Raw genomic sequence first — 144,179 nt, 5'->3', positions numbered from 1 at the left:
ACCTTTCATATATACCATTCAAATTATCAAGTTGGCTCATTTACAACTTACAATCACCAATTATCATTACCTCAGTCGGTTGGAATCAATACTTGAAATAATTAAACTTTATTTCTCAAATCAACAAAATCCTTCATTAGCTAACCCTGCTCAGTAAACACTGATTATGAAATGATTTCCTGTGTTAACCAACAAAAGCTTGGTTAACAATGCGATCCTGCAAAAATCCTTTGGCAACCGAGTGAACTCGGTAAACACTAACTTCTGACCAAATTTTCTTCGTTAACCATGAGAGCTCGATTAACACTACTTTCTGCCACATTTTCCTTCAACACCTAAGTGAGCTCGGTAGACACTGACTTCGTAGAGTAATTTTCAAGAATGCTCGGTAGACACAGAAAATTGCCTTGCTGACCAACTGAGCTTGGTAAGCATTGTCTGCCAATTGATATGAGATTTGTATAACATCGAAGACAATACACAATTAGACAATTGTATCCAACAACTCCATAGAGGTAAAAAATTTATAAAAAAAAAGAAGTTAGTATGATTCTATGGAGCCACCTTTTAGATTGAATGAGCTCCAACTACCTTGTAGATTAAATGGGCTCCACTAACACATAGTGGTGTTTCAACTATTTTGAAGACATATTAATTAATTATAAATAAGGAAGTGAAAGTGAATTAAAAATTAAAAATATTTCAACACTATTTTAATTTTAAAATGTATATTCAAATCTAGTATTCTAATTACTTACATAGATATCTTGTTAAAATTTCTATAAGTTAAATAAATAAATAATTATTTCCATTATTTCTTATAAATTATTTCATTTAATTTCTTCAATGAAAGAAAAATTATAGTATTAGTTAAAAGTAAACTATGTAGTTTTTAAAGTCAAATATTTTGATCCATAATATATATCATTAGTGAATTTTAATAAAAATATTAAAAGAGTTATCATCAAATTAAATATTCAAACTAAAAAGATATACAAATATATTGTAATACTTATTTATAAATAAAATTTATAATACAAAAAACTAAAATATTTTAAATTAGTAACAAATAGATTTCTACAATCTAAATGATATTGTTTTTCAATTTGATGTTATAAACATTATAAATTTCATCATTTAATATACTAAAAGATTTTTTTTATATCATAAAATTAAATATTTAATCTTAAACAGATGTTCAATATTTGCTAACTTTTATATAAATATATTGCAATATTTATTAACATTTTTTTTAATCATAAAATATTTCAAAATGTCTTATATTATAAACTATAATATAAACTATTATAGTTATAATGTTTACTTTTGATGGTAAGGTTGATAAAAAAAATGAAAAAGCATAATTTGAAAATATTTTGACTTGTCTATATATTTTAGCTTTATAGAATGAAAGAATAGACAACCATCTCCAACTTTAATATTATAATACAATTCTTAATTTATATGCTTATTAAACAAGTGTCACATAGTGGCTAGTACTTGCCATTGTATAAATATTTATTACAATAATATATACTTATATATAAGATGTATGAGTTGAAAAGTAATTTAAACCAATTTTAGCTAATTTTCTATAATAAAAAAAATTAATAATGATCCTAATGAATAATTATCTATGATTTGAGCTATATAATAATCTATGATGAAATCTAGTTGGAGGATCCTTTTAAATTATAGTGACATGTTGCTGAGTAGGCAAACAGGATATAGTAGTTATGGATAGATGGCAAGGCGAGGTAGAAAAGGTATTCATGATAATAAATTTGCATGGCCCAAAAAAGAAAGAATTTTGAAATTTGAGGTGAAAGGATTTTAATGATTTTTTTGTGTGTGTCCTCATACACTGTGATGAGTAAAAGTTCAAATTTTAAATGGTTTGAGAGTATTGGGAATGATGGAAAAGATTGGAGAAGAGATAGAGGCTGTCGACATGTGACATTAATGTCTAGATGGGACGTACCTATTATTAACAATAAAGGCCTTTATGTTTGCTTAAAGGCCATTATTTTTGTGCCTAATTGGGACTGCATTCTTAGTAATTACCTTTGGGTCTGGGAGAAGGAGAGAGTTTTAGGGAAAATTATAGAGATGGGAGGAGATCTTTTGAAAATTGAGCCTTCCATGATAGAGGAGAATGCTAGGAAGCCGTTGGTGTGGTACACGCTGAAGGAGGGAGGATTCATCCCATTTATCGAGGCGTTGAATGAGTATGATGAGAATTGTTCCCTGCAGTTTGTCAATTCTTGGGAGGATCAAAGAGTCATGATTAATGGCATCTCGTCTCATATCTTAGAGGAAGTAATCTCTCTAGTGATGGGACTTGCAATGAGGGGTAGGAAATGACAAAAAGTGACAAGGGTGGTTGGTGAAGCGAGTCTGAATTGCTTCTTGGAAGGGGAGGAACCTATTCGACACAAAGGAGGATTTATGTGGGAGAAGCTCCCCAAACCATGAAATGAAGTTTGCATGATGTTGATGAAGTACCTAACTCTGGAAGGAAGGTATGGTGTTTGTTATTACTATCATTTCCCACTCCTAAACCATTTTCGCCACTGTGACTTTATTTCCATTCCGTTCTTTTTGTTACAAGATTTAGTGGATACAATTACTGATGTTAAAGAAAAATGAGGAAGGGTGTTAATTATACCACTCTACATGAAGGGTTGATGGTCTGACTTTATCAATTTCACCTTGCTTTGGTCCCCCCTAGGATTGTTGAGATTGATCTTCCTGCTCACCCCAACCCCTGGCCCCAACAAGTCCCCCTTAGGATCAAAAGCCCCAGAGCCCCTACCCCACAGCCTTCGCCCATTGGGTCCCTTGTTGAGTCGAAGTCAACCGCCTCAAAGGAACTAGAGGAATCGAAGGATGAAGGGAGAAGGGGTAGGAGGAGGTCGGGGAGGATTGCAAAATCCAATGCTAAAAGGAAGCTGAGATTTGGGGCCTCGTAGGAGGAATCAGATTCGAAGGACATGGACCATCCTAAACAAAGGATTAAAGAGAAGGCTTCAAATTTTGGATAGGGGAACATGGAGGAGGAGGAAGTGGAGGTTTATGATTCCTTAAGGTCTGGCTCGGGAGGTGGGATTAAAGAAAGGAAAGAGATGACGCATGTTTCAGCCACTATTGGGTTGGGATGTGTAGACTTAACTTGGGACCAGTTCCCTAAAACCATGGATAGAGTGCCCTCCCCTATTACGATATCTTCTTCGGTAAAGATTTCTTCCAAAGATAATGTTATACCTAACCCCCTGATTGTGTAGGATGTCACTAAGGTGCAAGTGGATGACTACCATTGCGACAAGTAGGAGGTCACTGAGGAGGTCCGGAAGATGGCTAGTAATGAAATGTGGGAAAGAATCCATGCTCTGGAGGATAGAATGCGTCTCTTGACTAAATTTACTATCAAGGTGACGCATGCTGCTGCTACCATGCTATACCTGCTAAAGGACTAGGAGGGTGATTTGTCTAATGAGGACTCCAAGATGTTGTTTGACTTCCTTGCAAAAGAATGGGCTAAAATCCTCTTGGGGAGGAAGGATGCCAAGAAGCCTTAGGACACTTTCCTCCTAGTTTTTTATGTTGTTTTTTCTACTAGTTGTTGAACTTTGTTGGGTTTAAGGCGATAGTGCCTTTGTTTTTATGCTTTCTAAGTTTTATAAGTTCTAGTACAGGCAATAGTTGTATTATGCCTGTTGATACTCTTTTAGTTGTGATTCTAAATAATGTTTTTGTGTTAAAAGTGGTAGGGGGTAATTTTGATTGGTGGCAATATGTTGGTGGTTCACCAATTTGACTATTTAATGGGCCAACCCCCTTGTTTTGGCTGCTTTTTAATTCAAAAACTATATAAATATTTATTAGTTATAGCATTTAAATTCTATTTGAATTTATTAATTAAGTTTTGACTGTAAACATAATTATAACATTATTGTACTTTATATTAAGTATAATCTTAAACATAATTATAATAATGATTATTATTAAAAAGTAGAATATTAATTATCAATAATATATAATTATATATAAGATGTATGACTTAAAACATAATTTAAACCAATCATAGTTTAAAAAAACTTTTAAAATTGAACAATGATCCAAATGAATAATTATCTCAAATAAAATGATTTGAATTATATAATTAACTATATAAATATTTATTATTTATAGCATGTAAGTTTTAACTATAAACACACTTATAACATTATTGTACTTTATATTAAGTATAATCTTAAACATAGGCAAGAGTCTACAACATAATGTTACATTGTGAGCCTCTTATCGAAGAGGTCTTGTGTTCAAATCTACTCGCACTTACTAAATAATAATAATAATTAAACATAACACAATAATTAATCTTTGCTTCGGCCTCTTACCGATAAAAAAAGTATAATCTTAAACATAATTATAATAATGACTATTATTAAAAAAATAGAACAATAATTAGCAATAATATATAATTATATATAAGATGTATGAGTTCAAAAGTAATTCAAACCAATCTTAACTAATTTTTTGAAAAACTATTGGATAATGATCTATATTAATAATTATCTCAAATAAAAAAGATTTGAAATATATAATTGACTATAAATAGAGAACAATCATAATTATAGCAACATATCTTAACTAATTAATTGACTATGGTATAATCTTGTAAAGAATAAAAAATAGAGATTTGTAGATGAAAAAAGTTGATTGTGAAAATGAAAAAAGAAATTTCTACAAATAAAGTCTAACTAAAATCTTAATAAAAATGTAAGCAATCAATCTATGCATAGGTAAAAAAATTGATTCAATTTATTTTTTCAATTGTTAGTTTTCTTATAATTTAAGAATATGAAATAAGAAGTATGAAAAAATAAAATAAATACAAATGTTAATTTTATATATTTAAAAATAAATTAGAAAGATTTTATGTATCCAAAAAGTAAAAAAATATTCCAAAAATATCTAGATTTTAGATCTACATGTATAAGAAAATAAATAGAACTAGCTTATATATATATATATATATATATATATATATATATATATATATATATATATTACGCTGAGAGTAATCGTTCTCGAGGCACCTATTTTTATTTAATCCCAAAGTTATTTTATAATTGGAACTTATGAAAAAAAATAGGCGCCTCGAGAACGATTACTCTCGGTGTAATATATATATATATATATATATATATAAGCTAGTAGCAGTCGCGGCGCAACAGATAAATTATTTTTTAATTTTTCTTTTTTTGATATGGTTAGTATTGATTTATTTTTTTCTTTTTAAATTTAGTTGTATAAACTTACTATAAACTTGTAGTCATATAAACTTAGTATAAAATCATTCTTCAACATTTTAAAAAAAAATTCTATATATATTGTTTATTTGCATCACTTTGATTCAATCTTATTTTAAGGATATTATTAGGTAAATTGTTATATTTAAGAGTAGAGTTATGGTTATGGTTAGGGTTAGAAATAGGGTTAGGGTTAGGGTTAGAAATAGGTTTAGAATTAGAGTTTTGAATCAGGGTTAAGGTTAGAGTTAGGGTTAAGGTTTGAATGAAGACTAAAGTAAAGGTTAGGGTTAGCATTAATATTTAAATTAGGGTTAGGGTTAGGATTTTAATTAGAATTAGGGTTAGGGTTACAATTAGAGCCAGAGTTAGGGTCAGGATTAGAGTTACAAATAGAGTTAGAGTTGTGGTTAGGGTTATTTTAGGATTATGACTATTGTTAGGGTTAGAGTTAGGGTTAGGTTTAGAATTAGAGTTTTGAATTAGGGTTAAGGTTAGAGTTAGGGTTAGGATTTTTGTCAAGATTAAAGTAAGGGTTAAGGTTAAAGTTAGAGTTTTGAGTTAGGGTTAAGGTTAGAGTTAGAGTTTTGAGTCAGGGTTAAGGTTAGAGTTAGGGTTTAAGTGAAGATTAAACAAAGGGATACGGTTAGGATTAGAGTCTAATTATGGTAGAGTTAGATTTATAGTTAGAATTAGAGTTAGGGGTATGATTGGGTTAAGGATTAGGGTCAGTGTTAGTGTTAGGGTTAGAATTAGAGTTAGGGTCAGGGTTGGAGATAGGTGTATAGAAAGGGTTAGGGTTAGAGTTAGCTTTAGGGTTAAAATAATTTTTAGGGGTAGATTTAAAGTCCAATTATGGTAGAGTTAGATTTAGGACCACAATTAGAAGTAGAGGTAGGCTTATAGTTAGGGTTAGGGTTAGGGTTGGAGTTACAAAGACATTTAATATTATGATTAGGGTTAAAATAATTGCTAGGGTTAGAGTTAAAGTCCAATTATGGTAGAGTTAGATTTAGGGCTACAATTAGAGGTAGGGGGAGGGTTACAGTCAGGGTTAGGGTTAGGGTTAGAGTTTCAAAAAGATTAAATATTATGATTAGGGTTAATGTTAGAGTTAGGGTTAACGTTAGAGTTTTTAGTCAACTTTAAGGATAGATTTAGGGTTAGGGCTAGGGCTAATATTAAAGTACAATTATGGTAGAGTTAGATTCGCGGTTAGAGTTTGGGGTACGGTAGGGTTTCGGTTATGGTTATGATTATGGTTGGAGTTAGAGAAAGGGGTAGAGAAAGGATTAGATTTAGGGTTATGGTTAGTGTTAGTTTTACATATTGAGTTAGGGATATGTATAGAGTTACATCAGGGTTAAGGTTAAGGTACGAGTTTGAGTCAAGGTTAAGTTTAGAATTAAGGTTAGGGTTAGGGTTAGGGTTTCAATCAGCATTAAATTTAGGGTTAGGGTTAGGGTTATATTATAATTATGGTAGAGTTATATTTAGAGTTAGAGTTAGGGGTAGGGGTAGGGTTAGTGTTAGTGTTAGGATTAGAGTTAGGGTTAAGGTTAGGGTTGGGATTGGCGTTAGGGTTAGGGTTAGGGTTAGAGATAGGGTCAAGGTTAAGTTTAGCATTACAATTAGGGTTAGAGATAAGGGTACATAAAAGGTTAGGGTAGGGGTTAGGGTTAGGATTAGGTTTATGGTTAGAATTTGAGTTAGGGTTATAGTTTGAGTTAGGGGTAGACAAGGCATTAGAATTATGGTTAGGATTAGAGTTAGGGGAGAAGTAGGACCACGGTCAAAGTTACGATTATTGTTATGTTTAGAATTACATTTAGGAGGGTAGCTCGTTCTCCTTACACATGCCTATTAGCATAATAGAACAATATAAGGATTAAAGTGTTCCTTATGTAGTTTTATAACTTTATTAGTTACATTTATAAATATACAATTAATTAATGTTAATTATGCTTAGCATGAATAGTGTACAATGAAGGAGTACTAAACATTATTGAGGTGATGATTACACTTAAAATGAGTATAAAATGAATATTATGCTTTAGAGTGGGTTAATAGTTAGAAATAACACATCAATTTTATACATAATTTAATGATCAACATATTAATGATATATCTCATGTAAAAGCTTTAATAATACAAAAACAAAGGTCAACAAAAAGCATTTCAAATATTTGGAAGTATCGTTGAGAAGAATTTGAGATAAAAAGTTAAATCGTTTATTTATTATTTCGATACATAGATGGAAGGAGAATAATATCTCCTAGTACAATTATCTAGATAAAGTAATAAGTGAAGATTTGAAAAATGTGAAATCATCATATGGACCATGTGTATAGCTCTCCATAATGATGTAAGTACATCACATATTCTTCAGATATTAAAATTGTATTACGACCTTTGTTTGTAATATGATCATCATAGACCTCTTTCATCATGGATGGAAACACATCTACTTTTGTAGATGTGTTGCGTACATATTTGGCAACATCTTCCATCTCCATTATCTCTATCTCTTGTACATGATCAATAGATAAAGCTGCATTCTGAAGTGCTTCTACCATAGTTGTACAACACTATTTAATTATGTGTGCACACTTCTGAAACTCTGTCTCAAAAAAATGATTTGACTGTACAGAAGAAGTTGGGCTAGTGTCGACAATGCTTGATTGTTTATTAGAGGCTTCCATGCCTGAAAAAATGATGGAAAACAATTTAGATAGCATCATCACGAATAAAAAAAGAAGAACAAATGTATACTTAATGAGAGGTATATAAATTTTAAATGAATAATGGTTTTGAAAAAATAGAACAGGTCACTTAGTACAATCAATTATGGAGAAAATGAATATAAAAACCAAATTGTACTAAAATTTGTAATGAAACTTTGAGTATTGAAACATGGTAATATTATGACCATTCATGGATACTGAAGAATAGACAAACATAGATTTGAAATATCGAGTAGCAATGTATTGGTTGAAAGGCATGAAGCAAAAACATTATGATTTATTTCAATTGGATAATGTCTTTATGATTAGAATTAATATTATAACCTTAATTTGAGGACCCAAGTGATGATCATAGTTAAATTTACAAATTAGAGAATTAGTAAAATGAAATATCAGCCTAATGGAACTTGCAACCATTAAAATGTACAAATAATAAGGTTTTCATGTTAGATTGAGCATATCCAATTATAGTTTTCATTAACTGTGGAATATGGAGTATCAATGTGCATAATAAGAATAACAGCATAATAGTTGACGATGATGATCACATAATGTAGTAGAACAAATAAATCTTTATTATTAAATAATATGTCTAAAAGCATCAATGATTTTCAAGATTTCTCAATCTACATTCTTCTGCTTTTCTCTTTGAAAGTTGTTTCCCACTTTTCATTTTCTCATAGCGGTCATATGTAAAAGGTGGCATTATCCTCAAACCTTCGAGTGACTTAACACGAGATATGGCCACAAATGTCAATCCTACTCTTTCTCTTGGACCTATGTCAATTGTGGCTTTTGAAAGAGTGAGCCCTTGAGATTTGTGAATAGTCAACGCCCATGCCAACCTTAGTGGTAGTTGGAAGGTCCTACCCCTCTATAGTGGTGCTATTGGTATTATGTTTGGATGGTGATCATCAAATGGTACTCTAGAGTAATTATCAAATTGAACTGTAACATATGCTGGTGGCTCAGGTGGAGCAGTTCCTGGTTTGTAGACAATATTTCTAATATATCCCAATGATCCATTCACAAGACCAGCTTCTATCCATAGATTTGTAGTCAACATTACTCTTGCATTGTTACTAATCAATAACTCAATATCAAGTTCTTCGCTTGATAATTCTTCATTTCGATTACCATTGCTTGACTTGGTTGCAAGGCTACGTGCAACTAGATGTCTTAAAGAATACAACATCCTCATGTTATGGTTATGAACATTGTCATTTGTAGAGAATAAATGCACTGCCTTATCAAAATCATCATTGCTTACAACATCTAACCTTATAGGTGTTTGTGTCATAAGCAAGTTCCAGTCATCTATTTGTGGATTTGCATCTCTGACATTTGTGAGAAGCTGACGAAATCTTTGTTGTTGGATATTTTCTCCATCTTGCCTAAATACTTTATCTAGTGTAACCACTATCTTGAATTCCTGCCATAATAACTTTGCCCGCCTATTGCTATCATATGCTGGTCTATCATTAATAGGAGGTAATTGCCCCAAATCACCAACTAAAATAATAGATACACCTGAAAGATAGTTGCAAAATTTTTAGTTATGCACATAAAGTGAAATCAAAAGGTATACATTCTATATGGCTAATCTTAATAAGAATCAGAAGACATTAATAACACCATGTGATGTATGGAAAGGGATACCTCCAAAGCTTATGTGTGCTTTATGCGGGAAGGCTTCTCTAAGTCGACTATCTATATTTTCCAGCATGTTTTGGCCATGAAGCTCATTTCATCAATCAATATATATTTGATATTTTCCATCTCTTGTTGAAAGCTTGTAAGTCTTGTCCCTTGTAGTTGGGAAAAATCTGTAATTGGAATCCACAACTTTGAATGAATCGTAGATGCTCCTATATTGAAAGCTGCAACTCCAGTTGGTGCAAGCAATAGAAGAGGAGAAGGATTTGCCATCGATGCCATTTGAAAAGATTGATTGATGGCACCAATTAGATGACACTTTCCTGTTCCTGCTGTTCCTTGAATTATCATAAATAAAGGATTTCCCACTTGATTGATATGGTAGTGTTTTAGAATAATGTCAACTGCCTTTTGTTGCTTGTCACTAAGAGTTGTAAAATTGATACACTGTGGAATATCATCATACATAAGACATCCATGCTTTTTCATTTCAGGTATGAAATTTATTGCTCGGATTGTCTCCTCTTCACTTTGATATGCACTACACCAATTTGTATTTCTATCAATATCCCTTCTTCCCAACATGTCAATTTCAGAAACTGGCATATGTTGACCATGATGTAACCCAGATATTATTTCCCACTCATGTTCTGTAGTATTTTCTTGAATGGCTCCATTATCTTCTGTCTCTGAATCACTTGAAGGTTCATTATTTTGTGCATGTTCTTGCCTTTGGACATGCCAAGGATTATAATTGAGTGAGGACCAATTTGCTACTATAGTATCATTATCATGACCAATGTCTCTCTCGACATTACGAAAAGGTTTGTATAGTAACAACTCAAACAAACAAAAGTCTACCCACTTATCAGAATCTCGTGGAGGAATAGAAAAATACCTAGGAAAAACTCTAACAATAGCTGCTTTGTTTCTTGGCCCCCATTTATTATCTCCTCTTCTTTTAGGATTATATAACCAAGAACTTGCTGCATCAATCAAACTAATACCTTCCATACAAAGTGGTCTTGTTTTATAACCACCAACAAAAGATTTTGTGAGTTCTTCCTCATTTATGTCATTATTGATTACCACCGGTTTGAAAACTTCATGTGAGACATTTAGATTGACAAACTTTCTACTACACTCCACCAATGGAAGTTCTAATAACATATGGCATGTTTCTTGAGCTCTAATATCTCTTTCTATAACTGTCTCTGTTAGAAGCTTTCTATATGCCCGTGATGCTAAATCATCAGGATTTTCAAGATTTGAAATTCGCATCAACATTTGTTGATATGTTTCAGAACTTCTCTATGATTTTGCTGCATACTTTGCAATATATTTGATAACTGCATGTCTTGAAAGGACAGGTTGCCAATCAACATTCGCCCTCCACAATTGTAGTATGTACCGATTGTGTGTATTAACTCTATCATCATTTCTTGCTGGTTCAAATTTTTTCTCACCTGAATCTGCATCGGTATATAACTTTGATCCCTCCAAATTCAATTGCCAAGGAGCATTATACCTAAAACATTGGTGAATACATATCTTGTCAATCCAACTTGTTGAAAAAGGTGAAATAAATAATTTAGATATAATTTTTTTAAAAAATTGATTAACCTGCAAACCATGTGTCCTCTTTTTTTACGAAGGCATGCTCCCTCCTTACAGACCGTGTGTCTTTCAACACAATTGAGTATCTGTTCATAATCTTGATCTATATCCATCTCAGCAAGTTGTGTTGTATTCTTGAGGCATGGATGCTGACCAAAATTCTGGAAGACCTAAAAATGAAAATTTATATATTATTCTATTGGATTGAGGTGAGAAACATATATTAATATTTAACTGATTTATAATATGAAACTTACTTGTATATTTCTTTGATGTGGATCATGTCTAGGATTCCATGCATGAATAATGGAGTCAAAATATCTCTCTGCAATTTTTCATTCATCCTCATTTGACCAATTAATAGTGTCCATATTTGGTGCCCCTTCGAGCCATAAGAAGCCATGAACATGAGGTGAACCACGATGTTGCCACTCATATCTACACCAAAAGTCCTTTACTTTCATACCTTTTTGAAGTATTTCTTTCCTGAACATTGTATTCCTTAAGTGCATGTAATAAGTGACTATATGTGGATAGTCGATGATATTCTGCCTTCTCCATTTTTGAGCCTCTCCTGGATCAGTAGGTGGTGTACCAGGCATTAGTGCATGCAAATCAGGCCATTGCATATCAGCTACACTTAATGTGAAGAAAATTGTAGGTGTCCCAATCTGGTCAAGCAAGTCAGTTAATTCTGCTTTATTTTTTGCCCAATATGACCTTGTTCCTCTTAGAGTTGTTCCGAACCGCATTAGCCTATCTGCAAGATTATTACATGGAATATTCTCCATATGTTCACGTAATTCATTAATAGTTATTGGCATTTCATGAAAGCTCCTTTTTGCAAAAATAGATGTTGAACTTTGTGCACGATGTCTCATTACCATGTTTTGCACAAAATACCTAAACCGTGGATGTTTTCCAAAGCGGTGATCCCTGTATTTGATCAAATGCTTTACAAATTCATGCAAGTATACTCGTCTCATTCTAGGATCTAACCAATCACAACTTCCATCTGGAAATAATGTTGGGAAAGCCATATCCAACAACCCAGTTGTGACATACTCATTGATAGGTGATGCACCTATAGATGGCCACTCAATTAAAGCAGACGAAACTGCATCAGGATTATTAACCCAAGCATCAATTAATTCCATTTCCCTTTGAGCATTAGGTGGCCTTGAAGCCATAGAGTTTGTGTGCTCAATTATATTACCTTCGTCTATCTCCATGAGAGGACCTAGGAATACAACTTCATTTGCATCAGAATCAAACTCCATGTGCACTGTCTTTAATCTATGAAAAATATTCTCATCGGTATTTGTAGGAAGGTCATTAAGAGCGCTTTCATCTATCCTAACATCTGCATAGAATTTATCATTTTCAACTTTGTATTTTAATGCTCTATACACACGATCCCTATTCACAGTAAAGTTATATCGTGTACCACGTTGATCCCTTCTTCGAACAATAATGATTGGTAAATGATCAATTGTGTGTGGCAAGACTTTTGATAAATGTTCAATGTGCTGGGGAAAACTAATGGTATGTCCTTTATACTTATACTGACCGCCAGTTGCATGTGTAACTTGCAATATAGGATTTACACGTGCAATCAACATCTCTTCAACCTGAGTTAAATTTGCAAGCTCTAGTGGTTGACATCCCAGATCCATATTATTTGAAGATGAAAACCTATGAATTCATGTCTCTTGACGACACCTATTACATATTGGACCCTCACTGGTGCGATATACTTTCATTCCTGCATATGACTCCTGACAAACATAACACATTTTTGGTGTTTTCAAACTATCTATCTGATATCTAAACTGCATTTGGAATCTTCTAAATTCAGATTGAAGCATACCATTTGGGTTGGGCATGTTTTCTCTCTCACCTTCTAATTCATGATTCACATGGATTTGACTTCCATGTTGTGGTGTTTCTGGGACATGTTCTACAGATGGAGACCCTTCATACTCAACATTTAGTTGATTGTTTGCTTCTGTACGACGTTCATGTATGTCACTTGGTTGCACTTCAACATGTTGTACTTTAGATGTTTGTACATTTCGAAGGACCCTCTCAGAAGTACGCTGACGATTGTTTCTTTGTACATTTATGTGCTCTCTTTCATCATTCTCTAGTTGTGCAACTGACACTTCAAACCTTCTTCTACCATAACTTTCGTTTCTTTGATTTAATGTTATCTTTGTTGTTCTCTTTCATTTTCTGTTTGTTGTTGTTGTTGTTGTTGACGTCTACGGTATTCTCTGCGATATTCTCTTTGATATTGCCTTTGGTATTCTCTTCTTGCCTCCTCTGATTCAAAATTTAACCTAGGTCTCACCATAGCTAGTATAAAAATAATATCAATGATTTACATTCTAATGTGTCAGTATAAAGATTAATGCCTAAAATTTAATATTTATTCTTTTAAAATTGCATATAAAAAAGAAACATAAATTAAAATAAATATATGGTTATGCAACAAAATTAAAAGTATAAGTCTCGTTTTTCTTATTTAAAAATAAATAAATTGGTATTTTAATAAAATATTTGGAAAATGGCTGCATTGCCATCCACTTTTCAAATGTTAATATGTAAAGATTAATTTTAATCTAAATGTAAATTACAAAACTGTTATAATTGAAATAGTAATCTAATTTAGAATGATACTCTAAATCAATATACTACTCTCAATGAAAACATTAGAAATATGTTGAGATATAGTTAACATTATAATAAATTGCTTACTATTATAATATTTAAAAAATGGTGGCATTGCCTTCCATTCTTTAAAGATTGATGCCTAAAAGTTAATATTTATTATTTAAAAATTGCATGAAAAAAAAAGCATAAATTAAAATAAAATATATGGCTATTCTAATTTTCAAGTAACAAAATTAAAATTATAAAATTAAGTTTTTATATTTAAAAATAAATAAATTGGCATTTTAATAAAATATTTGAAAAATGGCGGCATTGCCATCCACTTTTCAAATATTAATATGTTATGATTAATTATAATCTAAATGTAAAGTACAAAACTATTTTAAGCAAAATAGTAATCTAATTCAGAATATTAATATACTAATCTTAATAAAAAACTATTATAAATCAAACTACTTTTGCAAATGAAAATAGTAATCATTAAATTTATAAATCACTTTTTTTTAAAATAAAATATATTGATATGGCGGCATTGCCATCCATATGAAATATTATGGAAAATAAATACAAGATTAATCTAAAAAATACATTGAAAAATATGAAAAACAATAATGCATGAAACATGCAAATGTAATTTTGTATAGAACAATGTAAAAATTAAGAAATGTCATATAACAAATAAATTACAACTAAATGTAAATAGTGTAACTACTATTCTAAATGGAGATAATAATCAAAATGCAAAATAAAACTTAATAGGGAATTTTTTTATAACAAAAAGCTTACTTTGCTTTTTGGATCTCCTTGTTGATCTTCAAATGTAAAATGCTTTTCTAAATGATGTATCTCTCTTTCTTCTTCCCAAAAAAGTTTGCTCTACCTCTCAAGAGCAATGAAAGCTTTACTCAAACCCTGTCTTCTGCAAATATGTTCTTCTACGAATGAAGAGCAAAAATGAGAGGATATGAGTGTTTTATAATCAGAGAAAAAACTCTTCATCTCCCACAAAAAAACTATTCAATTTCCACTAAAGGAACTCTTCAAATTCCACATCTCCACTCCTCCACTCCTTTACAAAATTCAAATTAATTACTAAAAAATGCCAATAAGACAATATTACACAACGAAATTAAAAAAAAATAGTGTGTCTACATGTCGTTATCTGTTTTTTTTATAAAAAAAAATATTAAAAAAAAAATACATTAACTCGCCACGTTATCTGTTTCGTTGAAAAAAAATATTAAAAAATAAAATAAAATGGGGTGACAGACCATCACCCCCGCCACCCCATGGGGCGTTGTTTTATGTGGCAGCAAGACTGCCTGTCAGCGGCAGTTACTGCCACCCCTGACATGCATGTCAAGGGCGGCAATAACTGCCGTTGACAGGCAGTCTTGCTGCCTTACTCCGCAGCCCACAGCTGGCATTTTCTTTTTTATTGACATTGTAACTGTCGTGCTGTGGCTGTAGAGAACGCCTCTCGGCGTAAATATGTAGACTAATTTCTATATTTTAATTTTACAATCATCCTATTCATTTAAAAGTCTACATTGATTTCAATCCAAATAGGAAAACAAAATAGCATATTCTCTATTTATATAGAAAATATTTTTTCAATTTAAACCTAAACTAATACTTTATCCATCTCACTAATGTAAATAATCATATATTTAATATAAATAAATATATTAAAAAGTAAAATATAAAATATATATTAAATATAAAATATATATTAAAATATAAAATATACATAGATCTTATTTAGTACTTTTATTTAAATAGCTAAAGATTCTACACTGGAGTCGAGATGTCTTCCTCTATAATTGAAATAAAAGGGGAAAACATGCAAAAGACATCACACAATATAAATAACCAAATAAAAATCTTATACAATTATAAAAGTTTTATCTAAATACTCACAATTCAAATATAAAGAACTCTCATATGTATTTAACACTACATTAAAAGCTATGCAAATGTTTTACATCCGTCACCTATTTTTAGAATTAAACAAAAACTATGCAAATATTTTGCATCCTCACAGTAGGCATTTATAGAAAAACTATATCAGATAATGATGCACACAACTGTTATAAATAGATAAAAAGTTTCTACTAAAGACATTGTTATTAATGGGAAAATTCAAAAGTTTTTATATAAAATCATTGTTATCAATGTGAAAAAGTAGAAGCTACTATTAAAATTAAAACTTTGGAGAAGTGATTTTATGTATCCTTTAAAAAGCGGCCATATAAGACATATTGATTTCATCCAATGATATAATAGATACATCAATATTTAAAAATAAAAGGAAAAATAATTATATATTTTAAATTTTATAGAATGTTTTTTTTTTAAAACTTGCACAATAAATTATCTTGATTGGTTAAAATTAATTATGTCATAATATTATGGAATTGTTTATGTTAGAAGATTTAAATTTTTTGCAACTTTCTAACAAAATTGTTGTTTATTTGGAAAACAAATTTAAATTGAGAATGATAACATACAAAAATAAAATAAAAGAAAGTAAGACTAGATTAATATTTTTTTGCCTGGAGTTTCAGCTTTTCTGGCTTCCGTTAACCAGCGGCGATTGATGACGTATCAAGTGCGGACATAAAGAGTTGCGAGTGATCTGTGCACTTACCTAGCAGCGATCTTCACACTCATCAAGCTAAAGTGATCTATACACATGGTTTTTCATATTTGAATTAAGCTCATATAGACAGTGACCTAATTGCAGACTATTTGCTTCATTGATCGAGGATCTTCAACAAATCTGAGAAGTTTGATTGTATTAAGGACAATGAAGGGCAGCTCCAAGATCATTGACACCGGGCAATATATTGTAGCAAATCTGGCATATTCCTCCAATTTGGTGGCTCGCACGAACGAAGGACAGAATCAACCTTTTGCTTGCTCCGCCCCCATGAACAGTGCCAAGGTGGCTCCTGTTGCTACTATGGCAATCTCCCAGGATGTGCAATCACCCCATGGCAAATCTCAAACAAAGGATACTGTTGGCGTCAGAAACAATGGGAATTTCGCTATTGATGAGTTAGCAGCTGGTAATTGTGTTGAAACAATGTGCCTAAAACTAGTACAAACCTTGGCAACAAACCGAGATATTTTCTGGAGGCAGTTGCAAATTCATCTCCTGCAATTGCCTCTGGTGCTCGCTTCGCCTTACTTGCACAAGATGAACTCTCAACAAGCGGTAAACATTTTGGGGATCCTTCTACTTTTCATGTTACGCCTAACCCTGAAATGTTAAATGAGATTATTAAGGAAAAAGCAAGATTAAGAAATACCACCATTTTCTTCTTTGCGGTTGAAATTGATAAAGTGCCTACAAGGAAATTCTTAGATGACTGGTTTCAAAATTATTGGAACTTAAAGCTTGGCTATCAAATTTCCTTTTATAGGCAGATTCAGAAAGGATTGTTTGTTGTATTTTTTATCAATAATGAATCTCAACAGGCTGTGCTAAAAAAAGAGTATTGGACAGTCGACAACACCACATTCAGGGCTCTAGCTTGGAATGCAGAGGCTAACCTTGATGAGGTGGTTGCTCTTTCAGCTCCAAGATGGGTTCTCATTAAACAAATTCCCCCTTTTTTGTGGTGTTTTATTCCTCGGTTGGTTGAACCCCTAGGAAAATTCTTGCGAATGGACGACTCTGCTCGTTTAATCCCTCATTTAGATGCTAGGGTTCTTCTTGCTTTGAAGCCTGGTCAAGATTTACCCAAAGAAATTAACATCTCTATAGTTAATGAGAAAATTTCCTGTCCTGTGGAAACCCTAGGAGGTTTGAACGCATGTTTTTTATGTAGAAAAGAGGGGCATCTTAGGAAAGATTGCCCGATTATCAGAAATAAAACCCAAAAGAATACTAATCCTTTTAACCTCCCCACTTCTACCCACCCAATTCCCCCTTCCTTTGTTAATATTAACCCTATGCCTTCCTCAATTCCCCCCTCACAATCTTTCCCCTCTCCGCCTCAAATTCCATTTTCTCAAAATGTGTCATTTACTAGCATAGTGGATACCGATGGTTTTCAAACTATTACAAAAAAGAGGAAAAATCAGTCAAGTAAAAAAGACTCGGCCCCAAATATGTTTTTTGTATCCCCTCCTTCAGAGGCTAATATGAATTCTAAAGATAAGGCTAATCTCTCTGTTCCCCCTCCATCTGCTCATCAAGCTACTACCAAACACATTTCCTCAAAACAGAACCCCCCTGTGAAAGTGTTTCAAGAGATCTCGGATGATTTCATACTTGAAGTCATTCCGACAGCCCCTGTTATTGTTAATAATTAGTCTCCCAAGCTGAAGGTTTCTTCCCCTTCTCTGTCTGATAATGAGGATATCCTCACTGCTAGAAGGAAAGGAAGACCTCCGGGATCCAAGAATAAAAACAAGAATAGTAAGAAGCAAAATCAAACTGACTCTGAGGATGCTTCTCCTATGGAGCACATCATGAGTATTGAGGCGTCTCATTCTCTAATTTCGTTTCAATGAATTGTGTTTCTTGGAATATTAGAGGACTGGAATGTCCTGATAGAAAGTTTTTTATTAAGAACTTTATCAGTTCTCGAAACAATATTGATATGATTATGCTTCAAGAAATTAAGTCTACTAGATTCAATCTCGAATCCAATCTTAATTTTATCTGGAGAGATGTTATCAAATTCTCCACTAATCACCCTCAGGGTAGAGGGGGAGTGGCGATCTTGCTCAGCCCCAAATGGGGACCTAAAATTAAAAGTTTTGATTTTTCACCTTGTAATAGAGCTATTTGGTTGATCTTTAGTCATAATGATATGGATTTTGGTATATGTTTTGTCTATGCTGCCAATGATTATATGGAAAGGAGTAAGTTTTGGTCTTGGCTCGGCTCGCTTCCTGACATTCACTAGATGTTTGGAGGTGATTTCAATATGATAGAGAATCAAGAGGATAAACTGGGAGGTCTCCCTTTCTCTTGGAAAGAGCAGGAAAGATTTAATTGGAACAACTTTAAAAGGGCTAAATCCCTTTTTGATCCTTTAAAAGGAAGCAAGAATAATAACCCTGGCCTCTGGTTTACTTGGTGTAATTTTCAGAAGGATCAGTATAGAATCTACTCTAGACTTGATAGATTCTATCTTAATAGCAATTTCTTTTCTGTGATTCCGAATAAGAATCATAGCTTGGTGCTTGTCTCCCCTACCACTCTTTCGAATCACCACCCTATTTCTATATCTGTCAATCTTGGTTGCTCACCTAGTTATAGCAATCATTCAAACCATAAATTCATTCTCAATACTAGCCTTCTAGAGGATAATGACGTTCTTGCTGCCATTTCTATTATAAGACTCATCAATGATCTCATTTTCCCTCTTTATCCTATATCCGTAGGTGGAGTCTTGATGTTTCTACCTGGCAGAATTTTTTAAGAACTATTGGTCAAAAGAAGGCCAAAGATTATAGATTTAAGGAATCCTTGCTTAATAATAATCTTTATAATGCTGAAATGGATATCCAAAATAACTCGAATGATCCTTATCTCGGTCTCCAGCTTGCCCATGCTAAGAATGCTCTCAGAAAACATCAACATCAAAAAGCTTTGGGGCAAGAATTCGTTCAAGAGCCCATTGGTTACATTATGGGGATAGAGGTAGTAAATTTTTCTTTAATCTTATTAAACATAAGCAAGCTAAAGAATCTATTGATAAACTACTTATTAACAATCATCTTATTACTGATATTGATATTATCAAGAATGAATTTGCTAAATTCTATAAAAATCTTTTTACTTCAGAGGATACTCAGGAGGCTAGGGCCCTTAGAGATCGCTGTAAGAATCTTATTCCTAAAAGGATCTCGGTTGAGGACGCTTCTATTCTAGAGCAACCCTTGTCTCTTGAAATTGAGAATTCAATCAATTCCCTTAATAATGATAGAGCTCCTGGGCCTGATGGGCTACCTGTAGAATTCTACAAGGCTAACAATAAATGGATTAGCAAAGTCTTAATTAATATTTATAATGAAGCCATCGATGCTGGAACCTTGGGTAGGGATATTAATTCTACAATTATTAAACTCATACCTAAGGAGGGTGATAAATCCCTTATTAAGAATTGGAGGCCTATAACTCTTTTAAACGTTTCTTATAAAATTTTGGCTAAGATTATGTCAACTAGGCTTGAAGCTATTCTCCCCAAATTTGTTTGCCCTACCCAAATTGGTTTTGTGAAGGGTAGATATATATTAGAGAATCTTATTACTAGTTGGGAAGCTCTTAATTGGGCTAAGCATACTAAGCAAAATGTTTCTATGTTTTTGTTGGATTTTGAAAAGGCTTATGATAGAATTGAATAAAATTTTATTAACATGATGCTCGAGGCTTTTGGTTTCCCATCTTTCTTTTGTGGTATTGTTAAAACTCTTCTCAAGGATGCTTATGCTCAAGTTGATGTCAACGGATCCCTATCTACCCCTTTCCCTTTGGGAAGATCGATTCGGCAAGGGTGCCCTCTTGCTCCTGCCCTTTTTGTTATTGCCTCTGAAGCTCTTTTTTATATTCTTAGGGACAACACTTTATCCCCCGCTGTTAAAGGAATCATCCTTCCTAATAATAAGGAGATTATAAACTGTCAGTTTGCTGATGATACTTCTCTGTTTCATGAAGCCTCTGAAGAGAATTTTGTTGCCATGATCAATAAACTTAACTTCTTCTGTAAACTTTTTGGAGCTAAATTATCTCATGCCAAATTTATTTGTCTTGGTTGGAATGATCAACCTCCTAATTGGTTTAGTAAATTTGATTTCCAATGGGGTGGTCCCTCTAAAATTGTTAGATACTTAGGTATCCCTTTCTCTGTTGATCCCTCTTTAAAAAAGATGTGAGGTTGGGTCAAGGATAAGATCCATAATAAGTTGAACAAGTGGCACAGTAGGCCTCTATCTCTTGCTGGAAGAATCCAAGTTTGCCAAAAGATTTTGTCTTCTTACAATATATATTATGCCTCTGCTTGGATTTTTAATGACTACCAAGTTTTGGAAATCTAGAAAGCTATTAGAAATTATCTTTGGTCTGATGGGAAGGGAAATAAAAAGTTGCATTCTGTTAATTGGAATTGGTGTCATGTTGATAAGCTCCTTGGGGGCCTTGGGTTGAAAGATCTAAGACTTTGTGGTCTTTCTTTAGCCTCCAAATGGATCTTTCATGCCTTAGAGGGAGGTGATCCTTGGAAAGTTTTGATTTGTAATAATATTGAGAGGGGATATCCTAAAAATGCTAAATTCTGGAAAAATCTTCCTCTCACTGATCTCATTTGTGGTGAATTTCCTATTATAGTTCAAGGCTCGACAGTTTTTAAATCCATCTGGAAAGCCTGGAACCATGTTAGGCAATTCATCACTAACAAAGACTTCTATGATAATAAAACCCTCCATGGTGAAAGATCCATTTGGTGGAACCTTAAGCTTGGTAATAAACCCCTTGCTCTTACCCAAGGGTGCTCGGCTAAGTATTGGGCTAACCTTGGAATCAAGCAATTCATTGATATCTTTGAAATGGACGGACTTATCCCTTGGGATGCTTTAAAGAATAAATTTAAACTTCCTGAATCTCATAAAAAGACTTATAGTATGATTGTTAAAGCTAGTAATGATATCCCTACCCTATGTCATGTGGACTTTAATAGTTATTTGAAGATAAAATGGCCTGATGGTATCATCATCTCCAAACTTAAAGCGAAGAATATTTATTCTGTTTTAAATAATAATGTTGACATAATCAATCATATTAACAATATTTGGATTACCGATTTGGATATTTCTTCTTGGATGAAGGTTTTTGATTATCTTTGGAAAAGTTCTATTGATCCTAAAATTAAAAGTTTTAAATGGTTACTTATTCTTAATAAGTTGTCTATTAGGAACTCCTTCTCTGATATTAACTATTGCAGCATTTGTAGAACCCCAGAAACGGGAAAACATATTTTCTTTGAGTGCACTTTTGCCAAAGAGGTTTGGTTAATGTTTGGCATTTCTATCCCTTCTAATTTCAGTATTTTTGAAGTTATTACTGGCTTTATCCTTAATGCTAGAAAAGATGTTAATATGTTTTGGGATATTACCTTATCTTACATTTTATGGCAAATTTGGAAGTGCAGAAATGAAGAAAGGTTTCAAAATATCCCCAGAATGCTTACTGAGGTTTTCCGAAGTCTCACTTATTTTAAAAAATTTTCGCAGATTCAGATGACCATGAAAATCAACGAGGCTAAATTCAAAAGGCTGCTCAAGGATGATCATGCTACCTTTTTTGCAAATGAGGTTAATCATGGATACTTCTGGAGGCTACACTTGGATAACATACATGTTTTCAATCAAACCTTTAGTAGGTTTAGCAATGAGATTAAAAGAAGACCTCACAATGCTTCTAGTGAGATGGTTTACATGCAGAATCACATTCAAGATCCAAAAAGCATGGTGTGGATGGATGGCCCCTTGGGCTGGGTAGCTTCGGTGGATACCTAGGTTGATGAGCTTTACTTGGTGTCATGGTCTATGATTTTGTTCTGTTGTTTCGTTGTATATACTTCATTTTGATGGTTTGAGGCTTGGCCTCTAAACTTTGATACTCTGTGATCTCTTGTAATTTTGATCTCCTTATTTCTAATATAAAAAAGTAAGACTAAATTTTTTTAAATTTTTTTTTTTTAAATATAATAGGTTGCTATTTTTCATTGCTAGAAAAAAATCATCAGCTTGAGAATTTTGCAGTAGAAATTTGCAAAATCCCAGAGCAAAGCTCCTACATATAAAGCCTATCAGCTTAATTATATGATTAGCAACAAGGATATGACTATGGTTATGGTTTGAGTTAGGATAAAGGACAATGCTACGTTTAGGGATAGAGTTAAGGCTAGACGGTAGAATTAGGGTTGGAGCTGGAGATAATGATAGAGATAGGAATAGGGTTAAGGTTAGGAATAGAGATATAATTATTAAAGATACAATTAAGATTAGTACTAAGGTCAAGATTGAGAATAGATTGAGAATATGATTATAATTATTACTAAGGCTGCTAGACATTCTACAATGACAGAATGGGTGGAGTGGGATGGTGTGAGCATGTTAATGTTAACTTTTATTTTTCTAAGTTAAATTTGACAACCATCTACATGTCAAAAGTTTAAACCTTATTATAAATAGAATATACTTTTATAAATAATTTAATAAACACGACATAAAATATTTGTTTAAATTATAATATTTGGAGATATAAATTATCTATTTTTTTAGAAATAAAAATAAAAATATTAAGTTAGTAAAAAATCAAATAAATGAAGATAAAAGAAATATAAATAATTTTAGATGTAGTGAATTAAAGTATAATTATTTTGTAGTGGATATCTATCGACATTTTTGTAAATAGACTTACTTAAGATATCTATACTAGTAGGTATTATTAATGTCAATAGGCATTCTACAATGGCAAAAGGGTGGAGTGACATGGTGTGAGTGTGTTAATGTTAAATTTTATTTTTAGGTTAAATTTGACAATCATCTACACATTAAATCTTAAATTGAATTATAAACATAGTACACTTTTTATAATTAATTAATAAACAACACATAAAATATTTATTAAAATTATAATCTTTGAAGATATAAATATCAAATTTATTTATACATTAAAATAAATAGCTTAAGTTAGTGAATAGAATAAAATAAATGGAGTTAGTTAAATATAAATAGTTTTGGGTGTAGTAAATTAATTAATGCCGATAGACATTCTACAATGACAAAAAGGATGGAGTGAGATGGTGTGAGTGTGTTAAAATTAACTTTTATTTTTAGGTTAAATTTGACAACCATCTACATGTCAAATCTTAAATTGATTTATAAACATAGTACACTTTTTAGAATTAATTAATAAACACCACATAAAATATTTATTAAAATTATAATCTTTGGAGATATAAATATCAAATTTATTTAGAAATTAAAATAAAAAGCTTAAGTTAGCGAATAAAAATAAATAAATGGAGTTAGTTAAATATAAATAGTTTTGGATGTAGTAAATTAAAACACAATCAACTTAGAGTGGATATCTATCGGCATTTCTTTAGATAGATTTATTTAAGATATCTATACTAGTTATGAATAAAATTGAGATGAAATTAGAATTATAATTATATTCAAAATTAAGATGCTGCTGCTGCTCATAGTTGGGCTCCCCTTGAGCTAATCAATAATCCCAAGGATTTATAGGGTTCTGATGATAAAGACCCTTCTTCGATTGGCACTACTCTTGCAGCTTGAAGTTTTTAATGTCGATAGGTGCTCTACAATGGTAGAATGGGGGAGTGGGATGGTGTGAGTGTGTTAATGTTAACTTTTATTCTTCTATGTTAAATTTGACAACCATCTACATGTCAAAAGTTTAAATCTTATTATAAATAGAATATACTTTTAAAAACAATTTAATAAATACCACATAAAATATCCGTTTAAATTATAATATTTGGAGATATAAATCATCCATTTTTTAAGAAATTAAAATAAAAAGATTAAGCTATTAAAAAACTAAATAAATAGAGATAAAAAGAAATGTAAATAATTTAGACGTAGTCAATTAAATTATAATTATTTTATAGTGGATATCTATTGGCATTTCTTTAGATAGATTTATTTAAGATATTTATACTAGTATATTTCTATTTATATATATATTTTTGATGAATAGTCGATGCTTGGTCTTGGGTTGTTTGAACTCGTGGGGTGATCTTATATCTCGACCCCTTTTTTGTAGATATGTATATTTAAAGGTTTAAATTAATGAGAAAAGTCTATTCATCAAAAATTAAGATTAAAGCTCCATATCACATAAATTTCACAATTAGAAAAATATATATTAAATAAACAATATCATTAAGGGAAACATTTATTTATTTTTTGTTATTTATTTATTTATTTACAGTAGATATTGATTGATATCGAAAGATGTGCATTTAAATTAATTGGCCGAAAGGATCCGAATTGTTTTTTCGAAAACCAGAAAATCTGAAGAGTTGGAACACTAATGATGGAGTTAATTACTGGTAATTGGCGGACCTTTCATGACAATGTCAAGATCCTTAAATGCTTCCGCATCTACCTACCGCTTTCGCTCGTGACTCTGAAGCAGTGATGCCATCCGAAATTTGGTGGGTGATTAATTGCGGAAGCAACTTTATCAGCCGGGGGGAACAAGGAAAATGGCGTAACTTCTAAGGATGGTCGGTCCAGCAAGGCCGCTTTTTGTTCTCTTCGGATCGTCCATTGTCCAGTTCAGTTTTGCCAATGACGGCTGGGGAGCTGCTCTCGCTGATATCTACTCACGCAAGGTACCAATCCATTAGTTGATGCTATTTTTTCAATAGGAGGCATCGGTAGGGTTACCTTTGAATTCCAATTGCATATCTTCCTTTGTGCTCATGTCCACTCCTTCCACGACTTACTCGCAGGCATGTAATTACGATTGTTAGTATTTTCTTTGAAAACTGAAGGGGTTTGAAATGGGTGCGCATTCTTTAAACATCCGTATAGGAGAGACGAGCCAGTAACTTTGCTCACCTACAGATTTTACAGATTTTAATCTGTTTGTCTTCTTAAAGCTAAGTATTCGGCTTTTCCACATTTATGGAGCTCTTTGTGGAACTCAAAGAGTGCAAGGTGGTCTAAGAGAGACATTTAAAAATGTTTCGTGATGTTCATCCCTAATAGTCCCTCATTAAAAAAATAGTACTTTTTGCACAAATGGACTAATCAGAAACCAAGAAAGCTAAAAGAAGATTAACTATTAGAACATGTGGGATCGGCTATTAGTACATGTGCTATCATTTTTGGGGCTTTTTATAACGGATAATTGGTGGGATAGGTAACGGTAGGAGGTAGGACGTGACGGTCATTGGAACATGGACGGGAACTGGCTCTTTTCCCTACTCCATTGTGCAATTTCCTGAGAGTCAAGGTTGACATGCTCTTCATTATTTTATTGACAAATACCAAACACCCATATCTTGATTCACATGACAACCATGTAGAGTATGTAATAATCCCAACTAGCCTGTTATTGAATCATTATCTGAACCAGGACAGAAGTGTTTCTGGAAAAGTATATATATTGTTGTCGATTCTATATTAAGAATGTTCTCCTAAATTGCTCATGGCATACCAAAAAGTTCAGGAAAACTGTTTGGAGGATTGTTTCGGACTTATGACGTGGTCCCATGGAAGGGGCTTGGGTTCTTATTTCTACTTTGAGGACAGTTCTATCGATTTGAATAAATGCGGCTACTTGATTTCAATGGAGTTTTTCTTTAGATTTTTAGATTAGTTTTTGAGTAGGCTGTGATGAAAATACATGCGAATAGAAGTTTGATGTAAATGACAGCATGTGAAGGGGATTCTGCTGTGGCAGGGGAATTTTTGGCTCCCATTCCCAATGCAAACTTGAAGTTGGAGATACTTGTAAATGGCTCTTATTTACAGAAAATGATTCATTTCTGCCCTGTAGCTGATTTTTTTTCCCTATTCCACGGAAGTGAGGACTATTCCAGTGAAAAAAAAGATGCCCAAGTCCATTCCATGATAGCGTATCCTATGCTGGTGATGGGGAGGGGGCTGGAGGTTTCCTGCAGCGGTGTAGGGATTTTCATGTCTATGTGGCAGCTCTTAGATTTGTCGTTACAGTAATAGTTGCATGCATTAGTAATCTTCAAAATCCGGCAGTTTCAATACCCCATGATGGTGGTCAGTCTCCAAGATCAATAATTAGAGTGTGGCGGTTGGTCCAATTATTTGTATATAGTTTAATTAATTTATATTTAAACTTTGACATCTTCACCTAATTTTCTTACCGGAAAAGAATTTACACATCTATGTAAGAATTTGCTTCGAAGAAACTCTAAGTTAGCTTAACAGTACCGGCTGAACATTTTCAGCTCTCCTACCTCCATGGGACCAGTCACCATAACCTTAACTGATTGTTATCTTGGCTTATTATGCAGAATAGGAATGCATGTAAACAAACCTTACAATAGTTTGAAAAGTTTGAAGAATACTGTTTTACAAGCTTGTCTACTGCAGACTTATTTTCTTGGCCAATAATGTGTTGGAGGGAGTAAGTCTAAGATGGCAATCAATTTTTGAAGAAAAGCCTCTTGATCTTATAGTCTATCTTAAACGGCCTTTCCATAGTCATATCTGCATTATTTTAATATACAGAAATTTGTTTGTGATTCTAGCAATTGCAGACTTTCAGGGTAGAAAAAAGATTTTAGTTTTTGGTTTAGTTACAGACTCTCTTATAGTCTTACAAGTTCAAATTTCTACTCTGTTTAGTTTAACTTAAGCAGTATTTTTTATCATATCAGGATAGCAAAGAAAATTTCATGTTCTCTATCAGCATGCTATTTCCAATACTCGCTCCTTGGAATTGCATGAGATGAATTGTGATCTGTGCCTGAATTGTCATTATGCTGTCATTAGAATGATGTATCACATAGTGTGAAATGTCCCCTTGTTGAAATAAGATTTACTAATTAATATAATAATAAAATAAAATATAAAAGAAAAATTTAATTTAATTTAGTTTAATGAATGGTCAAAAGACATGAACTGAAAACTAGTGACCCACTCAAATGTGGAAATAAAAGGGAGAGAAGAGAACTTCATTTGAAGTGTAGAGAAAGTAAAAAAGAAGGGAGCAAAAATGAATTAAGCATTAATAGAAGAAGAAACTAATGAGAAGAATGTAAGGAATCGACTCTTTCAAAGGGGCAGCTATGATGATGTGTTGTGATCCTTTTGAAGGGTGGTAATTGTGATAAAAGTAAGGAAGCAGTATTTCAAAGGGGCAGCTATGATGATGCGTTGTGACCCTTTTGAAGGGTGGTAATTGTGATAAAAGTAAGGAAACAGTATTAAAATTATAAATCTGACCTGTCTAAATTGCAACAGCAGTCTGGAGATATATATAAGGAGTAATAATGTTATTTTCTACAAGTATAGTGGGAAAAATTTATGGCAATTCCAAAATAGGGTCATTACAAAGGTTACTTGTTTGTTTCTACCTGATGCATTTCCGCATTCCCTCAAAGGTGACTTTTTGGAATACAATGGTAATTTAACATGTGAAGGAACTAGAAAGTATATGCAAGTACCTCGATTTTGAAAGTTGTACCTTATTATATTTGTAATTTCTTTTTTCCATCATTGAGGTTTGTATTCTCTTGGTTATGCACATAATTTCATTGATGCATTGTTGAAATGACTCTCAACTCTTGCAAACACTAAAAAAACACACAATATTTTTTTTTTAGCACGTTGTAGATTCAGATCTCATTTGCTATTCCAGAATGATTCAGAATTCCCAAAATGATTAGTAAACAGATTTGCAAGTACAAATGACTATTCAGTGTAATAGTAGCCCTAATGTTCACATATACGATGGCTACCAGCCTGCAGTTACAATTTTAATTTCATTAGACAATCACTTATAGGTTTATGGTGTAATGAACTACGTGCAATTTTTAACTTTCCCTTCTACTGGTAACTTCAATTATATCAATTAGAGGCAGTATGCCTTAGAAATGATACATCAACCTGTGCACTTAAATTCCATCTCCAACATACAGGATGAAAAACCAAATATCAAATCCTCTATTTAATAAGGATGCTCATATGTTAAACAATGTATATGGATTGTGTGATCAAATGAGACAACCCCAAGGTTCCATATAGTTGCTGACTTTCACTTAGTTATAATGATGTGATATGTTGGGTATCACAATGAAACTTACATTGTACATTTAGTAAAAATCAACTAATTCTACCACCTCTAATTAAACAAACTACAAAGGAAAAGGGTTTAGGAAATGTAAGAAATTGTAGATGTTTTTGTAATTCTACTGGACCTAGTTCAGCCATCAACATTTGTTGATGTATAGCATTAGTTGAAGTGATACTAAGCATTTGAATGAACATTGTTTATATTACTGATAAGAATAATATATATACATATATATATATATATACACACACATATATATGTTTGATTATTTATAAATAACTTCAGTTGTCATATTGGGCTCTTGTTATAAGTAAAGACAAATGCAACTGTGCACCAAATGGTTTTCGGGTGAGATTGTTAACTACTGAATTAAGATTACTTATGGCTTAGTATTATGTCCACATAGGGACATGACCCTATGTGGCCATTGACCATGTAGAGTCATGTCTCTACGGAGACATATGACCACATGGCCATGTAGAGTCATGTCTCTGCGGAGACATATGACCACATTTATATATCCCAGGAGTTATCAGCAGTCTGGAATCAATCACAAGGCATTCTCAGACTCAACGGGTACTACAACAATAAAGACTGCAATCATTATTCAGTCATAGCGATTATATATTATATCTGCAAGCAAGACATTGATTACGGCAAGCCCGTCCTCCTTCAGTAAATACACAGTCCCAAATATCTGCACAATCAGAGCAAGCACAATCACAGAATCAGATTGGTAAGTAAATCTTAGTCTAGCATATTCCATCAATTATTATATCACTTGTTCCTGTCAGAGATCCTGAATCAACATGGTATCATAACCATCCTGATAGGAATATATATATTTTCCAGAATTAAAATTAAAACTCAGATTTATCAATATTAAATTTTATCCTCAAATCAAAATGGTTAATTGTGTAAAATTAGAGGATAGAGTTGAGAGGGCATCAAATTTTTCATCATGGAAAATTCGAGTCATGATAGTACTAAGAGGAATGGAGTTAGAAGAGTACATAGAATCAAACAAAACAATACCTAAAAATGATCCAGATAAAATGACATAGAAAAGGCACAACAACAAGGCCATGAAAATTATTATATATTCGGTGAAGGATCATATTCTTCCTTCTATATCAAGTCTTAAAACTGCTTTTGAGATGTTTTCCATCATAAAAAAAAACTTACGAAATTAATAACACAAGCAGATTGCTAACATTGAAGCAAGATCTATTATACATCAAGATGAATAATGGAGAAACTGTTACGTCTTAATTCCTAAGAATCTCAGAATTGAAAGATCAATTTGCAACCATTGTAAATGAAGCAGATGACAAAGAACTTAGCATTATAGCCTTAAAAGGATTACCGCTATCTTGGGAGACATTTATTTGTGGACTAAGTTCTTGACCAGAACTTCCTAAGTTTGAACTACCAAAAAACAAATGCACTCAAGAAGAGTCAAGATTATGAGAGGAATCATTTCAAATCAAGAGGGAGAATTTCAAGCTCTTCAAGCTAGTACCAATAATAAGGGAAAAAGAAAGGGAATTCATCAAGACGACAAGGAATTCAACGAATCATACAAGAAAAGAGATTGGTCCAAAGTACAATGTTTCAAATGTGACAAATTCGGTCATGCTCATTACTTCTGTCCAGAACGGGAGAAAATTCAAGCAGCCCTAGCGGAAGTTAAGTATGGAAAAGGATGTAAATCTTTCATTTTAAGTTGTTGAACAAAGAGATAAAGTGGATAAATTTAAAAGAGAATCCCATAGTGAGGAATTAAAGGGAGAGCGATACATTTCCAAAGTTCAAATACATTAGTGACATATGCAATGTTGTACTCAGATAAATTAGTTAACTATAAATTCAGTGTTTGAATTAGAGATATGGTATATCAAGATTGATGAGCAAACAATAGATACTCTTACTGAACCTATTGCCAATGTTAAATTGGAATATTTCAGAGGTAAACTTGATATGATCAAATTGTAATTTTTGAATATTGAACTTAAGTTCCAATTTATATGTGTGTTTATGCTTCTAAGTTGAATAGTTGCATCAGATATGTAATGAAAGATGATGATCTTTCAGAGACATATATTCAGAAGGTAATCTTTATAAGGTGACGATCTTACAAATGATAGGCCTATTATTATGACAATTTTGTTCCAGATACGTCGGAAGTCATTGATAACCAATGTATTATGATTACTCTAGATATTGTTTTGGACAATTAGAGATCATAATATATGTTATGATAGTGTTCATAACATGGTGATTGTAATTATTTGACAAGTCACTATTTCAGAGTGTTAAAGTCAAATAATGTATTGTGTATAGATATCCTTAATATTGATATCTCTTAAAGTTTTGTCACTTCTCCCTTTCTAAAAGGGAGTGTTGATGTATAGCATCAGTTGAAGTGATACTAAGCATTTGAATGAACATTGTTTATATTACAGATAAGAATAATATACATACATACATACATACATACACATATATATATACACATACATACATACATACATACATATACACACACACACACACACACACATATATATATATATATGCATATACATATATGTATGTATGTATGTATATCTATACACACACACACACACACATATATGTTTGACTATTTATAAATGACTTTACCTGCCATATCGGGCTCTTGTTATAAGTAGAGACAAATGAAATTGTGCACCGAATGACTATGGGGTGAGATTGTTAACTACCAAATTAAGATTACTCATGGCTTAGTATTATGTCCACGTAGGGATATGACCCTACGTGGCCATTGGCCATGTAGAGTCATGTCTCTATGAAGACATATTACCACACTTATATATCCCAGGAGTTATTGGCAGTTTGGAATCAATTACAAGGCATTCTCAGACTCAATGATTACTACAACAATAAAGACTGCGATCATTATTCAATCATAGTGATTATATCTGCAAGCAAGACATTGATTACAGCAAGCCCGTCCTCCTTTAGTGAATACATTGTCCCAAAGATCTGCACAATCAGAGCAAGCACAATCACAAAATTAGATTGGTAAGTAAATTTGAGTCTAGCGTATTCCATCAATTATTATATCACTTGTGTAAGGAAACTCAGGTGCGGAAACAACTTCCTACACTAATCTCATAAGGAAAGTATGATGCAAATCCTATTAAAATCTTCTACACTTACAAATTCAATATCATGTAAACAACAATATTGCAGCCAACCATGCATACAAAAAATAGACAGAGAAAAGAACACATAACACAAAGATTTTCTGGTGGGGGAAAACCTTTCGGTAAAACAACCCCACCCCTTCAAAACTTGCACAATGTATTATCTTCAACACAAGGTTACAATACACTTGCAGTGCAAGCTCAACATCAACAACAGAAGACTCCAGTAGCTACTTGCAGTACCAACAATACACCTTTTTCGCATCGCATCTCTTCGCAACCCTAAAAACGCTTATAAAATGCGCTTCACTTTAGGGCTACTCCCAAAGGTAAACCGTATTAGGGTTTTACCATTCTTCGAGAAAATAGGAACCCCAAAATTTTTTTTTGGGGTAGAGTGTACAGTACTCAAATATCTTAGTTGCCACATGTCTTCACCTGTCATTGAATCTTCCTAACATAGCTCTTACGTGTCATAGGAATCCGTGATAACCATTTTAGTCATGATCTCCTTACACACAATTCAAGATGCCGACACATCAACATTATTTGCAAGAAATACAGTTTACAAAACAAATAATAAGAATAGGAATTATATAAGGTTGAGACACCTTATTCCTAACATTCTCCCACTTGTCGAACACCTTGTAAGAGCAACAGGAACATAATAGGAACTAACCGCTATAGGCCAAAAGGCCCATAGACTCTGAACACCATCTGAACTTCTCAGTGCCCACTGGTTTCGTTAATGCATCTGCAACATTCTTCACAGTATCTACCTTTTCCAAATTTACCTTTCCATCTTCCACCATATCTCTCACAAAGTGATACTGCACATCAATGTGCTTCGTTCTGGCATGGAAAGTTGGATTCTTTGCAAGGCAAATAGCACTCTGACTATCACACCAAATAGCAATTTGTTCTGCATCAACACCAACATCAGAACACAATCTCTTAAGCCAAATGGCTTCCTTACAAGCATGAGTAGCAGCCATGTACTCAGCTTCTGTAGTGGACAAAGCAACCACAGGTTGTCGCTTGCTCATCCAACTGATGGCACCACCAAACATAGTGAACACATAAGCACTGGTGGATCTCCTGCGGTCAATATCACCTGCCCAATTTGAATCCACAAACCCATGAATACAAACTGAATGCTGAGATCCAGAAGAGTTACCATGATAACATATGGAGTAATCTGATGTACCCCTCAAATATCTGAATACTCGCTTAACTGCATCCCAATGTATCTGTCCAGGATTAGCCATAAATCGACTCAGGACTCCCACTGCTTGGGCAATGTCTGGTCTAGTACAGACCATAGCATACATAAGACTGCCAACTGCACTAGCATAAGGTACTCTACTCATGTCCTCCACCTCACTAGGAGATTTTGGACAATCATCTACAGATAACTTTGTTCCCACAGGAATAGGAACACATAGTGGTCTACAATCTGCCATGCTGAACCTGTCCAACACAGACTTCACATACTTACTCTGACTCAACCAAAGTTTTCTGTTAGGCCTGTCTCTACTGATTTCCATACCCAAGATGTACCTAGCTGCCCCAAGATCTTTCATCTCAAACTATGCTGACAACTGAGATTTAAAATCAGAAATCATACCCTTACCCTTCCCAAACAGCAACATATCATCAACATATAATGCAACAATAAGAAGGCGATCATTTTCAATTCTGAAATAAACACAATGATCTGATTTTGATCTTACAAATCCAATTGACAACACAAAGGCATCAAACTTAAGGTACCACATCCTAGGAGATTGCTTCAAACCATATAGAGATTTCTTTAATCTGCAAACAAAGGATTCTTTACCTTTAACAATGTAGTGCTCAGGCTGTGACATATAAATCTCTTCCTCCAAATCACCATGAAGGAAAGCTGTCTTCACATCCATCTGTTCTATCTCTAAATCATATGATGCAGCAAGAGGTAACAGAAATCTAATGGATGTCAACTTTGCAACAGGAGAGAATATCTCACCATAATCTATTCCCTCTACCTGTGAATACCTCTTTGCAACCAATCTAGCTTTGTACCTTTCAACACTGCCATCTGCACAAAATTTCTTCTTGAACACCCATTTACAGCCAACAGATTTTCTCCCTTTAGGCAAAGGTACAAGGTCCCATGTTTTGTTTTTCTCTAATGAAGCCATCTCATCATCCATAGCCTCAATCCAGGAACGTGCATCTTCCATGCCCAAAGCCTCTTTCACAGATCTAGGTTCATCACTGTTAGTAATCAAAGCAAAAGCACAACTGGAATCTAACATAGAATAACCAAACCTTTCTGGTTGCTTTCTTTCTCTCGTGGATCTCCTCAAGGGCTGAGGTTGAGGTTGTTCTTCCTCTTCTTCTAAACTATTAGAGCTGCTAGAGCTCTCCTCATCATTAGACCCAACATGGTCTCTCTATTCAGTCTTCTCAGGGGTAGGAGGCAACTGAACAACATCTTTTTCCTTTTCTTTTTCATCTGGTTGTAGCACAATAGGAGAAGATCTTAGCTCTCTAAAAATACCGTTTCTGCCATACAACACCTTACTAGTCACAGGATCCCAAAGCTTGTATCCTTTCACACCAGCACTGTACCCGATGAAAATACATTTAACAGCTTTGTTTTCCAACTTAGATCTTTTCTCCTTTGGAACATGTGCATAAGCTTCACAACCAAAAACACGAAGATGTCTAATTGAAGGCTTCTTACCAGACCAGACCTCCATGGGTGTCTTACCAATAAGGGCTGATGTAGGAGATCTGTTAACCAGATAGCAAGTAGTGGCCACAGCTTCGGCCCAAAACCTTTGTTCTAAACCAACTCCACTAAGCATACTCCTAGCCTTCTCCATCAGTGTCCTGTTCATTCTCTCTGCAACTCCATTTTGCTCCGGGGTATAAGGAGTTGTCTTATGCCTCTCGATACCTTGTTCTTTACAGAACTGTTCAAACTCTGCTGAGCAAAACTCACCACCATTGTCAGTTCTCACACACTTAATCTTCTAACTAGTCTGATTCTCTACAAGGGCTTTAAATTCCTTGAATCGACTAAAGACTTGTGTCTTACTTTTAAGGAAATAAATCCATGTCCTTCTACTGTAATCATCTATGAAAGATACAAAAAATACAGACTTGGAGATTGAAGGAACTTTTATAGGACCAAATACATCAGAATGAATAAGATCCAATACATTAGAAGATTTGTGAGAACTAGAGTAAAATTGAACACGATTTTGTTTACCATATACACAGTGTTCACAGAAGTCGAACTCGAGATTGCAATCATTTAACCCCTCAACGAGATTTTTGTTTTTCAGGGTTCTGAGACCCTTCTCACCAATGTGGCCAAATCTCATATGCCACAACATTGTCTTTTCTGCAGGAAGCTTTCCTTCCAAAGTGTTTGCACCCTTAGGTACACTTGTTGCACTACCATCAGAACCACTAACCACAGTCTTCTTTACTGCTCGTTCAGATGGTGGGGATGAAGTGATAGCTGCTCTCTTCTTTGAAACAGAAGAACTATTACACTGAGAAATGTATGCATCAAGCTGAAACAAAGTACCTCTCCTAGTACCCTTAGCAAGCAACATAGCTCCTCTCATCATCCTACATCCATCTTTAGAAAAAACAACTTGCACACCTACATCATTTAGCATACTTACAGATAATAGGTTTCATGCCAAGCCTGGAATGTGCATAACTCCATTGATTCCCTTTACTCGTCCATCAAGAAATTTGATAGTGACCCTTCCGCATCCAACTATCTTTAGGTGAGAATCATCACCCAAGTACACCTTTTCACCATCGAACTCTTCATATCTTGAGAACCAGTTTCGATGAGAGGTCATGTGAAAAGATGCACTCGAGTCAACCAACCACACATCATCAGATGCATGGGCTGCCAAAGCTACGATGAATGCATCGCCATCTTCTTGAGATTTTTCAGAACCAGAATCTGAGGCTTTCTTCTTCTTCTTAGGCTCTTTACAGTCTTTACGGAAGTGCCCAGTCTTATCACAGTTCCAACATTTTGCCTTGGACTTATTGGAAGTCTTTGACTTCCCACGGGATTTGGATCTACCCTTATTGTCAGACTTATTGTCATTTTTCTTTCCTCTTTCCGTGGATCTCCCACAAACAGCAAGGGCTTCTTTTTCCGAAACGAAAGCCTTTCTCCGCATCTCCTCTGATATCAACGAAGACACCACATCATCCATTTTGAAGGTGACTAATGTGCTTCCGAGAGCCATCACAAGATGGTCCCATGAATCCGGTAAAGAACACAAAAGTGTGTAGCAACGATCCTCCTCTAACTTGACATCGGCTGATGTCAACTGTGCAGCTAGCAAATTAAATGCATTTAAATGATTCGTTAAGGATCCACCTTCCTCCATTCGCAGAGAATACAACTTCTTCCTTAGGAACAACTTGTTCACCAAAGATTTGGCCTAATACACGGCCCCAAGTCTCTCCCACAAACTATATGCGGTTTTCTCATCTAGAACATTCAGAAGGACTGCATCAGTTAAATAGAGTCTTATGAGACCCTTAGCTTTGTGGTCTTTGATATCCCGATCTGTTTGAGCTATAGTTGCTGGTCTTGTAGCACTTGTAGTCACTTCCCATAGGTCACGATCTTCCAACATGTCTTCCATCTTGAGTTTCCACAACTCAAAATTAGTACCATTAAATTTCTCCACCTCCATTCTTCCATATGATGAACTCGCCATCTCAATCTGCAAATATGATTCAGGATGCTTTGCACAAGACTCCCACTCAACATGAGATTAGCTCAAAAAACCCTACCCAACAACTAGGATCAAAAGTTGATCAAGCTCTGATACCACTTGTAAGGAAACTCAGGTGCGGAAACAACTTCCTACACTAATCTCATAAGGAAAGTATGATGCAAATCCTATTAAAATCTTCTACACTTACAGATTCAATATCATGTAAACAACAATATTGTAGCCAACCATGCATACAGAAAATAGACAGAGAAAAGAACACATAACACAAAGATTTTCCGGTGGGGAAAAACCTTTCGGTAAAACAACCCCACCCCTTCAGAACCTGCACAATGTATTATCTTCAACACAAGGTTACAATACACTTGCAGTGCAAGCTCAACATCAACAACAGAAGACTCTAGTAGCTACTTGCAATACCAACAATACACCTTTTTCGCATCGCATCTCTTCGCAACCCTAAAAACGCTTATAACATGCGCTTCACTTTAGGGCTACTCCCAAAGGTAAACCATATTAGGGTTTTACCATTCTCCGAGAAAATAGGAACTCCAAAATTTTTTTTGGGGTAGTGTACAGTACTCAAATATCTTAGTTGCCACATGTCTTCACTTGTCATTGAATCTTCCTAACATAGCTCTTACGTGTCATAGGAATCCGTCATAACCGTTTTAGTCATGATCTCCTTACACACAATTCAAGATGTTGACACATCAACATTATCTGCAAGAAATACATTTTACAAAACAAATAATAAGAATAGGAATTATACAAGGTTGAGACACCTTATTCCGAACAACTTGTTCCTATCAAAGATCTTGAATCAACAAAATTAAGTTATTAGTTAAGCTGCTGTGATCTCCTAAGGTAAATGTAGGATGTTCAAACCATCACCCTTCCATTAAAACCATCCATCGATGCATATCAATGTGCAAGCAATAACCAAAGTAAAGCTCATAAATATGCCAAGTGACCATGCGAGGAAAACTTACAATCAACAAGTAGTTAGTGGTATGGTCTATGGAAGTTTCACAAAGGTGCAGCCAAATATTTTCCATTCAACTAAATTTTATTTCTATCCACATGAAATGAAATTGTAATCTAAGTGAGGATATGTAGAAACCATGCAATACTCCAAAGCAACACAATTAGTCCACCATGGAGATCAACTATGAATTAGCAAATACTCTGAAAGCATTATGGCAACAATTTGATGTCTCTTCTTTTACGAATGGGAGGAGCATGGTTTCTTTAGGAGCCCCAAATGTAATGAACGACCAAGATTAAATCATAATCAGTGGTTCTGGTTTACTCCAAAAAACTCTAATTAGGGTAGATACAACCATTAAATACTAATTCAATGACACTGATGTACCACTTAATGGGCCAATGGGAAAATTCAATAGCACGAGAACCAATGAGAAACAAGGAAGATGCCTAGTTGTACAAGAAGTCATCCTTTAGAAGGTGCTTTCCACATTTGCACTTAAAATAATTTGATTGGATTAGACTAGTGGATGCTACATCAACATTTAGCAATCCGTGTTTCAACCCCATCAATCGTCTTTGTAAATCTTTATTGTCCTTGGAATTCCTTCTCTCGGATGTTGTAACTTTATGGTAGCTGAATTCTTTGCATTTTCACCTAGTTTGGAATTCCTTGTCATCTTTATCTTTGGATTTGATCCTTGGGCCACTCTCTTGAACATACTGTCATCTTCCTTGGTACCTCTTCAATCTATTTCCTTGTATTGTTGGATCAACATTAGGATTACTTTCTTGATGTGAATCATGTTCTTCAATTGTTTCTTGCTCTCAACCTCAAACTTGTCCTTATGTTCTTTTTCAATGATGACAATCTTTCTCATTTGTAGACCTTTCTTCCTTGCATAATTTGATCAACCTCGTCTGTTGAAGTCTGCCTATCCCATTGTTTGGGACATCCTTGATTCCTTTATTTGTTACTTTCTTGGCTTGGAAGCCTTTAACCTTGATCCCTCATAGGGACAAATTGGAGTCCCTAATGACTTGTCATTGAATTGAATCCTGTTTGATCCTTATGAAAAATTGATGTGAATAAGGACAAGTTGACAGAAAATTGATGTGAATAACGATAAGTTGATCTTCCTATAATATATTCCTTATTCTCCAAGCACAAGTGGAAAGTTAACTTGCAGAGGGACACATGAATGTCCTTGTAGCTAGATCCTCGTTTTGCACACCTTAGTCTTGTTAGAAAGTAAAGTTCACCAATATAACTGAGAGGGCGGGGGTGAATCAATTATGTGCTTAAAACAACTTTTAATAACTTTATCAAATCTGAATCATGTAATCAAAAGATGCAACAACTATAGAAAGATAATCATGCACAATAACAACAAATTTGTTTACTAGGGATACCCTTGATTAGAGGAAAAACCTCGGTGGGAATCATGCCCACAAGATAATGCACTAATATAGGAGTTCCTTGTGAAAGGATAGACTTTGTTAGGAGTTCCTTGTGAAAGGATAGACTTTGTTAGGAGTTCCTTGTGAAAGGATAGACTCTGTTAGGAGCCAATGAAATACAATCAATACATATGAGTCCGTGTTAGGAGATTTTGAATCCCTATCAAAAGATTTCAGCCCTATTAGGAGTTGTGCCAACCTTGTTAGGAGTTGATAGGAAGCAACCGAACTCACTGTTCAAATTGCTTCAAGACTGTTTTCACTAAACAATCTTCAGGATAACATATCCAAATACATGAACTAACTAAAGCACTCCTTTGCTAGTACAATTCCTTTGAAGCTCATAGTACATCAACAACATCAATCTTTGCTTTGATCTTAGCCAAGTTCACATTCAAGCTCGCATAAACAATAAACATCTATGCTGGATACTCAACCACAAGAAAAGTATTCTTCCTTTATACCAAGTCCTAATAACTAATTGAGTTGGCCTTGAGGCTTTTTCAATTTACAATGAATAGTATAGGACCACATTAAGATATTACATTTACACGTTAGATTACAAATAACACTTCCCGTAATGATGTTAACAATAGTCGGCCCCCTGGAAAAAAAATTGCTGAACGGTCTTCACAAATCTTCACAAAATAAACATTGGATGTTAACCATAGCATCTCGAACATGTCTTCTACCATAATCCAAGCCCGCTGAATGATCTTTAGCCTCACCAAAATGATACAACACAATTACCAGTACTTGCTTTCCAAAAATTCACTTTGAGAGCAATCTCCACAAAATCTTTTGTAACTCACGTAAATATGCTTATCTCTTTTGGCGAACATAGGACAACATCAAAACACATACCTGAATTCTCCTCTAAGTGTGCAAAACATAACTCTTTGACCACAAACCTCGTCGAACGAATCTCCCTCTTCAATCTGACTGAACTATCCAGAAAACTGATATGTTGACATCAATGACAAACACAGTCATGAATTGAACACATAAGCACTCAATCATCTCTTTGACATATTGATAATCTCCCCTGTACAACAACATCAAGCATTCATGCCAACAATCTCCCCCTTTGGCATTGATGGCAACATATGATGAAAAACATTAAAGTTTCAGGCATACTGAAATATATTTCTTTCTCATCTGCTTTTACTCCCCCATTTATGCTGCCCATGAATGTATAAGCATATCTCTCTCTTGTAGACAAGTTGTAAAGAGTTTTTCATGTACTACTCTCTCCCATAATATATATGTCTCCCTCGTTAGCTTTAAAAGGTGTTTTTCATGTATTACTCTCCCCCATTGACATCAATAACAAAGGGTGTCATTATGCCAATCTCTAAAACATCCCTGATCCAATCTGCAAAAGCTCTTTGATCCAATTTGCAAAAGCTGAAGTGTCCAAAGGCACTGTTGAATACCATTACCAAGAGTCTTTAATGACTCAATTCAAACACAGGTACTCCCCCATACATCTAGTCCAGACAAAAGAATAGTGCTCTGATTCATACTGGATTAATGCAATCTTTGCGTAAATTGTTCTGAGGAAGGTTGGGACATAACCCCAAGCATTCCTCTCAAATACTCAGATGTATCCTTAGCCAAAGGTTTTGTAAATATGTCTGCTATCTACTCTTTTGTGCTAACATACTCCACTTTGATCTCTTTCTCTGCTACCTTTTCTCTCAAAAAGTGATACTTAATTGATATATGCTGTCTTTGATTGTAACATTGGATTCTTTTACATGCTAATTGTACTTGTGTTAGCACAATGTATGATAATAGGCCCAGTAAACTCAATTCCAATAATTTTCAACATTTGCTTCATCCAAATTATCAAATTACAATTGTTTGTTCCTGTTATATATTTAGCCTCTGCTGTACTTTGTGAAATGCAATCATGCTTCTTGCTTAGCCAAGAAACCAATCTTCCTCCCAAGAAAAATGCTCTACCATTGGTGCTTTTTTTGTCACCAATATATTCAGATAACGTGAAACAATGTGATCTGTCATACCATAGCCCATAATCTGAAGTTCCTTTCAAATATATGATTTTTTTTTTATTGCTGCAAGATGTGTCTCTTTAGGATCTGCTTGAAATCTTGCCACAATTTCAACAACATTAGCTATATCAGGTGTAGTGTCTCAAATATTGCAATCCTCAATCATGGATCTATACCTTGATTGTAATGCACTAGGAGATTCATCTTTGCTTGATAGCTTACATCCTGTCACCATAGGTGTTCCAAAGATTTTGACATATTGATAATCTCCCCCATACAACAACATTAAGCATTCATGCCAACAATCACCCCCTTTGGCATTGATGTCAACATATGATGAAAAACATCAAAGTGCCATGCATATCGAAATATATTTCTTTCTCATCTGCCTTTACTCCCCCATTCATGCTGCCCATGAATGTATAAGCACATCTCTCTCTTGCAAACAAGTTGTAAAGAGTTTTTCATGTTCTAATCTCCCCCATAATATATATGTCTCCTCTCTCATTAGCTTTAAAATGTGTTTTTCATGTATTACTCTTCCTCATTGACATCAATGACAAAGGGTGTCATTATGCCAGTTCTCTAAAACATCCCTGATCCAATATGCAAAAGCTCTCTGATCCAATTTGCAAAAGCTCAAGTGTCCAAAGGCACTGTTGAATACCATTACCAAGAGTCCTTAATGACTAACTCAAACATAGATACTCCCCCATAGGAGAAGCATCAAGCATCTAGTCTAGACAAAAGAATAGTGCTCAGACTAGATGCTCCCACAAATACTACAATAATCAGCAAACATCTTCATTCTTCCTCTAATGCAAGTTACTATTGGCATTACCTTTCTCAAATCCCAAACTGATCAAATGTTTGTCCAACCTTGCATACCAAGCTCTAGGTGCTTTCTTTTGTCCATATAATGCTTTCTTCAATTTGCAAATCCTATCCTTTTCTTCTGTCAAAGGAAAGCCATTAGGTTGTTCAATGTATACCTCTTCTTGAAGTTCTCCATTAAGAAAAGTTGACTTAACATCCATTAGATAAACCTTAAAATCCTTCTTAGCTGCGTAAGCCAAAAACATTCTAATTACCTCCAATTTAGCAATAGTTGCAAACGTTTTCTCAAAAAGCAATTCTTTTTTGTTGTGAATAATCTTTGCATACTAACCTTGCTTTGTTTCTCACTACTTCACCTTGCTCATTCATCTTGTTTTTGAATACCCACTTAGTTCCAATTATGTTCTTGTCTTTAGGTCTAGGAACTAATTCCTAAGATTTTTTCTTTTCTATCTGCTCAAGCTCTTTGATAGCTTTTATCTAGAAATCATCTTTGCAAGCTTCATGTTGTTTTATAAGCGTCGTTGCAAATGTAGTTGCATTGCCTCTACGGTATATACTTTCGAAATTGTAGCCATCTCTCTTATATCAGGGACATGTCTATTCATTAGTATTTAATATAATAGTTTGCTATTTAACACATATATGTATATAGATAAATATTACATATATAATATATATAATATAATATATATAACATATCTCATATATATATATATATATATAGTGAGTTTTATATGACTGAAATTACACTAACATTAACACTCCCTCTTCGTTAGGGAGGATAAACACAAGACCATATATTACCTCATTGTAATATCTTTGATCAGAAGATATTCAACATTTTGATATCATGAGTATTGGTCTTCGGAATATCAACAAATGATATTCACCAAATACTCCGAGTAATCATATTGGGAGTAATGGCCTTCTAAATGTCATCTCATATGACATTCCATGTACTCTTTGAGCAATAGCCTCCTGAATGTCGAGTTGCAAGATATTCACCAAGTACTGAGTAATGACCTCTTGTATGTCATCTCATATGATATTCACCAAATACTCTGTTCAATGACCTGTTCAACATCAATTTGCATAACATTCACCATGTACTCAAAATGTTCATAAGGTATGTGGACGCATATTCTCATAATGCTTACCATATTAACATCCACCATGCAAAGTATAATCTATCATGATCTGCATAGACATCGTAAGATATATATCATAATAGAAAATTAAGTTATTGTAAGATTATCACCTTTCAGTAACTTCATAAATACAAGTGATAATCATTTGGAAGTCGTGACTTCCTCATGACGTACACAGGGGGTAGGCCAAAATAGCCATGAGGTATATTCATGAATCACAGTCTTCTTGATTGCTACAATTTACTGATCACTAAAGAATCCATCTCAACATGGTCTACTCCCTCTGAATCAATATGATCGAGATCACTGAAGATTGGCTGAACCATATCCTCTATTTGCTCCCTCTCTTTCAAATTTGCCTATAATGAAATGTCAGGCTCCCTCTAAATCTAAATCTCCCTCTGCCTACAATACCATTCTCAGAAGCAAAGTTCAAGGCACATAATTCTTATAGTACATATAGATATTCAAATAAGACTGTTTGTAATTTAACTCATGCCATAACATAATACTTAGTGAAGTATAGAAGTTAGAATATAATTATACTTCATCTTTACCTTTTATATTCTTATCTATGTTCCCCGGGGTTGCGTCCCTCCCAAAAGAACCAGCATTTCGCGGATGGGGACGTCCTCGTCCCGGAAACTTCATTGCATCCATCCCCAATTTTTTAACACACAAAAAATTAAAAAAACTAAAAAAAATGTCACTTTTGCCGTCCCCCACTGTCCCCAAAATCGGCAAAAAAAAATGCCGTCCCGGAAACTCAAGGGAACATAGATTCTTATCTAGCCATTTAGACATAGATTCCATTGACCTCTCACACTGACACCACTAGCCACTTATACAAGCCTCATGCACTATTAGAAATGCAAGAAGGCTTCACATTGTTTTAGTACCTATTTATCTTACACAAGGTAGGTCTTGTTGTTCAGGTAATGCTTATCCAATCCTATGCATGTACTCCTTCCTAGACCATACTTTGTGTGTGCTATGCAAAGGGAGACGTGCGATTTTTGCCAAGTAGGATGGTGTTGATTGTCTATTAGATGATTCTTCATAATAACTAATATATGGGCTCGACTCTTGAAAGGATTTCTCTGCAGTGTGTTTGGTTTTTTTAATTTGATTATCCTTCTATATCTTTTCATCACCTTGTGTTATTAGTTTGTAACATATTCTTTTCCAACTTATTTCTTAGTCCCTTTGACTTTTGGCATGCATGCTATATGGATTGCCACTTTACTTTTGTGGGTGGTAATAATGAAATACCTACCCAATGGTATGGGTCGATATGTTATCTCCTTATTTCATCTGTGGTTTTTGATCACAAGAGTCTGAGCAACGAAAAGGCTAGATAGATGCACAACAAGATTGATATGCCACTTGAAGTCAAAGACGAGCTTGTGTTTTTGTATCTTCCCTTCAAGGCTATGGAACTCTCATCTCTTGAGCTAATCAGAAATGGGATTACAGGTCCAATCACATTGACATTGACCACACTCCAAGCTTGCATCCACTGATAATCCATGCAAGCAGATACATTAGCATTTCCTGTAGTTGAATAGTCCTGATCTGCTCATACACGGTACCTCCACCATTGAGCACATTGATCGACTTCCATAGTCAACCCTTAACATTGGAGACATTGAGATCGAGCCTGATCTTAGTACATTCAATATGCTGACAAAAAATTTGACTAGTTCAAGAGCATTTAGCAGAAACATTGTACATTGAAGAAAGACACAATCTCTCATCTTTGCATTTATTCAATCCTTCATAGGATGTTCTGCCATTTTTGATAATTTTACATTTGCACTTGCTCTGATACCATGTTGTTTTGTAAGGATTGCTGCAAATGTAGTTGCATTGCTTCTTTGGTTATACTTTCCAAATGGCAGCCATTTCTCTTATATCAGATGAAATATGGATAGACATGTCCCTTCATGGGATACGTCTATGTCAATTCATTAGTATTTAATATAATAATTTTTTATTTAACACATGCATATATAGATTTGTGTATATATAAATATCACACACACACATATAGTGAGTTTTATCCGATATATATATAGTGAGTTTTATCCGACAAAAACTACACTAACATTAACACTTCATCAACGCCCTTTGGTTCAACTTGTGATATCAAACACAATTCTTTATTCACCTTGTTTCTTGTCATAACTCCTTTGTTTACACCCCCAATGATTTGGTTCACAGGCTGATTTTTTGCAATGTTTCTTTTAGGTGTTCCTTGCTCAATTCTGAATTATGCTCTTTTTTCAAATCTTGGTTTAGTTCTTGGTTCTTCTTTTTGTTCTCCCCTTTGGAATTTAGTCTGCAAATCAATGTCAATTTCATAAAATAATTCCTGCTCAACATTTTGATGGTTAGTGATTTGATAAGTCTTTCCATCAGAATCATAATTAAGAATCTTCTCTTGAATTCTAAACTTTTCATCAACTCTTACATTAACACTCTCAATAATAGTCATCAATCTTTGATTAAAACATCTATATGCTTTACTCTTTAATGAATATCCAAGAAACATACCTTCATCACTTCTAGAATCAAACTTTCCAATATCACCATCCCTTTTAATATAGCACTTACTTCCAAAGATTCTAAAGTATTTCACAATAGGTGTATGTCCAAACCAAAGTCCATAAGATGTCTTACTAGTGCCTTGCCTAATCTGTATTCTATTCATTGTGTATACTGCGGTGTTCACTGCTTCTTTCCAAAAGATATGTGATGCATTATTCTCAAACATCATTGCTCTAGTTGCTTTAGTTGCTGATATGTTCATTCTTTCTGCAATCCCATTCTGCTGTGGTGTCGTAGGAGCTGAAAGTTATCTCTTTATACCATTATCCTCACAAAAGATGTTAAATTCCTTTGAAATAAATTCTCCTCCTCTATTTGATCTTAAACGTTGAATCTTCAAACCAGATTCATTTTTAACTCTACGCTTAAATATCTAGAATTTCTCAAAAGCTTCAGAGTTCTCTATAAGAAATGCTACCACATCATCGTAGTAAAATCATCAATATGAAGCATAAAGTACCTTTCACCATGAAATGCTCTTATTTTTGTAGGACCACTCAAATCTATGTGCACAATCTCCACCTTTGCTATAGTAGTAAATATTTTGCTTGGAAATGAACTTTTCTTTTGCCTCACCATCAGACATTCTTTGCAAATCATGTTAGAAGGTTTCACAATCTTAGGCATATCTCTATTGTAAGTGTTGTATTGATCTTCATAATGTTATCAAAGTTAATGTGACAAAATCTCTTATGTCATAACCCACTATCATCCACTTTAGCAACCAAACATGTCATCTCGGTAGGATTTAACTAAAAAACATTACCTTTAGTTCTTGTACGTGTAGCAATTAGTGTGCCATCTTTGTCTTTATTATGCAAGTCTTCTTTGTAAATTGCAACTGATATCCCTTGTTAACAAGCTGTCCAATACTTAAAAGATTATATTTCAATCCATCCACAAAGTTAACATCCTCAGTGTTAGTCTTTCCATGAAGAGTAACATATCCTTTTCCCTTAATCTAACATGGTCATTATTTCTAACTCTAACTATTCCTCCATCATAACAATTGAATTCAACAAACTTGTTCGTATCTCCATTCATATGATGAGAACATCCACTATCTTTAATCCCTTCAGACTTTTTCTTTTCAACAGGTGATACTAAAACTTCTTCTTCTTTTACTTTTTGTTTCTTAGGACTTTCTTCCTTAATAGCAACAAATCCTATCTCATCATCTTCATCATCATTATCTAAGAAATTTACTATCTTAAAATCAAGTTCATCATCTTCATTAACAAAGAAGCAATCTTTTGGAATTCTAGATTTGTAGGGCTTGCTAGGCTTTATCTTCTTTTCTCTCTTAGGACATTTAGATGAATAATGCCCAAGTTCTTTTCATGTCCAACAAACAAGGATTTTGTTGCCTTTTGGTTCTCTCTTCATAAGTAATGCAATTCCTTCATCAAACTTCTTGTCTTCTTCTTGTTTTACTGTCCTTTCTCTAGCATAATCTCCACTTGTACTTGCACTCCTTGTAAGTGTAGGTCTATCTCTCTGCATGCTGGAAGCAGTCTGAACTGTACTTCATTTTGTTTCATCCATAATTTAGATGCCTGCAACTTTCCAAGAAGAGTTTCTCTGGAAAAGTTAGGTGTGCAAGGAATAACCGCCTCAATCATTTGTGTGCCTTTTGATGATAAGGATGTGTCAAAGTTTTCAGAATCTTCCACACAATCTCATCTTCTGTTTTGGTTCCATCACAACTTTTAATTCCTGCAACAATCTCAGATATCCCACTAAAGTATCCCCTCATAGTTTCATCTTCCTGCATTTTAGCATTTTGAAACATGCATATCCAACTCTACAATTTAGACTTCTTTGCATGCTCATCAACATCAATATATTCTGCAATCCAATCCAAATTTCATGTGCAAACTTTAAAGTTTTTACCTCTGCATATTTAAAGTATGGAAGAGATGACAACAGTGCTTCTTTAGCGAGCATGTTTTGCATGAATAGATCTTTAGCCTTTTGTTCACATGAATCAAGCTTAAATCTTCATCTGTTACATCCTTCCTCCTTAGTGTAACTAGCCAAATTTGTGGACCCATGCACATCAAGTGAGTCTTCATTTGTTCCTTCCGATTGTCATAATTTACTCCATCAAACTTCATAGTTTCTTTCCTGAAATAAGAAGCCATGGATCTCCTTGAGCTGTTAGACTTTTCTTTCAAGGACCTGATGCTCTGATACTAATTGTTAGAAAGTAAAGTCCAGCAATATAATTGGGGGGCGGGGGGGTGTGTGAGGGTGGGGGTGAATCAATTATGTACTTAAATTTTTTTTTAATAACTTTATCAAATCTGAAACATATAATCAAAAGATGCAACAACCATAGAAAGATAACTATGCGCAATAACACCACATTTGTTAACTAGGGAAACCTTTGATCAGAGGGAAAACCCCAGTGGGAATGATGCCCACAAGATAATGTACTAATATAGAAGTCCCTTGTGAAAGGATAGACTTTGTTAGAAGCCAATGAAATACAATCAGTACATGAGTCCCTGTTTGTAGACTTCGAATCTTTGTTAGGAGATTCCAATCCTATTAAGAGTTGTGCCAACCCTATTAGGAGTTGATAGGAAGACAATTGAACCCACTGTCCAAATTGCTTCAAGAGTAATTATGCTAAACAATCTTCAAGATAATATATCCAAGTACTTGAACTGACTAAACAACAACTCCTTAGCCAATACAACTCCTTTGAAGCTCACAATACATCAACAACATCAATCTCTGCACCGATCTTAGCCTAATTTGCATTCAAGCTCCCATAAACAATAAATATCCACATTGGATACTGAACCACAAGAAAAGTATCCTTCCTTTATACCAAGTCCTAAGAACTAATTGAGTCGTCGTTGAGGCTTTTTCAATTTGCAATGAATAGTATAAGACCACATTAAGATATTACATTTACATGTTACATTTAAAATAACACTTCCCATAATGATATTAACAATAGTCGGCCTCTTGAGAAAAAACGCTGAACAATCTTCACAAATCTTTACAAAATGAACATTTGATTTCGCCACATTAACCATAGCATCCTGAACACGTCTTCTACCATAATCCAGGCCCACTGAACGATTTTCAGCCTCACCCAAAAGATACAACACAATTACTAGTGCTTGCTTTCCAGAAACTCACCCTAGGAGCAGCCTCCACAAAATCTTCTGTAACGCGCACAAATTTGCATCTCTTTTTGCGAACATAGACACAATATCAGAACGCGTTCATGAATTCTCCTCTAAGTGCGTAGAACATAACTCTTTGACCATGAACCTCGTCGAACGAATCGTCCTCTGTAACTCTGATTGAATTGTCCAAAAAACTAATATTTTGACATCAATGACAAACACAGTCATGAATGCAATACAAAGTACTCAATCATCTCTCTGACATACTGACAATCTCCCCCATACAACAACATGTTACAAGATTCAAGAATTGGCAGATTAACGGATTTCTGGATGATTGATTGATTAATAGAGGAACAAATGTGTTCCTTATAAGGAATTACAAGGACGTTGTTTCTAAAAGTAACAATGTAGACTAAAGACGAAATTAGAAACAAAACTAAAGACAGGATAGGAAACATTCCTATCTGGACTGAAGACAAAAGAGACAGGATAGGAAACATTCCTATCTAGACTGCAAGACGAACTACAAACAAGTAGTTGACTATTATAGAAAGTATTTAACTAAGGAGATAATATCTTAATACCCTCCCTTAATGGTCAATGTACGGATGTCGGAACATTCTGGGATAACTGAGACCCTCCCTGGATCTATAGAATGCTGAAACCAAGAAGCTTTTCCAAAAGAGTGCTATGACTCAAAATAGATTGCAATTACAAAACACTTCGTTTTTGTGGAAAAAAGGGTAAAACTCAAAATCACAAACAACATGAAATGATTTTTGAGGAGAAAATCAACAAACCTAGAATCTATGTCGGGAGGCACCGGAATCTATGTACCAAGCAAAAGATTTCACATGATTTGCAGGTATGCTGGCCATAAAGGCATGGTAGATAGATTCTTTTTGCTTTGAGTGTTGGGTGGTATTCGCTTGCTTTTTAATTGAGTCTGACTTCTGATGCTGCTGATACAGATGCTCATAATATGTGAATATCTCAAATGGCACAAACTTCGAGGTGAGAAAATGAAAGACCCAAAAAAATTGGAGTACCCAGAAGAGAGCTCGAAAAACCCAAAAATAATATGTTGACAGAATTCCGATCTGCTGGCTCAAAAATTGAGGCACGGAAAACAAGGCACCCACAAAAAATTGATGAAGACCCATTTGAGATCTCAAAAAACCCACCAAGAATATGCGATGAGAAAAAATTTTCGAGCAAAAAAGTTAATTTTTGAACAAAATCGTAGTCGACGGATTGGAAGGTTGAAGTTGCAGAAAAATGGCGGATATGAGGTGGATTGAAGGTATTTTTGTCTTGACATCTTCTGCAAAAAACCTGGATGCCATAGATGAAGTCGTGCAAACCAAGAAATGGAGGTAAAAACAATCTGAAAAATAATAAAAAACCCAAACCCAAGAAGTCGTGAGTTGCTTCAGACGCAAGAATGGAGGTAAAACAATTTGAAAAAAACGTGAGCTGCTTCAGACTTTTGCTTGTGTCCACAACAAAAAATCGCCCACCCCGAGCTGCTTAGATGCAAATAGAAAACAATGTTTATTTGCTTCCTCAAGAAAATGCTCAATCTTGAGCCGTTTTTGTAAAATCGCTTGGTAGACAGATGCAAATGCATTTTGAAAATCGTGAATAGATGCAGGCAGACACATGCATTTTGAAGTCACGGTTTTTCAACTCTTCCAAGACACGAGTTGCGATTTAAAAAGCTTTAGACAAAAGAAAAATTAGTCAAAAATCTCAGGTTTTGAGATTAGAAAGCAAGGATCACTAAATAATTTTGAAAAATGGGTTTGATAATTTCGGAAAAGAAATTATAATTTTTTGAAAAAATTAAGAGCTTGCTCTGATACCATGTTACAAGATTCAAGAATTGGCAGATTAATGGATTTCTAGATGATTGATTGATTAATGGAGGAACAAATATGTTCCTTATAAAGAATTACAAGGATGTTGTTTCTAAATGAAACAACGTAGACTGAAGATGAAATTAGAAACAAAACTGAAGATAGGATAGGAAACATTCCTATCTGGACTGATGATAAAAGAGACAAGATAGGAAACATTCCTATCTAGATTGAAAGACAGATTACAGACAAGTGGTTGACCATTATAGAAAGTATTTAACTAAGGAGATAATATCTTAATACAACAAGCATTCATGCCAACAAGTCTCTGAGTAGAAGATCAAATCATAGAGGGACTTTGTGATCTACTCAAGCTTCTCTTGACTGTTCCATCTTTGTCCTCCTTGCTTATCAGTGTCTCATTCCATCACTTCTGCAAAAGAGGAGGCAGCATGAAGTTAATGATCTTGTAACGAAATCTGGTTGAGATGTTAAATTCAGACCTTTAATCCTTGATTTTACGATTAAATTTGAACTTTATAGCTTAAAAGGTCAAGCAGTTAAGATTGTAACCGAAATTTAAAATCAAATGCAAGATTGTAAACTTCTGAGGACAAATATGAAGAAATCAGGTCGACAGACTTGTCTGAAGATAAGTCTGAAGACATGACTCAAATTCTGTAACAATAATTAACATACAGAGTCAGACCATGGGAAATGTAATCTGAAGATGTGCCCTGCACTCTGATAATGAGAACTATCTTCCAAAGCGTGACTGATCTTTGTAACGAACTCTGAAAATAAGTCTGAACACAAAAGTTATAGCCCACATTTGATAACTTGAACTCAAAAATCAGGTCATGGATTTGATCAGGTCATGGATTTGTACGAGCATGCACTATGGAAGGTACTTGAAGATCTAAACTTGGAAACCAGACCATTTTAACAGAAACCATACATCTAATTTTCTGAGGACATCATTTTGAAGACCAAGTTTGCAGCCTGGGTATGATCAGATTGATCAAGCATTGAGTATGATGATTTGGATGACTCATTTGGACTCCCAAAAGCAAGGATCAGACATTTCCTTTGTTGCACAAAACTCTATTAGCCTACCTGGGTACTTCTATGTTTAAAAACAAAGGGTTCTTTTGTACAATTTTTTCTCTTGAACACTTTAATGCATTTGAGTGAGGGTGTGTTGATTTGGATTTTTTCTGTTTTTTATGAAAATCAAACTCTTGAGGATGACCTTCAGACTTAGCTCCAATACTTCAAGAATTCACAGGTCTTGCACCTCTTGGCCTTTACTTCTACATGAGATTCATATCAGATGCTGTGTTTTTTCTGATCCTTCCACTTCAAACTTCTGATTTTTCTCATGAAATCACTTTCTTGTATAGGTTTGAATTTTCAACATAAAGCAAGTTATTTACAATCAAATTATCTGCCTTGATTTTGCTTTCCAAATCTGCAACAGACAAATCCACTTTTCAGTTACTATTCTGCAATTGGCTGTCTCTAGTCTTCTGAGACTACTTCATTTTCGGAAATTCTCTTGCCAAAATTGATGTCCTTGCTGATGTCTTATTCTTGTCTGCTGGTACTTTCTTCTTGACTTGACTTGTCTTCCTGCTGCCACCTTCGACTCTTAGAGCTAGTCAACCTGTTGCTTTGCATTCTATTATTGCTGTTGGAAGGCTTTTTAAAGGAGTTTAACTTTCCATTGCATCCACACAGCCAATGCATGTTTAATAGTTTTGCCTCTCAGTCTTTGAATTCATGCAAATTGAATTTCACTTAGTTTCTCTTGCATTTTATTTAATTCCATTTTATGACCATTTAAGGGAAGTTTGATGGTATTTAGGAACCCTCATGAAAGTCATTGCTAATAGTGAAGACAACAAAAGTCCAATTGATGGAGAATTGAATTTTGCAAGGTCACACCCATGTTATCTTATTGTGAGCTTGGTGGAAATTTGAACATGATAAGGTCATTTACTTTATTGATCCATCCATATCTCAAAGTGGGAATTCAAACTTTTCAAGGACTATTTGGTCCTTTGAATTTTAATTACTCGCCCCTTTGTCCCCAAATGGAAGTTACGCCATATAGGGACTTGAGAGATCCCTCAAATTTACTGAATTCACTCCATAAATATTCTCCAATAGGGAAAATCAATCCATACAAGGACTAATCCTTTTTACTATTTAGCCAAAGTCAAGTGGAAATTCAACCAGTGCAAGGGCAAATCATATTCCCTTTATTTTTACATTGATCCTCATTACATTCCAAGGAGAAAATCTTCTCGAGGACTAGGGGAGATTTCATGGGTGCACGGACAATTTGGGGTCATTATTCTTGTAGTGGAAGATATAGCCATTTAAGGACAGTGTGAGAATCTTATAAGGACATGGTCAAGTGGAAAACTCCCATCTTTAAGGACTTTTCCCATTTTGGGCCCAAAAATATTCGAATTGTTGAACCAATGAAAAACTAGTTGCACAAGGACAAAAGGAAATTCTTTGTCCACAAGGATCCACTCTTAATGACTCTTCAAACTTTTCTAATTGTAGACCTGGTGGAAATCGACATGCATAGGGACACTTGCAAATTGGCTTTGTTCTTCATGTCTAGAAGGGGAAATTTGATCTCCTTAGGGACTAATAGTGTTGACACTTTGTTTTTTCACTTGTAAATGTTCCATATGAGTGGAAAATCGATCCCTTCAAGAACTTTTACATCATCTCAAGTAGAAATTTACCTTTCATAAGGACTTTGCCCAATTTTGGAGCGAAAACTCTATGTTCACAAGGACAATGCAATTTCTAAGGGGAAAGTTATTAATCACAAGGTTTTATGTACTTTTAAAAAGTGGAAAATCAATTTCCATAGGGATTTTGAAGCTCCTTTGTATGATTTTGTCATTTTTGACTGAATTAGTAATTGAGATATTTCATTATAGCATATTTCAAAATATTTGACCCGTTATAATATCCCAACTCTTTAAAATTTTAACTCAAGTCCTCGTAACATGACCCCAATGAACCTTAACCTTGACAACCTTGTCTGCCTTAATCACTCTATCTCTTTAAACTCTAAGATGTCACTTTTGCTTCCAAAACTCTAGCATTGCGAGTGAAAAGAGGGTGTCCCCATTGTTAAGTTTGTAGTTACAGTCAGATTGATATGATCATGAGTTTCTTTATTGATGATAATATAAATATTTCTTTATATTTATATATATTTATATATTACATATATTATATATAAAAATATAATAATGTATATATTATACATATGGTTAGTTATATTATTTTATACTAACTAATGATGTTTCAATCTTGGAGACATGTCTCCTTCTCTCATACTTTGTGAGATCCAAATCTGCATTTGGAACATGTCTATTACAATGTTCATATTATTACATTTGCAGAAAACGATCCCATGAATTTAACATGGTATCAGAACTTAGGCTGCAAATGTAGGATAAACAGATGCATCTTCATCCACTCATTAATATACATGATCCTTATTACATTAAAACTATGTTGTTTTTGGCTACGAAGGAGACCCACTCATTGAATTCAGAGACTATATTTAATTGGGAAAATATTTTTGTAGTGTTTTTTGTGGGCCTTGATTTTTCATTGCCATTTAAAGATTGAAGTTGCTTCAACTATAGAAACAGTGCCTCGTAGTTGGAAACCCCTATCGAGGTAACTATGAACAGGCCTTTATTATTGGTCAGAGCAAATATATTGGAGGCGAAATAATGTTTGAGAAACTTGGCGGCAATAATCCAACTTAACAAAGGATGCAGCCTGAATAATTAATGGTGGTCGACATCAAATATGCATTCAACTCGCTACTGTAAGCATAGTCTTGGAACGAGTTGCAGAATCCTTCTAGTGGTACATAAACATCAAATGTAATGATTTTATTCATCGTGAGCATGTTGTGTTATGGAGTGAGGATTAGATAGATTGGTGCCATTACAAAGACAACCTATCTCAGGTTATACCAAACAGGTTTTGGTGTCACAGCATCCAAAGTTTTGATCCAGATTGAACACCCAATCTAATGTATGATTCTTATGAGAGTGTATAATTGTGCACTTATCCCAAAACAGTGCCATCAAGTAGACATCGAGCACAAAAATACCCACGCTGGAAGTTCTAATGACTGCGCAAACATCACAGAAGGTATAGAAGGAAGCACTGCAGGTTTGGAGAACCTAAATACCCTTACATAATATCACAGACAAAATGGGGAGTATTGTCATTAAAATGAGGACTTTAATCTTCTATCAGTATCACAGATTTAGAAAGGCTCAATTCAGTAAACCATATCTTAATCAGAATATGGGAAAATATATATATATATAACAATATCATGGGAGAAAACTACCATCGGGAGCTTCTACCTGTCACATTGACATCAACCAGCATAGGGTCAGAGATGAATATATGTGTGTCAACAATGGATTGTGAAGTTCACTACAGATATATTATATACTATGATAAAGAGAAGATTTTTTCTTAGGGGCTGAATATACCTCAAAGAAATTTATCAAAGCTTCCATATCTAATAATGTGAACATATCCATATATTATTATCAACTATTCACAATTCCCAAAGATTTTGAATTGATGTATCAGCGATACCTGGAGATAGGAAGAGTAATAATAATAAACTGAAACACCATGAGAATATTGGTACAATTCTTATATGCTCCCTTTAGACATGGAGGAAAAAGGAAGACAAAAGTCATAATTTCGAACACAAGAAGATTGAAAAGAAATTGGTGCAGATATAAAAGAAGAATTAATATTGATGGGAACCTCTGGAAGTTCAGTCTGCAGACGCTATTAGTTATCCTGTAAGATAAAAAAGGATTCGTTATTGTAAGCGATGGAACCCATATTGGAATAAGTAATATTATAGGAGTGGTAGTAATATTTGAGATGATATTTATAGGTTCCAGACATGTTAAAAATATAGTGAACATGAAAGACATCATTTAATATCCAATATTGAAGCTGCCCAAAGCCATTGGATGACACTAGTTCTTGGTAGCAATAGTTCCTACTGCACAATAATATTGAATCAAGTTCCAAAGTGCCATTGACTCAGTAATAGGTGGAAGAATCTGATCGACGAAACCTTCTAATCCTTAGCAAACCAGTCATTGTCATTGTACACATCATAATTGATTGATCCTTGACAATGGCTCTTATTTCATTAAGTAGGCACAACAACAATTACCAAAGATGGGTTGTTCAGACATAAGAATCAATGAAACCAACAACTTCATAACATCGAATTCCAAACATGACAAAATGGATATCGTGGAATAACATTGTTACTGTCAAAATAGTAAATATAGATAAAGAGAAATATGTATTTATCTACCATTAGTGGATAAGGAGTGGTCAGACGAAGGAGCGAATTACTTATTAGTAATCTGTATAAGAAGAGAATAATTGTTATCAGTAGTTAACACAGCATCAATACTTAGAAGTATTGATGTATTGAGTATTGCAGAAGTATTGAGTAAGTATTGATGTATTGAGTATTGCAGAAGTATTGAGTATTGCACAGGTTATTGGGATCATGATGTGATAAATGCTGCAACTAAGATAGAATGAAATAAGAATATATACAATACATACACTTAATTTGCAAATAATCAAAATTTCTATATGGGAGATGTATCAAACTATTATAGCTCCTGTAGAGAAGCTTTCATAATTGTTATGCACAATGATGGGTTGTAAACTTGTAAGTTGTCATTGTAATGTCGAATAAACTAGGGGTTTCCCTCCCACGAGAAGAATGCTACAGTTCTAGAATTTTTCTATGTATAAAGTCACAATCTATGCATTAAGCAATGTGTGAAAATGATTTTTCAAGAGTAAGCTTTGTTGAGACGCAGCTGAAGAATTTTTTAAATCCCTTGACTATAAGAAGGATTGTTCTTTCTAAAGAAGAAGAATAAACAAATCAGAATAAATAAAAATAAAAATAAAAAGAGAGAAGTTTGCCATATTCGACGTGGTGCAAAATTGTTCGACGATATAATAAATATGACAATTCTTCTACATTAGGAGGGAGTATTACACTTCTTCTACATAAGAAGGGAGTATGACACTTCTTCTAAAGAAATGAAGAAGCTTAGAAGATTGATACTCAGAGGGAGTCTAAACTACATGTATGTGACTGCATGATTTTGATCGGCCTACCCCAATATACATCATGAGGAAATAATGACTTATCACCAAAGGTTGAAAGATTAATATCAGATTCAGAGAGAGTCCAAGAGGCATCCTTGGGTGAAGAGAGTCTGAAAGGGAGTAACTACAGGACCTAACTTCCCAGGATCATTGTTTAAAGGGAGAAATGTTGAGATGCAATCCTTTGTGGATGATATCTTTTCTATGAGGAGAAGTTATAAGAGAAATTCTTTGTAATGCGCTTTTCTCTATGAAAGAGAAGTATGAGGGGAAAACCTTTTGTTCCACCCTCTGGCTTGGTTCATGGTGGATATCATGTGAGTTACTACATGATGTTGTAATTATGTCATGAAAGATGACAATCTTTCATTGATGTATATATTTAGAGGGGAGTTATTGAAAGGTGACGATCTTATCAATAACCGGACTTGTTAGCATAACAAACTACATTAAGTTGTTGTTTCGGTGTGCCAGAAGTTATGATAATGAACAAAAAGTAACTATTGTAAGGTGACAATCTTATCAATAGTAGACCTATCTCCTAACACCAAAATGTGTTGGAGTAAGTGTTATCTTGGTTCTTCAGGCCGGATATTGCCGGACACCTTGATAACCAACTTATCATGGTTCTTCGGGCCGGATTTTGCTGGACACCATGAAAGTTGTTATGGTTCTTTGGGCCGGATATTGCCGAACACCATAACTTAAATCTATTATAGGCCACACTTAAGGTGTTATTTAAAACTTATATTAAAGTTATAGTAATTGCTTTATTTCCCTCCTTGCTAAAAGAAAAAGTGTCGAGAAATTTAGTTTCGTTATGAATCGTAGCAAATTTCGTATATAATATATGTGTGTGTTGATGGATTTATGTTGATATCCTTAAATATGTCATTCTAGGAATATCATAATAAGATGATCTCTTCGTATACTCAAGAACATAATATGTTCTATATCAATCCTTCCTGACTAAGAGGGAGTGTTAAGTTTGTAGTTACAGTCAGATTGATATGATCATCAGTTTCTTTATTGATGATAATATAAATATTCCTTTATATATATTACATATATTAAATATAAAAATATAATAATGTATATATTATACATATGGTTAGTTATATTATTTTATACTAACTAATGATGTTTAAACCTTGGAGACAATGTCTCTTCAAGAGACATGTCTCCTTCTCTCATACTTATGTAAGATCCGAATCTACATTTGGAACATATCTATTACAATGGTCATATTATTACATTTGCAGAAAATGATCCCATGAATTTAATACCCATTTGTAATGGGGCAATGGTGTAGAGACCTAATAACAAGTCCCACTTGAGGATCCTTCTTGTAGGCATAATTCATGAACTTCTCCTTGGTGTGCTTGTCCTAAATTTTGTTATGTCAAAGACAAAAGAAAATTAATCACTTTCTTTCGAGTTGCAATGAGTCTTTTGAACCCATGTTTGTTCTCCTTGGGTTTGCATCCAAGTGGAGTGTAATTGTAATAGTTAGACATTTGATTAGTGAGTAGTAGGATTGTCGTCCCATCGCCAAATGTTTCTCAAGTAGGGGTTTAAGGAAGCAAGGACATCTATTTGATGCACCAATTAAATAAGCTTGTTACTCATAAGTTGCCAGAAGGTCAGCTATAGATTAACCACCAAACTTATACAAGGTAGACCCATAAATGTTGACACAATTATTTAAAAATTTGCTTTTTAATTAAAACTTAAGAAGATGGCTAGGTCATCTTGGAAACTAACTAGAAGACCTGGAAATTAATTGGGATCATTACAGTCAGCCCATCACAGATGTTGGTTGCCCTCAAGCAACTTTAGATTCAAATGCACACCTTCATAGCTCTTTGCATACTCATTGGAGACTATCTTTCGATAGTATATTTTACTATTTTACCTTTTCCCAAACACCTTTGAACAGGTTGCTAGCATTCTCAACATGTGAAGCATAGCTTTTTTCTTTGTAGCTTGTTTTTAGATATCTCCACTTGATTTTGCTTAGGTAGGAGTTTGCTTCTTTGAAAAGATTTTTTTGATAGCATTGGAGATGCTTGCTTGGAACTCAGCCTGCCTTTTGTCAATCTTCAAAACTCAAAGCCCGTTTGATGGCTTCTTGCAAGGAGCATGTATTAAATGCCCTTACTAGCCCTTTAAGGGGCTCAATTAGGCCTTCCATTAAGAAGACTATAAACCTCTTTTCTGACAAAGTCATAAGACCTTTCTATTAGTCTTTGGCTTAAGTCTTCTAATGTGGTGGTTGAATTATGCCCTTATGTTACCTAACCATGGTACCACCATTTCTTGGCCATTCTTTCAAGATGTAATGTGGCAAATTTGGTAGTTTCCTGTTCAATCATTGTGTTCAATGAGAAATATGTATCTAATCTTTGCAACCAATTCCTCATCGAGGAATTACTAGAACCATCAAGAGTTGGAGTAATGATTTTTAGCTAGTGTTAGATGTCTTTCGTCTCCTCATACCTTCTCCCATGCATTTTTTTTTTCTTTATTTCATAAGAGTCGTTGAAGGTGAAATTTCTCTTTATGACATGGCTTAAAGCATAGTATGCATGACGAAATCTTGTCATATCGTCCAAAAAAATGAAGTACTTCTCTCCAACATCTACAACTATTTCTTTGTCCTGAAATTTACCCTTGGAGGTTATTGTCTTAATTGAAGCTTACCCACCACTAGCTAAAGCTTTTCCTCTACTAATTGTGTTGCCTTTAACATCATTTTGAGAAAGCCTACCAGTACTTAGTTTTTGGCTTATTCCTCTTAAAGTTGAACCATCTCCTTCAAGGTATCCCTCATGTTAGTATGTATCTCTTTGATATTTGTAATGAATTCTTGGGGATTTGGCTCTTCCTTGTCAACTATTGCCTAACTTTTCTCAATATTGGCATCTTTGATCTTTGTCACTCATTAATTACCCTTAGGTTAGCAAAATCCCAAGCTTTGATACCACTAAATAACCCACTCAACTCTAGTAGTCATACAAATACAAAGAACTTCTAGCACATTGTAGTTTCATATTTTATTTGCAATCCTACAATCGGTCCAAATTCTCAAATAGATTAATACAACAATATTTTTGGTACAAAAGATGAATTTTTGTTGTGTCACCCTCAAATTTAAACTACTTAATGTGAAAATGGTACCCTAGTTATATATACTTATGGCGGTTAACACACAATGTGGAATTAATTGTTGATATGTACAATGGCTACCAACACACAATACAATCATAATTTCATTGGATGGCCACTTACAAGTTCATGGTGTAATGGGCCACATGTAGTTTGCAACCTTCCCTCTATCTGGTAAATTCCTTCAGTGATATCGATTAGATGTTGTAAACTTTAGAAATGATACATTGACATCCACACTTAGATTTTATTCGTACTTATAAATATACCCTCGTAAGAATCCCACTTGAGGATCCTTCTTAGTGGTATTACCCACAAACTCTTCCTTGATGTACATATCCTACCCTTTGCTATGCCAAAAACAAAACAAAAGTAATTGCTTCCTTCCTAGTGGCGATTAGTCTTATGAATGCTTGTTTGTTCTTGGGTTTGCATCGAAGCAAAATGCAATCAAAAGAAAATAAAACCTTCTATCAATGAGCAATAGGATTTTCATCCCACCACTAGACGCTTCTCAAGTTGGCAACTAAGTTAGGAAGGGTATTTGTTTGATGCACCAATGAAAAAAGCTTGTTAAATATCCCCCATCTTCATCCAACATTCTCAAAAATATTATTTCTAATAGCCGTTAGGATTGCCGTTGTACCAAAAGATTGATATGTCAATGCCCGATACAACCACTAGACCTATAGAAGACAAAGCAGGTGGTTAAGCCATGTCATGAACCCTGCAAGAGATGTTGGCCCACTATCGATAATCCCCCTCCTAGCATTACTCTTTGCCGCCTGTGAGGATTCAACCTATGACCAAACTCTGATACCACTTGTTAACTGTAAGGGTTGCTGTTGCACCAAAAGATCCACCTGTCAATGCCCAATACAACCGCTAGACTTATAGAAGACACAAGAGGTGGTTAAGCCATGTCACAATTTCTAATTCATCACAAGGTCTACTTCAGACCAATTGCCACAACTACACAAGGTTGATCCATAAGTTTGAAACCATTTTGTTTGTCTTCGTTCTCGCTGTCTGGTTTTCCTTCCTTTCATTTTGCTTCTACAATTGAGGTTGCCAAGTGTTTCTTTGAAGAGTGTTGCCTTGTTTTGTTTTAAGTGTCGCAGTTGAAACGTATCTTGTTTGCCTTCGTGGGTAAGGGAGGGATGATTGAGAAAGAGCTGCGGTTAGTTGTACAAAATTTGTTGTCTTGTGCTTTTGCAAGTCATTTTAATTTTTTTCTCTTAATATATTTGTTTAATATATTAATTATATAGTTATATATATAATGTTACTAATAGGAGGGCATCAACAACAAAAATAAGTGTGACAAAAAATAATGATGAACTACAAAAGAGATTCCGTGTCTAGATGGTATTATATATTTTAAAAAATATTTTAGGTTACTAGTTAAAATAAACAGTTATGTTCCATTGGAAGAGTTGTGTTTTCAGTACACATAAATTTTAAGATTTAAAAAAAAAAAAAATCTCTTGATATAGGGGAAAACTTAGTTTGTGCACCAAAGTTTCAAATCATAAATACAAATAAAGATTTATGCTGTTTGTTTATGCTTTACTTTTTGCAGTTGTTAACTTTGTGGGTTGTAGATCCCGTCAAAATCTGTTTCTAAAGGGTTTCGGGGTCCATTTGAAACCTGTTCAACCATTAATAATAAGGAATTGAACACTGTAGAACTATTGCTCTTATTCCCCTATATTGTCAAGTTTACAATTTTTTAAAAAATGATTTTTAAATTAAAAATATATAAATATAAAATATACGTTTTTTATATCATTTCAAAATTTAAACATGTCATTTCCTAATGCTTCAAATTAAATTTTTTTTTTTTTTTCATTTCAATTAAAACAATTATATCATTGTTGGCCATTTCTTTTATATGACATAACTTTCTATTTCACCTTCCTGCCAACCCATCCTGCAAGTTGAAGCCTGTCATTCCATCTTTTTCTATTTGATGTAGAGTCCTTTAAGTGATCTTTATTAATTTTTTGTTGCTTGACTCAGCTTTCCGATTTCCTTCAGGGGGATATGGAGAAGAGTATATAACTCATACTCCAATCTATTATTTGTTATACAAGTCTGTAAATTAAGTATAGATGTAGTTTGCAATAATTATTTGTGTCACCCCAAATTAATAACAATATTAGTCAATAAGGTAATCACTACTTTTATAGTGCCACTCATAGTTGGGATCACCTTGATCCACTTGGTGATGCAATCAGTATCTACAAGAATCCATTTGATGACATAACATGAAACCTTCCGTTGATGACATAAATTTATGAACCTCTGAGAGTTTCTTAGATTGCCATATTTGAGGAACACTTCAGTATTTTAAACACTCCTTCATCCTTGAGTAAAATATGCCAAGATCTAAATTAGATGGACAAGTTGTTCTCATCAAGTGAAAGATGCCATCAACATACCAAGGGTCCTCATTCAAAGAACAGGGAGTTGACACGCAGTTATCATTTATAATGAGAACCTGCACAACTTAAAGATTTGTTTCAGGCCATAGTTTAGCAAGTATTTGATCTCTGAAAAGCTTTTTGTGGTTTGGATTACAAGATCTATTTTTTTTATCTCGTTGATTCATCTGCATGTCCTATCAAAGGCTTCGTGTTGGTTTAAAATTGCTAAGGTACACAAGCTCACATTCTTGGCTCTAATAATGCATGATCTCAAATTCTTTTCAATCTTGGCTGCAACAAGATATGGTAAAAAATTCGTGACCCCCTACTTCTCTATGATAAAGTTCGTTACCTATACATTTTGAAGGGATTTGCTAAATAATTCTGTAGGTTGCTAAAAATCATCATTGTTTTTCTATAAAAGATTTCTTAGTAATGGAAAGGGCTTAGAATAATCAAGGCTAGCCAATACAGGTTTGTTCTTAAGTGGCTCGTTAATTCTTGAGAAATATTATGCAGTTCTCCTTACCACTATGTAACTCATCACTTTTTCAGCTTGCTGGAAATAATTCTTTTATCTAATAAAAATCAGACATGATTCTTTAGATAAAGTTCCTTTGTCTGAAAAAGGTCTGGATTCCTTTCATAGTTTTAGGCTGAAGGAAAAAGTCTCTAGCATTTGCTCCCTTAGGGTCTGTAATGTCTCCTTCCTATGCATGAGTGACAAAAGATTAGAAAACAATTAAATGCTAAGTTTACCCTTTTGTTAGCATTTAATTGGAATAAGAAAATAATATTTCATTTACAAAGAACTATGGCTTAAGACAAAATAAATGAAATGTTATTGTGACGTCCTAGAAAAGAACAATTGAAAGAAAGAATAATCAAAAGGGAAGGCGAAGAGCCAGCCGACAACTACATATGAGGGAGAATATCAGGGAATTGGCAGCGGCTGGGAAGTGGGACAAGATGATTAACAAAATTGACACAGAACTATTAGAACAAAGATTGGATCGACAACTGGAGGAAACAAAGTCTTTCTGCAAATTACTATCTTCAGTTCTGTAAGATGCACTCATGATAGTTTTATCACTAACAATAAACTTTGAGTTCAGTTTGTTATTGGAAGAAGACAACATTTGGAGAATGGGAAGCTCGTAGTTGAATGCAAGCATCTATAGGTAGCGGTAGTATCCAATATGATGAACAATAGTTGTTCATGTTATCTCAAAGAAGCTGTTTCTATTGCAAAGTTGAAGCTTTCATGCACTGGGTTCTGAAAACTTAATTGCAGACTTAGGATCGAATATGTATTGCAATGAAACAAACAAACATCTTCAAGAGCATCTATGGAACAACGATGAAAGAAATCTTATGCTAGAGTAGAAGGATAAAGTATCGTTCTTCATTATCAGGGCACACTTGTAGGGCAAAGTTGGGGTCTATCTTAATGGATTACTTTTGGACATAATTTGAACTGAAATACCCTACGAGTGTCAATCCAGGATTCGTAAACTAGTGAGAGATATAACGACTATTTGCTCAAGGGGTGAAGATAGTAGGACAAGTGTTATGGATGCAACCTAATTCACACGCTAGGGAATCAAATTAAGAGGCTTTTAATTAATGAGTTGAAATACACACTTTTAGAAACTAAAGAAGCACTCTCATTTACAAAATGATATCTACCTTCATACTTAGAACCAATCAATTACTGAAGTATATCATCACATTAGTTGATTACTGAGAGTAACAATCACATTTTTAATAACCACACTACCTAATTGATTATTAAACATTACTATTCATGGATGTGTCCAATCAATTTAAATATCAATTCCGCAAATCAATCTTTAACTGCTTTGATGTAACGAAGATCAGGATGAACTATTTTGTTTGCTACAAGAAATTTGGTCGCAGCAGGAGGTCTATGATAGTAATCAAGGGTTGAGGTAATAATATGCAACAGGAAGATAGGTGGCAGCAAGAAGTTTGTGGAAAATAACAGAAGGTGACAGTAAGTGTTTTTAGAAGAGATGGACACTCAGGCGTTGGATGAATGCTAGAGGGAAAAGGCGGAAGTGGCTGCAATTCAACAATCCAATAGAAAATTATTTCTTTAAACAATCAGAACTTGATTGGATACGTAACATGAATCATACGAGTTCTATTTCTAGACATTTATCTTACATACACACACCTTAATCTGTAATGGAAAATAAATGAAATAACTAACAACACACAGAGTCACAACGCAAACTGAAATGATCTCACCAAGATTTCCAAGATGGGGCCCTTCCCCCGGTTCACTTGGTGAGCAAAAGATTAATATGCAATTGCTAAAGTCGATTCAATTCAATCAAGCAATAATACAAAAGATTGGTTTATAATGGTGTTTTTATAGATATATTTCTGGTCCCTTTCTTATAAACATACACATACTTATATAGTCTCCAAAATACCCAAACTAAGGTTGAATCAAGTCGTTGTGGGCACAGGCCATTGTTCTAAATTATACAAATGTTATCTTGGTTGTAGACCACAAGTCTTCAACCGTATAAGTTTTGGCCGAAGATCATTCAAGGCCTTAAACTATGAAACAAAATATCTGCCTAAAATAAGATAGCAAAATAGAGCTACGATATGTACACAGCTGATCCAATCGCGCAAAAAGCTCCTGTAACCGCTTGGTCACCCATGCTTAGTTCCTATAGCAGAAACCAATCAAATTATTGTCAATTCCTATACTTGGTGGAGTTTACCAGAAGTTATTTTCTACTCTACATTTAATCAAACATACTATATTACTCTTATGATAAATGGCATGAAAGGGAGTAAGAAGGCATTGAATGTGATGGAAATATGCACAAGAAATATATAAAAAGAAACACAAATACACACTTATCATTCCCCCCAATTGAAGGATTGTGCATGTCCTCTCATGCACACAGGGTGGACAATCTACACTAGTGAACTCAACTGCTAGATTCCTAGAGACCGATGTGATCCCTGTAACTTTCACCTTCGTAGTATCAACTTCCTTTTGACTAGACAACATTTGTACTTGTTCCTTTAGTTGTTGATTGGATTCCTGAAGCTGATTAACCAATTGCCATAATTGTGTAATTTGAGCATGGGATGAATACTATTGTGCTTTAGGAACTTCAAAAGTTCTTGACGCGTCCTCATTCAGATTTTGCTGAGACATAATAGCAATAGTATGTGCATTTGCAAGTTGAGGAAGTTCTGTTTCCTGTAGTACATCTTGTCCCTGTGTTGTATCATATTCTAGGCGACGAGTTTCATCTGTTGTAACCTTTCCGTGCTAAATATTATTGCTGGAAGGAACTTTAGTGGGCTTTTGTATGACTTCCTCTATAGTCGTTTCTGTCATTATTTCAATTTGAGTTTCTATAGGCGAATCAAGATCCTGATTTTCCATTTGTTCAAGTACCGAAGTTTCTTGTTGTTTCTCAAGGGTATCTTGTTCCTTGGTAGCGTCTTCTTCCTCAAATTCCCTTGCAACCTCTTGCTCTTCCTCAATTTCATGTTCTTCTTCAGAGAGTGATTTTTCTTGTTCACTAGTGGTAGCTACTTCTTGTTGTTTACCCTGTTTCTTGTTTTGCCTTTCTTATGATCTCATTTCTCTCACGAGTCAGTCATTTGTCCTTGTGGGGTTTTGTACATTTATGATTTCTACATCTTGAATAGAATGGGTTGCCATGGAAAGTTCCTGTAATTTGTTGTCAAGAGTTCCTTGTTTTTTCCTAGTAACCATAGCATGTGGGCTTGGGGTTCCTTGTTTATTTTTGGGAGGCGGTTTGGCCTTTGCCTGTTTGAGAGATTGTATCTTGAGGGGTTTTGGCTTTTAGGCTTTGATGCGAATAAGGGTTTTGCCTGCCATTTTTTAGAAGAGCAGGTTTCAGGGGTTTCCTTACTGGCAGAGGCTTCAAGGTCACCTATATTAGCTAAGTCAACAAGTATATCCCATTCCAGAGTAGGTTGAGCAGACTTAAGGGCACGAAGGACTAGGTTGACCTTATCCTTTTCCAAAATAGGAAGTTTCGGTGCAGACTGTCTCAGATTCCAGGTCGCTAGATATGAAAATCAGCAAAGCTAGGATTCCATCAGTTGGAAAAATCAGGTTCAAAGTGCAATCTTTCATTTCCTTTTTAAGGAGCACACATTCTTATCCTTATTTCCTTGCGTTTGCTTTTCATAGATCAGATTTATTATTTCAAATTTAAAGATTATTTACAATTTTTATTGGAATCAACCAAATTCAACCGTATAAGGCATAGATACGGAGTTGGCATCCTACTTCCTAGGTTGTGCTTACCAGATCTATCTTGTAGATTAGGGTTTTTTGATTCCAATGTATAATAGTCCCCCATGATTTGGTGAGTGATCTACATCCTAGTGTTGCATGCCATTTCTTATTATACTTATACTAATTGCTGCTGTTTATCTAAGTTGGCTTCAGAAATAACGGAATCGTTGATAGCTGTCATTTGTTAACTAGCTGCTTTTTGATTTAAGATAATCACTATCTATCATTTGTTTTGATGATCCCTTCCATAGAGGTAACTACACCTTAAATACATGCCCTTTTTCTTTATTCAAAAGGGAGTCAGCCTTAAAGCAAAATAAATTTAATTTGATTTAAACACCACATAGATTGGCTGGCATGGATAATTTTAAATCTGTTCTTCTCTTATATATTCTCAGTTGGCCCCTTTTGACTTTGCAATGTTTTCTTTTGTATAAGTAATTTCGTCATGTGTTGGGGTTGGGAGAGATGGGGAACTCGGTCCCTTTTGACTTTGCAACATTTTCTTTTTGTATGATACATGGTGGCAGTTATGTACATTTAAAGAAATATCTGAAAAGCTGTGAATATCGTTGGTAAAGGAGTACATATGCTCCAAAGTTGTTCCTTTTCCCCTTTTGCACGAGAAATTCTCTTCAACCAGGATTGTTGAAGATGTGTATGAAACAATTGTAGCTCAATATGGTAGTATAGACGTTGAAAAACTTGTCATGCTCATCTGATTGGTATCAGAGTATAATGTGCATGCCTTTCATTTGGTGTACATATTATTGCTTGTGATTTAGCTAGCAGTTTTTAGTGTGCTGTTCCTGTGAATTAGAAGATATTAGAAATCTCTGAAAGTTTTTAGTAGGCTAATGATCCTTTTGAGTTTACTCAGGCGTTTGTTCATAATGTCATAGGCAGATATTCTGGTTCGGGGATACTCTGGTTGGAACTCCCGGCGGGCACTACAAGTAATAAATCAAGTATTTCCCAAGGTATAAATTCATTAGAAATGTGTTGTATATTTTGTAGCCATTTTGAAGGTTGTCAACATCTCAAAAACTTAAATAATAGCAGGCTTTATTTTATGGCCTTGATTTATATCCCTGAAGCATGTATTTTATTCATTAAAACCCTTGTGTTAAACTCATTGCCATCTCTATACCTATGAAGTGATTTCAATCTTTTGCTAGGATTATTGTAGATGAATTGATTGCTCTTTTAAGCAGGAAATTTAAAAATAAACTAATCACATGATAAGCTAATGTAAGATAAATTTATTAATGTCCAACAAGAGACCAAAAGAGGGTCTAAGGGACTGAAAGCATACAAACAGGGCAACTGCCAACAACAGGAGCACCGAACGGTGCTTGGGAAAGATATTGGTTTGGTTAAGTAGTTTTGTACAGTTTCTTTTGTGTGCTTCTAATATTGAAAATCATTTCTTTTGCTACACAAGACAGATATCTATGATAATTTGTTTTAATTCACATGACAGACATTCAACTATGACATTTTGCTTTGATATGCAAGCTAACTCCTTGCTGGACAAGCTACTATTTCTGTTACCCAATAGGCTTATCTTAGTGTGTTAGGTGATTCTGTCTCGCAAGGTAGTTGCTGAGCTATCTTAGAACAACCAACTGTTGTGCTACACAACCACTATGTTAAATGATTCACTTTGCAATGTCAAACATGTTTCTAGCAACAACATGCCAATAAAAGTATGCCTCAAAGAAAGGTTCCAAAGGAGTTTACTTATTACACAAAAGTCTAATTGGTTGTGAGATGCTTGTTTAATAAATGCCAAAGTGGAGAACCACTAGTGCTCCAGAAAGACAAAGCAGATACATGTTGTAACAAGTTGTAATTAAGTTGTTTGCCTCTTAGTTAAAGTTGCATTCTCTATTGCATAGTATAGCCAAACCCCTTTATTAGTGCCCATATAATTAGTCATAGACATGTAGTAACCTAATCTAGTAGTCAGATCTTTATCTTTTCAGAAGCTCAATGCTTCATTTTTTCCAAGAAGACTTTTCATTTTTATGATATTTTTTGTGGGAAGAGTGAGCTTTTAATCTAAGAATTGGTATGACCAAGAAGGTGCCTGCATATGAGAGTCGTTGAATAGCCTATGTTTTTTACTAGTTTATGCATGTGATGCTTATTTTCGTATATCTGAGTTGAATAGTTAATCATAATTTTGCTGTGGTTGTCATAGTTGGTTTATCATTTCAAATATGATAATTAATAATGAGAAATGCCTGTTATTACTATTTTGATTTGATTCCTGGAAGTTTACAGTTCAGTTTATTAAGTTTGAAATGATTTCAAATGAGTATTTTATCTGATCATATGACTCTCTTCAAATCTTTCTGTTATAAATTAGATTTGCATTTAATATACTAAGCTCATTTTGAAGTAGGACTTTCCGTCTTACATTTGATTTATTTACACTTGGTCGAAAGATCAACATTCTTATATCAGAACGATATAAGCGTGCCTAGCACTTCTTGACACCATTTTTGAGGATATATGTTGAGGACAACATTAGTTTCTCCTTCAGTGAAGTTTGAGTCTGGCATTGTAGGGTTTAATTGGGAACAATGTGAACATTCATTTTCTTCTTACCTTTGTGTGATATTTTGTGAAAGCTGTCATACTAGATGCATGAATTATAGGAGAGATAATGGAGGATATTTTCTTCCAAAAACAAAAAATGTGGATGCAAGAGTATGGTATTTAATAACCAAAGAAAATAACTGAACAATGGACAAGTAGAAACAATGGAACATTGAACACCTTGTCGCCGTAAATCCTCCATTGTTGACTTATCAATGAAAAGTTCTTAATTTGCTACTGAAAATACAAAAAGAGTACTTTGTCAAAGCTGCTGAACAAATCACAGTTGCCAGATGAAGAGACTGTGGAGTTATCTCTATAGCTGAAGAGGCTATAGCTGAACAAGAAGCCAAACAAGATGGTTTTAACAGTCATGGTAAGATTTTTTCAGAAATAAGTCTGTTTTTGTTGAGGTTCCATGACTTGTAACTCATCCAATGAGAAAGCCATTAAACGCTACAAGTCCTGTTGCTTCTTAAGCATCTTGCTAGCAATTAAGGAGAAATTTTGAGGAAACTCCAAAGAGACAATATTGGCCTTGCCCTTCTTCATTTATTATTTACTGGACCCCATGGGTAGAAGTAATGGGCGAGCGCACACTAGAAGCAGAAAACCCTGAAATGAAACTAGCAATTTCCAACTGTGACATCCAGTAGTAATGCTCCCGTGAAGACAACTTCTCTTTTAGCTCCTGCACACTTCCATGGGAGTGCCACTAAGGATGTAGACACCTTCTAGTTTGATTTTCCATGTACAAGTTATGATTAGAAAGTTCGTGCATAGGGATTGAAGTTGTTTCCTGTTACTTTGAAGTATACAACCCTTGGCAGGAATGACAATTTTTTAAAGAAGTGCCCAGAAATTTTCTGAATAATGCAAAGAGAAGAACAGTTATTGGATGATTGCAAGGAGTGGTTAAGAGGCATATATAACAATTACTTTGAGGCATAAACTCTCATAGGAGGTAACATTTGCAAGTTGTGGAAGAATTTCTCAAGGCGTTGTCTAGAAATCTAGATAGTAATAGAAAATAAGCGTTTAAAGAAGAGCAAATCCTACTACAAGGGGAGGGATTCTAGAGAAGAAATGTTCCTAATGTTGCATAACTGTAGAGTACACAAAGTGGTTTTAGTTCAACTTTCAATGATCTAGACAAAATGGGTTGGACGAAGAAAGTTTAGTAAGTTCATCTTCTTGAAAGACATTTGTGAAGATTGCTTAGAGGCAATGGAAATCATGGGTGAGGAAAAATCTGCAAGTTGTCCACTGACTACTCGAGCAATGTTGAAGAAGGCCAAAATATAGTGAGAATCTATCCTATAATGGACAAAAGCTGTTGGAGGAGTAATGAAAGTTGAATTCAAATGCTTGTTGGAAGATATGAAGATTAACATTATCAATATCATGATCACGTAAATGGATGCATTGCAAGCAAAAAAGAAATAAGACGAGGTTGTGCAAATCATGGGTTTCTTTTGCACCACATCTAGAAGCAAGCACCTTAATGATGAATGCCCATAGTAAAAACAAAGAATTTCTAGCATCAAGGAGAAGGGAGATGACTATGCACTACCGGTTCTTCCCGAGAGAGTAAAACAAAACATCATATATAATTTATTGATCAAATGAGGCTATAGCAACAAGGGCCTTGTTGATGTTTTCACGCCATTGCCACATTGGAAATGGGGCCTCCCTCTTTTTACCTGGTGGTAGAGTAGTTGTCTAAGTTGTCTTACTTTAGGTTTCTAGTTTAGAGAGTCTAGTTTGACCACTATGATCTATTCAAGGAGTCAAGCCTCAAGAGTGAAAGAGAGCAAGAGCTAATCAAGTATTGGAGTTGAAAATTAAAATCACCATCAAGTGTGGAGTGGGGTGTGAATGTCAAAGTATTTGATTGGAAAGAACAAATTAACAAAGGATTGTGAGACTAGAAAGTTGAGCAAGGACTCAAAATTGATGGATAAAACTAAGTAGGGGGAGAAATCAAAATTTTCGACATTTAAGTAGATGGGAAACCTCAACATTTTAGGATTTATGGCCCTTGAAAATCCCTGTCCAAGATTGAAGGCAGCCTTGGTGAAATTTGATGCCAAATTGATGGGAATGTTGAGCTGACAATGAACCCAACTGAAATCTTGAAGAAAGATGACGAAGAGTGAAGATGAAAATATATTGAACTCTTATGACAATGAACTTTCAGCCAACTAAAAATGCAAATGAGATTGAAAATTATGGAGAGTAAGCCTTGAAAGTCTTTTTCAAACATGAATTTGAGCTCGAATTAACACAAAATGGAAGATGCAATGTTGGGGTGTGAGGAATCTTCAAAACTTAGGATTTACGCCCTAGGATAATCCTAGAAATCTGAAAAATCTGCCCAGCTGTAATGGACAATTTAATGAAAGTTATCAACTCAAAATTGATCCAAAGGGTGAAAAAATGTTTGAGGGGAAGGTTTGATGAAATATTTTTTGAGCAAAAATGGAGAGAAATCAGATCTAAGTTACCATATTCGTCCCTCACCTAGTAAATTCGACATTCGATTTGTGGCTCATTTGCTTTCGGTCCTGGTTCTTGTCAAATTTGTGATTTGCCTGTCAAATTCCCCGTGGGTTTTGTATTTCACACCCTGGACAAATTTTGAAGAATTTCCAGTGAATGCCATGGTTGATGGAAAAGCTCGAGAAGAATGGCTGCGACTTTAATGCAAATTTTGGGCAGGTGACAAAAACCATTGACTTTTTTATGTTTTAATAATCCGGAAAAGGCATTTTTGTTTAGAACTTTATTATAATTTCATTTATGTGCATGATCGACCCAACACTAAAGGCTTATTATTACTAATGCTCGTATTATTATGCCGCCTGTATTGAGAGCTATTTGCAACGTAGGCAATATGGAATAGTTTCTTCTGAGAACAAAGGCTGAGGAAGACTTGTGATTTGAGGAAACAGTGGGCAACGGTTTCTTCTAAGAATGGAGGCTGAGGAAGACCCATGATCCGAGGCGATTATTTCTGCTTCTTCTAGCAATTTGTGTATGTTGTGATATTGCTATCAGGATTTCACTGTGTGATTTTTGAGTCAAACTCATTGACCCATGTTTCATGGGTAGTGATTCAACATGAATCCATCTCCCATGAGAATAAATGGAACACTTAGCACTCATTGGATCTAGGTGAACACTTAGTTTGTGTATGCGTTTTCTGTTTAACAGCTGAGAGTCAATGATTTCTTTTCCAACTCTTGAGATCAAAAAGAGGCAAGGAAATATGATATATTGCATGCAACTTCTTGTTTATGCATCATAGTTTCACTTTACTATTTGATAGTTGATAGTTGTTTATGCAAGATAGTTTCATATTTCTCTTAAATTGTTCTTGAATCTTGGCATATAATATATATTATATTTAAGAGAAATTTAACTATGATAGTAGAAATTTAAGAGAAATTGTTCATTGTTTTTTAGGTTCTTGGATTTGAATTGGTTTTAGCTTATTCATTCTGAAGTTACTGTGAGATGCTTATTATTAACTATCCATTATAGTTTGACAATTTGTAACTTTGTGTACATAAATGAGCTTTTTTCATTTTTCATTTTTTGTTTTATTTGTTGTGTATTTTTTTTGTAGATTTGACGAATGGTTGCAAGTGCTTCTGTTGCCAATAACCCCAACTTCAAAAGCGACAGATGTTCCCCACTTTGGAAACATGTGCAAATGATTCAAGAGATGCTAGGTGGAGGAGGTTATGTGTGGATTTGTTGCCACTGCAGAGAGGAATTTAGTAGCTCTTATAGTAAAGTAAAAACACATTTGTGCTTTATTCCTCAAAAAGGCACCAAATTTTGTATTGGAAAGCCAACAGTAAATGAAGTGCCACCTAAAACTTTCCTTCCAAATCACATCGTAAACAAATATATTCAAGAATAGAAGCAAGCAGATGAAGCTGCTAGGAGGGCAAATTCTTCACATCCATTGGAAAGTGGCAGGCCTTTAAAGAAAGGAAAAACATCATCTATGTCTTCAACTACCACTCCTAGTGAGCCACCTGCAAAGGGCCATCCATTCTTGTGTCCTCAACAACAGATTGTAAGTAAGAGAGTACTAGGACCCTTGGAATCATCATTCCAAAATGAAGCTAGAGACATTATTGATCAAGCCATAGCCAGATGCATTTATGCAAATGGATTGTCATTTAATGTTGTTTACTCACGGTATTGGCAATACATGGTGAGGGCAATTAATGAGGCTCCAAATGGGTTCAAGGGCCCTAGTTATGAGAAGGTACATACCACTTTATTGGATGAAGAGGCGGCGCATGTAGAGAATGCCATGTTGCCCATCAAGGATTCATGGGTCGAAACAGGTGTGACAATAGTATTAGATGGATGGAAAGATGCAATGAATTGTTCGTTGGTGAATGTTCTTGTAGTGTTTACAAGAGGTGCGATGTTTCTATAAGTTGTGGATTGTGAAGGAGAGGTAAAGGATGGTCTTTTCATTGCAAACATTCTCATCCAAGCTATCGAGCAAGTTGGCCCTCATAATGTTGTTCAAGTGATAACCGACAATGCGAAGAATTGTGGGGCTGTCGGCTTATTAGTTGAGGAGCGGTATGAACATATTTTTTGGACACCTTGTGTTGTGCACTCGCTAAACTTAATGCTGCAAAAAATTGGCACTAAGGTAGAGTGGATAAAAAAATGTATGAAGAGGCACAAGAGATCCAAATGTTTGTCATGATCCACCATATATGCAAGCCACATTCAGATAATTCTCGAAATTGGAGCTCTTGAAGGTAAGTTGAATTATTTAAAATTTAAACATGTTTTAGAAATCTAACCACTTTAGTAAACTTTCAATGTTTTCAAAATTTTAATCTATTACTTTTTTGATTTTAAAATAGGTTGTTGAGACCCACTTTGCCTCCAACACAATTGTTTTGAGGCGCCTTATCAAGGTTAAAGACGCATTGACCAAAATGGTAACTAGTGCTAATTGGAGCGTATGGAGGCAATCTAATAGTGTCAAGGCAACTGCCATAAGGAGATTGATACTAAATGAATCTTGGTGAGATCATACTGAGTACCTTCTGAAGATCACTGAGCCTATATTGAGCATGACCCAATACATTGACATGGATAGGCCTTGCTTGGGTGAGGATATGATGGCATTGACTCCATGATTGAGGATATTAGAAATATCATAAATGAGAAAGAGCAAGATCCTGAGGAAATGTTCTTCAAGGAGCTACATGTAATCATGGTAGAGAGATGGAACAAAATGATAACCCCTTTGCATCTACTTGCCTTTGTATTGAGCCCTAGGTTCTATAGTCAATCGGTCGTCAAGGGGAGTACCACTAGAGTTCCCCCATACAGAGATCCTAAAGTTGCTCAAAGGTACAAGATAGCCCTTCGAAGACTCTTTCCTGAGCACTTACGGCCTGTAGTGAGGTCTGAATGTATGAATTTTGCAAGCACCGATGATTGTGGACCTGATGCTCTTGAAGACAAAAACAATGCTGATGCTCATCAATGGTGGTACTTCCATGGACAAAGATACCAACACTTGTATCCCATTGCCATCAAAATTTTATCACATGTAAGTTTTTTAATCTTAAGATTCTAATTTCTAGCTTCTTGTTGGTAAATATTTGAAATTCCAATTTCTAGTTTCTTGTTGGTAAATTTGCAAATCTTGATAGGTTGCTAGTTCATCATTATCTGAGAGGAATTGGAGTACATACTACTTCATCCACTCAATAAAACACAACTGACTAAACTCCAAGAAAGCAGATAACTTGGTGTTTGTGCATTCAAACTTGAGGCTCACAACTCACAAACAGAATACATACAAAAAGGGGGAGACAAAATAGTGGGATGTCGAACCAAAGACCACCGAGTTGGAAGTCCATTTTGATGTACTTGCAATTGAAGATGGTGATCCTGAGATACACAATACTAATGGAGCTCATCTTGAGGCTACAATTGAGACTATGGTTGAGACTGCTGATGCTAGTGGCACTAATTGTGCTTCTAATCAGCAACTGCCTAATGATGAAGAATTCTTTGATGATTTTTGATGATACATTGATATTTGATCACATATGAGTCTATGACTGATTATTGGTTAGTAATCTTGACATTGTTGTTTTAAAGTTTTTAAACTGAAACATTGATATGGTGGTATATTTTGACATTTTGTCATGTCATTCGAACAAAATCATTAATAAATGTGGTGGTTGAATTTGCTAAATTGCTTCAGATTAGCATAGTGGTGTATGAACTGGTTTGCTGCAGCATATATATATATATATATATATATATATATATATATATAAAACAAAAAAAAATTCTTGTATGGACAAACCCAAAATGAACTCGAACCTAGCCCAATTTTTTTGGATCAAATTTTGAACCCGAATGTCGAACCCGCATTCGAACCAAAATCCAAACTGGCAACTTAGAATCAGATTAAATATGAGCTTTTATCATCTCCAAGTGCAAATCACAAACCAAGAATTGCCATTGACGAATATGGAACAATGTTAGGAAGAGTAGAAGGGGAGTTTGAAGCTCATGAAAAGTCAATTTTGACCTTGAGATTGGGTGCAATCCGCCCATTGTTAGGATTTCTAATTTCCAAATATTCAATTCCTTCTATAACTTTGCCATATCATGAGTATTTGATGAGGCTTCAATGCTTTAGCTTCATCCTTGGGCATAATTTGTTCATGATTAGGGTCACTAATCCCAAGATCTTAGGATTTCTCTCATGACTTCAATAATGATGTAATTGCTAGAAAGTGAAGTCCACCAATATATCTCGATGGTGGAGAGGGGGTTGAGTCAATTATATGCTCTAAATAACTTTCTCCCCAACTATGTATATCATTCACAAATCTTAAACTTGCATATAACAGTAAACTAAAAAGTAAAACCATGCACAACATAGTGAAACTTGTAACACCATGTTTTGTTAATTCCTTGGTGGGGATGGTACCCACAAAGTAATCCACTAATCAAAAGTATCTTGTGAAAGATATTGACCCTGTTAGGAGTCTATTACATCTGCATAGTGTATTTGTCCTTGTTAGAGGATTGGGCCTTGTTAGAAGCCTCAACCCTGTTAGGAGTTGTAATTACAATGCAAAGTACAAGTTGAGTCCACTGCCCAAATGTGCATATATAACTTTACAAGTTATATGAATACATACAAAACTGCAACAATGCTAATATCTTCAAGATCTGATTTGTCCTTGTAATTCCACTTCACAAAATATTAATACAACTACTCTTCTCTATTGATATCATCAATTTCACATCTATATAGTACATACAAAGTGCGCATATAGCAATCATATCATTACAATACAATTGGCATCTTCGCTAAACAAAAGAATAGTCTTCTTTATATCAAAAACTTTGATCTATCGGCCTCAAGTTTCCTTGCACATTATCAAATCTTCAAAATAGCTTTTGCCACGTGAGATTTAACATCTAGGATGTCATTCCTAACTTGTTAAGTAATTTAAGTAATAATTTTGTCAAGCCAAGATAATTCCTTAACCAAAAACTCAATGTTCTGCCAGATGCCCAGATTTGCGCTGATATCCCGCTCACTGGAAATCCTTCAAAAACTCATGCAAATCATAACATAACCTTTAGTGGCCTTAACCACATATTTTATAATGTCTGTACTATCTTCTGCTAAGCTTGCAAAACCTTATATGCTTCTTGTTAAGCTCATTGAACAAAACTATCTGTCCGTTACCTAGTTAACCAATATTATACTTAGACATTCTAAGTATACTTACTCCAAACTTCATTATGAGTTCTGCCATCTCAAACTTAGTAATATGTTGCCATAAATGACAACCCTTGTAATTATTCTTAGCCAAATTGCCAACAATCTCCCCCTTTGACATTGATGGCAACATATGGAAAAATTGGCTAAGTATAACAAAACTTCAAAATTTGCAAAATTGTGGCATTTGTGAAAATTTGCAAAACTGTGGATTATCTTACATCAATAACACATGGCTACATGTGAAAATTTCCAACCAAAAAAACCATATCCCTTTATAACAAGCCCTAATGACTAATTTAGTTGGCCTTGAGACTTTCCCAATGTACAATGAATAATATGGGACCATCGTAAGATATTACATTTAGGTTCCATACCTTACAAAGCATGTTACATCAATAATACAACACAATGGACCTCCAAGGAATAACCCTCACGTTATTCTTCACAAATCTTCACAGAATGAAAACCAAATTCCACCATCTTGAACATAGCATCATGAACATGTCTCTGACCAAAATCCTTTCCCTCTAAACAAGCTTTAACCTTGCCAAAAAGATACAACACGAACAACAACATACAATTTCCTGCATACTGTCTTGCAACTAGTCTTCAACAAAACTCCTGTAACTCACTGTCAACTTCATAAATCCTTCCATGCTCTTAGCCATAGCATTTGTAAGTATCCATGAACACACTGATAATCCCGTTGAAAGCAAATCAGCAACCCGAATCCTCGCCAAACAAAATTGTCTCTGCAACTCTACCAAAATTTACCAAAAATTTGATATGTTGACATCAACGACAATCCAAAGTCATGAATGCAACACATAAGCACTTAATCATCTCCCAAAGCATACTAGCAATCTCCATTAGGCATTGATGTCAACAATCTTCCCCTTTGACATTGATGGAAAGATATGATGAAGCAGATGCTACAAGACATTGTATTTAATTTTTAGAACTTATTATCATTCATTGTGACAACACAAGGACAATTAATATGTCAAAGAATCCAGCATTACATTCAAAGACTAAGCACATTGCAATAAAGTATAATTTCTTCAGAGAAAAGGTAGTAGAGAAAGAGATCAGATTGGAGTATGTTAGCACAAAGGAGCAGATAAAATTTTTTTTACAAAACCTTTGGCTAAGGATACTTTTGAGTACTTGCGAGGTCTGCTTGGGGTTATGCTTCAATCTTCTTTAGAGTAATTGATGGAGGATTGCATTAGTCTAGTATATTCAGAGCTTATTCTGGCATCTAGATTGTGTGTTGTTGATGCTTTCTTGGTGTAGTAGTCACTTTGGGCAGAGTTACTGAGAACTCTTGAGCTTTGTTTAATATTGTCTATTGACACTTGGAAAGCTTTTTCAGATTGTATTGGAGATGATTGAACTTTGAGAATTGGCATAATTACACCTTTGACACTTGGAAAGCTTTTTCAAATTGTATTGGAGATGATTGAACTTTGAGAATTGGCATAATTACACCTTTGTCATTTATGTCAATGGGGGAGAGATATACAAGAAAAAACATTGTTGATCAATGGGGGAAATTAGAACATGAAAAAGTCTTTACAACCTGTCTATATCTATGAGGAAGAGATGTACTTTTACATTCATGGAGCAACATGAATGGGGGAGTAAATGTAGATGATTAAATATATATTTTGGTATTTTTGGAACTTTGATGTTTTTTCATCATATGTTGCCATCAATGCCAAAGGGGGAGATTGTTGGCATGAATGTCTTATTAAGATTGTCACTATGCTTTGGGAGATGATTGAGTGCTTGTGTTACATTCATGACTTGGTTTGTCATTGATGTCAACATATCAACTTTTTGGACAATCCTGGCAGAGTTGCCAAGACAAGTTTGGTCGACGCGGAATCTGGGTGCTAAATTGCTTTCAACGAGGTTAGCAGTATGTCTGTGGATGCTTACAGATGCTATGGCTAAGAGCATGAAAGGAATTATGAAGTTGGCAGTGAGTTATAGGAATTTTGTTGAAGACTGGTTGCAAGAAATTGTATGATGTTGCTCATGTTGTATCTTTTTGGTGAGGTTGATGCTTGTTCAGTGGGCTTGGATTTTGGTAAGAGACATGTTCGTGATGCTCTATTCGAGATGGTGGAATTTGGTCTTCATTCTGTGGAAACTTGTGAAGGATAATGTGCAGCTTATTCCTTGGAGGCCGACTATGTTGTATTATTGATGCAATATGCTTTGTAACGTGTGGAACCTAAATGTAATATCTTAGGATGGTCCAATATTATTCATTGTACATTGGGAAAGCATTAAGGCTGACTCAATTTGTCATTAGGACTTGGTATAAAGGTAATATGTTTTCTTGGTTGGAAATCATTATATGCAGTCATATGTTATTGATATAATGTTATGCAAGTATTGAATGCGAATTTGTGAAGGTCAGAGAAGTGTTTGATAATGAGGATAAGTTGTGGACTTTAAAGGAACTACATTGGCAAAGATTAGTTGCAGTTTTAGTCAGTTCATTTCTTTTGGATATGTTATTCTGAATTGTTTAGTGAGAATAGTTCTGAAGCAATTTGGACAGTGGGTTTAGTTGTCTTCCTGTGAGCTCCTAACAGGGTTGGGATCTTTTGGCATAGATTCAAAGTCTCCTAATAGGAACTCATATTTACTGATTGTAGTTATTTGACTCTTATAGGGTCACATCCTTTCACAAGGAACTACTATATTATTACATCATCTCGGGGTTTTCCCTCTGATCAAGGGTTTCCTTAATTAATTTATCTTGTGTCACATTACATGGTTGTTATCTTGTGGTTGCTACATCTTTTGATTACATGTTTCAGATTTGTTAAAGTTGATAAAAGTTGTTTAAAGCATATAACTGGTTCACTCCCGTCTCAATTATATTGGTGGACTTTGTTGTCTTGCATTTTGTCACCACAAAATGTAGGTAATAGTACAAAACTTTTTCAGATTAGTTTCGCATTTCTGTGAGTTTAGTTCATTATTTAATTGGTTAGTATTGATCAACCAATCAGTACCAATACATATAATTGACTCTTTTATTGAAGGCTTTCGTCAAGTCTTTTTCGTTTCTCTGTTTGTCGAGACTATGTTTGATTTTTTAGGCCTTCATCATCCTTTTCTTTGTTTTTGAGTTTGTGTTTGTTAGTTTTTAGTCCTTTGGTCTTGCTCTCGTCATGGCTTTCGGTTTCTCGTTCGATTTGATCTAACCTAGAGCTTAATCGGAGTTGTCAGTCAAGAGATATGATCGTTTTAGTGCCCAAAAAGTGTACCTTTTTGATGCAACAACATGAATTAAAAATATCATGTTATATTTTTAATTTGATTTTCACTTCTAAGAAAATATAACTTAAATTCACTTTATGTTATGTTTTTAAGTTACTTTGTCATTTAAATTTTCACTTAAAGTAACTATAGTGCACTTTATGTTATATTTTTAAGTTGAGTTTACTTTTTGATTTTTCACTTAAGTGACTATATTAACTATATAGTTCAATTTAATTTTTAGCATTTAAATTGAATGCTCTAGTAAATATTACTTTTTAAATGATATGTGCATGTTATATTATTAATATGATATAAATATAATTTATGTCCTACTTAAGTAATATTTTAAAGAATTTAAATTGACATATGCCTTTTAAATCACTTGAAAGTCATCAAAAGTGGACTTTTTACATGTCATTACGTGTAAAATCCATCAAAAGTGGACCTTTTACATGTTGTTACATATAAAATTCAACTTAGAAACATAATTCCATCAAAAGTGGATATTTTCATGTCTTTGCATGTAAAAGTATCAAAAGTGGACCTTTTTGATGCCATTGCATATAACTTACTTAAAATATGCAATGACATCAAAAAGGTGAGTTTTATAACATAAATATGCTATTGCATCTAAAATGTGAGTTTTCACTTAAAATATGTAATCACCCCAAAAAGGTGAGTTTTAAGCTAAAAGCATATTTTAAAATATGCATGCACTCCCAAAGGTGTGTTTTGCACTATGGAGGGATTTTTAAAACATGCAATGACCATGAAAAGGTGCGATTTGCATCTTGGCATGTTTTTAATATATGCATTGCACACTAAAATGTGCGTTTTGAATGAAAGTTCATGTTTTTGCCCTCTAGAAACCCGTTTTTGGAAAAACACATTCAAAGAGCCCCCAAGAACCCATTTTTGAAGATTGTCGGAGATTTACTTAATGGTTTTTCACGTAATCTTCTCTACTAGGGTCGTTTTTGCTTAGCCATGGGTTTTTCAATAGTGAAAATAGATTTATCTTGCTAAAAAAGGTTTTTTCAAACTCCTTCCTAGAGCACGTTTTTGAAAAAATCTTCAAAAAATACCATTTTTGGCTCACATTTTGGCCCAAATAGGAATCGATTTGTCATATTTAGTGGTTTGCATTGCATCTTGGCTCATGTTTTGGTATTTGGAAGCCAAAACGTTTTTGTTTTACGCCTTTCACAAATCACGTTTTCACTAAAAATGCCCAGAAAATTGGGGTTTTAATCAACTTTTATATGTTTTTAAGTCACTTTTTTTTGTATTTGGATCCATGTATTAGCATTTGGGGAAGTTGTTTGTGCATTCATGAGTCAAAAAAGACCCAAAACATGCATTTTTTGGCTACGTTTTTGCTAAAACAGCCCAGATTTTTGCATTAAAAAGTCACGTTTTTGTTCAAAAAACTCAGGAAATGGCATTTCCAACCCATATCTTTGATCAAGAGGGGTCGTTTTTGAGTTTTAATGTATGTTATTGTCTTTGGAGGCCATTTATTTGACAATTTCATGTCAAATTGGACCCTTCATTGCTCATTAATATTTTTGAATGCAAGTACGGAAAAAGTCAAATTATTGTTTGAGAATCTGGATTTGGGAGAGAATTGGTCTTCAAAGTCTATAATTATTGCTATTTTGGCTCATAACCTTCAAGTGAGTGGACATTTTCAAACTTGCTCATCAATTCATGCTCATCTTGCTATTTCCATGCATATTATGGCTTGTTATTGCACACTTGTTCATATATATGCCATGAAAAGTGCATTTTGCCTTTAAAAATGATGAAAACTCTCATTTTCACACTTTTGGAATTTCCCCATATTCCAAATTCGAATTTGTACTTGAAAAAAACTTGCTTGTTGACATGTTTGAGTTTAAGACCAAAGGCATGTGTTTGTTTTGTGCTTGTTTTTTGTTGTTTGCTTTTCGTTTTTTCTTCATTTTGGAGAAGTTACAAGTTCTTTCCCAAGAATTTGTTCTTGCTTCACTTCATGCAAAAGCATCATCACATTCTATTTCCATCTTCCATGTCACAACACTTCACATCTCATTCTTCAAATGCGATTACATGTATTCCCATCCACCATTCACACGTGCATGTAATCTCATTTTCCACTTCCATTTTCACTCATCTCGCTTTCCGCATTCACTCACACGACACGATTACATGAAAAGTCTTACGTGTAATTGCATCTCCAGAACCCATTATTGACTTTTGTCAATTTTTGAAAAGTCAAAAAATGTCACATGCATGTATTCCCATATACTTGGACCTCACCTTTCCTCAAAGATGTCTATAAAAGCTCACTTCGCCTCAAGGCACATTGCATTCATTCCTTCCATATGCACTTACACCTCCATAAGAAAATACATGTTATTCCATTTCTCGTGTTATTACACATTTCATCTTTTCTGCCATCCACACTTACAACTCATTCTCTATCCGCATTCACATGTCATCTTTCTTTCCATTCCTCACATGTTGCATTTACATGTAATCCATTTTCCGTACAATGACATCTTGAAAGCCCAAGTCACTTTTCAAAAGTCAAAAGTTCTCATTTGCACGCATTCCCATGCACCAAGCACTTCACTTCAAAAAAAAGGAAAAAAAAGAAAAAATTTAAAGGTGCTGATGGAAAATTGTTTTGAGTTTACATCCGGACGCCATCGAGAAGGTTTTCAAAGTGTCAAAGAATCCAGAATGTGTCAATTTACAAAGAACTCATGACAACTTGAATGAGAAAAGCTTGATCACATCAAGATTTCAAATGACAGCGAACAATTCATCAAAGAGAGTCTAAGGTTATCAAAAGACGCAAGACCATGGTTATCAAGATGAATGCAGTGGCATAAAATACAGGAACTCTCAATCCTATTATCCTCTGGGAATGCATCGCCAAGTTGGTTGAGTTGCTCTTCTAGTTAGACTTGGTCAAAGTTGGTTGAGTTGCTCCCACTTTTTCCTCCATCTTTTTCTCAACTCGGGTGCCTATATAAAGGAGTGCCCCCTCATTGTAAAAATCATCTTTTGTTGTATGCAAGAAAGCTCTGCCACATTTGTGCAGACATAACTTTGATTGTGTAGTACAAATTTGGGAGAAAGTGAATAAAAGAAGCAATTGGATTCGAAGCTTTGACTAGAAGCAATTGTGATATAGCAAATTAGAAGCTTTGACTGTAATTTGTGCCTATTGTATTTGATTCATGCTATTATTGTGTGTTCAATAAAAGAGCATAGTGATTTAAGAAGCAATCGAAGCCGAAGCTTTGACTGGGAGCGGTTGTGCCAATACACAGACTAGGAACTTTGACTATAGCTCATATTACCATCTCATACTCACGAAAAATAGTTAATTTTCCTACTTTTGGTAGTCTTTGTGCTCCAATGGTAGAGATTATTCTTATAGAATAAGTTAAAACAAGAGTTAGAGCCAAATTGTTATGCTTTCAGCTAGCCTTAGAGTTAGTGGTAGTTTATTAGTATCACCGTTTACGACTTTAGATAGAAGTGTAGTTTGAGGTTTCATCTTGCCCACTACTCACTTTGCGGGTAAATAGATTCTTTCTCGAAAGCTAAGAGGAAAGAATATTAGTAACACCCCTTACAAAATCTCTCAACTTCCTGCTTACCTTGAGTTGATACAAGGAACAGTGAGAAGGGGAGTCTTCCCTTTAATGTAGGAGAGACTGTTTCACATACTGTGGCTGGTCGTCCTATTTTGTGACTAGATTTTACACAAAACTGTTGGTTGCAAAATATCCACCCAACAAACTTTACTTTCTAACAGTAATGAGCTTTGAAATTGAGATAAAAGTCTGAATCCTCTATGAAAGCTTGAAAGGAACAAGTTGACACTAGTTAAGAATGTTGATAGAAAATTACAAATGGAGGGCAATGTATAATCTCCAACTAAGGTGGAATTCTCCCAAATTCAAGATCCAAAATCTCCAAAACTCATGTTTACCGCCATGGTCTAGAGAGGTTTATGGGTTGAGATATGAAAATAATCATGTGATGTTGCCTCACTATTCAAATGAAGATCAAATAGCATGAAGCTCGAATCTCCCATTTTAGGGCAGAATTTTCTAAAACTTGCAAGTGCTAATCTCCAAAACTCAGATTCTTTGCCCAAACCATGATATGAGGAGTGCTTGAGGGAGGAGGACAATAAGAGTTAATGAAAATAAAAGACAGTGAAGTCAAAATGGATTTCATTCAAAAGATGTAAGGTTGGACGACGTGAGCAATTTAGATCTTTGAAAATGACAACTGCACTTTGCTAAGGGACAGGTTGGCCTCATCAAAGGAATCCAAATGTTCAAATAGAGTTGATTTGATTGGCCAAATAATATACAAGTCAGCCCAGCCAAGGGTCATGTCTCTTGGCCTTAAATCACCTATATAAAGGAGGGCAAAGCATTATTTCACCACAAATTCTATAGCCGCTCAACTTGATCATAAAGGAAGCAAATTATTAACAGTGAGCACCAATCCTTGTGGAGTAAAAGTCGATTTGTGGAGGATTTCAAAGGAGATAAATCTCTGATTTTGTGAAATTAGAATTTGGAGGTTGTAAAAGAGGAATTCTGGGCTAAAAAAGCAAACAAAATCAGAATTGAAGTGTGCTAAAAAGAAAGAGATATGGGTTAAAACTTAAAAGAAAAGAAAAATCAGAACCAAAGTGAGCTAGTGGAAGAAATCTGGGTAGGAATTAGAAAATCTGACCCTGGGAAAATCAAAATTCTTGATCAAATTGCTTTAGTAGAAGAAAAGTTGATCTAGATGCAAGTTCATATCATATAAGCTTTTAGATTTCCTTCATAGATTATACTAATCATTTTGTGAGCTTGATTAAATTTCTCTTTCGCTTTTGTAAGTTAACTTTAGAGGGAGAGCTGAATCGAGATTTAATCATTGGAGCAATTTAGAAGATTGGAACATAAATGGTATGCAAATCCTTAATCATCATACCGACAAAAAATGGATTATTGCAAGACCAAGTTCAAGAACTTCAAATAAGAAGGTGCCTTCAATTTGGATTGTCAAAGTGGAATTCACATATTAATTTTGGCACAAGGGAAATAAAATTCAAGTGAAAGGAATCATCACCAACTTGAGTTCCTCCAGATGTTTGAGTTCACTTTGATAGATCCAAGTGCGCGAAGATTTCAAGAGGATCAATGTCAAAACATCGAAAGAGGCATCAAGTTTGCAAGTACAAACAAGTTCAAAATCATGACATTGAGAAGATTTTCAAAAGATGGAGAAATTTGAGAAGATGAAGCAATTTGGGAATATGCCATCACCATTGAAGGCTTGATGATGTTGAGTATAATGAGATATGTTCTCATCACCAAAAGTATTTATCAAGTCTATTGAATAAGGAAGCTAAGGTGGCACCCACTCATCTTCAACCAATCAAAACACTCTGGTTACATGTGTTCAAGCACATTCAATCATACTATGCCAAGTGTAAATGTGGAAGACATCCAATGCCTCTACTTTATCTATCTACTCATTGGTTCTCAAAAGCATTGTAATTTTCTTATTGGCCTTTAGTGTGGTGTTTTTATGTAATTGAATGAGCATTCAATGCTTGTAGTAGTTGTTTAGATTAGGGTAGTGTTGGCATAATCTTGACTCTTGATCGTAAATTGATCTTCGCCCTTTATTGTAATTGAACAACTATAAAAGACCAAGGCCTTCTCATTTGCAACTCATGAGAGACTGAGATTAGATTAAATTAGCCCAGGGAGAGACTTATTGGAATTTTTGCCATAATGCTATCAAATTAATTGTTGATTCATTGTTGGTCTTCATGGTGGATTACTTGTGTGGCTTTGGAGTATTGCATGGTATCTATTATTGAATTATCTAGGATGGTTTTCTACAAATGTAATAACACTGCTATTGTGATTGAGTTGTTCCAAATGCAGTTTTGAAGACTTATAAATATGACAGGAGACATGTGTCATGAAGAGACATGTCTCTATAGTTAATCATCATTAGATAACAATAATATATTAACAATAATATAAATGACCTTATATATAGAAGTATATTTGTCTAAATGATGATTTACCATCAACTATGTATCTCATGATTGAATCAATCCGACTGAAGCTACAAACTTAACACTCCCTCTTAGCTAGGAAGGATTGTTATAGAACATATTATGCTCTCAAGTATATGAAGAGATATCATCCCAGTATGATATTCCTAGAATGACATATTTAAGGATATCAACATATGTCCATCAACTTAAATGTTATCTTTCAATATAATCCAAAGTATGTTTCAACAAAAAATATCAATCATATGATATTCATCATATTTATATTCTTTTGGTATGTGCATTGGCATCAAATCCTTGATGCCTACCAAAAGAATATGTGGTATCCTAGTAGGATATGAGTGATTTCCAACACTCCAGAACAACAACTTAATGAAGTCAATCAGATAACTAGTAATTAACATGTCACAAGTATCACGATCTCTGACACTCCGGGACATCAAGTTAATGTAGTTTGAGCATGATACATTCATTATCATGACTACGGACACTCCAAGACAACAACTTAATGTCGTTTGTCACGATAACAAGTCAAGCTATTGATAAGATCGTCACCTTACAATAGCAACCCTCCAAATATATATCAATGAAAGATCATCACCTTTCATGACATAATCCACATATGCAAAATAGTAACCACCATGAACCAAGTCAGAGGGTTGAATAAGGGCTTTCACCTCAACTTCTCTCTCACAGAGAAGAATGCGTTACAAGGAATTTCACTTATAACTTCTCTCTCATAGAGAAGATATCATTCACAAGGTATTGCACCTCTAAATTCTCCCTTTGAACAATGATCCTGGGAAGTCAAGTCTTGTAGTTACTCCCTTAGAGGCTCTCTCGCCCAAGGATGCTTGTCGGACTCCTTTTGAATTTGATATCAATCTTCTAACTTTCTGATGACAAGTCATTACTTTCTCATGATGTATAGAGGGGTAGGCCCATTAAATTATGTAGTCATACACATGTATTTTTAGACTCCCTCTAAATATTAATCTTCTGAGCTCCTCCGTTGCCTTTGAAGAAGTATTAGACTCCCCCCTAATATAGAAGGATACTTCATAATCTCGATCATCAAGAGCCTCACTTTATCTACCTTGATCATCAAACAACTAAAGAATTGTAAATCACGACTTCTTTAGAGCTACTATTGAGTCTACACAATATATGGTAGCATGTGTAAAGTACTAACCTTCTATTCCTACAAGAACATCCTTAGAGACATTATAATTTATTAAAGGAAATAGCTCTTATAGTACATATCAAATTACCAATAAGAGAGAAACTACAATGACCAAATAAATGTAAAACTTATCTCAACATCCCTGATAAAAGTTGCTCCAATGAAGGTCCATATGCATCAAATAAGATGATGTCTCCATCTAAGCATTTGTCAAGCAATGGGAATGTTATTATTCCCCCCCAGAATGTAAAATTCCCTCATACTCCATTGTATAGAGTTTTCAATCACCATTGAAATCTTCTTTATATGGTCCACTTCCTTGGAAATCAAATAGATGAAATCCTCTGGTTGCTCCCATTTTGAAGCACATGGAACCACAAATCATCATACATAACCTATCATGAAGAGTACACCATATATCGAAAGACACATATTTATCATTTTTCCCTCGTGTATCGTATTTCAAACATTTTGAAGGTTATGCATAATTGATATGAGTTTTCATTCAAATCTTCATTTTATTACTTCCAGCAAGCATGAACTCGAACCACTTTTTTTTTCAACAAGGGAAGTTACATAACAATATCCGTTTCAAGCTGATACACCAACATCTCCATTTGCCACGATTGCAATTAAAAGCGTTTCTATGGCGTCTTCAACAAAGAGATGTTGCCTTGCTCTTCCAAGGCTGCCAATTTGTTTTACACTAAATTGTGATGGCTAGATGTAGAGCAAAAAGAATTTTCCACTAGCTCCATTGTGGATTGCTGCTGACCGGACTTGGGAGACTAGATCGCATTATAATCTCCCTTCCTTCGTTATTCCTTGTTTGAACGGTGATTCTGATTTTCTTATGTTTCGGTCCCATTATTTGCTAATACCATCCTCAAATCCTTGTTCCTTCTCTGAACAGTGTTTAAGTTTTAGAATGCTTTCTTAATTCACTATCTTCCTCTAGTTCACTTAATAGTCCCCTTTGATGTTTTGGGAAATTCTTTGTTATTACACTTCTCTCCTCTAGAAATTCATGTCTTTCCTTGTCTGATCTTAATTATATCCTGAACGCTTATGACCTCATTTCCTTTTTTTTTGATGATTTTGATTCTTGTTATGTGGTGTTCACTGCATAATATACTGAACAGGATGTCGGTTATGGTTATTTATTTACTGACTTGACTATCCCCCAATTCTGTAAGCTCTGTTGCATTCTATAGGGGCCCAATACTATTGTTTTCTGCCTTTGAATGTCTTTTTCGTATGACTGTTGAAAACAATGAATTGACTCTTCTTTGATCTGTTGATGTGTTGGACGCTAGATGTGTGTGATTACTCCTCAGTCTTCTCTTTGAAAGATATTACCCCTTTCAAAATATCTGACTTGACAATTCCTTATTCGCAGTGTACAACTTGTTCACACTTGTAATTCAATACACTTGCTTGAATGTTTTTCCATTTAAAAAAAAAAAAACTTTTCAACAAATCTATAAGTTCACATTCTGTAACCAAGACATATTGTGAAACCACATTCCTTTGAAATTTCTTGCCCAAGCAGTCTTTAATTGGTCTTTTCAATTAAATGGCAACCTTTTGAAACAATTTTGTTGAGCAGTTCAATTAAATCCTTGGTCACGTATTGTTTATGAATTGGCGCAACATATACTCTAGGCAGCAACGCGTTATACAATATTAAAATGGAAACAAGAGTTATTGCAAAACATTTAAAAAAATGCAAATGGCTGGTTGTGAAGCACAACCCTTGATTATTGTATGATGTTGATTGCCTTCGTGTCAACACAGTAAACATTTGCACCCATACACTACTTTTCAAGGCTCGTAAGTGTTGGAGAATGCTCCCTTGACCCATCATCGGGTTTCCTCTGTTGGTTCACATAACTGCTGATACATTTTAGAGTTTAGAGTAATATGTTTCTATTTTGGAGTTGTCGAATAACTCGAGTCTTCCTCAGCCATGGTAGGGTTTCAGTATTGATGAATTCACAATCGTATATTTTCACCGCTACTCCCAAATGGCGTACTTGGTACTAGATTGCGCGGATACATGCTACCTCACTACCAATATCACGTGCTCTTCCTTTTCGCTGGTTAAGGACTTTTGGAAATATAATTTTCTACCATGTACTTTGTTTGTCCCTCCATTTTACTATTGGGGGTACATAAATTGTTGTAATATTGAGTCCTCCAATACATACGGATCTAGACCTCAAAGACGATCGGCTATGAACTTACATATTGGAAAAATGATTAAGTTCCTTATATTGTTATTGTCTATGTTTGATGTTGCATATCTCTTCAATGGAATTCTTTTATTCTCCCCTTTATTGTCCATCCCTTCCTTTTATCACTGCAACTGAACACTAATATTTGTTGATTCAAACATCTTCATAGCCTTTTGTTGAGTAGGTGCTATCCATAGTGGGAGAGTTACAATTGCTTAATCCTTTTTGTGGATGTTGATATGTGAATTGATTGACCATTCCATTGTCTGTACATGCTTTCTATACTTGTTGCCAGTTGTAATTGTCATTATTCAATTTCATCAAACTGCTACTGTACAGTGTCCTATGTAGATGCCCTACCGTAAGGAGATTACATATATCTGTAAATGGATGGAATAACAAAGTTTCCGGAATTATTTTGTAGACATAAACTACTCTCCTTCTGAACTGTGTAATGTCTTCATGGGTCTGCTTAAGTATTTCTCCCTTGCTGAGTAGATGTTTTCTTATCTTCTATTTGATATATGATATTTGCTTACATTCCCTATGGCGTTTATAATTGCATTTGCAACCTAGCTCTGATACCATGTTGAATTATCTAGGATCGTTTTCTGCAAATGTAATAACACTGCCATTGTGATTGAGCTGTTCCAAATGCAAATTTGAAGACTTATAAATATGAGAGGAGGAGACATGTCTCATGAAGAGACATGTCTCTATGGTTAATCATCATTAGATAATAATAATAATAATATAAATGACCATATATATATAAGAATGTTTGTCTAAATGATGATTCACCATCAACAATGTATCTCATGATCAAATCAATCCAACTGAAGCTACAAACTTAACATCTACATGTCCTCACATTGAGTAGATTTTGTTTCAAGTAGAAGTTAAAGTAGTCGAGTGGACGATATTTTGGATGCATCTTTGGGGAACTCGCTTAGACCAAACCACTAGCTGCTTGCTGCTTGTAACTTTAATGCATATTTATGAACTTAATTATGATTATTGCTTGCACATTGATATGAATCGATGGATGGTGTTAATGCAATTGTGGTAGGTTGAACATCTTACATTTACCTAAGGAGATTGCTCTATTGATGTAGATGGCTAATCTGAGTCTAGTAGAGTCACAAATATGTTCATCATCTCTTGCACTTTATGAGTAGAATAGCTTCCTGAACCCTGTCGCTTTGTGATAACCAACATATCACATAATAAAACTTAGTGAAATCGCACAAGAAGAAGGAACCTTGAGGTTGTCTCATTTGATCACACAATCCATTTTGTTTAGCATATGAGCATCCTTATTCAAGAGAGACTTTGATATTTGGTCTGTCATCTTGGAATATTAAGTATTCAATTCCATATGTTGTACTGGAACAAAACTCAAATCAACAGGCCTCATGATCAAGGTATGACTAATCATCAAGTATTCTTTCTATCTTTATTGAGCCAATCAAATGTATCCTCCTCCATCTCCTCCTCAACCATGGGCATATCAAGGAGGATGACAGCCAATTTTGCAAACATGTGCGAAAGACTTTCAGTTATACAATCAATCCTTATCAAGTCAATAATGATAGCCTCCTAAAAACCATGGTGATAATCATGCCAAGGAGCACAAGAAGGTTGGCAGCCTCAACAAAATAGCATAAATCTCACATAACATTGTAACGAGGCCTTGTATCTCTTTGACCCAACAATGCAAGCATATAACTCACAAGAACACAACAAATACCTTGTGAGATTGCACCCAACCTTAACAATAAGCTAGCTTAGCATTGCTTATTGTAATTATGTATTGTATGACACATATCTTGTAATAGATACTTTTTCTTGGGGTCATCAAGATATGAGTAGAATCCCTCGAGAAACAGACACCCACAACATCTACTTCAAAGATAATTGCTAATGTTTTAAATGCATATCTATTGTATTTCTGTGTTGCATGCCATATTGCTACTTTTAGTGACTTTAGCTGGTTTGAATTGTAATTATGTATCGTATGCCATATATCTTCTAATAGGTGGCGTTCCCAATGATTTTGATCCAGGAAGCACTAGTTAAGCTGAAAAATTATGTTCGGAAGTTTATATTTTTCTATCTTTTCTGTTCATCTGCTTCGTTTCTACAGATAATTGTAAATTATATCTCAATGTCATGGCTTGCTTGTTCACAAAGCAGCAGAACCAGAATATGATTACCATAGAGATGAGAAGGTCATATGCTTTTTAGCATTTCAATATTTTATTCATGTGTTTGATATGGAAGTTGGTGTTGCAGCTGCTCTATATACAAATGTTGGATATTCTGAGTCTAATATATTTATTGCCTTGGCTCACCCAGGATGCAGTTCAGCAGCCCTCTTTAATCATTGTATATTTCGGTGGAAATGATTCTGTGGGTCCTCACCCCTCAGGATTAGGTCCTCATGTACCACTTCCTGAATACATCGAGAACATTAAGAGAATGGCAACCTATCTCCAGGTTCAATTTTTGTCAGTATTCTGTGTTTGGATTTCTTCAATTTCGTTCGAAAGATACGAATATTTCAATTTGTATGATGACAATTATCTAATTTGAGTTTGGGGTAAACAAATCAGGACCTCTCAGAATCGACACGCTTGATTTTTTTAAGTTGCCCACCTGTTAATGAAGATTTGATTAGTAGTGCTTCAAGGTACTGTTCTTCTTGTGTGTGTGTAATGGTTCACAATTTCATGATTCTGTAATCTACCTGTCTGGCCTAACGTTTTTGGATTCACAGTGGTATTTTTGCTCCTATAGTACGGACAAATGAATTGTGTCATCAGTATTCTGAAGCCTGTGTGCAAGTCTGCAAAGAGATGGACATCAAGGTTATAGATCTCTGGTCAGCCATACAAATAAGGCCAGATTGGCGAACTGCTTGCTTCACGTGAGTTGACAAGAATCTAAATCTCTAACTATGTTTTCAATTGTAGCAAGGAGATTTCTGTATGAGGATGATGAACTGTAGACATTTCCTACTAGAAACTTGCATGGAATCCTGTGCATGTTTCCAATAATTAATGAGGATATATACCTGTTCTACTATATGCCAGCTTATTCCATATTACTAGTCAAGAATCATAAATTGTATGCGAGTTGGATATGTCTCATTCAGTGAAATGGTTTTGTGCTTTTGCCTCACAGAGATGGTATTCATTTCTCTTCGGAGGGTAGCATTATTGTAGTCGAGGAAATTTTGAAAGTTCTAAAGGAAGCAGATTGGGAGCCTTCTTTGCACTGGAAGAATTTGCCAACAGAATTTAGCGAATCTTCGCCTTTTGATATAATATCATCTGACCTGAAGAGCACTATCAATATTTCCGAGTTTACTTTTCACAGACAAAAGCAGTGGAATTAAATTTTTGCTTCCTATTCTAGTTAAATTTCGCTCAACGAATTTCTAGAATGTATTCACTTTTATTGCAACTGTTAGGCTTCCTTTGTATAAGTAATATAAGAACATCCATTAGGAATGCGAGTATCAACTGCACCCTACTACGCAGAAAATTATATTTTTTGAAAGTAGTTGGTGAAATGTGGACATTCATCTGCCCATCTAACATATGTTCATTATTTTTTATTGTTTTGAAGTTTAGTTACAACATGAATATTTTGATTGTCATTACAGAAAGTGACATTATCATTTCAAATACGCTATTATTTTATGTACTGCTATTATTTCATGTAAATTGGTTATGTTCAATATAAAAGAGGTTTGATATACGTTAAGCATTCAGTACTTTTAAATACCTCTTTTTATTGTACATTTTTAATGTATAAATAATAAAAGTTATTTGTCAATCATAGGTTGCCCTTTTTCACGAGTCCTTACAGTGATTTTGAGTATCTATGGAATGCTTGTGCATTGAATTTATTCTTGTGATTGTGGATGTAGAGCTGTTCATATTTACTGATTTAAGAGTCCATTTGAAGTGGGGAAATCTTCTATTCGATTTTTCCTGTCGTAGTATCTGTTTCTGACGGTATGGGGCTTCATCCTTTGGGAGGCTAATTTCCTTCTTGCTCTTAGATTATACCTTTGCGTTGGATCCTTGAAATATCAACTGGAGAATTTAGGAGTCAATTTCTTAGCTAGACGACATTACAATGGGAACTAAAAATCATTAAAGCTATTTTTAATTTTCTGAGTCTTTCCATAAACTCCATCTAATCAAAACCATTAGCAGCATTTGTTGGTAATCATCAGTTCTCTGACACTAATTTGCAAAAATGTGTACAGGCCCTTCCATTAGGATTAATAATAAAGAAATAATTGGGTTGGATTTTTGTAATAATAAAATAAGTGTAATAATTATTTTAATTAGCTGATAGTCTATAAAGAGAGAACATTGCATCAAAGAATTTTTATCCAACTTGTGAAGATGGGAAGTGGAATATTTAGGGGCAATTATTGAAGGAAAAACAAGGTTGTTTGTTGTACAGTTGAGGATGGGATTACATCATCTTAGATGTGAGACTGGTAAGTGGGAGAAGCTTAAGGAAGCTTAGGATGTGAGAATTTTTGTATTTTGCAATTAAGGTATAGTGGAGAATGACTGATAATTCATCATGGAATAAGCTGCTTACGAGGATATCTTCTCCCATTATAAAAGACAATTTGAAGGTCAACATGTACCATTTGTTTCATAAAGATAACATGACTGCAAGCTTGTTAGTCAAGATTCATAGCAGAAGTTCCAATGTCTAGAGGAGTATGCAGATTGTTCAAAGATGCTATTCTTCGGTCCTTCAGTGTTGTAAACATTACTAAAATCTTTCAATTCATTTCATTGCTTTCCTGAAAAACATTGTCTCACGCCATGTATTTCTCATGTGGCAACAAAAGCATCTCGAATTTTGACCGCATTAAAACAGCTAAGTGATAGAAGTTGGTTTCATTTCTTTCCAAGCAGAACATAGACCAACTCTGCTGACATTAAGAAAGGAGTTTTCTTCCTGAAAACAAAAATCTGCAATGTTTCATCGAGAAAATAAGTTTTGAAAATGAAAATGGCCAGTTTGCGCATATCAAAGAAAAGGACAAGTAGGTATTGTTAAATTTAGTAGATCGTTTTGGTGGAGACTGAACTAAATATACTTGCACAATTACTGACTCGTTATATTATAATTCTGTTATAATCTTGTGTTCTTCTTTTGCAGGGACTGCTGCTATAATAATGACAGATATATAAATCAATAAATAATGAACTGTAATTCTGATTTTATTCTGAAGACTGGGATTTTGCATTTCCAATTTGATTGATTATAATCACAGCCTTAGAATAGCATATAAGTATCAATGAGAAGGGGCATGCTCATGTAGGGGCATGACCCTTCATGGCTCATGCCACATAGAGTCATGACCCTACGTGGTCATGCCTCTAAACTCTTATCTTAATAATAACAATCTGCCCGATACCAATAACAGATACAGATCAGTGAATAACTAAACCAAAACACAATTTAAATGATCGGTATTTGATATGTATCGAATACATCATTTGATCGGTATTTTGATTACAACCGATGGATATTAGATGATTGGTATTTTGGCATTTGATTATATATAATGCATGATTGATAATAAATCATATTATCAAGTACTGATATTATATATATATATATATATATATATATATATATATATAATATCAGTACTTGATAATATGATTTATTATCAATCATGCATTATATATACTTAGAGTTCGCTTCAATTTACGAGGCCAACATTCTCAACACTCCCTCTTTAGCAAGGAGGGAATTGAAGCAAATGCAATACAAGATTTAAACACCTCCTTAAATATGGTCTATAATAGATTTTTGTCACGGTGTTCGGCAAAATCAGTTCCGAAGAACCATGATAACACTTGCTCTAACACATTTGGTGTTCGAAGATAGATCAACTATTGATAAGGTTGCCACCTTACAATAGTGACATCACATATGAAAGACTGTCCCCTTTTATAACACAAAATTTGCAAAACAATCTAATTTTCAATTATTCATGAATATATTAAATAACAAATGCATTTACAAGTTTGTCATGCCAAGTTTAACTTTGAAGTACTATTTCCAACTTTGCAAGAGGTTTGGTGAAAATGTCAGCATTTTGTTCATTAGTGTTGATATAAATTAGTTTGTTGGCATTTTTGTCAACCATTTCTCTTATGTAATGGTATGTAGTCTTGATGTGCTTTGGTCGATTGTGGAATACATGATTAGTAGAAAGTTTGATGTAGCTTTGGTTATCACAATGAATCAGTGTGGGGCTTAGTTGCTTTCCAAAAAGTCCAAATAATAGTTTTTTCAGCTATACTGCTTCTCAAGCTCCCATGGGGGTTGCCATATATTTAGCTTCGGTGGAACTCAAGGCAACTATTGGTTGTTTACTGAACCAAGATATCATTGCAGATCCAAGGCTGAAGCAACACCCTGTAGTACTCTTGTGGTTTATGGATAATTGTCCCAATTAGAATCAATTTATCTTTTAAGTTTAATCTCAACATTTTTGTACTTTAAACCAAGACAAATAGTACCACGTAGATATCTCAAGATATGTTTAGCAACTATCAAATGAATCTTTTTTGGATCAGATATGAAATGACTTAAAACATTTGTGGCATAGTAGATTTCAGGCCTACTGTTTACTAAATACATAAGTGATCCAATGATTTGTTTGTAGAGAGTGGAGTCAATAGACTCTAAATTCACATCTTCTATTAGCTTGTATAGATTTGTTTCCATCAGAGTTGCTTGAGGTTTGCAGTCCATTGTACCAAATCTAGTTAATATGTCATGGGTGTACTTCCCTTGATGTAGTTAAATATGATCTTTCTTTTGAGATACTTCTAGACCCAAAAAATAGTGTAGTAGGCCCAGATCATTCATTTCAAATTCAGAGCTACAAGATCTTGTTTGCATCTTTCAATTAAATGATCTTCACATGTTATTAATAAGTCATCATCATATAAAACAAGTATTAACATGTCATTATTGGATATTTTGAAGTATATGTTAGAATTAGCTTTATTTTTGGAGTATCCTAATTTCGAGAGGTCGCTATCTATCATTTCATACCAAGCTCGTGGTGCTTGTTTGAAGCCATAAAGAGCTTTCTTTAGTTTACATACATATAGGTTCTTATCTTTTATAGCAAAATGTTCAGGTTGTTCGATATATACTTTTTCATTAATGACATCATTCAAAAATGTGGTATTGACATCCATTTGATGTATCTTCCATCCTTTGGATGCTGCAATTGCAATAATTGTCCTTATTGAAGTGCATCGAGCAATTGGAGCAAATGTTTCCTCATAGTCAATTCCTGCCTTTTGAGAGAAACCTCGAGCAACAAATCTTGCTTTATGCTTATCAATACTACGATCTAAAGCATACTTGATTTTGTATAACCACTTTAATGTAACAATTGATTTGTCTTTTGGCTTAGGTACAATATCCAAAACATCATTTTGTAATATGAATTGATATTCTTCGACCATAACATCTTTCCTTGCTTGACAAGTTAGGACTTTTCAACAGTTGATGGTTCAGATTTTGTAAGCTCAGTTACTAGTACAGTGTAACAAGATTTATTTTTGGCTTTCTTGCTCTCTCTGAATATTTCATCTGGTTCAACATTATTTTCTTCAGTCATTTTCTTTGCCCATAATGACCTTTTCTTGATATTAGAGATGTTTCTATTTTCAGTGTCAGGTAATAGTTCATTCTCTTTTGATATGTTTTTCCTCTAATTTTCAATTTGTAGATTTTCATCTAATTCTGTGATGGGCTCATCTTCTGTACAAGTGGATAGTTTTAAGACAATGTTTTCTTCAAATTTGACATCTCTGCCTAGGTATATAGGCTCTATACCCTTTGGTGTTTTCATTCTACCCAACAAATATACCTTTCTTCATGGATGGTTCTAACTTGGTTATCTTTTCTTTAGGTATGTGAATGTAAATGAGGCAACCAAATATTCTGAGGTGACTTAGATTAGGTTTAATTTATGTAAAGGCTTCTTCAAGGGTTATGTTTTCTAGGATTGAGTGTGGGCATCTGTTTTGCATACATACAACAGTATTAGTGACCTCAACCCAAAATGAGAAGTGTAAATTTTGATCATGTAGCTTGGTTTTTGTTGCTTCAACAATGTTTCTATTTTTCTTTTTTGCCACCCCATTTTGTTGAGGATTATAAGGTACAATATACTCCCTCTTAACCCCAACAAATGTGTAGAAGTCTTTGAAATTTTCAGAGGTGTATTCACCCCTATTGTCTGATCTTAGAGTTTTTATTCTTTCTGATGTTTGATTTTCCACACTTGCTTTGAACTCTTTAAATTTCAATAGAACTTCATTTGATTCTTTGACTTTTAGCTAGTAGATCTAGGTTTTCTTAGAAAAATCATCAACAAAGATTATGTAGTATGAATATCCTCGTAGACAAAGTGTTGGCATAGGTCCATATAAATCAGTGTGGACCAGTTCCAGAATTGATTTAGATTTGTGTTCACTTGGAGGAAAAGGTCTTTTTACATTCTTTCTTAGAGCACATCCTTTACAAATGCCTATATGGTTTGATTTTAGGTTAGGTGTTCCAGTGGTGATTTTTTCTATATTTGGTTGTGTACTAAATCCAATATGTCTGAGTCTTCTATGCCATATTTCATCAATGTTTGTTCATGATTCAGGGCTTGCTTTTGAATGTTATGTAATTTATATAGGGTTCCATGTCTAGACCCTATGTTGATAGCATTTTCGAGGTTAGAGTTTTTAGGCCAATACAAAACTTTGTCTTCATTAAAAGTGACTTGGTACTCTTCATCTGCAAGTCCAAAGATGGAGATTAGATTCCTTTTTATACCAGGTAGGAAAATAACATCTTTCAATTTTAGAGTAATCCTAGTTCTTAGTTGTATAGAATAGGTCCCAATTCCTTTTACTAGATAGGCGGAGTTATTTCCAATGGCGACTCCTTTAATGAGATAATTTTCAAAAGTTTCAAACTTATCTCTGAATCCTATTATGTGATGGGATGCACCACTACCTATTATCCACATATTTTCATTGAATTTCATCTCACTTGATAGAGCTGAGTAGTATAATAGATTTTCTTCCTTTTTTGTTTTGGCTAAGGAGGCTTGAATTTCTTTCCTTTCTCGACAAAGTTTAAAAGTATGTCCAAATTTCTCACACTTGTAACATTGAACTTTGGAGAAGTCTTTTCTATTGTAATTATTGTTTCCTTTTCGTTGATCATTTTTGTTCCCTTTAAATTTTTCTCTTCTTCCCTCTATTATTAAAGATTGAAAAAAAACTTGATTTTCTCCCTCTTGATTTGAAATGATCCCTCTAGAAATTAGTCTTGATTCTTCTAAGGAGCAATCACTTTTAAGTTGATCAAAAGATGGTATTGACGGTCTGTTGATGATTTGAATGAATGCTTCTGAAGATATAGGTAATGCTCTGAGTGCTAGTATGGACAACTCTTGACCTTCTACTTTGTTTGCAATAGAAGATAGATGATTCTTTATTTAGAAGTTCTTCCAAAGTAGGATGAGATTGACTCTCCTTTATTCATTTTTATATTCATAAGTTGATTTTTTAATGTGAGCAATCTACTTGAGTTGTTGATCTCAAATGTATCTTTAATTGTTTTAAATAATTCAAATGCTTTCTTGAGATTTGATACGGAAGGAAGAATATGATCTTTTTCTAAATCAACAATGATTTTCTTAGTTTTATTATTTTGACTTTTCCAAGTGGCCTTTTTTGCCTTGTCTTGATTAAGTAAAAACACGTTTTGAAAGGACCTGAAACCTTTTACAAAGGGAGAAGAAAGATATAACAATGAGGAACATAACACAACTGTGGAAAACCACCCAACAAACTAGAGGGACACACTCAAGTTCCCTACAAGAGGGAAAATAGCCCAAGAACCTAAAGATCATCAAGATTTACATTTTGGTCCTGACTTATGAGAATGTAAAGCCATATCAAATGAAGGTTTGGTGGACTTGCTTTTTCTTTTCCTTTAACTGATGTCCAACCATCCTCCACCTTCCTAATAGACTTTTGCCAATTCCCAGTAACCCCCAAAACCCCAGCTACAGGAAAAACACCAACAACAACCTTTTTTGCCTCATCTTCAGGTATTGAAATGTTCATTTTCAATGAATGTTGTAATTCCAATTCTTTGAGTATTGTTGTAATTCAAATTTTCCATGAGAAGAAATTTGTTGCTCCTTCAAGCTTATCCCTGACTCTAACATTGTTTGCCATGATATTTATTTTAAGAAATTAGTTTAGCAATCTCTCTAACAACCTGGCTTTGATACCATGTTAAATTTATTAGATTATTTTGGTGGAGAATGAACTAAATATACTTGCACAATTATTGATTGATTATATTATAATTATGATATAATCTTGTGTTCTTCTTTTGTAGGGACTGTTGCTATAATAATGGCAGATATATAAATCAATAAATAATGGACTGTAATTCTGATTTTACTCTGAAGACTAGGATTTTGCATTGCCAATTTGATTGATAATAATCCCAGCTTTCGAATAGCATATAAGTATCAATGAGAAGGGGCATGCTCATGTAGGGGCATGACCCTACATGGCTCATGCCACATAGAGTCATGACCCTACATGGTCATGCCTCTAAACTCTTATCTTAATAATAACAATCTGCCTGATAACGATAACAGATATAGATCAGTGAATAACTAAACCAAAACACAATTTAAATGATCGATATTTGATCTGTAACCGATGCATCATTTGATTGGTATTTTGATTACAACCAATGGATATTAGATGATCGATATTTTGGCATTTGATAATATCTAAATATAAGTTGATGATGATGATGATATATATATATATTCAATTAGTAATTCATAATATGATTTATTATCAATCATGTATATAATCATGTATTATATTTACTTATAGAGTTTGCTTCAATTTACTATGAGACTAACATTCTCAATAGATACTCTGGTCAAATTAAAAAACCATTCTGGGGGACAAAATCTGAATGTCACCTTATTATGTAGGGACAAGACCCAGTTCCAACAACAATAACAAGAGTTGTTGATTTGATATCCACACTAGTTAATTTCATATTCATAATTAACTACTCTGTTATTCTTGTTATTCTTGTTGGAACTAGGTCCTATCCCCTGCATAATAAGGTGACCTTCACATCCTTGAAACTAATTGGAGGCAAAATAACCGACAATGAAATATTTAGAAGAAAAAGTACTTTTTTATATGTATCTTCTAAATTTCTTTCAATATTGTATGAAATTTTAATTTGATTAAACTTAGTTAAATAATATTAAATTATATAAAATAAAGTATTACAATAAGTGAATGGGAGTACAATGTCTAAATATGTTTTTCCTTTAATTTATATTGTTTATCCATATGGGAAGAAATAATTATATAGAAAATGTTATCTCTTTTGGAGTAAATGAACTTACATTCAAAAGTAGCAGTCTACATAAAATTATTCTAATTGTCAAAATTTTATTATTTCATTCACTATGTTTTCCATTTTTAAAAATGTATTTATCATGAAGGACAAGATAATATAAATGTAAGATATGATTGTATGCTTCAATAATTTTTTTAGTGGCGAATCTTCGTCAATTGGCGATTCCATCTCCTCGAGCAATCACTATTTGGCGAATAAAACATACATAATGGGTCAAATGCTTTGCTGAAATATTACATAATTTGGTTCCAAATCCCGAGCCAATCACCCATTAGTTTACACGTAATTGGCCTCACATCATGGTCCAATTGCCAATGTAATATAAATTTAAGACACAATTATTTTGAAATTTTTGCTAGCCTTTACCTAATGTTTTCTTATTGGACAACATTATTTCATCCTTAGCATAACAAAATATTTTCCCTTGGGTTAGGCATCACTTACCTTTTTATCGACACGTGTCTCCAACTACCCTTATTTAGCCACCTATTTTATATTTTGATCTTACATACGAAGTGCCTTTTGCCTACTTTGTACATAAACACTTGCGATCCCCACCCAATTCGCCAGCCTAGTTTGGTATAGATACATTCATATGATACTTTTATTTTACACAATTTTCTCTTTTCTGATCATGCATTTTTTATTGTTGTTGATTCGTCGAAATTATAAAGTGTTGAGTGCATTGTCCAGTGATGACTCACAATTTTCCTTAAAGGTAACTAATTTTTTATTTAATTTTTATGTTAATGTGAGTCTTTTCTACTAGGTAGTAGATACTCTTTGGTTGCCTCACTGCTCACTGCTCAAATAGGATTACGAAGTTTATTGGGTAGTACCATAGTAGGTACCATTTTTATGCAAACAAATTATATTATTATTATATGCAGTCTAAGTAGTCTAGTATCATAGTCTTTTGTTCAAAAAGTTTATATTTATATGTAGCCTTTAATTTTATTGGTTTGTGATGTCAAACAATAAGAAGGGTTCCGATAGGATCCTTGAATTTAGGGAAAATCACTAAAATGCAAAACCTTGAGAGATCACTAAAATGCAAAACCTTATCAACATACTTTGGTGGTGGAAACAGTGGCAACCTACAAGATTAACAACCTACATATCTAGTGCATATTGAAGAAGGGGATTCATCACAAGTTGGAGAACAATTTGAAGAAGTTCAAGCTGGTGAACCTGATATCTTAGTCGACGACCAACTTGAAGATGAAATTTGAGGTAGTTCCCCTGAGTAGGGAGCCACAAAATGATATTATAGACTTAGGTGAGAAAAACAAAAGTGATGCCATAAATAGCATTCGTGTACATAAGGGGAAAAGAAAATTGGAATAACAAAAAAGATTGATCTTGATGCGATTTGTTGAAAAGGAATTTTCAAATAGAATGGGTGGAAAAATTATGGCTCATTGAACGAGTGCCCAATCCAATTGATGGTGAGCCTCTTGTAGAGTGCAGATGTAAGATTTGCACATATATATCAAAGAAGGAAAATAGGTTGCATCTTAAACTTGATACCATAGAAAGCATGTCGGTAAAGTTTACAAAAAGGAAAATATAGATCGAGTTGAAAATTTTTCTCTAACTTGGAAAATAAAGGAAAACTGTCTACATATTAGGAATGCTAAATTATATGAGTTACATGAGCAATTATGGGAGAAGCGCTCTGGAGTAAAAGGTTCTATTGAAGCTTTCCTTGGGAAAGCAACAGAAATGGAAAATATGGGAACAATTTTTTAGTTAAGTGTCACCTTTTATATTTTGAGTAGAGGGCGTCCTATGACAAACTACCCTTCAATGGGTGGTTTATTGCACTTTTTGAAAGTTCAAAACTATTTGAATAGTCATTGGTTAGTAAACAATGGATGAGAATGGCTAGTTATCTTGCATAGGTTGAAAAAGAAGATATGAAGGCAAAAATAAAATAGTCACATTTCATTGCATTGTTTCTAGATGAAGTTACAACAATTGATAATACTTCCTGGGTGTGCATGCATGTTTATATTGTAAACGATCTTTTCTGTCAACCTTTTCTACCATTAGATGCTAAATTGAAGTGTAGTGTGACAACATAAAATTTATATGATTTGTTAAAGAGTACTCTAATTGATTATGGAGGTATGGATAATATGGAGATTTCTAAAAAGTTGGTGTGTGTTAGAGCAGATGGAGCTTCGGTTATGTAAGGTCATAAAGGTAGTCTTTGCACAAAGATCTAGAATATTTTGACACCCTACATTATTCCCATTTAGTGCATGGTCCATTGAATGAATCTAGGTTTCAAAGTTCTCAGTGGTTTTGGTTGTGTTTGTAAATTGGAATCTTTAATCAAATAAATTTACCAATACTTTTGTTGAAGTCCGAAATGAGTCCAAGAATTTCAACACTTTGCTGAAGGACTTATTGATGGGAGGAAACTTCTTAGAGATAATGATACCATATGGATATCTTTGGATGGACCAGCGCATTGAGTATTCTCTAAATATCCATCATTGCTTGGAATAATCCACTCTATACGATATGAATTTCCTCTTCTCTAGTAGACATTAACTAATGTTAAGGTACTTTTAACTTCAACAATTCTTCTCTCCATGCTAGAGGAAATGAGAAATATTATGAAAAGGTTCAACAAAAAGCTATGTACATTGCATAATAAAATAAGCTGCATAAAATGACATGTGTGAACCTAGATACTCTGTATCGAATGCAACCATTAGATGAATCAAAGGTTCCAAAGTGGATAGGAATCACATATTTGAATAATCCTAAGAACTTTTTACATATTAGTGCAAACGATGAGGTATGTGTTAGGGTACGTGGAGTTGACATACCAATTTAACACTATGTATGCGTAGTCTCGAGTGCTTCGATGATGAATCATGAAATGAATCAAAGAAGGTACTTTCGCGTGTTGAAACTGAAGACTTCAAGAAGATCACTGACTATATGGTTGTCTTTTTCAAGCGAGTTTTCTACAGTCTTTCCTTAGAAATTAGAATCAGATTCCCTCTAGAAGAATTGCTTGAGGCAATGTCCATTGTTTTTCTTCAATATTGGAGTATGAACAATCCGACTGATTTTCGAAGAAGGATGATGACTTTGATTAAACATTTTCGCAAAACTAAATTTATCAATGGAGTAATCATAAATAGAATTTTACATGAATCTTGATTGAGAGATCAAACAATTTTTTTTGCAAACATAATGAGGGAACAATGTGATCTTATGGAGAACCCAAATGAAGAGGGAGTAGTAAGAAAGCTTTGAAAAAAACTTGGTTGGAGCGATCAATTGAGATAGTCAATACTAGAATATTTCAAGCTTGTCAAATAGTGTTTGGCAGTGATATTGGGCTCAATGGAGGATGAGAGAGTTTTCACTACTTTTGGCTTTGTGAAGTCAGATGTTAGAAACAAATTAGATAGAAATTTGGATAATTTTTTGAGGCTCTATACTTCTTGGTATGAGGTAGATAATTTTTTTCGTGATAGGGCTCTAAGAATTTGGAGAAACAAATTTCAAAGAAGAGGGCTTACCAACATTTCAAGCCCAAGTGGCAATGGCAATATCACAAAGAATGGCACGAGCAGTGGTTCTTGTACTAGTATTGGCAATGACGATGAAGTTGGCTTTGGCATGACAATGAATCTAAAGAAAACACAAGGAACAATCAAATATTATATGAAATTGGTGACGAGGATTTTGATGATAGTGTTGATGAGATGATCTGACGACTATACCAACTTCTCTATGAGTCAAGTAGTAGGCTAGTAGCTTTGGTCTTAACAGTTTCTATTCAATTTCAAATTAATTTATGTGTAGTTAACATTTGTAGATAATATTGCTTTTAAAATGCTTTATTGTGAATTTAATTATGAAGTTCCATTTGATTTATTTTTGTCTAAGTTATACATCTCTAAAGAGTAAAGACTAAGATTCTATCTACTAATTAATTATGTTTGTTGAAGTCAATTTACACCCTTATCTGTGTTGTTGTAGATGTTTAAATTGTTTTAGACATGTTCGGACTTTCATTTATTCTTCATTCTAGTTCCTTTCAAAAAATTCTATGATAAATCAATGCGTAACATAATTATAGAAATTTAGAGCCTAGAGAAGTAGAATATTAAAACCCTTTGCAAATGACCCTGAATTCACTTTTACAGATACAAGGGAGCAAGAAAAGCTACATGTCGGTCTGTAATTATATATGATTAGTAGTACATTATGAGCATACATTGCCAATTGCATAATTTTTTCAAGGACTAGGAAAATAAATTCCAACTGCTCTAAGTAGTAGGCCAAGTGCTCCAGCTATCTTGATTCTTGATTCCTGTAACAATTAACAAAGTTGAAATTAAATTAAAATTATAAAGATCAACAAGTAACAAAACATTTATATTGCTGTCACTTACTAAGTAGTTAGTACTATGATTGAGTAAATGACCCAAAGAGGTTTTTTAGGGTGTTTCATTTTGCATCATTTGGAGGCTCTATTTTATTTAGGTTGTACATAAATAAAAATAACCTCATCAACAATGGATACTTCGAAGAGATATTTTTATATGAATCGAGCAATTTATCCATAGTTGCATTCAATGTTGACAATGGTTTGATGAAAATTGTAATTCTTTGTGGAGTAGTTTCCTCAAGCAAGTTGCCAAAATTAGAGTTCATGATGTTCTGCAACTCTTTCATGTAATCTTCTCTTCAGATAAATTTTCTTTGAGTTAGTAGAATTTGGCAATCCAACATTTAGCATATGAAGTGTGTTGTGATTCATCTTCATCAAGTCTCTAGAAGCAGATTTCATAGCTTCCTCTACCTATATTAATTTTGCATGACAATTAAGGCCATTACAGAGGCATCGCAACAATTATTTATTCCTCACCTTGCCAATTCCCTATCACTAGATCTCTATAATTTATGCAAAATTTGTTTCACAATATTTATGGGGAGCTAGGGAAGATCCCTTTTTATCCTCAACATTTTTTTTTTACATTTTCAAAGACATCTCTGAGATTGTTATTTAATTCAAGCCATTCAAACAAGCTATTGGTGTTCTGCATCAACTTCTCCCAAATTTCTTGTTGTATATGCTTGACCGTGATTCTTAATCTATCCTTCACATAATGGTATTCATAAGATGTAGTTATATTTTGTGCAATTGCATTCTCCATATTTGTTTTTCATTTTAGACATCTCTATTTCACTCTTTTTTCTTTTTTCCTCTGCTTTCCCTTGCCAATTAATTTCTCTTTTCCTCTCATCCTCCAATTCCTTCTTCAAATCAAGGATTGTCTTTGCGGTAGACTCCTCTTTTCTTCTCATTTTGTAATTCCTTCTTCAGATTATGGATTATTTTTATTGTAGACTCTTCTTCTTTCTTCTCATTCTCCAATTCCTTCTTCAAATAATAGATTGTCCTTGCAGTAGACTCCTCTTTTTTCTTTTCATTCTCCAATTCCTTCTTCAAAAAAACTAATTGTATTTGCAATAGAGGAGTCCTTTTTTATTTCAGTCTCCAATTCAATCTTCAAATTATCATTTTCCTTGACAACAGAGTCCAACTCATTTTTGAATTTATTGTTTACCTGTACACTATTCTTTGTAGACTTAAACAACTGCAAAGTAGGGACCTTTTCATCCTCAAGTCTTTTTTTTCTCACATCCAATTCTTTAGTTAGTTTTTTCAGTTATTTATCCATCTTTTCTTGTTGCACAATTTCCTTTGTAGAAAAAGAGTTAGTTATCTTGTTTTGCAATTCTTTGAGCCTATTGTCTATTTTGATTAAGTAAAAATAGGTTTTGATATGACCCAAAACCTTTTACAAGAATCAGGGCATATAAGCATAAAAAGTCCAAATGAAACTATGCATCAACAACCAGAAATAAAAGCAACTAGAAATAGAGAACTCCAAAAAAAGGGTCATATGATAGAGACAATAAAAAAACCAAAAAAGATAGCAAAAGAATAGCTAGAAGGTCTTCAATAGGTCCACTACTTGATCAACTAGAATGTTCATTTTAATCGTAGAAGCCCTTACCTCATCAAGATCTTTATCATCCATAGCATTAGGTTTCTTTGCACCTACCCTAGTCTATTTACTAGGTCCTTGATCATCCTACACCTCCTTATTGCCATGGTCCTTTGTCCTCTGTTCTAGCTTCTCTGAAAGGATCTTAAGATTTTTAACAATGGCCTTAAGGCTTGAGCATCTCTATTCAAAAATATTTTTCAAAGTGTTCTCCATTCCTATGACTTTTTTGTCCAACTTATCCACCCTTTTTTGCACATCTCTCATCAAATTGCATGTATTTCTGACTGTCTCCTCTAGGGTGGAACTCTTTAAATCATATTAGTAACATCTTTAGTATTACCAATAAGATCAATAAGTCTATCCAGATGTTGACCCAAAGTTCTCTCTCCCCTATTGATTTTACTAAGATGCTAAAACTGCCTCCAGATATCCTGCATTTGACTGTCAATCTGATCAACATTCTTCCTCATTAGTCTTGGATTGCCGAACACACCAGTCCCATGAGCATTTTTATCAGGGCTCTATCTTAGACTGTCCTTCCTCAGGTTCAAATTGACATTCTCAGTGTTATCTTCTAAGTTCAAGTTGGCATCTCCTTTGGGCATCTTATATTCGCCCTCAATATCCATAGCCCCCTTATAGGAAAGTGGTTCCTCGTCCAATGAAATTTCCTTACCAATGTCAACATTCTTCTTTTTATTTTGGGTATTAGATCTTCTCACACTAGTTTCTATAATCCCCCCCCCCTTTACCCTTCTTACCTCTATTAATCCACAATCTCCTCATCAATACCCAAATTGGTATCATAATCCACCTCCTCATTGTTCCGTTTCCTTCTCTTAGAAGATGAACCACAGTGGCTAGAAATCTTCCTCTTATTCTCTACCAGTTGATATTCCTCCTCATCCATCTCATCCTCACTCCATTCTGTATCATAATTCTCCAAGGTCTTCTTGCTAATACGAGGCTTTTCCACTTTCTTCATTTTCAAAATATTCATGATTAAAACGATAAGCCTTTCATGACAAGCATGATCCCCATCTGGGTCATTTGTAAACTCAAAATAGAGTTGAACCTATTGTCTTTTGCTTTCTCCTTGGCCTTCACATTTTCCAGGCCCACCTATAACTTTTCTATTCTTCACAAGCCTTTTGTTCTACCTTTCTACTTTCAAAAGTGTAGAGTATATCATTTTGTTGGTCTCTTTTGATAGTATTAATTTTGTCAATATTTTTCACTTTCAAGAAATCTATTTGGATTTTGCTAACATATGCATCATTAGGATTTATTGGGTTTTCTAAAATCCAATTTTCTTGCAAAGTCATTTAAACAAAAATTTGGGTTTGCTGCGACAATTGAGTGTAATGCAGGGAGCTCCCCTTAATACCATAAACTCATAACAAAAACATAGAAACAATAGAAAATGTGAGAACAAAATATGGACTTCTTATTTGAACTGCAAATGCAAAATTACAGAATTCATAAGTACAATATGCTAACCCACATGGGCGCCTTTAGTACAATAATTTGCAAGACAAGCTGTGAACTATCACCCAGAGCTGTCTTAGACAATGTTTAGGCCTTTCTTAAATAGGTAGCTTTACGCTGCCTAGGAAGGTTCTAGGGGCCGATAGAGCCTAACAATACACATAGACTCGGCCAAATACATCTTTGACAAATTATTTTAGAAATTTTGGTAGCCCAACTTCAAAAGGCCATAACTCACGAACCGTTGCTCTGATTGGCTATTATAACCACTTTTCGAAAATGCCAGCTCGTGATCTATAGGCTTAGAACTATAGTAGCACCCTTTCATCGAGTTTTTGGACCTCATCCGGGCACTCTAAGGCCTCCAACGATGAGCTTAAAGATTTTTCTACAAATTTTTCCTTCAAAAATCTGCAATAACTTCTCTGATACTAATGCTTGAGCAATGAGACTTTTATGGTAGGATTGCAACTCTAAAATGAACCTTCCTGTAGAAAATGAGAACATTTCGAGCTTGTATGAAAAACTTACTAAAAATAGTAAGTTCTCATAAATTGTAACCACCTTGTCTACTAGCCCTTATTAAAATAGAAAAGACTAAAAATAAAATATTTTTGGGTGATGCAAGATTGCCCTTGCACCCAGGATGCTCCTACATCAAAGTGTTTGAAAGGTGAATTATAACTTCTATTGATGTATGCTCATCCAACTCCAATTGTTCCACCTACAATTGTATTTTGAGGATTGTCAACAACTTGAAAATGACCCGCTCCAAATGTTTGTATTTTAGGATGATTTTCAAGGTTTTGTCCAGAAGCTACTGGTGCATCCATTGTTGTAGTAACCGCTGACATTGTTGTCATTGTAATTGGCACAATTTTTTTCTTTCTTGCACTAGGTTCAACTGTGTCAATGCTAGTTGGATTAATTTCAACTAGATTTGAAGATTTAACAAATATTGTATTATGACGACCTTCAAAAGTATAACATTTTTTTCCTCTAGATGAATCATCTTCAATCTCATTGGAGAGTCCAGTGACTGGTTGACTAACACTTTTTGGTGGATTTGGTAGTGCATTTGGATTACAAATCCCTTCATCTCTTGGACTAAGGTCCCCTATACCTACATATATGTTTTGTAGCATAGTTGCTCCTCTAGCAAGTTTAGCAAAATTTCTTCGAGTCTTGGTCAACCTAGGATCCTAGGTAACTTGAATGTCTTTGTCAAAGTCAAAGTGACTTTGACTATCAGTATCACTACCATATTGATATACTTCAAATGGATACTCTTTATTCCAATAACTATTAAAAAGTTCATCCTCATCGATTTCCCCAAGAGTCGTCCATTTTGGTTTGACACCAATATTCAGATCTATATGCCTCTTTAATTTATTTTGGCATATATTTATTAGAAGGTTCAACATCTTTCTTGTAGAAATTTTAGTATGTCACATACTTTCATTTGTGTAACTCTGATATGTGCAATGCTGTAATTTGGGATGACAATTCTTGTAGTGAAATATTATTCTATGTTGTATGTTTATTTATCTCTTTCTTAATCTCATCCCAAGAATCCATGCTTTTGAACTCTTCTACCAATGAAATCTCCTAATTTTGATATTTTCTTATAGAGTTCTCATTGGCAACAAGTCTTCTTGTTATTATGTTGAGAAAATCATAATTCCAACAAGTGAAAAGATCAAACCTAAAAAAAATCACCAATTCATTTGCTACTTTGAAAACCTCTCTCAAATATGAGCTATCCACATGAGAAAGACAAGGAAGGTAATATCATTTTCTTTTATTTTCCACTGAACAGTTCATCTATGCTCTCCATCTGGCATGCATATTCCAATGCAAAAACCCTCTCTGTGACATGGATTGGAAGCTTGCAAAGTTCAACCATATAACTATAAAACCTTAACATAGTATAGTCTTTTCATGAAGAACCAACTAGTCAATTGAATCTGACTTCCCAGTTCATGAAATATTTATAATACATAGGCAATCTAGGCATCAAAGTTCTCATAATTTTATGGTAAATAGGTGCCAAAAATAACTTTACAAAATGGTTGTAGTTATTATTGTTACCACTTGTCCTAATCTTATGTGTCCACTCATATAGTGGGCTTGGAATCTCTTTTTTTTTTTGGGTTTTCTCATCAAACTTATAGACCTCGATATCAAGCTTGTTATTCTCAGTCTCAAATATTAGATGATGCTTTGCTAAAAGAAGATAGCACTAGTAACTTGTGAACCTAAATGTCTTGGGTAAACCTTGTTTAATTATTACTAATTATTCTTGCATAGATTCAATGATGTGCTGAACAAAATTATATCTTACTTCTACCTTGTCAAGTGAATCACCTTGACAATGGATATTATAGATCATTTCAACAACACTAGTGCCCACTTCCATGCTATTGTCCAATGCCAAGAAAAATGCTAATAATGAAATAGTATTCTGAACCCATGGCACAAAAATATCACATTCATAAGGAGGCTTATGATCTCTATCTGGTTTAAGACTAACACTAGTATTATCAATAAATTACTTTGTTCTTATTAAACCCTTAATATAGAAATATTAAAAAAATCTTTCCATTTTGTCATACGCCTTTGCTAGTTTATCCAACCCAATGCACATGTTAAAGCTATTAACTTTAAACCCTAGGTCAAACAGAGTGCAAAATTCACTCTCAATTATGCATATAATTTTCTCTTGAATGTTTTGGTTTACAATTGCCTTTCTATTTTCATCATAATTATGAACACACAACATTACAATTTCTGGGTAAGGGAATCCTAGGGTACCGCCAAGTATGTTAATCCACTAACCAACACAACTAGTTTATTTCTATGTGCACCAATACTTTTTGATAAATTTGAAATGTTTGTTCCCTTTATGTGGATCTTTCCACTTATTAAAAAATTAATGGCTCACTCCCATCATTCCCATATCTCTATCAATAGTAAGATAAAAAAATATCATGATATTCATGATCAAAACCTTGGGTCTTTACTAGTTCCTTGAAGTGTATGATGTCTTTCTTTTGGCTTGCACTTGTACTTGACTTGGAGGTTTTTGAGTTTATTTTTCCCATGTGTGGTATTAGTATTAATGTTCATGAATCATAAATGAACTTCAAACACAAACTTCAAGCCCTAATTTACAAATTGCATCCCTAAGACTTCTACTGTTGCACTACAAAAAATTAAAATTGAAAAATATAAATACCCAAAATTAAGATTTGATTGTTCAAATTTGAATTTGAGTTGCGTTGGACCAGTGCTAGCAAAGACAAGGGGTACTCTCTTGTGATAATCAAGTTTCAGTCTTTAGAACAAAATTAAGTAACAATATTTTAAAAACCTATAGTTGCAACTCTCGGACTCTTGAAAACTTCATAGTTTAAAAATATTAAAAGGAAAAGTTTAAAACCTAAGTAAATAAAAACTATTAATGGTTTAATGTACTATACAATGTACATGAAAATTACTAAGTTGTAATAGGTAAAATTAAAACTACTAAATTACTAAGATTACTAATAGTTAAAATAATGTACATAATTACATTGGTACAATTCTTGAACAAATTAAATCATAAAAAGAAAACTTATAAATCAATGACTCGATATAAATTTTGGGTCAATCTAGGGAATGTTATCGCTTTTGCCTAAATTCATTTAGATTTGTGACACATGTTATTTCACTACCATACATGTTATCTTACTACCAATGCAGTAAGATGACACATGTCAAAAATCTAGATGAATATGGGGAAAGGTGATAACATTCCACAATCGACCCAAAATTCATGCCGGGAGGGGACCATTGATATTTCTTTTAATCAATGATCAAATATAAGAAAGAGTACAACTATCATCAATGATTGATGAACCTCTAAAAAGCCATTATTTTTTAGAACCTTTTATCTTATTTTTAGATAATTATCTTGCAAGAAATATTTTATGACTATATAGTTTTAGCAAAGGAACTTATGTTTTTATGAATATACTATCTATATGTTAAGACATGAAGATTGAAGTATAGATTGTTCAGATATGTTGTGTTTTCTTGAATCTATGAACTTCTATGGTTTAATGAAGGAATATTACATGCTGATAAATATTTCCTCATCTATGCTATGTTTGGGTTGGTTCCTTCTTGTAGCCATAGGATCTACAAAGAGTGACAATTTGAACATTATACCTTTTCTAACATTGATGATGAAATGAACATATATGTAGGTATAAGTTTTTGTGTTTAATGTTTTGTAGGTACTTGCCGTGCATATTCAAGTCAAAATTTCAACAGTAAGACAAAGCTGACGAGATTGATGAATCACCACAACAAGAAGATTATTGTGTGATATTTGTTATGGCAGCACATGAATATAGCTTCCTCAACCTGCTATATTCTTGGAGGAGTTAAAATGCAATTAATGATATTTCTATTGTAAACTTTATGATCTGTAATTGATCCTCATTGATGGAGTGATTGTAGAAGTAGGAAGTCATTGTAGATTTCCTTTAAATAATTTCCATTGTAACCTTGAAAAGGGATTTTTTCTAGTTTTGACCAGAAGGAAGATAGAATAGATTATTTTGTTCAGCAGTGTGTAATCTTGTTTTCAGATGTAATCTCTTCCTATGAATGAATAGAATACAAAGTTCAAGTTTCCACCTTTAGACTTGACCATCTTTCTGTTCACTCATCCAAGGGGGGTCACTTGGTGAGTGAACATAATAGATTTTATTTCCTTGTTTGTTTCTTTGCAAAGTATACTTTGGTTGTTCCTGCAGTCATTGATAATATAATAATTGAACTATTCTTGCAGCATAGGTGTGTGAATGGGTTTACTGTTTGTAGCATTACTCTAATCTTTAAGACAAAACGTCATTTCAGTTCCTAGCTTAGTTTCCTTCAACATTCCTTTTCTATTTTAGTTGTAATGACTTAAAGAGGAATCGAGCATATACTTTGCAACCACCCTCTCAAGCTTATGCTCTCGGGTTGACAAATAAAATGAAGTCAATATGTTATTCTTAGGAAAATACATGATTCTATCTAATCATAGAGTCAATGTAGAAAGATGTCCAATCCTTTGTTATTGAGGTATTCAGCGAACCAACCATTTTTGGCATCATTTCTAGGGAAGATATCAATATAATTCAACCTTGAAGTCATTATGTTAGATTAGATTTCACATTATTTTGCATGCATAGAAGAAGAGATCCCTTTGGGAAATTTCTTCCCTATGATATTTAGGAATACATTTTTAATCTTGAACCTGAAGAACCTCACAGTGAGAATGAAGAAGAACTGTTTGAAAATCCATTCGCTGCTGCTCAAGAATGAATACCCTTATCCTCTAATGAATTCTTTCATCTGAATGATCTCTTTGCTGAACCTGAATACCAAGATAATCCACTTGCTCTTGTCATCTATCAAGCACCACTAATAGTACCCCCTCAAAGGAATGGCTCAACCTCATCCTCAACCAACATTTCCTTTTCCTATTCCTCCTCAGCAAGGTAACCAAAATTTTAAAAAATACCTGCTGCTGCACTTCCCAAGTTTTATGGCTTGATCACTGAAGACCCTGAAACCTTTCTCTTTTAATTTGACATACTATGTAGAAGTTATGACTATACAACTGATGCTCACAAACTAAAATTATTTCCTTTTTCCCTCAAAGAAGCTGCTTTGAGATGGTTCCTAGGGTTGGGTGCTAATGTTATAATAGATTGACCTGCAATGAGCAATTTGTTTCTCACAAAGTACAAGGAATACTGTAGGGGTCAAGATTTAAAAGGGGATGATATTTTTTAAATGTCCCAAAAGGATGATGAAACCTTGGAAGATTATGGTTCCCAGTTCATGTTCAACCTATAACGTAACACACAACATCAATTGAATGAGGAATCAAAAAAACATCTTTTTTCAAAGAGGTGTACTAATATCATTCAAAAGACTTGGACTGATATACAGAGTATATGCCTAAATTATTCCAGAGCTACTGTGAAGAAAGGTAGGGGACTTAGAGATCTATCACATAAGTCTAATGGTAGTTCAAGAGTATCCAAGTTGGAATTATCTAATTTTCTATCAAACTTCAAGCAAGACACCATTAATGAGGTAGCCACTCAGTTGGACACCATGCAAGCCCAAAGAAAGAAAGATGAAGATGATGCCATGTTGACTAAATACTCCACATTTTAGAGAAAAGACAAAGCATTGTAGATGTAAGTCTATTGCAAGTGTGGAGACACAACCAATGCCAACTGAGTTCAAAGCCATTGATGAAAATGGAGAGGTACTTTATGTCACTCAAAGAAGGCCATGGGATCAAAGAAAAGGTATGCCAAGATCCTCTTCAAAGTTATAATAATATTTAGTGGAAAAAATTTCAAAATATTGATTTTAGTGGAAATCATAATTGGAAACAATCGCTACAGGGTTGGCAGTAACCTCAGAATTGGAGTACCCAATCTAGTCAACCACCCCTTTTGCCACCAACTTAGTAGCAAGCTCTAATGCCTCCTCCTATAGCCACTAATCCTCATTCCAAGAAGACCCAACTACTAGTTCAACCTAACCCTAATCTAAAAAATGCTAAACAACAGACTCAACAACAAAGCTATGCCATCTGATTGAATGATATTAAGGTTAGGCACCACTCTTCCTATACCCCAAAAAAGTATAATAACTGAAGTTGAGGATCCTCTAACTGAGCATATGGATGAGTCAAATCAGAATACCTCTCTTGTAGCCAAAGAACCTCCATTTTCCCATAGGTTGATAGAACAAGGCCAACCCACAGAGAACCATGCAATCAGTGATTTGTTTAATCAACTGAAACAGATGACAGTGAAAATACCATTACTAGATGCAATTAAGGAAGTCCCTACCTATACTAAAGATATTAAAGAAGTCCCTACCTATACTAAAGCTATTAAGGAAGCATGCATTAAGTATCCAAGAAGGAAGAAGAAAGATCCAAAAACCATTCATGTCCTAGGACAATTGTCTGACTTAATGCTGGAGAAATTAACTATACCTAAATACTCTAACCCTGGGAGTCATGTAGTTACAATCACTATTCATGGAATCCAAGTTCAAAATTCTTTGGTTGACCTAGGAGCATCTATTAATGTCATTGCAAAGGAGGTACTATATCGATTGCATATCGTTGGCCTTAGAGAGACACCCACCATCCTTCAACTTGTTGATAGCTCTACCATTAAACCAGATGGGATGATAGAAGTTGTTATAGTCACCCTAAATTCCTAGGAATATCTAGTTGATTTTTTTGTTCTCTCCCCAAAGGCTAATATAGGAGGATATCCTTTAATCTTAGGGAGACCATGGTTAGCTACTACAGATGCTTATATAGCTTTTCGATCTAGGAAGATGGTAATATCCAATGGTGCTCATCCCAAGAACCTAACTTTATACTCCCATGATCAACCATTGTTACTAGATGACCAAGTAATCTAGCTAGACTTGGGTGATGATGACCTAGAAGCCAAATTCATCCATCAGTTGATGATGATAGGTAGAGAATCATTTATAGCTACTTGGGGAGAAGATGAAATAATTTCATCCATTATTCTAAATGAATATGGAACAAAATCTCCAATGTGTCCTCAAGCTAAATGAATCTTAGAAACCATTGTACCATGTTTATATTCACTACATCATTCAAAAGCTTTACAATCTCTCCATTCATTATTACCTCATGAGATGGATTCTTCTCCTATTGATAATTTAGAAAATCATGGGAAATCAAGAGGAAAGTCAAATGAGAAGAGGTCTCAATCCCGAGGATTGAGATTTTTGGTACTGTGGGAAACTAGGGCATAAGAAGAAAGATTGATGGAATCAAAAGGACAATGAAGGAGATAAACTAGAAGGGAACAAGGAGAAAAATGTGGTAAGTAACAAATATGAAGAGGGTTATTTGATTATGTCTTTAGAAAGTGTTGATGATTCATGGGTTTTAGATTTTGGTGCTTCATTTCATGCTACACCTCATAAAGGTTGTTTCATTGATTATGTCTAAGGGGATTTTGTGCTTGTTTATTTGGGGTATGTTGAATCCTGTTAGATTGTTAGAAAGGGAAAAGTTAAGATTAAGTTTCAGAAAGGGAATCATTGGCTACTACATGAGGTAAGACACGTTTGAAAGCTGAGTGGGAATTTAATTTCAGCAAGGCAACTCGATGATGAGAGTTGTGCAGTTACTTTTAATGATAAAAATTAGAAGGTTTCAAAAGGTTTCCTTGCAGTAGAAAAATGTGTGAAAGTAGTCACTTTGTATCTCTATATAGGTCATATTGCTCCTTCTACTTTGATTACTATAGAGAAAAATGAATGTTCAAGAACAGTTGTTGTAGTTGAGTAGGGAGAAAAAATAGCTAATACAGATTATGATACAATGCTATGGTACAATAGACTTGGGCACATGAGTGAGAAAGATATGAAATTACCTCATTCAAAGAAAGTTTCACCATGTCTAAAATGTGATAATATGGATTTTTTTGAAAGTTGTGTGTATGAAAAAAAGAGAGTGAGTTATGTGAAGACTAGGAAGGAAAAGAAAAATGAGAAATTAGAGCTTGTGCATATAGATGTATGGGGACTGGCTCAAGTATCCTCTCTTGGTGGCTCTCATTATTATGTTATATTTATTGATGATACAGCTAGAAAAGTATGGGTTTATTTCCTTAGACAAAAATATGATGTATTTCAAACTTTTAAGAAATGGAAATGCTTGGTTGAAAATGAGACTAGTAAGAAATTGAAATGTCTTAGATATGATAATGGTGGTGAGCATTGTAGTCATGAATTTGAAGAGTATTGCTCCACTAATGGTATTCATAGATAGAAAACTATTCCAAGGACTCCACAAAAAAATGGAGTGGTTGAATGCATGAACAGGACAATAATGGAGTGTGCATGGAGCATGAGGTTACATGTTGGGTTTCCCTTAAAAATGTGGGCAGAGGTTGTCAATACTATTGTATAATTGATTAATAGAGGTCCCTCTACTCCCTTGGGCTATAGTATTCTAGAGGAAGCATGGATTGGTAAGAAGGTGAGTTATTCTTTTCTCAAAACATTCAGTTTTGAAGCATTTGCACATGTTGATTCTAAAAATAGAACCAAACTGGAAGATACGTCAAAGAAATGTATATTTGTTGGATATGGCATTGATGAATTTGGTTATGGTCTTTGAGATTTTGAAAATCATAAAATCGTAAGAAGCAGGGATGTCATATTCAATGAGAAAGTGTTGTACAAAGATCTGTTGTAGCAACATGAGAAGAAAGAAGATGATTATGTAGTGCTAGATGATACTCCAAATGATGATGTTCCAGCAATTTCTCATGATGTGCAACAACTATAATAAAAAATACCACACACACCAATGAATGTTAGATGGTCAACAAGACTAAGTAGAGCTCGAGAAATATTTTCTCCCTCTCTATATTTGATTTTACTTACTAATGCTGGTGAACTTGAATGTTATGATGAAGCTATGCAGGTGGATACTAAGATTCAGTGGGAGTCTACAATGAAAGAAGAAATGGACTCTTTGCTAAAAAATAAGACTTAGGATTTATTTAAATTTCCTATAGGTAAAAGGGTTTTACAGAATAAATGAGCTTACTGGTTGAAAGACAAGGATAGAAGTAAGAAAAGATTTAAAGCCATATTAGTTGTAAAAGGATTTGCACAAAAAAAAGACATTGATTTTGATGAGATATTCTCTCCTATTGATAAAATGATTTCTATCTATACCGTTTTAAGTATTGTGGCTACTGAAGATTTTCTTTTGGAGCAGCTTGATGTTGACACAACTTTTCTTCATAGTGATTTGGATGAAGATATATATATATATATATATATATATATATATATATATATATATATATATATATATATATATATATGGCCCAACCATAGGATTTGAGGTTAAACGTAAGGAGAACTTAGTGTGCAGATTGAAGAAAAATTTATATGGCTTGAAGCAAGAACATTGGCAATGGTATCTGAAATTTGATAGTTTTATGCATGAGCATGAATATAAGAGATGTCATTCAGATCATTGTGTTTATTTTAAGAGGTTGGATAGTGAAAACTACATTGTTTTATGTTTATATGTTGATGATATGGCTGTAGCTGGGTCTAACATGGATCAATTAATGGGTTGAAATGCCAGTTAGCACATGCATTTTATATGAAGGATTTGGGGGCAGCAAAACAAATCCTGGGTATGAAGATTTGCAAAGATAGGAAGAACCAAAAAAATGACTTTATCTCAAGCTAATTATATTGCGAAGGTGTTGCAACATTTCTCTATGGAGAATGCTAAAGCTGTTAACACACCTTTACCTGGCCATTTGAAGTTGACTAAGGACTTAACACACCTTTACCTGGTCATTTGAAGTTGACTAAGGAGATGCGTCCAAAGACACAGGAAGAGGAGGATAAGATGTCCAATGTACCTTACGCTTCAGTCGTAGGAAGCTTGATGTATGTTATGATATGTAGAAGGCTGGATATTACACATGCAATGGGAGTTGTTAGTAGGTATATGACTCATCCTAGAATTCAGCATTGGAATGTAGTCAAATGGATTCTTAGATATTTGAGAGGAACATCCAATAAGTGTTTACACTTTGGGGGCTCTACTACTGATTTACAGGGCTATGTTGACTTAGATTTGGTAGGGGATATTGATACCATGTGGAATACTACAGGTTATGTATTTACTGTTGTGGGGCAGTTGTGAGCTAGGTTTCTCAGTTGTAGAAGGTTAATGTTTTATTCACTATAGAGGTAGAGTATGTTGTTGCTACAGAGGAAGCCAAGGAGATGATATGGTTTTAGTTATTCTTGGGAGAATTGGGACACCCATAAAGGGATAATTATTTTTTTACAGATAGCCAGAGTGTCATTCATCTTGTGAAGAATTCTGCTCTACACTCAAAGAAAAAACACAATCAGTTGTGGTACCATTTCATTCGGTCAGTTTTGGATGATTGATAGTTAAAGCTGGACTAGATACATATAGATGACAATCCAACATATATGTTTACAAAGTTAGTGAAAAGGGAGAAGTTGAACTCCTCTTCAGTTTTTGTTGGTCTTCTAGACTAAACATAATAAAAGAACAACTGAGTCCAGGGTGGTTTAGTCCAGTGGGAGATGGTTGTCTAGTGTAGTGATATTGCTATAGGATTAGTCTCCAAATGGGAGATTGTTGTCTAGTGTGGAGCCTAATTAGTCCCCAAGTCAAAGACTATTAGTTTGTGGTGACTAATCAGAGAAGTACTATACATACTCCATTATTTTATCCAGGCCTATTTTATCGATAATTTTGGACTGACATATTGTAATTAACTATAACCCTAACGCAGCAAAAATACTTGTATAAAAGGGCTTAGGGTTAGGGATTTTTCCATTAGATATGATGCAAAAATTACTTCTTGCAGTGGTGTTGAGCTATAAGGAATTATATATTGTAATTAGGTTGTAATCATTAGATCATAATAATATTGGACTTGTTGTTTGGTGGACATAGCCCAAGGATTAGGTGAACCATGTTAAATCTTGGTGTCTTGTATTCTCTTCTATGTGATTTATTATTTTCTGACATTGGTTATGTTTGCATGTAATTGTTATTTCTATCCGTGTTTAATCCTAACACATCATCCATTTAGAAAGACATCTGGTAAGTGCAACTTTACTCAATAGATACTTGAGAGGATCAATTTTCACAATGAGATGTATTCTGTGAGCCAACACATAGTGTCTAAGCTTTTTGGGAGGAAAATACCACTGCCAGGAAAGCCTCTTTACTGCTGCTATAATTCATTTCATAAGCCACCAAGTTGCGACTGATGTAGTATATAGCTCGTTCTTTTCCATTTTTGTCACTCTGCTAATAGTTCTCCTAGGGAAGAATTAGTAGCTGAGATGTATAATATCAAAGGTTTTCTTGGTATAGGTGGCATCAATATTGGAGTTTTGCTGAAATGCCTTTTGATTTTATCTAAGATTTTTTGAAATTCCTCATTCTAGATACATGTGGAGCCTTTGTGCAGGTTCTTATTGAAATATTGTGCTCGATCAACTAGCAAAGATATGAACCTCCTAATGGATTGAAGACGTCCCTGAAGACTTCTTAATTGAATGATAAGCTGAGGAGGAGGAATTTCCATAACGGCTTGTAACTTTTTAGGATCAACTTTAATGCCTTTAGTAGATATGATGTATCCTAGTATTTTACTTGATGTGACACCAAAGGTACACTTTTTTGGATTTATCCTGAGCTAAAAATGTTCAATGTGGTCCAATATCAAACTTAAATCATCAAGATGTGTATCTCTTTTTTTAGATTTTTCCAATGTGTCATCAACATCGTCTTCCATCTTTTATGCATCATTTCATGGAAAATGGTGGTCATGACTCTTTAGTAGGTGGATCTTGCATTCTTTAGCCCAAAGGGCATGATGTTCCAACAAAAATTACCCCATGCACATGTAAAGGTGACTTTCTCTTGATCCATAGGGGAAATTTTGATTTGATTATAGCCTAAGAAGTCATCCATTAAAGAGTACATTTCTTAATCTGTGGTCATGTCCACTATCATGTCTATGTTAGGCAGTGGAAAATCATCCTCAAGGCATGATTTGTTTATGTCTTCTTGGTGGGGATATAAAATTGTGGGATTGAGAAAAAGCATTAGGACCTACCCACTTTTTGCATATAGGTACAATTTTGGAGATCCACTCTGTATAATCAATAGCTCTAATGGAGTTTCCACTCCAAAAATTTTCTAGTTCTGCCTTGACCAAGAGAGCTACATGTGGGTGCATTTTTCTCAACTTTTGTTTGACAAGTTTGACACTGGGAGATATAGAAAGATGATGCATAATTAGATTTGTGTCAAGCCCAGGCATATCTAAATAGGTCCAAGAAAAGTTTATTTTCTTCTCTTGGAAGAACTTAGTGAAGTTCTCCTTTCCTTTAGTCGATAGAGATTGAGCAACATGAATGATTTTGGGGGACTCTTTTGTACCCAGATTAATAGGTTGTGTAGGCTCAATAAGAACCAAAGACATGTCCTAAAAATATGTTGGCAGAGTACCAAGTACCTCATCCTCAAGTGCCTGAAAGAGGTTTTCACCCTTAGATATGTCTTTGTTTTTACTCTTTTGGGGTTCAGACATTGCCACAAAGTGGTTTTCACCATCTGAGCGCTTATTTCCTCCAATCTTTCATATGGAAATCATGGAGGATTAACTCTGTGATCGGTATCTTCACTTTTGTGACTTAACTTGATCTCTGAGTCCTTATCATTAGGTTGGAACTCTGCCTCCTTAAAATTTGTTGTTGCAGTATTAGAATTTTCTTTTTCTTTTCCTTTATGTATCAGCAATTCCTATAGATGTTGTGATTCTTTATCTTCATTATTTTCCTTGAATCTTCCCTTTTCTTCTATCTTGTTCTATCCCCTGCTACTTTTTGATGACTTCTTCCTTCCTCTTGATTTTTGTGTCTTGCTAGAATTGAGATCCTTTGGAATTTCTTGTTTCTCTTTATGATTAGTCACTATGACTAATTTTAGCTTTACTTTGTCTGATAGAGAATCCTCTGTCCATTTCCTAGCTACTCCTTCTGCACAGAAAGGCTCTGTCTGGAAATCAAACTCTTCATAGGAGGTTGTAGATATGTTCTAATCTATATATCTTTGCCAACTTATTTTCTTCATGATTCTTAACTAAGGAAATTTTCTATTGAAATATGAAGTGAGAGGTAGAGTCTTGAATCTGATTTTGTTAGTGCTATCTAATCTTATAATCTCTACTATTTTGCCTTCATAGATTTGCATTTTTAGCTCACAAATAGCTTTGTTAGTTCTTACTTGCCTTTGCATCTGAGTTGATTGATTAAACTTAGTTTTGATGAACATTTTAACATTGTTACAATACTAAAAGGGAGAATCAATACTAATGAGCTCTCCTAGAGCTGATCCTATGGATCTAAGAATTTCTATTTGTATAAGTTCTGGAGGTAAAGACTAGATATTAAACCATGTTGGGATCATACAGTGTAGTTCTTGTACTTTAAAATCATGAGACCATTCTACGAATTTAATCACATGACCTTTAAAAGAGCACTCAGATACTGACATAAATTCTTTCTTACAAATCCACCCACACATTGTAAATATAGAATCCTATTTGAGAAGTGAGAAATAATTACCTGATCATTGCAATTTTCTTCTATTCATTCAAAGAGAAGGGGGAGATCTTTCTGAGGACCATTCCAAACTGTGAAAACTCCTCCCTTTTGGAATTCAATCCAAGTCTCTTCAACTTCCTTATTGGAGATAATTATAGCATTATCTAAGGGTTTTGCCAAAGACTGAGACTCATGTAGATTTTTAGGGTATGGTGGAGAAGAGGCATGTGTCTTTTTTGGATGTCAATGAGGAGGGATGTAATAATTTAGAGCAGGGGTATCAGGCAAAGAAAGATTCCTAGACTTATCAGGATGAGGTGAATCCAGTGATGGATGAAATGTTGAATCAATTGAATTTCAAATTGATCTGCAGAATTGAGGATGGGCATATTTGGTTAAATTTAAAACCCTAAATTGATTATCTAGGTTATCAATGGTGAAGATCGTATGTGGTCTAGGGTTACCTGATAAACATGATTAAAAAAAGGGGGAATTTCAGTTGCAGATCTCTGCCCTTTATCTATCTTTTGCATCAAACATGCCTCTTGAAGATGTTGATTATTTCCTTTGAATTTCTCCAATGCAACAAAACTATTTTCTATTGTGACTGTATACTTATTCACATCTCAAGGAGCCAAAGTAGACCATGTTCTATTGTGATCATTTGGAGGTTATCATGGAGGAAATATTTGGTGTTGAGCATACCAATCAATGAGATTAGGGTGAAGTAATGAGAGAGACATAGAGGCTTCAAGGTTGTTGATGTGGAAAGAATCATCTCTAGTGACATGAAAGGTTGAATCCATAGGGAAAGCCCCAAAAGAATCCAAATCAAGAATATCCCTAGAGGGATCGACATGACTCACTAGAGAAATTTTTGAACCAAACTTGTTAGACCCTAAACTAGATTCATTAACTATGTTTGGTTGGGTAGCACTGAGATTAATAACATCCACTTCTAACTCACAAGATGCATCTGAAAGGGATTCCCATTTATATTTACCATAATCTATACTATAGTTTCGAGCTATCAAGCAGGCAATGTTCTCTCTTATCCTTACTGTGATAGGATCTTTGTGGTCGAATTCATCAGGCTCATATTGTATAGAGGTAGAAGCCTTAGCATCATTGTAAGTGACTATGGATTCTTTTCCCCAAAGGAGAGAAGTAGGAGGCATGAAATCCTCTTCATGTAGCATGGTAGTAACAAAGGGTGGATCATCATCCTCTGAGTCACTAAGCATGGGAGCCCTTCTATCAAACTTGGGTAATTCATCCTCTATCCCAAAGCCTAAGCTAGTAGTATCTCTATTTTTGTGACCCTCAGTATGACTTGAGGGTTATACGAGAGCTCTATTATCACCAGTTAAGGAACCTTGTCCATGATAGCCCATGTTTTTCAAAAACTTGTAGCCCTCTTCATACATATTAGGAGAAATAGGAGTAGTAATCATAACCTCTTCCACATCTTCCCCCTCCCTATAGATCCAATCTCTTATAGGTTTCTCTTCTTTTTCTGCTTCTAAGGGAATAGATGACTGAACAAAGGTTCTTAAAATGGTCATAGTAGAAGCTGAGGGCTTCAATTTTTTAAAAAGTTTCCCATAAGATCTAGGAGAAACTAGTAAAGCAACAGTAGAGTCTAGAGTGTATTCACCTATACTAAGGCTCATCATTTAAAAAAAAAATTCACACTCTTTGAGAGACAGTTTGAGCTCATTTGAAGAGTGATTGTGAGGAACTAATATGTCAGTTGTAGACAATGTGTTGATAGACACTAAGTTGTCCCCTCAAATAATTACTCAGTATCATTGAAAGGGAACTTGATACATTGATGGTACATTGATGGCACTGCTTGCATGTCATGGGTCTAGGGTCTTCCTAGCAACAAATTATATGCTAGTGAGATGTCTAAAACTTGGAAGACCATATCTTTTTGAATAGGATCCACACAGATTGGTAGCACAATAAGGCATTTAGAAGGCCGTTCAATCTCATCATAGGCTTTTATGGTGATCTTCTCCCTAGGGTCGATAAAAAAATTATACATGCCTAGCTATTGAATAAAATTAAAGGATATGATGTTTAACCCAACACCATTTCCTATCAAGACTCAACAAACACGTGTACAGAAGATTTGGACATTGATGTGTAGGTCAAGGTTGTGAGGATGACTAAGTGACTTGTCATCTTCTTCAGAGAATGTGAGTAATGTGGGGAAGAAATATGGTTCACCATAGCTTGGAATCACTCAACGTAAATATCTGTGGGAACATTGGCTACGCATAGAGATTTTTCAAGAATTTGCTTGTGCAAAGGAGATAGTTTTAGTGATTCAAAGATTAAAATTTGTGTCGAGGTTCTTTGCAATTGACTGAGAAGATCATAGTTGGAGATAGTTGGGGTAGCTTCTTGTTTGGATGATGAAGCATTCTTGGTATCATTTTCAAGTTTGACAACCTTGGATTGCCCCCTAGTGACAATGTTTAGTGTCTCACCATGCAAAGAGGAAGCTTCTACCACTCTAAGAACTACCTTAGGCCTATTGTCCCTATGGTTTTGTTGAGCATCGCATGTTCATAGGACTACCTTAGGTATTTCATCATCTGTGTTGTAGTTGACTTCATTTTTGACTTTAGGACCCATCATGCAAATATGTTCAATAGGTTCGAGCATGTTTATGAAATTTTCAGCATCAGTGTAGGTATTGTTGATATTTGCATCAAGGTTTTTATTGTTAGCCTTAGACGATTCCTCTTTTCATATTCAGGTAATTGATGTTCAAAGGCTTTGTGATCAAAATTTTTGACTTAGCCATCCATTACGAATTTTCCTCCATTAATGAGATCTTGGATAACATCTTTGAGCTTAAAATAGTTTTTAGTCTTATGCCCTTTTCTCCTATGATAATTGCAAAAATGATCCTCCCTCAACCAAGGATGTCTCACATGTGGGTTATAGGGCTAGAAGTTGTCTGGGAATTATTTAGACAATTTTTTATTCTTGTCAAAAGTTTGAGACTTTGAAGTCTCTTTTTGTTTTGTAGCATAAATGATGTTATAAAGGTTGAAGGTCGATTCCTTGGCCTTAGGAGCATCCACCACTCCATCATTGACAACATATATGTTCTTATTCCAAGGTTTTTTATGTCTTTGCCATTCCCATTGCCATTTTTGTCTTTATTCAAGACAATGTCACCTTTTCTAATAACGACATCCTCAATGTGGTATACACTTTCAACCATATCATTAGAGGGTGTGAATAGTTGTTTCCTAAGATCAAAGTAGAGTTTAGGTACAAGTGTATTGACGAAAATGTCAATCTTGGTCTCACGAATCTTTCAAAGGTACCTAGAGTGTAAAGATCTCCATCGCTGGAGGGACGTTGCAAAGGTTTCACCTTATTTTTTTTAATGTTGCACATGTCCAACATAGTAATGGGATGTTGAATGTTATAAGAATACTATTGGATCAAGCATTGTGCAAGTTCCTCAAACATCTTGAGAAGGGGGGACAGTTTCATGAACCATTCAATGGCTTGGCCCCTCAAGCTCCTAGGAAACAATCTCATAAGGTAAGTATCTTCATGCATGAATTCCATACTAAGAGCATAGAAGTGCCTTACATGGTCATGAGTATCACCATTTCCATCATATTTATCATATTTGGGAACCTCTATATCCCTAGGAAATGAGACCATGTAAAGACTTCTATCAAAAGGAAGAGTATATATTGATTCAACAAAGGAGGTCTTGGGTTGTTTCTTGGAAACTTGTACTTGTGTGAGTTGATTTTTGAGTTCTTACATTTTCTCTCTCAATATCTCATCTTCAGTAGGTTATCATCTTTGGATGATTCTTTGCACATCAAAATCATGGGGAAATTTCCATCCTTTTGCTGTTATGTATTGGAAGTATCAGTCCCCATTTTGTTCCAAGGCTTTTAGCATTAGCCTTTGGAAGACCTTGTCTTGTTGAAATCTTTGCTAGTGACCTCGCCATTGTTCTCACTTTCATGATGTGACTACGACTTTCTAGGTGGTGATGGACATCCTTCGAGATTTAGTCTAGGAGTTCTAAGAGGTGTATTATTTCCATCATTGCCACCAAGAGGAATGCTATCAAAGGGATTCCTATGATAACGATGTCTATTTTCAGCATTGTGAGCATAAGCATGAGCATTAGCCTCATCTTGATGATACAATCTCTCTTTTAGCCATTGTATGGCCTCTAGGCACGCTTTTTCTTCTAAGCAATGTTTCCTCTCTTTGGGATTAATGGTGAGTGACATACTATCTTTGATCCTAGGTGTATCAAATGGATTCTCAAATCTATAGAGTGAGTTATGCCAGGTGTTAACCTCTTGCGGCTTATCAGAGGTGGGTTCCTCCACACAAGGTTATCTACAAGGATGCCTAGTTGGAGTTTTTAATTGTTCAAAGGTGAAAGAAGGATGAATCCCTTTACCAACTTGGAACCTAGTTGTGACCGACATGTAAGGGTATGTCTTCGTCTAATAAGATGATGTAGAGTGTTTCAAATTTGAAGCTCATAAGGTCAAGAAAAATCACTTGTCAAAGATAGAAATAAGTAAATGGCTTGTCAAGAGTGCTCAAGAATTTACAACACTAATGACTCGAACCAAGAGAGTGAGAAAGAAGATCGATAACAAGTAGCTAGCATAGAAAGGTAACTAGATTTTGAAAAGTGACCATTGGTGACATTTTGAGATTACATGTGATGAACTAAACCCATATTTTCAACTTAGAATAGTGCCTAACATGAAGATTTTAGACCATATTTGAGTAGGATGAGGTGAAGACACCCCTAAATCAGCTAAAACACAATTTTGAATTTGATTGGAAAGCAATAGAGACCAGACAATATTGTATTGTATAATAGACTTTACAATAGCTGAGTGCTACTTTTGTTCCAAATGATATTTTCCTCTAAGGAGTGTGATAGAATTCACTAATGTCAGGCGATAGAATTTGAATAGGAAGATGATACTTTCTTAGGTACGAAATGTTGTACAATATTTCTCGAAAGGTCGTATGATAAAGGGCCAGTGAACTATGAAAAAAGTAGTTTGAAGCTTGAAAATCCTATTTCAAGTTGATTTTTTGAACATTTGCAAACCAAAATGTGACATGGATAGTATATGACCTTAATTTACAATAGAGAAAAACATGGTTTAAAAATTGCAAGTATAATTAACATGTTTCAAATGTTTGGACAAGGGACAAAGAAAACTTCCCAACACAAAATTGGGATATCAAAGAAAATTGCTACAAATGCTAACATGATGTTTGATTTGCAAGAATGTTTACACAGGTTTGTGCACATCCAAAGACATATGCCAAGCAAGATCTACCTAAGAGTCACAATTCATTACTCAACAACTTGTCCCACGCTTGATGCCCTGTCGCCTCACACCAAGTGGTTGCCCACAAGAGATATTGACTTTGTCATGGTGATGCCATTAGCATAACCAAGGGGACACACATGGTGAGTGTAAAATCTTGGGGTGATCTAGGAAATCCACTAGGATCGATCCTTGCACCAAGATGTTGAGTGAAAAAATAAGGTAGCTTCTAGCCTATGGTGTTTAGAAAGGGCTTCCATTCATAGTACTCCTCTTACACCCAAATACGGGATACCTTGTCTTGCGACAAGTAACATACCTCGTAGCCACAAGAGTACCTTAAGCATTCTTGCCTAGTATTTTCCTCATGCTCCCAATCCCACAAGTTCTCACACTAAGCAAAGATAAGAACTATGTCTAACAAGGTTTTCTATCCTTGATAGCCTTGAGTTTATAGTGGGTCAGAATAGTCGGGTTCACTTGTCTCCACTTGGGTCAATCCTCTTAATTTCTCAAGAGCAGACCCTCTAAATGATTCTAGACTAAAACAAATTGGATCCACTCCTAGAGGTCAAGATTTCTAATTCACCGTAATGGTGAAGAGTATACTTTCCTATCCCAATTGCTTCCCCCAAATACATCAATCAAGTAAAATTAACCCTCTTGCTATCAAAATCTAAAGGTGGGTCAAGATTTTTGATTCACCACAAGGGTGAAGAGCATAATTTTCTACCACCAAGAGACTCCAATCACAAGTCTTATGTGCGTATGAAAGATAAACAACTAGTAATATTACCACACACAAAAATAAGGGAAATACAAGCACTTGTTTGTTTAGTTTTTATGCTTTTAGGTAGTCCTGCGAACAACCATTAGTAACATTTTTGTATTTGAATATTTGACATGCATTCTTTTATGATAATGTTTCAAGTGTTTAGGGAAATTCTACAAGAAAAAACATTAGTCCACAAAGGTTAGTCCCAAAATAACGTGAAAACTTGCAATAACATCTCTGTCAAATAGTAATGAATCTGAAAAACCTAAAAATCATACTGCTAAAGACCAACAACTGATCAAAGAATCCAAACAACGAGTTTTAGGTTGGGCAATAGTTTTTAGCTAACAGAACATCGTACGATACTTTGAGCAATAGATTCTTGTATACTAGTACAATAGACTTTTATACAGGTGTGTGACACTTTTATTGGAAGAGCATTGAACAACAGTACTGAGAACTATCATATGATACTGAGAAAGCATCACATGATAATCACGACTGCAAAAAAAGAAGACAAAACGACAAGCAAAAAATGCAAGAAAAATGTGCGCATTAAGAGGCAAAACCAGAACATCCTGCCCCATGGTGGGCACCAAAAATGTACACTCAATTTGTGTAATTCTCTAAACCCTTCTGTCCAAGATATCCCATAGATTGGAATGCTCAAATGTTGTCTTAGAGCTCCGTAGTCATGGAGCGCAAGAGGCATAAAATAAGCATGAAGTGAGCTCTCAAATGAGCCTTAGAGATGCACCCCTTGCTAGTAAACCATGAAATGGGAGGTTCTTGAGACAAGAGAAAGAATGCAAGTATCCAAGAGAATCCTCAAACATGCAATGCAAGAATGAACTATGCTAATATGAGTGTAAGGATGTAACTAAGCTAAACAAGATGAATGTGTTACAACCATTGATAATTAGACTATGTGAACTATGTTATAACAAAGGAAATCAAGCTATTCTAAATGAATTTAAGCTAAGACAAATGATGGAATAACAAGACAAGAACCAAGAAGTTCTCCATGAGTGATCTCAAGAAAACCTGTCAAGCAACCTACAACATAACAATACTCAAAAATTGGATCCTTAGAGAGGAAGAGAGCTCTCTCTTGTAATGATGTACAGACGGTTGAGATCAAGATCAAGAAATGGATGATCAAGGGTGGGGGTTGACTTTTGGCATGATCCATGTGTAAGATCAAGTCAACCAATGAAAATGAGTTGACTTTTCATGTGAGACAAAAACCTTTTCTTTTAATTTGTAAATAGGAAAAAGGCTTTATGTGTGCACATTAAGTGGGTTGGAAGAATGGGGTCTTTTATTTAATTAAAAGGGAGACATGTTCTTTAATCAAATATGGACTTAGGATATTATAGTCAAACTATAGGTTATAATCAAATAAATTGATTTTTAGCAATTTGGCTTAGGCAAATAATTAATTAATTTAGCCAAAATGCTGAGAAGGGGGCTACTAGTCTAGATGACCATTTTTAGGTGATTACAGTTATAATTTGAACCTTTTATTTTTGTATCAATATAATTTATACAATTGCATCATAACTTTACCTTTAATAAACTATATTTCATTTATTTAATATTTTAAACTAAAATATTATTAATTAAAATTATTATAATTATTAACTAAAATAATTAATTATTAGATAACTAGACTTATGTGGCACTAGCATGCATTCATCTACCATCAATTATCAAAGTTTACCAGAGTTCAAGCCATATAAATTTTCATTCGAACAATAAAATTTGAATCTTTGATAGTTTTATTTTTAATAAAATCTTTACCTTTAATTTTTTACTATAATCTTTAAACTGTGATTCTTGAATCAATTATGAAATCCTAAAGGGAAAGTTGAAACCTTTTTTTTGTTTTTAACAGACTAATAGTTAAATTTTTATAACAAAGTCACAAACTAACATTTAATAGTGCATTTGAAAAAATCATTACTCTTTAACAATAAAAATTGGAACAATTTCAATTTTAAAAACAACAGTTCAACAAATATGTACAAAAACATTGAATTGAGAAGCAAAAAACTAGTGCTTTTATTAATTATATTTGAGATTGTTTACCTTATACATTTTGATAGTATAAATATTCAAAATAGATGATTAAATCAATCTGATTTTACTATTTATAAGAAAGGGAAAGGCTTAGTCTGAGACTTGAGTAGTAATATTTTTTATCAATTTTTTTAAAAACAGATTTGTTAAAACATGTTTTTGCCCCTAGGGCATATGCTAGTTCAACAGGGTCTAGGGGAACATAGAACAGGGAATAGGGAACAAGGAACAGGGAATATGGTTTGAAGACTTCAATAAAAAAAGGTCTTCAAACCTCTCCACAAGAAATCTCTTAGAGATGATTATATCGTTGAACTCTTACAACCATGTGAAGTTAGTGTCGTTGACGTCGTCCAACAATAACCAATTTTGCAAAAAATCTTTCCCAAGTTGTGCCCACCTTTGATGGTGAGTTAATTATCATTCATCCAGACCCAAAAAGAAGGGCTTCTTTTGTACATTTCTCCCTATGCCTCTCTCCCAACACTTGTCTTCTATGCCTGTGAAAGGGATCCCTAAAGCTGGTAATTTTTTGGCCAATGCAAGGATTTTAACGTCGTCCTTTTAAAAACGTTATTCAAAGGCATCAAAATATCTAGTTGTTCCCCTCCTGGGTCAAGAAGAGAGTTGGGGAAGTGAGAGGTAATGTTTGTGGATACACGGTATCTCTTCTCATTTTTTATGAATTCCTTGCCAAGGACCATGAACAAAGCATAACAGAAAAAAGACCTAGTTGCATCTTCCATGCAAATCATAAAGAGTGCATCCTTTGGTATCATGCCTAAAAAGGGGTTTTGTGGATCTATTGTGTTGTATCTCAACCTAATTTGTGTATCCATGACTCCAACCTTCAAACTAGAAAAATAAATCTAAACCTAATAACTTATGCAAACTATGAGAATTGAGAACAAAAAATAGAATTGAGAATTTGATAGTGATAAAAGAATTGAAGAGACTCTTTCAATAGAAGTTGCGTTAAATTGTTTGCAATCTTTCATATCTTTAATTTTCATATTTCAATAAATTCACAAGTGTGGGAAATGTACTCACATTAATGTTGGAGTGTCTGTCAAGTTGTCTTAAATGTACTAATTATAACTAGCAGTCCCATATTTACAATTTAAACCTGGATATAACGTTCACTACATTCCAATTAATGGTTGTCATGCAAAACTTTCCACATGTCTCCATTCCAGAGAATTTCATTTGACTCCTAGTCTTTTTGAGTAACTAGCCCCGAAAAACATTTTCTAGCATCAATCTCCAATTAATCAACAGTCGATAACAATAATGTATTAACGATAACAAAGTGATGACATACAAGTTGGTGTTATTATTAATAATGGACACTATTACTACACTTGGCAACCATAAAGCCTTAAAGGTCACTAGCCACTACACTTGGAAAATTCACCTTCAAATTAAACAATTTTTCAATTTAGCACCAAATATTAGCTACAACCAGTATTATTTGTTTCCTTGCTAAACAATTAATTTGCCTCTCACATTTCAAAATAATTTTGGGCTAATAAAAAAAACGACAACATTTATTTATGCACTAGCAAGTAGTTTTTTTAATTCACCATATTTTAAGTAGGGCGATAAAATTTTTCCCGACATATAATATTTTATTTCCCTATGAGGAACAAAAAAATTGTCCTCGAGATGAAATTTTTTTTGCCCATATAATGTTGGATTCGCCATCATTTTACATATTTTTCCAGAAGAGGTTTCTTAAAGTTATCCTTGCTATACTTCCATTTATGACTTTTTGTTTGTTTCCTCTTTGTGAGATAATTTATTATTATGAATTCCTACTTTCAGGGATGTAATTGAAAAATATTATTTACTAGTCATTGCCTATATATAGGGAGGGAACTAATGTTCTCACGCCCGTGGCTATACAGCCACGAAAATGCACTTCCTTTACATTGCTTTTTCTAACTTTTCAAAAAAAAATTCTAAGTCCTCTCCTTCGTAAGAAAGTGCATTTTCGTGGCTGTATAGACGTTGTCTGTTCTCACTTGCCTCTTACAATTAATTCTCATAATTAAAACTAGTGAACTTCAAAAGTTAAAAAAATCATTATATATTTAAATTATTTTTCAATGAATAATTTATATTTTTTGATTGGTTAATATTAATTTTGATGGGAATAAAATTAATTTTTTGATATAAAAATATTAGAAAAATAAATCTAAAACGTTCTTTAAATTCTAAAACTCTCTCCACTCTTAAGACTCTTCTTCCAATAGTTGTTGCTAGAAATGCAATCTGATTTTATCTCTTCCCGTCATCTATGGAATGGTCTTGCGGTTCATCAGTCCCTTCTCCATAGGAAGGTCGCTTGTCATTAATGAGGTCTCCATTATCTTTGTTTCCCTGCCTGTGCAGGCTCTATCCAAGACTTAGCGACATGTGACCATCAGGCCAAAGAGAGGGGCTCAAATTTTCAAATTTTGACTAACGCAGATGTCTTACCTGTTGATCATGGCCAAACTACCCATCGTGGTCAGCCTTTCCCTGCTCTACAAAAGTTGGGCCCTGCTTTGGAAATTCTGTTAACTGCAACAGATTAGTATATGCTATCACCAAATGACTATGGTTATAAGATGCTTCAATTTGTCCTTGCTACTCTAGTTAACTTGTAGTAGGTAATCTAACTGCATGTGAGAAAAATGCAATGGTTGTCTATCATCATATAATCTTTAACAAAAAGTCATCCATATAGACAAGCAATATCCAACCAACATAGAGACTCTTTCAACGGAAAAGCATGGAACAATCGTCGTTACATGGACGGCTTAAACATCACACACGAAACTTCATTCCAACAGTAAAAGTGTTAAATAGTCAAAGTTGACTTATTTTTTCCAAACTTAATTTTTCCTTAGTGTGTGATATTTAAGGGTGACCGTCTTTACACAGGAATTTCAACAAAATGTTTGTCACAGCTGATAATTAAGTAAAGTGACGGTAATTAGAATTATAACATATAATTGCTTTCTCATAAATGACAATAAAATGCTTTAACTTCAGTTAGTTTAGAAAATCTAAAAACCCACAAGTTTATGTCACAGTCACAATCTAAAAACCCACAATAGACCAACCTATCAATCTAATGTAATCATTCTAGGCCATCACACAATAACTTACAACTTCCATAAAATTTTAAAAAGGTTAGGTTAGATCTGTACAATTCTTGTTACATTTTCATAATTCAGCTATAAACCCAAATACAAAATAATAGGTTTCTCACAAAATGGGAAACCAAAAATGAAGTCTTGAATGGATAACTATACACCAGAAACAGAGTTATTTATTATTCATCAAATCGCCACATAGTTAAAAGATAGACACAACACCAGAATGATTAGTATGAGCCAGAGGAGGAGAGTTATAGACAATTAACATATTGCTCCAATAGTCCATTGACAAAAGTTGGGTAAGTGCAGCCACCGCCATTGTCATGTTTAGAAGCTTCTTAAAGGTAGATCAGCTAGGCTAATCTTTATATTTTTCAAAAAGAAACAATCCATTCCACCAAAAAAATTGTGAAGTCATTTCTATATCCTCAAATGATTCCAAGATGCAATTATAGAAAAACATGTACTTGGCAGAGGGATATTTTGCTTTTTAACATTGAAAATGCTTTACTAATTTTTTATGTATTTTGTTATTATATATTATTTATTTTAATTAAATGTAATAAAAATATATATATTTATTCTTTTTCATACAAATTTTATTAGAAATACAACTAACCTTAAAGTTACGTTTCCAATTTTTAAGTAGCTCATGTTCCACAAAGATAAATGAAAAAAAAAAAATATCATTTTTTCCAAATATAAGTTTTTAATGAAAACAATGAAATAAAAATCTTTGCATAATGCAATAGTGCAAACACAAATGTGAACAAAACATGTTTTCAGTGCAAACACAAATGTGAACAAAACATGTTTTCAGATACAAAATATCTTAAGAATATTTTTTCTTAACATGTTTAGGTATTCATGTATAAATTTTACGTTATAAATGATAAAAATTGCACATATTAAATTTTATTACTTTAAATAAATTAATATTTAGTATAATGTTAAAAAAAGACATAAGTAGTATGCTTGTTTAGTTTGATTGAATTTTAATATTATTATGCGAGTATTCGATTATGCCTAGCACAATCAATGACATTTAACATTACAAAAGTGAAGACGGCGGAAGCGTTGATACAAACCCTAGAGAAACTATATGAAAAACCCTATGCTTCACATAAAGTCTTTCTTAAAAAGAATTTATTTAATATGAAGATGGAAGAAGTTGGATATGTTGCAGATCATTTAAATGAGTTTAATATGATTACAAGTCAGTTATCTTTTGTGAATGTTAATTTTGATTAGGAAATTAGGTCTCTCTTGATTTTGTGTTCTTTGCTTGAGAGTTCGAATGACTTGGTCATGGCTGTGAGTAATTATGTTTCTGGATCTAATATCCTAAAATTTGATGATGTGATTGGTGTTATTCTGAGTAGGAAAACCTCAGGTGGATCTACATCATGAAGTGATTTAAACACACAAAGCAAAGGTAGAATAACTAAGAGAGGAATTAATTTTGGAAATCATGAGAAATCAAGAGGAAAATCAAAGGGGAAGAGGTCTCAATCTAGAGGACCAAGAGATTGTTGGTACTGTGGAAAACCAGGGCATAAGAAGAAAGATTGTTGGACTCAAAAGAATAATGAAGGAGATAAACCAGAAGAGAACAAGGAGGAAAATGTGGTAAGTAACAAATTTGAAGAGGATGCTTTTATTTTTTCTTTAGAAAGTGTTAATGATTCATGGGTTTTAGATTCAGGGGCTTCATTTCATGCTGCTCCCCTTAGAGGTTATTTCCTAGATTATGTCCAAGTGGGTTTTGGGCTTGTTTATTTGGGGGATAATGAACCTTGTCAAATTGATGGAAAGAGAAAAGTTAAGATTAAGTTGCAAAATGGGAATCCTTGGCTACTACATGAGGTAAGACATGTTCTAAGATTGAGTAGGAATTTAATTTTAGCAGGGCAACTAGGTGATGACAGTTGCGTAGTTACTTTTAATGACACAAATTGGAAGGTTTGAAAGGTTTCCTTGTAGTAGAAAAATGTGTGAAAGTAGGGACCTTATATCTTTGTATAGGTCATATTGTTCATTCTACTTCAATTGTTTTGGAGAAAAAAGAATGTTCAGGAAGAGTTGTTGTAGTTGAGGAGGGAGATCAAACAGTTGTTGTAGATTATGATACAATGCTATAACACAACAGACATAGACACATGAGTGAGAAAGGTACGGAATTACTTCATTCAAAGAAAGTTTTACCAGGTCTGAAATATGTCAATATGGATTTTTGTGAAAGTTGTGTATGGAAAACAAAAGAGATTGAGTTTTGTGAAAAGTGGAAAGGAAAAAAAAATTGAGAAATTAGAGTTTGTGCATACAGATGTATGGGGACCAGCTCTGATATCTTCCCTTGGTAGCTCTCATTATTATGTTACATTCATTGATGATGCAACTAGAAAAGTATGGGTTTATTTCCTTAGACAAAAATATGATGTATTTGAAACTTTTAAGAAATGGAAATGCTTGGTTGAAAATAAGACTAGTAAAAGATTAAAATGTCTCAGATATGATAATGGTGTTGATTATTACAATTATGAATTTGAACAATATTGCTCCACTAATGGTATTCGGAGACATAAAATTGTTCCAAGGACTCCACAAGAAAATGGAGTGGCTAAACGCATGAACAAGACAATAATGGAGCGTGCAAGGAGCATGAAATGGCATGTTGGGCTTCCCTTAAACATGTGGAAGGAGGTTGTCAATAATAGTGTATATTTTATTAATAGAGGTCCCTCTACCCCTTTGGATTGTGGTATTCCATAAAAAATATGGATTGGCAAGAAGGTGAGTTATTCTTTTATCAAAGTCTTTAGTTGCGAAGCATTTGCACATATAGATTCTAAAAAATAGAACAAAGTTGAAAGCTAAGTCAAAGAAATGTGTATTTATTGGATATGGAATTGATGAATTTGGTTATACGATTTGAGATTTTGAAAATCATAAAATTGTAAGAAGTAGGGATGTCATATTCAATAAGAAAGCATTGTACAAAGATATGTTTCAGCAACATGAAAAGAAAGAAAATGATTGTGTAGTGCTCAATTATACTCAAAAAGGAGATGTTCCAACAGTCTCTTATGTTCTACAACAACTGCAACAACCAATACCACACAGCTCAATGAATGTTAGATGGTCAACAAGGCTAAGTAAACCTCCAAAAATATTTTTTCCCAATTTTGTACTCTATTTTACTAACTAATGCTAGTGAACCTAAATGTTACGATGAAGTTGTGCAGGTGGATACAAAGATTCAATAGGAGTCAAGAATGATAGAAGAAGTGAACTCCTTACTGAAAAATAAGACTTGGGATTTATATGAGTTGCCTACAAGTAGGGTTTTACATAACAAATGGGTTTATAGGTTGAAAGAAGATGATGTAGGTAAGAAAATATTTAAAGTATAATATCCCTTGCTCAAACTAACTAATTTTAGCTCAAGGAATATTTTCAAACACTTGTATTGTTTCCTTTCAATGCTAAGAAATTTAGAATGTTTGCAAATGATATTACAATGCCTTTTACAATGAACTAATGTGCAAGTGCAATTCTTTTGATATTTTCAATGCATATACATGGAAACTAGATATGAAATGCATACCTACAACCAACTGACATTTTGACAAATAATTGACATACAACTATTATGATGATTATATATGTTATTAGATGGACATTTCATCAAACAAATGGTATGCAACATGTATCTCTTTTATTGAATTCATTCTCATGTATAACATTGTTATGAGTTTGTCAAGACAAATGGCTTATAATAATGACTACAGTAATGCCAAGATCTGATTTTGAATTATCACAGAAAAATCATATGCCCTAAAAAATTACAATGTTAACTACTAATAGCTACAAGAGGAACCTAATAATAGTGATGTCCAAGGATGGAGATGAATCAAGCATAAGTATTGTAGCGCAACATCATTCTTGTGTACTATAGTAGCCAACAATAATTGTATTCTCCAATTTAAGCACAAACAAAACTCCTAAATTGAAGCTATCCTAAATACAAATTTAGTGGATATTTTACCACCTTAAATGGTTGCAACACTGAAGAGTTGATGTTCTCCAATGGCTGACTGAACTCAGAAACCTTAGTTTCTTCTCCCAAGTTTATATCAAATGCAATTCACAATAATAAGATGATTAACAATGAAGCTCTCACCTCTATTTATTCTTTTCCTTCACCCTTCTAGAAGGAAATAAAATATTATTTAATTGCATTCTCTAGAATCTTCCCCCTTTCCAATGCAATGATTAATTGTATTTCTAGAAAATGCATTCTCTAGAAGCTTCTCCCTTGCAATACAATAATTAATTTTGCTTCTAGAAAATTAAATAAATTAAATATAGTCACCTTTTAATTTTAATTTTTTTAATGACTTTATAAGAAATTAATTTAATCAATTTCTCCTTATTTCTTCACTTAGCCTTCGAAGAATGTAAAGGCTAAGAACTCCACTGAGTTGCTAAAAAGATGGGGACATTACAAAAGCTAGGTTAGTTTTAAAAGGATTTGCATAGAAAAAGGGTGTTGATTTTGATGAGATATTATCTCCTATTGTTAAAATGACTTCTATTCGCACTATTTTAAGGATTGTGGTTGTTGAAGATATGCATTTGGAGTAGCTTGATGTTAAAATATTCTTTCTTCATGGTGATTTGGATGAAGAGATATATATAGCACAACTACATGGATTTGAAGTCAAAGGTGAGGTGAACTTAGTGTGCAAATTGTAGAAAAGTTTATATGGCTTAAAGCAAGCACCTCGGTAATGGCATCTGAAAAAGAATTTGAGAATTTTATGCATGAGCATGGATACAGTAGGTTTCATTCAAATCATTGTGTTTATTTTAAGATGTTAGATGATGATAGCTACATTATTTTATGTTTATTGATTATATGCTTGCAGATGGGTCTAACTTGGATCACATTAAGGGGTTAAAACAACAATTAGTACATTAATCTACTATGAAGGATTTGGGGGCAACAAAAACAATCCTTGGCATGAAAATTTTCAAAGATAGAAAGAACATAAAATTGACATTATCTCAAGATAATTATATTGAGAAGGTCTTGCAATGTTTCTCTATGGAGAATGCCAAAATTATCAACACACCTTTACTTGGTCATTTGAAGTTGACTAAGGAGATGTGTCCAAAGACACAAGAAGAGGAGGATAAGATGTCCAAGGTACCTTAAACTTCATTTGTAGGAAGTTTGATGTATGCTATGGTATGTATGATGCCAGATATTGCACGTGCAATTGGAGTCATTAGTAGGTATATGAGTCATCCTGGAATTGAGCATTGGAATGCAGTCAAATGGATTCTTAGATATTTGAGAGGAACATCTAGTAAATTTTTACATTTTGGGGGCTCTGCTTTACAAGGCTATGTTGACTTAGATTTGGCAGGGGATATTAATACCAGGCACAGTACTACAAGATATGTATTTACTATTGGTGGGACAATAATAAGTTAGATTTCTCAGTTACAGAAGGTGAACACTTTATCCACTATTGAGGTAGAGTATGTTTCTACTACAGAGAAAACAAAGGAGATGATATGGATTCAGTTATTCCTAGAAGAATTAGGACACCCACAGAGGGAATATATGTTTACAGATAGCTAGAGTTTCCTTCATCTTGCAAAGAATTCTTCTCTACATTCAAAGACAAGACACATACAATTGCAGTACCATTTTATTCTATCATTTTAGGATGATGGACAATTAAAGCTAGACAAGATACATAGAGATGATAATCCAACATATATGTTTACCAAGGTGGTGACAAGGGAGAAGCTAAACTCCTCTTTAGCTTCAGTTGTTCTTCTCGAATGAATAAAATAAAGGCAGTCGAGTCTAGGGTGGTTTAATCCAATAGGAGCCTCATAGAGTAGCAACATTGCTACAAGATCAGTCTCCAAGTGGGAGATTGTTGTCTAGTGGGGAGCTTGATCTATCCCCAAGTGGGAGATTGTTAATTTGTGGTGACTCATCAGGGAAGTATTGTACATACTCCATAATTCCTCAACAAGGTTTTTTGGGGCTACTTTATCAACATTTTTTGGGACGACATGTTGTAACTAATTTTAACCCTAAAGCAACAAAACTACTTGTATAAAATGGCATAGGGCTAGGGATTTAATTAGGTGTGATTTGATAATAGCTTCTTGCAATGGTATTGAGCAGTAAGGGATTATAGATTATAATCAAGTTGTGATCATTGGATAATATAATATTGGACTCGTTGTTGGTGGACATAGCCTAGGGATTAGGTGAACCACGTTAAATCTTTGTGTCTTGAGTCCTCTTCTATGTGATTTATTATTTTTAGATATTGGTAATATTTGCATGTAATTGTTATTTCTATCTCTCTAAATCCTAACACTATTATGCTCCACAATATCTTTCTCATTATCTTGTTTGATTGGTTCCAAAAGACCTTGGAAGAAAGGTTGATTCTCCTTGTTATAAGCTTATGTTTTCTTATGATCTCTAACACTTTAGTTGTAACCAAGCCTACCTTTAACAAATTTAAAATTTGCTTTCCTTGAAATTCTTCTTTGTTCACAAAACCTAAATTTATCGTAATATATTATTAGATAACAATAACCAAAATATATTGAGGATTTTAGAAATGTTATTGATTTTTTCAACTTAAATATTCATCTGGTTAGTAATATTATTCCTACCATTAAATTTGAAATAGAAAATATTTAATATTTATTTTACAATAAAATAATATGCTTGATAGTTTTGTTAACTCTACAAATAGTGTTAAACATGCATTCTTAGGTTGATGAATGTTATTCCACATAACACAATACTACCTTGTCATCTTTTGTTAGGAAAATTAATGTTCCAATTGCTATCAAGATGAGTAAACAAAGAGTCGTCACTACATAGAGCTGTAAATAATTCACGGAGAATATTCGACCAACATATCTTAGTTTCATCCAAGAAAAAGATCTCATTATATTAGTCATTCTTAGAATGGGAGTCCTTTGCATGATTGAGGGATGAAAAATCTTCTCTCAATCTAGAGTAAAGTTTTTTAACAGGTGTTAGGAATCTCAAATTTCCCATCAAGGTTAGACCAAGACTTGAGCTTATTTTTCACAAAGACATCTTTAAAACAACTTATGCATTTGAGCTTCCACTTCTTTAAAGAGCATCCCTATTAAAATTTCATAGGCTTGTCCTTGTAGTGGAGGTTTAACCAAATAGATTTTGTTCATGACATTCATGCTATTAAATACATTGGCAACAAGTAGTGATCTCACATCCAACTCGAAGAAATTGGAACTTGCAAAAGAGACATGAAGAGAACCTATTAGGATATAAAAAAATAGGATTTGACACATTTATGGGTAACTATATTGATATTATGACACATCAAAATTTTAAAGTGTTCATTTCCTTCAATTTATTTGAAGATTCATTTGACTACTTAGGCTATACTTTGAATTCTAAAGTCCTTTACCCGTAGATCTCCCCACAATTTCTCAATAAAAGACCAAATTTGTTTGACTTAGTGTTTCCTTTTGTTACCTCTTCCACTAAGTGAAAATATTTCTAATCTATTTTTTAATGTCATTAATTTAGTATTCACTAAAGAGACAAACAAAGGAGTAGTAGATATTAAATATGAACAAATAATTTTTTGACACACTTGTATCCAAGCAACCGAAGACAACTACATCTTTAATTTTATTAATCTTATTCTCAATATTTTCTTTAATCTACCTCCACATATCTTAGAGATAGGAGTTAATGAAAAAGGTGATTCCAAAGTATCTCATAAGTTTAGAAAGACCTCTGAAGGTAAATTCATACTTAGAAACCTAGAGAGGTGATTATTTTGTCATTTTAGCATAATGGATTTAGCAAAGGACAACATAGCACTTGATGCCAAGAAAAAATTATTGACTTTACACATGAGGGAATCCATGTTTTCCTCATTCATTTTGATGAAGAGATTTGTGTCATTTGTGAATCATAAGTTGGTCATGTCATTACTATTAGGAAGAGTGATGAATTTGAGTATTGGATAAAGGCATGATTTTGTAATAAAGTAATGTAAAGCATTTGAGGAAATGACAAAGCGGGAGGAGTCCAATGGGTAGCCTTCTTTGTGGACCTATCCAACTTACAATTTTTACATGTTGAATCATTTATGTCTACATGTGCTTCAACACTTGTTATTAAAATATTATCCCAATGACAATAGCTAATGGGAAAGTCATACCTTGAATTCTAAAGTCCTTAAGCCCTAGAGCTCCCCACAAATTCTCCATAGTAGACTAACTCCATTTGACTTAGTGTTTCCTTTTATTACCATTTCCACTATGTATAAATAATTTCTAATTTGTTTTTGAATGTCATTATTTGGTATTCAGTGAAGATCCAAACAAAGGAACATTGGATATTACATGAACAAATAAGTTTTTGACACACTTGTATGCAAGCAACCCTACACAATGACATCTTTAATATATTGATCTTATTCTCAATATTTATTTTAATATACCCTCACATATCTTAGAGTTGGGAATTACTAACAAAGGTGACACCAAAGTATCTCACAAGTTCAGAAAGCTCTCCCAAGGAAAATTCATATAAAAAACCTATAGAGGTGGTTATTTTTCCATTTTAACATAATGGATTTAGAAAAGGATAACTTAGCACTTGATTAAAGGTATCAAGCTTATATATGAGGGAGCCATGTTCTCATTCATTTTGATGAAGAGGTTTATGTCATTTACGAATCACAAGTTGATCATGCCATTACTATTAAGGAGAGTAATGTCATTGAGTCTTAGACAAAGGCATAATTTTATAAGCAAGTAATGTAAAGAATTTGAGACAATGACAAAGAGGAAGAAGTCCAATAGATAGCCTTGCTTTTGTACCTCTTCAACTTACAATTTGTACTTTTAGAACCATTTATGTTATTATGTCCTTTAACATCTAATATAAAAATATTTATCTAATGACAATAGCTAATGAGAAAGCCAAAGGCTTCAAAAGCCATAGAAAGGAACAATCATTCAACCACATAGTAGGATTTTTCAAGGTATAATAAGAACATCTCTTATTCCTCGTTGTCTTCTTTAGCCCAATACACAGCCTCCCAACTTGTAATGAGGTTTTCAAGAATGTATTTT

The 144,179-nt window shown here is 34.1% G+C and overlaps 1 protein-coding gene across 1 annotated transcript; it reads left to right on the top strand.

The window, feature by feature from the left end:
* Positions 1–25,028: 25,028 nt before the first annotated feature.
* LOC149562024 (GDSL esterase/lipase WDL1-like) lies at positions 25,029–94,030 on the top strand. The gene is made up of 6 exons (XM_089825562.1): positions 25,029–25,392; positions 67,943–68,020; positions 92,624–92,764; positions 92,881–92,957; positions 93,045–93,194; positions 93,452–94,030. Exons 1-6 carry the CDS (start codon positions 25,282–25,284, stop codon positions 93,663–93,665), a joined length of 771 nt encoding a protein of 256 aa, XP_089681688.1. The 5' UTR covers positions 25,029–25,281; the 3' UTR covers positions 93,666–94,030.
* The last annotated feature ends 50,149 nt before the right edge of the window (positions 94,031–144,179 follow it).

Source organism: Cupressus sempervirens, chromosome 4 (assembly GCF_028749045.1).
Source record: "Cupressus sempervirens isolate cs-2001-9-10 chromosome 4, ASM2874904v1, whole genome shotgun sequence".
Lineage (NCBI taxonomy): Eukaryota > Viridiplantae > Streptophyta > Pinopsida > Cupressales > Cupressaceae > Cupressus > Cupressus sempervirens.
This window is presented reverse-complemented; position numbering and strand designations above follow the sequence as displayed.

Excerpts from the sequence above, each read along its gene's own strand:
- LOC149562024 (XM_089825562.1), top strand. The coding sequence starts at position 25,282 with ATGGTCGGTCCAGCAAGGCCGCTTTTTGTTCTCTTCGGATCGTCCATT. Across the intron at positions 92,958-93,044 it reads TTGATTAGTAGTGCTTCAAG|TGGTATTTTTGCTCCTATAG; the intron begins GTACTGTTCTTC and ends TTGGATTCACAG. Across the intron at positions 93,195-93,451 it reads TGGCGAACTGCTTGCTTCAC|AGATGGTATTCATTTCTCTT; the intron begins GTGAGTTGACAA and ends TTTGCCTCACAG.